The sequence below is a fragment of the Scomber japonicus genome, chromosome 6, assembly GCF_027409825.1.
Source record: "Scomber japonicus isolate fScoJap1 chromosome 6, fScoJap1.pri, whole genome shotgun sequence".
Classification (NCBI taxonomy): domain Eukaryota; kingdom Metazoa; phylum Chordata; class Actinopteri; order Scombriformes; family Scombridae; genus Scomber; species Scomber japonicus.
This window is the reverse complement of record NC_070583.1, coordinates 18,120,347-18,224,426: the sequence shown is the minus strand read 5'-3', so window position 1 is coordinate 18,224,426 and position 104,080 is coordinate 18,120,347. Positions and strand designations below refer to the sequence as shown.

Here is a 104,080-nt window from a genome sequence, read left to right as displayed (position 1 = left end):
CACCGCAAAAAAATATAAATGTTGTATAAGGGTCAATGATGTTTTTTGTGCTGCCGAAAGTCCAGTAACTTTATGGTCGCAGCGTAGATAGCACTGACATTGGCCGGTGTGTCATATTAACTGGTGGCTGAATTAACTGGTGATAGAGGCAGATGTTTCGTAGGCGTGACCCCATGTCGACTAACCAGGAAATAAACATTCCGATTACTTTGCCTCTCTACCATGTTACAAAGTCTTTTGTGACTTTACTAATGTTACAGAAACAGTATTCTAGAACATTGATGTATGTGTCAACTAAAAGACATGAAAATAATAGACCTCTCACTACGACTGTTGTATAACTCAGCAGTATCCAACTTGTTTCGGGGTCACCAATGTGGAGTGTGATAAGTGAGGAGACAAAAGATGGAGATGCATCGAGTCAGCTTTACTCTCCACTTCATATATATCAACAACACATCATTCTTTTGTGGTTACACCATTTGACATTTTCAGGAGCATTCAGTCTTACCTTTTGTAAAAAAAATTACAATTTGTCCCTGGTCAATAAACACTCAGATAAAATGGTATTAGAAGTCCACCAGCTTCAAAAACAACATGCATATTGGGTATTTATTCCTCTCTCGTCTATTTCTTGCTTCATACCTGGAAGGCTTTTTGGTGGAGGAACTGCTTCACTCCTTTATATTCTGTGCACAGGCCTTTTTGTATCAATCCACTTCCATTTTGTTCAGGTCTTTCATAAAACAAAATATTCACTGACCTGAAGAGATCATTTGGGTGAAAATAACTACTGTTTTGCTCTGAAGTAGCGTTGTGTCCAATAAACACCACATATATCTGGATATCTGGTGTTTATTGGACCTCATATCCAGCATTACTGAGACTATACAATAACTAAGCAGGTATGCATTTATGCTGTAGAGAGTACTGAGACGTCTGACTCCTACCTGCTGACTCATGCTAAGTCACACTGGGTGAGAACCTTCTAAAACCCTCTAAATGCCTCAAAATGTGAAAAATAATTGTTGTGACCATGACAGTAAAAAAAAGTGAGTGGCATTTTTGGCAGGGCCTTTTTTTGTCCTCTGGCATTCCCTTCTGGGCACATTACCCTGAATCTAGATCACTACTGTTACTCTTGTAATACATTGTTAGACATAGGCATCCATTTGATTACACTGACAGGAATAAGAATAAAAAAGAGAGTGTAGTAGAACATGCTCAACCATCAGCCATGTAGCTTTCAGAGGAAATCAACCTCAGGCTTCTACTGTAACAAGCATTTAATAGCAAATCTTTTTCTGCTTTATATTCACATTGATAATGTTGCATTGATTTAATGATTTGTAGGTCAAATGGTGGCTTAGTTAGTTGGAAAGTACATTATTAGACATCTAAGCTGCATATAACTGTTGTTCAAATAGCATTTCAGTTCAATAAACTGCACATTAAAATATAGTCTGTTCAGAAATGCTTTAAAATGTACGTAAAACCTTTTAACCAACTTTTCAACTAAGTTTCTCCTAGTTGTAATGTAAACATCTAAAGGTTTTGTCTTTTAACCTACAAACACACCCCCAATACACCAAATAAATGCATTATGGTTACTCTAACAACAAAGACACATTTGGTACATTGTTTTGTGTGAAGAAGACAACTTTTCCTTTAAGTGACCAGCTTATGTGTTTAGATTTGCAAATGTAAAAACCTTGCATTAATTAGTACAGGAATCTTTTCTTTTTGTAGATCATCATTCTACAAAGTGCAAAATTCAGGCACATGCCCAGTAAATATGAAGTAAGGGAAATTGAGTGAATTACCTGTTTAGTCATTTCTTTAGCTTTTTATTCATGTTGGCATGAAAGTGTCAGGAGGGTGAGCAAAGCAACAGCAGCTTCCTCTTCCAACTTCTTTCAGCTTTCTGTCTCCTGTAAGATCACCAGGTGTTCAAACTTCCAAATATACCAATCAGTAGGTACAGTTGCAATCAAATATATTCAACCACCATTGCATTTTAGGTTCATTGGCAACATTAAAAAATTGTCAGGTGTTTACAATAAACAAATTACACAAGAACAGTTTAAATAGTTAAATAAAACTAATATTACAAGGATTTTATCCAAATTCAACACTAAATCCTACTTTCAATGACTACTGCAGTCTCAAAAATATTCAACCCCCTGAATAGAATTCCTCATAAGAGCACACATTTACAAATCAGGTGTGGTTTAAAGTACACCTGATGATGCAACATATCAAGGGCTTCATTAGTTGCATCAGGTGTGCTTGAGATAGGACCCCTCAAATACCTGGACTGTTGACGGTGACGTTTCATTACATGTTAGAAGTATCGCTAAGTCAAGAGAATTGTCCAAAACATTCAGAGAAAGGCAAAGGCACTGAATGTTCCTGGAGATACAGTTGGAAGGATAGTTCGCAAATTTAAAGTTAAAGGAACAGTGGCTACACCACCTGTATGTGGCAGAAAAAGGAAGCTATCGATTCCTGAGGAGGCAAGTGGTCAAAAACCCTTTACTGACAGCAAAAGACCTACAGCAGTGATATGTGTGAAGGAGGAAGAATGAAACATATGCTGAACGGAACACCCTGCCTACAGTGAAGCATGGTGGTGGCTCAGTGATGCTCTGGGGCTGCTTTGCTTCCTCTGGGACTGGGAACCTGCAGCGTGTGGAGGGCAAGATGGATTCAATCAAGTATCAGGAAATCCTGGGAGACAATGTCATGCCATCTGTGAGGAAGCTGAAGCTTGGATGTCATTGGACCTTCCAACAGGACAATGATACAGTACCTCAAAGTCCACCAATGCTTGGTTTCAGAAGAAGTCCTGTAAGATAGTCGAGTAGCCATCACAGTCGCCTGACTTGAACCCCATTGAAAATCTTCAGTGGGATTTGAAAAAGGCAGTTGCAGCACGCAAACCCAAGAATATTAGTGAACTGAAGGCCTTTGCCCATGAGGAAGGGGCCAAGATCCCTCAGGAACGCTGCCAAAGGCTGATGTGTGGCTATGCATCACATTTGCAGCACGTCATAACAGCAAAAGTGTGCTCTAAGTACTAAAGATTTTGAGACTGCAGTAGTCATTAAGAGTGGCATTTTGTGTTGGATTTGGAGAAACCACTTGTAATATTAGTTGTGTTGAGCTATTTAAATTGTTCTTGTTTGATTTGTTTATTGGAAACAGCAGCTAGTTTGTACATTTTGCCAATAAACCTAATTTACAGTGGAGGTTGAATAATTTTGATTAAAATGTAGGGATCCACATCAAAAATGCATCAACTGCATCTTTTTAATAAGAAAGAACTTTTTGTGTGCATATTTTATTAGCAATGCCACATATACAAAGCATTTATCATCATCTTGTGTTTGAATTTGCTTATCGTACCCCTACAAACAAGGCCTGTTTTAGATTGTATGTTTTTAATGGATCTTGGCATGGGCGTTATTAAGTTCAGAGGGTCAGACTGTTCAGTTGGCGACGTGGTTTCAGCCCCTTCAGCAGTCATGCCCACTGTGTTTCAGAGCTCAAAATTACTGCTTGTTTTTCCCATGATTTTGAAACCTAATTTTATCAACTTGGCTTTTCTTTTTTAATCAGTCAAATTTGGCTGAGTGATTGATAACACATTTTTCTTTGGTGTGAAAAACTCACAACACATATTTATTATTACTTTTTAATGTCCTCTAAAAAGTACTAGAATAACTTTTCATTTTGCAAGAGCAAGAGGCCAGATTCACAAAGATATTTTAGACTGCTCTGTAGCGTTAGGCCAACCTTAATTTTGCTTATAAAATAGTCTAATGCAAGTCAGACCTTTTCATGAATAAAAAAACAATATAAGGTGTTATAAGAAGACTTTCTCACAGTACAATGAACATATGCAGTATAGATATATAATATGAATTTTATTAATGATTCTAATAAATGAATAAAGGATTACTCAATTAAAACCCCAATAACAATGAGCAGTTAAGCACTAGCAGATGGAACTATGTAAATGATATGACAAAAAGAACTGTAGTCTCAGTAAATTCATGTTAAAACTTGCCTCAATTACAGGAACTTCAATCGGTTAGAAGTCCACAACATACTTACTCTTCCATTAACTGCTTCTCTGACTTTAATTCATCTTCTTAAAGCTTTAAGACTTCGACTTCAAGGAGCAGTTTTCTTTCTTCCAGTTGGAGATTTCGGTATTGTTTGTTTAGCACCATGGACAGAGTTCCCGTCTTGACTCAGCTTTATTTTGAACATCATTCAATTCCAACAGTTTCAAAACGGGGTCCTTTTCATCCTAAGAGAATCATTTACCTGCAGACTGTCAGAGGAAACCTCTCTGATTTATTCAGTCATTCATCACAATGCCGGAGGTTGTTCTGACTCATCAGTCTTGTTTCTGGCATTTGTAGCCATCACTGAGTTTAACAGACTGAACTGGGTCATCGTGGGCTCTGGGAATAAGACCATTATTTGCTGGAATACATTAAAGTTCACCTTAAAATCACCTAAAAATGAAGCAAACACCCTCTAATATAAAAAAGATATGGTAAGATATTGCTTTTTCACAAGTTACTCATCATTTTCAGTTATTGTAACACTTGGTGTAGGTTAGCGTCTGTCCGGTTGTGGGTAAGAAACAGCGTGGGGACAGCTTCTTCAGAGCAGCTTGAGTACTTTTAATCTCTGCTCATGAAAAGACAAGTGGCACTGTGATGGCACTTAAACACTATGTAAAGTAGTAAACACTATGGAAAAAAACTGTACTTGGTAGTTCCCAATTTAAATGACAATATAAAGAATATATTTATCAAATCATGAACTATTATTCAAATCATTTAAAACATCCAACCAAATATAACCAAAATCATATATTATATATCCTTCAAACCAATTCTTCACAAAAATAAATCTCATTTTACATTATCATGAAAACTTATGCCATGCTGAAAATAGGTGCTTGGAAATCAACAAGTTGCTGGAAAATGTCAATTGGTGCCATTTTTTACCTGTGGGTTTCATCATGAAATTATGACAATACAGGAAACTGGGTTATAAGAGTGAGAGTAAAAATGAAAGTCAAATAAATTAAAGAAAACCCTCTGAAATTATTTTGACATCAAATATTAAAATATATCATTTTTTGTTTTTTAATAAGTGCTGTGTTTTTGTGGTTGTGAATGAAGGCATTATTATTTTTTATTATTTTGCAAAACATTCAGTGAAATAAGAAACATTTGAAAGGAGGAGACAGGGCATGTCCTGCTGCCCAATATATCAACATGCAACAACCTGAGGAACTGTGAATGACCTACACACACACATACAAACATAAAATCTTCCTTATGTCACTTGTGGGGTATTTACATAGACTTACATTCATGTCCTGGAGACTTACTCTAACCCTAACTACAACCACTCCTAACCTACCCCTAACATTAACTAATGACCCCAAATCAGCTTTTTACCAATAAACGACACGACTGTTGTCTGCTGTCTCCACAGTTAAACTGTCTCCAATCAACTGGTGTTAAGTTTGGTTTGTGTCCCAGAAAGTGGCTTAAGTTAAAACTGCACACACGCAAATACATGCATTGGATAGACTGTATATACTGTAGTTAATTTAAACAAATCTTAATGTTGCGTTAATGCAATTTATGTTTAATTGATTCTTGAAGCTTGGACAGTATTGTTTTTGTGACATTTCATTCATACCAATAAAGCACATTTGAATATAAAACAATTGCCACAGCTTCATTTTTTCCCCTTCCTTTTCTTTCATTTCGAGCTCAGGAAAAGCTGGAAGGGAAATGTGCCACAGTTGAACATTTTCGGACGCTGGAGGATGTTTATTAGTTTCTCTTGGTTGAAAATGACACAATTAACCCATTAAGGCAAACAGAAGTTAAAGCAACCAATCGCTGTTCTGCTGCTCGATGGCGTATTGATTTGGGTTGGAGCGTCTCCTTTGGCCACCGCGCCTCTCTCATCAATCTCACTGCCGCTCAGCACCTGTGAGTGTGGATCTTCAGTCAGTGAATCTTTACTTTGGAGTCAACAGACTTGGGCAATGAAAGCATTTTTCATGACCAGACTTCACCGCCTGTGAATAACGGGATACGGAGCGGAATGAGAAATAAGATCATTTAAAAAAAATTGAGAGTTTGACGAAACAGTGCTATTTGGATTGACTGATCAGTGCTGGACTTTATATTAGGGGGAAAATATAAACACACACACACACACACACACACACAAACCAACCGGTGAGACCTATTTCCTTAACGATGGGAATAAATTACTGCGCTGCATTCCCCAAATAAAGGAATAATTAATAACACCACAAACAATCCGGATCGACCAACGAGGCTGATTGAGTAGTGCATTTCAACTTTCTAAACTGGATCCTATTGCGGACATCGATTAACGGATTTGATTGATAGGCTTCAGGCACGTAACACCCTATAAGGTAAGTTGGATAAATCAGAGAATAATTGTCCTCCAGTGGAAAAATAATTAGGCTGGAGCTTTGTTTTACAGCCCATTGATGTTTCTCTTCTGTCTGCGTTAAATCACAGAAGTGTTCCTCAAAGGCCCACCTGTTGTTTGAATTGGAAATAGGCTGATATTAGTGCAGCCTATACAAACACAAATAGGCTGGTGTGAATTACATTGTATATTTAAATCAATACGTTATCTTTTTGTGCAGCCTAAAGAGGTTTCTTTAAAGTTAGTAATATCAGTGAATAAATGATCAATCTTGTTGAGATAATAAAAAAAATCAAAGATTTTAAAGATGCACATTAGCTGGTATGCTGTATTTATTTTAGACTAACTTCACAGAAACGTATGAACTGAGCAGAATGTCTCCTAGTTGGACTAGTACAGACACTGAAGCATGTTGGTGATGATGATAGCTGTTGCATGAATGTCATTTCTGACATACTGCCGGCAGCTCACAGGAAGTGTTTTTGTGTGTGTTTGGGGTTGGGGGGGTTCGATGTGATGTACTGGAAATGTGATGGTGCTTAGCAGAGACCTCGCTGTGGACCCCCTGCTGGGATGCCTGCCGTTCCCCCTGCCCACCACCGTCCTCTCGTTGCGCAGCGTTCAAAGCGCGCTCTTGCTCCACACGGTGGCGCATGCTTTTACGCACGGCGCGCTCTCCAGGATATGTGTTGCTGTGTAATGTGACCTCACAGCATCCACGTGTTGACCTGCAGAGCACACTGTAAGCATCATCCACTGGGATGTTAAGGGTGTGTATGTGTGCGCGCGTCTTCTTATTGCACACACACACACACACACACACACACACACGAGAAGTCTCTCTGTTCTTTCACCTTATCTGCCATACTTGGTTCCGACATTCTCCCAATGTTTCTTTCATGTCAGCTCTTGTTGGTCTCTCCTTCCGTCTTCATCTGTCTACAGTCTGTCGCTCTTATTCTCTGTCTGCCTCAGAGTGTCTCTCTTTCCTTTTCTTTGCCTTTGTCTCTCTCCCGCCTCTAGTCTCTCTCTGTATATTTTGCGAGCACAGCCACAGGCAGGCAGGGCTGAGTCTGTCATTGGGACTCACTAATGAGCCCCTCATCTCCGTCTCCCCATGTGGAGGAATGTTTGCACTGGAGAGTGAGTGAGAGAGAGAGAAAGAAAGAGAGAGAGGGAGTCTGAGAGAGGGGGAGGGAGTGAGAGGAGACATCGTACCTGCTCACTGCTCAAATATTAACAACCGGTTTCTGGGAACCGATGCTGCTGCTCTGGGACAAGCTTAAAACTGTGGAGGCAGCCGGGCTCAGTGGTTTGGGGACAGGCAGTCTGCTGCTGCTGCTACTGCTGGAGGCACGGCTGCATCTAAGAGTCTGATGGAGGAGGAGGTCACTGAGCCCGATCCTCAGGCGGTGCAGCCCACCGGCCTGCTGCCGCCGGGGACACCCTCAGAGGTAAACGGAGACTTGCCGGGCAACCCGTACCTCAGGGACGAGGCGGAGAACGTGATGGAGAGCCCGGTGAGGGAGCCTGTTGTGCTGCAGTATCCTGCCGAATACAATCACAGCCACCAGTATGGGTAAGAATCAGAATGGGAGAAACAGAGAAAGAGTCTGTTGCTGCAGGAAGAGGCTGGTTACGTGTGCAGAGAGCTGGCACTTCTGTGGGACACTCCCGTCTCTTTTTCTCAGTTTCGAGATCGTTTGACTCCTTTTTTTCCCCTGTGGTGCCTCCACTACACAGACAGTCTATAAGTACTGTTAAGTAATTTAACTATAAATTGCTCATAAAAATAGTCGAGCTCGTCTCCTTGATCCATAGTAATATTTTTCATCTTGTTATATACATTGCAAGGAAAGATTTTGGCACACACATTTGTATTGTTGTTAGTGTTTACTTGGTTTCATTTTTCACACCTCGGGACTCAATATGGTTGGCTGATTAAAAGCAATTTATATTTGATGGATGTGAGTCATTATCATTGCTAGATGGAGTTTTTTAGCCTTTGTCTGTTTTCTGCAGCAGTGTACAGAGTTGTCAATGACAACATTTACACAAATCCATATGAGTGGACAGTCATCACATGGCACCATGCTACATTGCTATATGCAAATGCCTCTGAGAATATCCATTTTTTTTTAAAAAGAAAAAAAGTGGGGCATGACCAGAATACCTAATTTCTGACTTGATGTAAAGTTTATGGCTCAGTTTTTAACAGTGCTGTCATTTCCTGAACAGGCCATTCCTTTTAATTAGGAGTTGGTTGTTTTTGTATGTGTAGCAGTGATGGAAAACTAGTGAAGCCACACTGAGAACCTGCTGCTTGCTTGCTTGCTCTCTACGGGTGTAAACTGGCAGTATTTGCCTGTTGTGGCCACACCTCAGTCTGTGATGTCACGGTAGGTGTTTTTATTTTGCCATCCCATCACTGTGATTGGGATGTAATCAATAAGAAAAAGCAATATGTGAGAAGATATGAACCGACAGAGCGCAATGCAGTGATTAATTGTGGATGAGCCCTTTTTTAAAGCAAAGCCCACCTTTCTTTTGGTATTACAGTTAAGTGTTTTTTGTTTATGATTGCCAGTTTGTCAGTGGTATGAAAATAACATCTTCTTTGTACCCTGAAAGAGGAATTACAGCCTGCCTGATAGTCTGATACATACAGGATTGGTGTATTTTCCTAACATACCTTTTTCCACACACTTATGGAGATGTCAGTGTATCATGGCTGTCTTTAAGGAATTGATTTGGTGGCCAAAGGGTCTGCTACTGGTACACAGTGTTCTGCTTGTGTCCCTCTCACTTGCTACTGACTGTTTTGCTGCAAGGTCTGATGTGAGAAATTGCCATCTGGCCTCCTTGTCATGCAGAAAGCTTTGAATAAAGCTGCGCTTTTTTCATCAGGTTGCATTTCTACTCTCTTCAAGAGTCAAGACTCAGAAATGAGGGCTGCTTTGATACTCTGGCATGGTGATGAGTTGATTAGTAATTTTCTTATAGAAAAAATGAGGGAGGAGGAGGTTAGCACTTTAGGTACTGACTGCCATATAATTACATTTCAGCTTCAATACACTGGAGGAGATCCGGGTGTAGAAATAGCTTGTTTACTGTCAGGCTACATAATATCTGCTTTGGACAAAAATCATCTAATTACTGCTCAATATTTCAAAAGGGCAAGATATTATCTCCTTAAAATAATATCTTGGAACAGACTATTTACCTAATTGGAAAATATCAAGTGTAGTAATATACTGATGCAGTATATTATTACAACTCACAATCATTAGTGCTAAAATGAATAATGAATCATTTAATTAACAGAGTCATATTTGGTACAGTAGTCATTTAAGTCTTTTATCAAGCAAAGCCTACAAACAGCTGCTTCACAAATGTGAGAATGTGCTGCTTTTCTGTTTTTATATCATAAATTAAATATCTTTTTGTTCTCAGCTGTTGGTCGGACATTTTTCACTATTTTTTTTTTTTTTGACATTTTAGTACAAAACAAGAGACTAAATGACAGATTGATTTATTAAAAGTGTCATGTCTGTCTTCTTCATCCAGCCCATTAATGATCCTGACCTCTTAACCATACCTCCGTGTTTGTATGTTCAAGATGGGACACTAATCTATGATATCTAGTTGCTGGGTTCATTTTCGCCTTCCCATCGGTTCTTTGAGGACACGCGTCATTAGAATGGCAAGAGCGTAATTAAAGCGTACTGCTTCTCCCTCCAGGGTCAAAATGTATTGATTAGTCATGTCATTTTTGTCTTATCCTTGAAGTGTCAGAACAAGAACAAGTGTTTTCCCTTTAAGGCATGCACCCAACTTTAGGGAGGGGGGGGGGGGGGGTGGGGGTGGTTTTATTTACTGTACGTCTCTGCTGTAATTGGGTTCAGTTCTGCCGTGACCCAGCCTTAACAACATTGGATGTCTTGAAAAGGCTATTATGATGCTATAATAGTTAGTCTATGTGTCAGGCCTCAGACCTTTAGAGGAATTTCATTGTGGCTGAATGAGTATAACCATTTAAAACATTTTTTTTTAATATAAAAAAATATATATTTTTAATATAACATTCTTGTCATGTTTGCCTTTATTAAATAGAACACTATGGTTAGACAGGAATCAAGGGTAAAGAGGGATAGATACTTCACTGTAATCCAGTTTGGTAGATACTGGTGTGTTTTTTTGTTTTTTTTTTAACTCGGAAAATGGGAAGTTTCAAAACCATGTAATCAACTGATTACTTTCTATGTGCCAGGTGTACTGTGGGAAGGCTATTGTTAAAATTGAGTTACAAAAGTGTGACCTCTATCTGCAGCTGTCATTTCAAGTCACTCAGCTCTTATGAGTCGACTTCTTGTGATGGTTTGATCATTGTGTGGAAAGACGTCGCGGCCTAAATTTGTTGCACAAGAAACAGCAGAGTGACAGGTTGTTCCTGTGATTAAATGCCACAGGTCCAATCACAGCTAGTGCACACTTCAACACACACGCGCTCGTCTTGTCAGTTCAACGTGTCCTTGAGCCAGACATCGTCTCCCGACTCCCGGCTCCCTCGCCCACTGAAAGTCACTTCAGATAACAGCATCAGCTAATGGCCTCATCGTGATGTAAAATTTGAGTTACTGTCCCATAAAAGTAGGGCAGGTTTGATCATCTGCTTTTAGTGTTAGTCTACATGCAGCTCCACTGAAGACACCTTGTGCTCTGCTAATTTTATTTTGTATTTTTCACCTTTTTATGACTGTTCATAGATTAAGCAATCAAGCAAATAAGTAATTGATACATAAATGGTCACTGAATATCCATAGTTGCGGTTTAGTAATGAGAGAAAAAAGTGTTTATTTGTCTTCAAAGAGTTGAGGATGCAGAATTTGGCAGAGCAGCTTAGTAAAATACTGAGGTGCCATGCAGTGATCATATCTCTAAGTCATTTCTATGGCTTATTTTTATCAGCCAGTCAATCAGAGTATTAAATCCCAGACTCCTCGCCTTATTCTTTTCAACCTGTATATCACCATATGCAGCGAATAGTGATTTGATGAGGGAGGGGGGGTGGGAGGGGGCAGGAAGATGTCTTGGTTGAAGCTGTGGTGATCACTTTCGGATTGAAGTGATTACTGTATGTGGCTCTGCTCCTGAAGGGCAAATTATCTCGTTCAGCTGAGACCTTGATCAATTTAATCAAGTTTAATGATGCTGAAGGATGTGAACAGCTCTGTTCTCCGCTGTCTTCCTCAAGGGTTGAAGATCAGGAGTTTTACTATTTCAGCATATTATCTTTGTAAAAGACTTTGTAAAAGTAACTACAGCAATCAGATTAAAAAAGAGAACTTTTTTTGCAGTATTTATCTTAGACATGTAAAAAAGTGTGACTAAAGAACTAATGGTGGAAAGTAATTAAGTACATTTACTCAAGTATTATACTTAAGTAAAACTTTCTTGTACTTTACTTGTGTTTCCATTAGATGCTACTTTATAATTCCACTCCACTACATTTGAGAGGGAAATATTGTACTTTCTACTCCACTACCTTTATTTGACAGTTTTAGTTACTTTTAAGATGAAGATTTGACACAATGGATAATATAGCAAGCTTTTAAAATACAACACATTGTTAAATTTGAAAGCAGTGTGTAGTCCAGCTCACATTTCAGATGTCTGAGTTGTTAACAGCTCCACCAAATAGTGATTTTCCCCTCTAAACTTCTCACAGGATTTCATTTCAATAAATGTTCAAATAATCCAATATTTCACAAAAAAACAAAGATTAGAGAAAAAGTCTAAAAACTGGCAACAAGTTTGTATATCAAAACTTTGTTCTTTCTTCTTTCCTCTCCCATTAATCAGCTCACGACCCCTCAGATTAATCTGGTGGAGGGGCCCCACCACTAGATTGGGAACCACTGGACTAAACTAGCTAACTGTATATAAAATAGTGTAAACTACCTAACTGTATATAAAGTAGTGTAAACTAGCTCCACTTCCAGCAGCTACAACAGTAACATGCTGCTCTAACACTGATGCTTCACTATTAATAATCTAATGATGTCATATGTAATAATATATCAGTCAGAGGGACCAAACCACTACTTTTACTGTGATACTGTATACTACATCACTCATAATACTTATGTACTTTTACTGTAATACTTTCACTAGATCAAGCTAACAATATTAATGCACTCTTACTTAAGTAGGATTAAACAAATAGTCACTTTTGCCACTGTTAAACCAAAGGGCAAAAGTTTAAGCTGCATAACATTATTTTTTAATGTATTCCTCCAATTTCCAATCTTCGCTCTGTTGCTTTTAAAACCATTTCACAGTCATTCAGGTTTTCAAAACAAGCCATTGATTTATTTAATGTTGAATGCTCAGTCTCCTCCTGAAAAATGTACTCTAATGAAATATATGTAAATTCTGTACCTGCGTGGTTACTCATTCTGATCAATATTTCTTTTTGGACACAGCAAAGTAAACGCAGAATAGCGTGCACCTGCATTAAACAGCTGACAATGCATGGCTTTGACTCGTAACGATAATATGGAAAAGGCAGAAAAGAGAGATGACTGTAATATTCATAATGACAGCTAAGAGGTGACTGAATAATTGATGGATTAGAAATTGAAAAACCCCAACCCTTACATGTGAGAAAAGCAGGTCGTAAAAAGAGCTTGAGGCATAGTTGTGGCGGGCGTCTTGATATGCATACTTATTAACCTGACAAACAAGAAAGATGTAGGGACCAGTTTTCAATTTGTGGGGTAACGGATGTTTGCCAGTGAAATATAGTGGAGATATTACTTCAAACGTAGCTAGTGGTGCTAAAATGAAATTTTTATCTTTTAATTTATTTTATTTGCTGGTTATGTGGTCAGTTATTACAAGGATAATTTCCTTTCACTTGTTTCAAGTCAGGTCATTTCAAACGGAAATTAATTTGTTTTTAGGTCCAACTTTATTTTATCAATGGTCAATGAATCATTTGTTAGTGCTTTGTTATATCAGTAATACACCTTTAAGAACAATATTCAGTTGCCATCTTGCTCTTTAATTCATCTCAGTGACTTACTATGAAGTGGGAAACCCATGATTAATTAACTATAAATGAATTACCATTATCTATAACTGAACTGACTTGTATGATAGTAATGTAAATATAAATATTCTCAAAAGTCAGTCATGGACAGACCTTCCCATTCACTTAAATGAGAAAGTGTGTCCTTGAATGACTTTTGACCCGCACTGTATATATTTGATATGTAAATATTCCTTTATTCCCTCAGAGCACAGAAATGGCACCAGGCACCATAAAATATGCTCATGAAATATGCACAGTGCTGGTAGATTTGCACCAGCTAAAAACACTATGGTAATCTGTTGAGCGGCTGGCTTTTTTTTGTGGTAATTGTGTACCCTGGTTCACTTTTATTATTGAGCCTCCTGCTCATGAAATAAAGAGTCATGAGATTCTCATTTCATAGTAAGCCTTTTCCACTGGCAGGTATACAGTAACTGTGTCATTGTGGTCTGTGTGCTCTCCAAATGGACAAACAGTCAATTTAAGGTGTCTAATTGTGTTATATATGTATGTCTTACTTTTTTGTTCATCACTTTTTTTCAAACATCACAGTACCAGTCAAACGTTCACTTCCTGTATGATTAATAACATTCATCATTAAACCAACATATAAACCCTTTGTTTCGTTAACAGTTCTTTATTTAAAGGCCGTACCACAATGATGAATGACCCGTCGGTGTGTAGTTTATGAGTGGTAAGAGAAACATGTCCAAGCTGTGTAATAGGACTGATTCACCTGAATAGAGCACACATTTATTCATTTGGTTTGTAACCTGGAAAAGCAGCCCGCATTTGTCTATTGATAATAATGCTCATAAACCTTGAGTTACCTCTGTAGATGCTGCTTAAAACCCAAAGAATGGCTCTGTATGCGCAGCTAACGTGTCCTTTAGTGTACAAAAACCATGTGTAACTTTTAAATGCGTCATTAAATGTTGAGAGAATGTGCTATTAAAGTTATTGTCATGGTGAAGCTATGCTGGATTCTGAATAGAAATGAAGTAGAGTTCAAGTGGTGAAAGAGAAACACAGAGAGAAGCAAAATGCTTCAGAGCTGTCTTCTGCACCGTGCTCTCGGTGTGATGTTTCAGCTTACTTTGAACTGCTCGTTCTGTCTCAGAAGCATCTCCTCTAAGTGATCATCGAGACGAAACCCAATTAGAGAGGAGGAAGTAGTTGTCCAAATCTCCACGCTCTTATTTTCCTCCTGTGCCCATGGGCTTTGCTTTATTGAATAATTAATTGCCTCAGTCGAATTTGCACATACAGTACACATGTGCACGTCATGCCACGCCACGCACACACACACACACCAGCACTGCGTTCACCTCTGGTTATATGAGTCTCGCTCACTGTGTGATTTTTCCCATTTAGCAAATGAGTTCTGCTTCATTTATGGATCTCATTTGTGTTGTGCCCATTGGATGAAAATTTGTTTTAGCGTCACCAGTATCACAAATGGGTAAACCAGCTCCCCTCTTAGCTGATTCTTAAGTTTGGACCAAAAGGGAGTTAATGTGCCTCACAGGTTAATTTTTATTTCTGCATTTTTGATAAGTGGCTAATTTGAATGCTTGTTGACAGGTTTCATGTACAATAAATCTATGACGATCATGAAATATCACACATGTAGCTGTCCTGCTGATGAACGTTATTTAGAAACATGTGTAACGTGTAGTGTGCTTTTATTTAGTCATTTAGTTCAGAATTAATCTTCCAAAACAACCCCAAGAGGGAAATCTCCTCTTCATTTCCCCCTCTTCCTTCCTTCACCGCCGTCTAAATGTTTCCATCTGTTTCTTTCATCTCTCAGGGAGAAGATGCCGTTCCACCATGTGACGGCAGGCCTGCTCTACAAGGGGAACTACCTGAGTCGCTCGCTGTCGGACAGTGACAGCGATGTGCTGGCCAGCATCTCTGTGGAGGAGCTCCATGGTGAGGCTTCTCAGTAAACTCATGCTTAATTTTCCTTTTTAAGGCCCCCATTAAATGACTTCACATACTTCCTGTAAAGCAGAATATGAACAGAATAAAAAAAATAGTTATCATTCTGCACTGGTGGGTGTAAATTGAAATTTCACCCAATAAAATCTTCATAAATCTTTCAACATCCTCTCTTGTCCAAATGTCCCTTAAAATAAAATTATGCCTCTCTCCTAAACTGATATCTTATTGCTTTATACTTGCAAATGATGCCTCCCTGCAGTATTTCCCGCCCTGATGTCCTGCTTCAACAAGAAATACAATAAATCACAGGAAGTAAGAGTGTCATTTAATGGGGACTTTAAAAAGATTTAGCTGCTGCTGCTTGCCATAATCATCATCATCATCATCATGTTACCATAACTTGAAAAACATAGCTAATGAATTTGTTTTAATTTGATGAATTTATTTAGTAGCACTTCAGTCAATGTTGAAGTAATAATCTGTTGTGGGGAATACATGCTTTATGTTTTCAGCTGCAGCCAAAGCCAGCTTTAGTCTGTTTATACACATTTTCAGCTAATTTATGTATAAGAGCACAACATTGCAACAAAGTAAGATTAAAATAATTGCACCTGGAGTATGGTGCTGCATAGAAATGATTATAAACTCACTGCGGCTTTGTGTTTAGTTATGCTTCATGCCAGCTGGAGAGGGATGAAAAAACTGACACTATGGGGGGGGAAAAGTTACCAAAAGTTGAAGAACAAGATTGGCTGCAGTATGAAAGCAAAAAAGCAAAAAATATGTTGATGATTTAAGAGATTATTAACTTTATGTTGTACAAAAAACCCCCCAAAGTAACAAGTCTGTACACACTGCAGAATCCAAATCTCATATGGAGCTTTGTGTTTCAGGTAACATTTCCTGTTACCAGACAGATCCACTCATTATGCGGCATACTGAAAGGCTGCTCACAGTAGATAGACTCATTACAGGTTTTTTATTTAAAGGTTGGAAAACTGACTAATGTGTTCAAAAACAGTACAGTATTACAAAACCAGCAGCATCCACCTCATCTGAACTGAAACAAAGTAGACTAATGCATTATTCTCTGCATGCCTCATCTCGCTAGGAGCATCCGTGTTGTGTTGGCTTCTCTCTCTCTCTCTGACTTCACATCTGTACTGTAGCTGAGCCTATGTTTATGAACCCTTTTGTTTTGTAGTCTGTCTGAGAGTAATCACCCCGGCCTGCAGAACACAAACCTGATCAATAACAGTCCGCCCGAGTCAGCAGTGGCAGCCTTATAGGCAGCAAACAAACTCTAGACTACCCCAGACCTCCAAAAATATTAATTCATTGGTGCAACATTAAACTGCCACCTGGAAAATTGGCTGCGCAGCACACAGTAATAGCTAGATAGTCTGGCAGGGTCGAGTTTTAATATGCATGGAGATATTCGTACGTAGCATATTTAATGTGTTGTTCCTGTTTGAATGGGTTAATGTTGTTTGGTGAATAGGAAATGATTTATGGTTGGAGAGTGCTCATGAGGTCAACTAGACAATGTGAAACTGACAAACACTACATTTTACTCAGGTTTATGGCACTTCTATTGCCTATTTAATTAAAAAAAAATTTCATCTAACTTAATTGTATTCTTCTTAGGCTTTTTTAAAATGATCTTTATTAAAAACTTTAATATATTATTGTTGTGTGCATCTTTTTGTCATGTCTGGTGAGTGTATTTGTTATTGTTCTATGTAAAAGAGAGCTGCAAAGTAAGAATGTCATTGCATTGTCTGAACCTCCGTTTTATTATGCTTCAGACAATAAACTCTTGAATCTCCAGAACTGTAATTACTTTATCAATATGTGCTATACACAGACTGTTGTTTGAGTGGTGGTATCACAGCAGGCTTGTAGCTAGAATTTGTTAAATCTGAGTGGTAGAGATAGTTCATTCATGCTCTGAAGTGAAGTGAAGGGAAGTGCTTATCAGGGAGACACTTAAATGAAATTAAATGAAAAAAATCACACCCATTTTCTCAGTGCCATACACCAGTCAAACCAGACTATGCAGATGTCAAACACATACTGCTAGGATCAATGCAGATAAGTATTTCCAGTGATGTCCATTGTCGATAAATGTCCATGGAGCCATTTAAAAAAGTGGTCCCTATGACTATTTTTTCTTAAAGTTGTTTCTATAAATCCATGATTAGTGTACAAATATGAACTAGTAGCACCTAATGCAGAATAACTTTCCAACAACTTTAGACTAACAAAACAAGACAGATTCCAACGTTACGCTTATGTTTAAGTCCCACGTATTATGATGGTGACTGTAATGCCAAACCTTATAAAGTCGGCAGATTTAAAAATATTCAAGAGGATGTTTATGTGAATTGTGTGAACTTGATGAAGTTGAAAATGAATCACATCATCTTCTGTATTGTCCTTTTTTAAAAATGAGTTAAGAACAGCAATATTTAATTAAATGTCTGTTCAAAATCCAGAAATGTTTTGGTGCTCTGATGATGACAGAAAGGCATGGTTGTTTAATTTGAATGTTTATAAGTTGGCTACTTTGGCTCTTAAGCTTGGAAAAAACAATTTTACATTTGATAGATTACAGTATCACTTACATGCCAAATGATGGAATTTATGAGTGGTTTAACTCACTCTGAAAATAATATGGCTTACCTTCCAACAACATAGATGTGTAAATATACTGTATGCGTCATTCTGTATGTTTCCTGTCGGTTCACTTACTTTAGTGCAGCTTCTTCTGCACATTCAATATTTCTGCTTCACAATATTAAAAAAAGCAGTTTACTGTATTCGTCGAGTGTCATTAAACTGTGCTACAGCGGGCCAAGCTGTCACACAGCTGGCGGTGAGGAATCAGTCAGCTGGTGTGTTTTGTTAATATCTAATCCTCATCAGATGCTGCTGTTGCCTAATGGGATTTATAAAGAGAGCAAGTGCCTCTCAAGTATTTCTTACTGTATGGATAATCCTTCAGGATTTGACGACATCAACACTCAGTCATTTAGAGGTAGCTGAGGTGTGGATGTCTCAATATCGATCTCATCCGGCAGTGATTCACCAGCAACAGGGTTTGCAACTTTGTTATGTGGACTTCAACTGCAAAATTGTGGCCTTCATTTTTTATGGGAAGGTAGAGTTTATAGACAAGAAAACAAAGTGATAAATTATTTAAAAAAAGAAAAAAAGGCCTGTGCTTTTGCTCCAGTGTGGTGCCTGAAGTGTGGTGCCTGAAGTGTTGACTGTATCATTACAGCATGAAGGAGAGTTCACGATAAATCTACTAGTATAGGATCTGTACATATATCTTTATACTATGTAAGATCAGTGGTTAATCCTTTAAAAACACAGTTCTCAAGATCCATTGATCTTAGAGACTTCACTCAATGTGTACGAACAGTAACAGACTTCCTGTCAAGCCGGGCTTCAAAGCTGAGCCTCTGATCTGTGCTCCAGTCAAGAGCCCAAACCAGGATCTTTCACTCAACTGAAGACTGAGGATTTAGTTTGAGCTTTTACATCCAACTGCTGGTTAGAGTTAGAGTTAGAGTGTCTTTATTAACACTGCATCAATGTCTGACTTTCCCTCTGAAAGTATTAAACCAAATTTATAACAATGTGGAAAATGAATGATTGATGCCATCTAATTCTTTGTGCCATCTGAAAACAATTTGTAGATTTTGAGCAGTGAGGAGTTCTTTTTTCTTAGTTATTAATAAATGTATTAAAAATCGAGTTGTACTGCAGGCAAGGCCTAGAAAAGAGCAGAGAGCTGGAGAATCGCGTGCTCATAATGATGCTCATGAAAGAGCAAACTACAAGTTTTTAAACCTGCTTCATCACTTTTCAGAGGGTTGTATTATGAGACAACAAGCTGCAAAGTGGTTTCTGCAAAGTCTTAATGCAACATTTCATGAGCTACAGTCATGTAGGGGAAGTGGACTTTACTCAGTTCAACACAATCTCTACAAATCACCTACTTACAGTATAATGTTTGATAAAGAGATTAACCTGCAGTTTACTTAATATTCATGACCATGTTTAACATAGAGGTTTGTGAATTATGCCAAATCTTGTTTATTCAGTTTGGCAATCTGCTTTAGTGGGCACTCTTCCTCCTGTATTTTATTGCTTTCTCAGTCATCTTGTTACTGAGTGAGGAGCTGCATGACGACAATGACCTTTGGTTACATTTGTGCATTTGAGGAAACCTATTTCCTTTTTTAGATGTATGCAAATCAAATATAAACAACCTTTTTTTATGACCCTAGACAAGCATGGGTCAGCTCGACAGTGGGTACAGCAGGACATGTGGACATTTTAGCAGACTTTGTTATGAATCATTTATTGAGCTCAGCACCCCGACTATTTTCAGGTATTATACAGCTGATATTTATTTTCAGTGTAATTTATAGGCAATATAGTGTCAACTGTACACTATACTGGGATAGTTAGAGTTGAAATGATGACATTCTGAAAAAGTGGGAGCTGCAGTCTGGCTGTAACAGTGGACTGCAGAAGTCAGCGTAATTTAACAGTGTTAAGCACCATCTAGACACTCCACCACATGTCAAGCTGACTCGGTATCATTAATAGCAGTCAAGGGTGAATTTCTGGCAGGTTTCACAATGAAAGTACTCCTGGAGACCAGCTGTACAGCAAAAAGGAAAATTAAAATAGGCTATAGGTTTGGTGAAAGGGCAGCAAAACAAATCCTTCTTGCTGTCACTCAGGCTCTTCTTTCCTTAAACATGCTGAGCTGGACCAGACGGTAGTAAGCCTTAGGGGAGGTTTGTTTCTGCTCGACCACCAGCAGTGAGCTTTCCTTGAGAGAGAGAGAAAGAGACAGAAAGATAGCGAGAGGAAGAGGAAAAGAGGGAGCGGGGAAAGCTGATGGGCATCAGCATAGGCTGCTTGTTTCCAACTCCATGAGCATATAAACAGCAGGTCCCACTTGGCGGTTTTTGTGCCTGGGTTAAGAAGATTCTCCGTCACTAAGAAGCTGAGAGACTTATACCTGCAGGACTGGACCTGGGAGTGAACTTACTGAAAGGTGGATTTGGAACCAGGTGTACCTTATGTGCTGACTTGAATGCAGCACACAGGCAGAGTAACACTTGTATCTACTCTCTACTACTTATCTGTATAACTTCCATTGGCAACACGTCTTAGCAGGACCCTGGGGAGCTATCCAGGGTGCTGACTGTGTTTTCCTTTTGCTCAATCCCACTGGGACAGCTGAAGTGCTTGTGAATACTGATGCTCAGAGCCAAATATGGAGGAAACATGGGAGGGAAAGGAAATGCCAATTATTACAAGAAGGCAGAATTAGTGAATGTATGGTATGTAAATAGATTTTAGAGTATAAAATGGATTGGATTACCTCATCATCACGTTAACAGGGCTATTAGAGGACTTGGCTTCATTACAAATTTGGGCTTACGGCTTTTGGAGCCATTTTGCATGTGTGATTAGCTCCATCTCATAAAGTTTGCATACTGTTTGATGGGGGCATACAATTTAAATCACCTAAGTGTTATGCTTAAGAATTTTTAAGTGTAGTGTTCCCTTGTGGCCACTAATAATTTATTTAGTGTGGCAATGTTGTCATCTATACTTCTTTACATGATAAATAAATTAGTAGCAATATGCATATGAGACAGATACTTAAACTAATCATGATGTAAGGTACATTTAATATACAAAAACCCAATATGTGTACATCACTATCACTGTCTTGAAGAAGATGCAGGGTTGGGAAGGTTACTTTGGAAATGTAATGGGTTACAGATTGCTAATTACCCTATTTCAAAGGTACTGTGACACCATTTAAGCCAATGTGTGCTCCAAATAAGCCCACATCATGATTAATTTACAAAATATAAGAAAAATATTGATTTTAAATATAGAATTAAAAACAGCCATATATGTATTCAGTAACATGTTAAATTTGAGCAGCAAAGCAGTGGATTGATTTAATTGGCAGACTTGGGGCGCTGCAAATTCAAATTCAAAAACATGCAAAGCAAAATTAATATTGTTCAACATATAGCCTAAAGCTTTTTACAGAAAACATTCAGATGTAATACCCTTTGTAATCATCAGCATTTTCATAAGTAAATAACAGATTACAGCTACATTTGTTTCATCTGCACATTCAGATACAATTTCCTCCCCCATTCTGCACCAAAGAGTGCTGAACTGCCTCAATGTCATGATGTTACTTCTTTTCCTTGTGGTTGTGTTACAGTCATGTTATTAAGGTCAATATTGAAATTAAAGTTGTGGTGACAATGCTAACACATGTGCCAGCTGTGTCTCCATTGATGCCAGGCTTTTGCGCTGTATCCGAAAGGTCACGCCACATGTGATACTGAGCTACGTAATGCAAGTAAACAGGCATCAGTCATTCAAGCATCATAGACACACTCACACACATGCCCTCATTACCATTTTACAACACAAGGCTGTTTTTATTTTCTATTTATACACATCACTAATCACCTTTGACCAGGTGCAATGAGACTGGTTGAGAATATAAACACTTTATCTATCAAGAATAAATCACATTGTCACAATCATTTCATGAGAAGAAGTAAAACATATTTTATAACAACTTTATGGGCAACAGTGTATATTGACTGTACCAAATGTTAGGTTTTAGGTTGGAAAGCATTGCAATATTTCCAACGTGCCAAAAAAATCATGATGGATAGGAGCAGTTATGCATTAAATAGACTGAGTCATTTGAATATGTAAACCTAGTCTGTGTTGTTATTCTGTCCTAACACGCTGCAGATACAGAAGAGTACTCAACAAAGGCCTGAGTCACTGATAGATTTATTCATGAGACACTCATTTCAATACAGGAAAAATAATCTGTATGCCTTTGATGTGTGTGTCTTAGTATTTGAAAGCGTGCCTCTCTAGAAAAAATAAATGAATCTGTAAAATAAGGCTTTATTGTGAGGTTACAAATGGTCATGATGAATTATTTGCTAAGGACTAAGCTGTTTGGAGAAGCAAGAATGTACTGCTGCAGGTTGAAGACTGTGACCTCTTATATCTACTGGAGATATTTAACTCAGGGAAAACACTGTTCTCACTTTTATGAGACAATTCATAATTTATGCTCAATTGATGCTTTTCTGTTCCAGATCATTTTCCAGCAGAGTAGTTCAGAGTAATGGCTGCTGCTGATGAGATGATTGATGGACTCATGTCTTAATGATGATATTTGGTTCAGTTTGGCAATTTATTGTTTCAAGCAGTCCAAACATTTTGTTGGAACCTGTTTATTCTCTGAAAAAAAAACAAATTCGAAGAAACACTTGATAAAAATAGATTTGTGTTTAGTTTAGATAGGAATTTATCAGCTATGCTAGGCTCTAGGTATGACAAGGTTGGTAAATGGACTGTACTTATATAGTGCTTTTCTAGTCTTTTTGACCACCCAAAGCACTTTTACACTACATGTCACACCTATTCATACACTGATAAGCAGGCTACCACGCAGGGTGCCAACCTACTCATAAGGAGGAGACTAATATTCATTCACACATTCATACACTTATGGCACAGCCCAAGGGCACATCAACATGTGGACTGGAGGAGCCAGGAATTGAACCAATGAGCTTATGATTCACTCTACCTCCCGAGCCACAACTGCCCCCAACAGATCATAAATATCTCAGCTATTATTAGATGAATTGTAGTGAAATCTGGTACAGATATTCATGGTGCCCAGAGGATAAATTCTATTGACTCTGTTGATCCTCTGAAGTTGCCTTTAGTGCCACCAGCAGGTCAAAGTTTTTTGACATTTTCTGTTCGATATCTACTTAAATGGATTGGCCAGACACTCATTTTTCCTAAATGATAAAATTTGCTGCAGATATCCACATTGCCCAGATGATAAATCCTAAAAACTTGAATAATCTCAGCTGACTACTCCTTTATCCCCGCCTTGAGGTTGATATTTGTGATTTTAAGTGGAATATCTCAACATCTGTTGGATGGATTGCCATGAAATTTGGTATTGATATTTGTGTCTCCCTCAGGATGAACTGTAATCATTTTGGTCCCTTCAACTTTTTATTAAGCGCCATAATCTAAATTACAGTTTGTATGGTTTATGGTTTATGGCTAATTAACTGAAAACATTGATGACATTTCCATTATCCCCCGCTGTACTTACTGCTTAGGGATAATTAGCGTATTTTAGCATGTCATCAATAATGCCAAAGTCTTCACATAGTCAATGGCAAAGATACTAAGAACGATAACTATAACTAACTATAACTATAACTAACTATAACTATAACGACAACGATGTGATCATCCACACTTACGAATGATTAACATCCTGTAGACAGTGGTGCCAAGCACACGCTGCACGTTCCAGCGGTGTTGGCAGCAAAAATTTGTATTGATGACCTCATACCGCTGTATGTTGTACGGAGAAATACAAATAAAAAGATTAATTGATACAGTATATGCAGGTTTTGAAGTTTTACTGGAAATGACACACTGGATGCAGATTTTGTTGTGCTGTATGATTTATGAGATGGATCTTGATTGGCTGTCAGCTGTCATTCATCAAATCGCACTGAAAGTGATCTCAACGATCATTCAACACTGTCGTTATAGTTGTGGTGTGGGCTCTGTCATCCACAATTCTTAGTGTGGATGGGACTTGAGTCTTGTTTTTTGTCATTTTTACTGTCATTCTGTGGTATTATCCTGTCTTGTCTTAAGCTGCATTGTTTTTATGTACTTCTGAGGGCTCAACAACATAGCCATGGCTATTGATGTGGCATTTAGATATTGCATTGTGAATCCTTGCCATGATATAACTGAATGTATCCGTTTTAGCTACTGCTGTCACACTTGCAGAGAGATGTGCAGTGACAGTATCCTCTACAGTATATGTAGAAAGATTAAAACTCTGCCTCTTAGGTTCCCGGGAAGGATGGAGTTAAACCATCTATTCCACTTTCCAGTCTGAAATTATTCACTGCTCAACAGTGTGATCATGCATGTCATGCCATCATAATGTTCTTCGGAGGAGTGACATTCCACCTCTATTTAAAAACACCAGATGCCTGTCAGTCTTCCTCCATTTTCTTGACATACACCCTTTTCTGCTTGTAGGCACATTTACAAAATGTGCATTTCTTTATTTAAATCCAACTGGAATTAAATTAGATTTTTTTTCTCCTGCCTGCTACAGCATACATTTCTGCTCTGTAAATATATAAGCAGCGTATAACCAGCGTTCTCCTTTGAGAGGAAATCAGAAACCTGAAGGGACAAATTTATATTTTATGGTTTCATGATCGCGCCACCCATTTTTTCCATTAATTCAACAGAATACCATCAGTTCCCCAGCTACATATAGATGGAGCTTATTTTCATACAGCCCTTTATTTTAAACCACATTTGCATAAAGAATTAACGTCACTCTTTATCATGCCGGCAGGTGGTCACAGTAACAGCCAGCCTGCCTCGCAACACAAGAGCCACAGGCACATTCACTGGGGACGAGTGGACTAGTGAACTAGCACTAGTGCACATTAGCTGCTCAGGTGTATCACATAAAACTGCATTTAAACATACCTGAATATATCACTCTGATCTGTTTAGATGCTGAGGTACTCTTCAGTGCCACTGCTAACAATAGATTATCTGCTCATGACGTAGCTACAGCACAGGTTTGTTTTCTTTGTCTCTCACTCCCTATGATGCAACACTGCCACTCAGTCAGACATCAATCAAATAAAATGTTGACATGCCCCTCCAGCCTGTTGCAACAAAAGGAGCATTTCCACTGTTGATCCAGACCTTTTTGTCTTTCTTTGATAATAAAAAACTTTCATAATTTCAAAAACTTGTTGACACTATTTTTGACTGCAAAAAGATGATGACTAAATGTGATCTCAGCTGGACTTAATAGCACAGAGGAGCCTGCTGACTCCTTCCACTGAGGATACATCGAGCAGCTAGTGAACCAGCTGCTGACTCAACGGAGGCATGTTGGTCTCTGTTATGAATGTTAGTCTTCGGCAGCACAACATGACTAAAATAAACTTAACACAGTAGATCGGATTTGAAACAGAACACTACTAGACCACAACCTGTTGTGATAAATCCTGCTGTTGTTTTCTCTTTGTACAGACATGCTGCACCAATAGGATCTGAGAGTATTTCATGACAGCTGTTTACTATTCTGAGCAGGAATTGTTATTTATAGAGAAGCATCAGTGGGGGTGATATTCAACACAGTGAGTATCTTCAGGGTTTGAAGGAAAAGTCCAATATCCTGAAGGTCACAGTTTTAACTCTGGCAATAAAACAAGTAAAAAACCAGACCTTATGTCACTTATTTAACTCTTTGAATGTTGCTTTGAATGATGATTTCATAACTGAAATATCAAAAATATACTCTAAATTATGAAGGTGAAAACAACATAAGAGACATAGAGAACAGAGAAAAACACTGACGGGTGATGTTGAAGAATGTGAAGGCAAAAAAAATGAGCAGAGATGACAGCAGCTGTGACAGCAGCTGAAGAAAATGAATCGATGGGGGCAATTGATCTTGTTAACTTGAGGCAGTGGCGCGAGACCAATTGCATAATGTGCAGCCCAAAGCTGGGTCAGACAGGAAGGGAGGGGCGGTGTGCGAATGATGGTGGACAAGGTGAAAGGGTGACATGCCAACTAACTTCATTAAATGCAAGATGAATTCAGGTGTATCACTGCCAAAGAAAGAAATCCAAAAAAAAAACAGAGGACAGTGTGAAGAAAATTTCTCAACACAAACAGTGCTGTCAATAAACATGAATAAGTGCTTGTGTCTGGGCAACTTGGAAGTAGGAGGGAAGGGCATTGTTAATACATGCTGAGTCAATTTCCTGTTTGTCCTGGCAGAAATCCGGGAGGCTTTTAAGGTGCTGGATCGAGACGGAAACGGGTTCATTTCCAAACAGGAGCTGGGTATGGCCATGCGCTCTCTGGGGTACATGCCCAGTGAAGTGGAGCTTGCCATCATCATGCAGAGACTAGACATGGATGGTGAGTCACATGCACACACACACACACACACACACACACACACACACACACACACACACACAGGTGCAAAGACATACACACACACACATACACACACACAGGTGCAAAGACATACCATGTGATTCAAATAGGGTTCCTCATCACATGTGTTACATTGTATACAGATGTAAAAAACACTTTATTTTTATTTATTCACATAACAATGTAAAAATCATGAGGAACCTGTCTCCTCTGTAGGCAGCTGTGCAAAGAATTGCAATAAATGGCAATGTTTTTTCTATGAAGTCTTCATCAGATGCACAGATTACATATTCCCTGTGTGTCATGCATAAAACATTCATTCATGCTTGTTTGATCATTTCAATCTCAACCACTCGTAGCTTCCACTTGACACATGAAAGGACCACAGCGAAACCAATCCAGGTGTGGAACATCTAAATAAAGAAGTATGCAAGGTCTTTATAACACATGCACACATATAGGGCATGGGAATGTATATTGTTGATTAAAATGGCTTTTCATATTGGTTATCCGGCTAGGACTAAACTGTATCAATGCATTTGGTGTATGAATGAGAATGAATGGTTAACTTCCTCCTGATGTGCAGGTTGGCACCCTGCGTGGTAGCCCCTGCCATCAGTATATGAATGTGTGTGAATGGGTGAATGAGATGTAATGTAAAGCGCTTTGTGGTCGTAAAGACTAGAAAGGCGCTGTATAAGTACAGTCCATTTACCATTTACTATAGTCCATTTACTGCAGCAGCTGGAAATGCATTGCAAAATTAAACTCTAACAATAGATCCAGAATGATTATAGATCATGCAGTCATCAAAGTAAGATTTGAATCAGCTGAGGTTTGTTTCTGCAGCACCATCCTCACTCTTGTGACCTTTCAACCTTTTGTCCTTGGAGAGAAGATTCTCAGCCGTGAGAAAACATAGCTAATCCCTCTTCTTCCAGACAGAATTTGTGCTAAACCAGGTCTCAGGCAAAGTGTCTGCATTAAGTGTGATTGGCATTTTATAAAAGCTAGACTCTTAAAATTGTTTTTTTTAAAAAAGGAGGGGATGGGAAAATGCAAAATGCAAATGTCAGATCACTGGGAAAATAATCAAATTCTTCATGCTGGTATCACATAGTTTGATAAGTGCTTTTTCAGTTTCACAGCGGAAAGAGAAATATTGTTAATATGCATGGCTGAATATTAAAGTAATTTAGTAAATTTAAAGAAGTCCAACTGCCTTTATTTCTTTTTTGACTCATCCACTTGAGAATCTCAGGAAACTGTAGCTGCTTTTGTGCTTCACGGTCAGGTCTCGTTTCATCATCTGCTGTGATGTGAAGAAGCATGTGATGCTACTTTTGGAGCTGACGAAGGTCACAGTAGTTTTTGTCTCAGGGAGACAGTGAAGTTACCTTGTGAGGCAGCTGTGTAGGGATGTTGATTGTTCAGATTTTATTGACACTAATGTAATTATCGATTCAGCTTATCGCTGCCACTGTTTAATTATCTTCACTGTTTATCAATGACCTTGCATGCTCATGAATATATAACAAATAACTGGTAGATAAGATAAGTTAACTACATTAATTAATGAATTAACTGATTTGAAAGCATTGCACAGTCTTCTGTCTGTATGAGAATAACAATGAGGAGAGGCTGTGTGCTCTGCTATGTTATTAATGTCAACTCTCCAGCAGTGGAGAGCAGCCTCTCTGCTGCACTGCTCTGGAAAAAGCTATCACCGTCCAGGGGCAAGATACGGGCACAGGGTTTTGTCAGGTTTGGACCAATCAGCATTTAATGAGGATTGTCATGTGATGTCCCAATCTTGCAATTTCAGCTGCCTCGCAAGGTAAGATGGTGAGGGTGATAGACAGAAGGTTCATTCCATCACCTTGGCAGGAGATGGGATTTTTTTGTGTCTGCTCTTTTCCAAACAGTTTCCAAGGACAGCTTCTCAGATGGCTCTGTGTAACAAACTCATCAGGTTAATGATAGAGTCAGTGAAAGATTGTTCAATACATTTAGTCAAATTCAGTGAATGTCTCCTTGCAGTCTGCAAGCTGTTTGTTCTGTGCATGCACTGAAAAAAAATCCTGTGTTCATACACAGTCTCGGCTCTGTGAATGGGAAGCAATGAAAGTAGCTCAGACCGAGCCTCACAAAACTATTACAGCCAATCAGCAGGGGGCGTTCGTGATGGTGCACAGGACATGGGGAAGTAATCAGAATAGCTGTCAGTGTGAGGACATGACAGTCTTCAGTCTCTAGCACCCCTTGAATGGTGGAGGAGGGCTGCCGGACTGGAGAAAGAGAGGGGTGGCTTTTCTTCCATAGAACGGATACACTTCCAATTTATTAAATATATCAATCCACACTGAATCTGATACAGTCTCACAGATAGTCCCCATGTATTTTACCCTTGAGTCATGTCTAATGAAGCATAATCTGAGCAGGCAACTGTATATGTGTTTAGATCTATTAACCATATCAATAAATCAATAAATTCAAATTCTGTTGATTTCTGCTGTGTATCCGACATACAAACTATTTTGGTTCAGTAAATCTCTGCTGTCAGTCAGTCTGGTGATGGCAGGGTGATAATATGTGAGAGGAACAGAAGTGACTCTACAGCTGATGCATTGCTTGCCATTTTTCTCTTGTGGTCGTTGCCTTGGCAATGCATGTCCATGAATTTGGGAAGTAGAAGGAGCACGAAAGGAGGGGTGTATTTGTTTGGATGTTTAGTTCAAATGCCAAAATCTTTCTCCAAAATGACTGACTCTACCTTTATCTGTGAAGTGTAGTGCTGTATATTTTATTTGCTAGGTTTTTCTGTGTTTGAATCTGCATTGAGTTTGTCAGCATTGCTTTTTAGAAAACTTATTTCACATGAAGGAGCCAGATCAACTTGTTTGTATTGATAAATGTCCTTTGTAAAATACTGGAGGTTTTCTTTAGCCCTTATTGAACCTGAGGACTGGCTGGATTCCTGGCAAATGCTGCATCTTTGTCTTTGTGGTATCTGCATACTTTCTATTCAGTGAAGACCACTCACTCCAACAGGTTTTGAGAAACCGATGAGAGGCTAAAGAGGCTCTCTGACTGGTTATAGAAGGTAGAGTTTTCTTAAAGCCTTGATAAATGTCCAATTTTAGTATCCATCAGTGGGAATATAAAACAATTCAGTGTCACCACACACACACACACACACACACACACACACACACAGAGAGAGAGAGAGAGAGAGAGAGAGAGAGAGAGAGATCTGATGTGGGCACACTGCACCAATACACACTGAGCGCCTTATTATTCTACCGAGGAAATTAACCATTAGATGCATTCGTTTTTTTCTTTCTTTCTTAATCTTTAAAATAAAGAAATACTTTTGTTTACTTTAATTAAGTAAAATTTGTAATTGGGCTTTTTGGTTTATTATTCAATAAAGTACAAACAAATAAGCAGAAGTATATAACTGGCCTGCAGCTATTCACTAATTCCAAATAGATTTAAATGATCAATCAAATCATCAAATCAATGTAATCAAAACATAAATTCTTATATTAATTTAAAAAGGCCTAACATAATCAATGTGTCTATTTATTCTCAGTTCACACACAGAGTTATTTCAGAGCAGTTCCTCACGATATAGGCTTAAATAAACAAATGTGAAATCATTTTTGTTGTTATTTTGTGATACACATAATGATAAAGAGCCACTAATCAAGGAACATGGCATAGAGGAGAGGAAGGGCATTAACAGATGAATTTGAATAGATGTTGATTGTATCTTGGCCAAGTGGACAGATGTGAGGACTGGATCCAAGTTCACAGCCATAGATTCTGAGCCCAGTGGTTAAATCCGGCCAATCGCTAGAAGGTACTGAAAGGTTATCTTCTCTGCTCATCACTGCTGTCAAATCCATGTGATTGTTATTGAGCTCTGGATGTGCCCTTCACGGAGAGGTGTTACTCCTTTTCTTTGTTCCAGATCACAGCATTGCAGCAGCCTCTGTTTTGACCACATAGATCACACACAATCTCCTGGATGCCCTGCCTTTCTCTAACCCTGGCCCTTGGCTCTAATCTTTTAAAGCCTCGTGAATTTTGGTTTGTGATGGTAAAATTGCACGAAAGTTTGACTTTGGATTGAGTCTAATTTCTCATACTTTTTAGATGCTCACATAAAACCCTACATTGCATAGTTAGAAGGATATTATGGAGTTGGGTTTCCAGCAGCTTTAAGTGTATCTGTATAGGCATGTATTGACTACCAACACCAACATTTATTTCTTTTCTTCTCTATTGTCTTTATTCTGATTTGTCTTTAAGTTAAGGGAGCATTGAATAATTCATTGTGCTTTTCCTGCTGAAACAGGATGCTTGGTTGATGACATAACACAGGAAGAGACTGTCTAGTCAAAACAGCCTGCTTTGACTCAGAAAGACACAAAAAGTGACTCAGTAACTTTGTGCATAATGTTGAGCTGTCACAAACTGGATACGCCAAAATACAACCATATATAAAACAAACAGGGCTTCTAGAGAGAGCTTTAGCTAAACTATTCCACTGTTTTTCACAATGGTTTTGAATGTTTATGTTTCATAGTTGTTTTTCGTCCACATCTAGTACAATATGAAATACTTATATTTTAGGAAGGAAGTATATATATATAATATATATATATATATATATATATATATATATTATATTAGGAGGAAGTAAGACGAAGGAGGTTCGGTTTTGGAAGTACAGTGGAAAATACTCAATATCAATCACTTTTTTTCTTTTTTTTTTTTTTTTTACAGTATATGTAATAGGTTTGCTCTCAAAAACGTTTAAAATGTTAGTATGATGTGCCATTCAACCAAATCAGCACAGCTACAACTTTTTTTTAAAAGATTTATTTTGGGTTTTTTTTGCCTTTATTAGATAGTATATATTATAGAAGCTAACAGGAAACAGGGAGAGAGAGAGAGGGGAATGACCTGCAGCAAAGGTCCCTTGCCGATTCTTATGTGGCATGCACCTCAACTCATTCCAAACTTAAGATAATGTTAAAGTAGTACTTTATGCACCCCTAAATCTTGGATTGGATGTTGAAAAGCAGATGACCAGCTGGCACCATCTTGAGTATAATCCTCACTGGACAGTACAAATATAGCATAGAAGTAAGATTTTGATAGGAAAAGTTAAGTGGGTTATGTGGTTGTCAGTTAAAGCAGGTTGTTCATTTGAAAGTAGTTTTCTTCTTACTTTCATGCTTCCTCATATCAACTCAGTCAGCAAAAAAATTGTAGGATGATCAATCATGATCAATGGTTTATTTTCTCTACAGACTCAGGAGTCTGAGCAGTCAGGAGCCTCTGCCAGCATACAGTGCATAGAAAGCGCCTGTTAAAATGTGACAGATGAGGAGTTATGAAACGAGAAGAGTCATTTTTGTGTATTTGTGTCTTTAACGGGACAAACTTGTTTAAAATGGTAGACTCATTTCATGATGATTTCAGAAAGTTCATTTCATTCAAAGTTCAAGGTCATTTGTCATTGTTACAAAAACAACGAGACAGCACAGCATCTCTAGAAAATAGGCAATAAAGGTAATACATGTCCAATACTAAATAAATAAAACACAGTAAGACTACAGTTGCAACAAATTCACATGTGTGGCACAACACAGGCAAGAAGACAAACTCATAGAAACACAGTTCATATTATGTTTATGTTTATTATATTTAACAAACTATTCCCCTCTGACACACCCAACAGACACAGAATACCATCTTAGCGCTGTTTCTGGCCACCTGAAATATTCCTCTTCTGTGTATTCTGGTGTGATATCTACATACATGTAGGGGAATGTCCTGGTTCTTTAGGTGCAAGACGTTCATCTTCTATAGCTAGTCTCTAACTTTGACTGTCTGCTGCAGGAATTGTTTTCTGAAAGTAGCTAATTTGATGTAGTGGAAATATGAAAATATTGCTTGTTCGAACTACTCTTTTGTGTTGTGTATTGGCAACAGCTGTAACTTAACTTAATTCTATTTTACCTTGAACTCACCCAGTCCATTTTTATTTCCACTGTCATCCATCCATCCATCCATCCATCCATCCATCCATCCATCCTCCCATCCTGACATCCTCAGGTCTTGACACTTCTTTATCTGGCCCGTAGCCACGCATTTGAAGTGTTGAATATTCATGCGTACAAGTTCAGTCACTGGCGTCAAACACTAAAGTTGCTGACGTGTCTCAGGGTGGCCATGACAGTCAGAAAGGGGACAGGTAGTTTGGGGCAGATTGAGTCGTCTTGCATGGGTAACTTTCTACTGACAAAGTCCCTATCTCATCTGCAGATACAGAGAGAGCAGGTGGGAGGAAGTAGGGGGTAAAATTGGTTTACAACAGGGACATGAGAAAAACAAAAAAGAGTTGACAAATAGGGGTTTTGAAAGAATGAAGGATTATAAAGAATTGTGTCTTTTGGTGTGTATTTATATTCAGTTGTTGTAAGTTTTATCTGATGCTTCTGAGTTCAGGATTATTTGTTTGCTTGCAGGCTTCTCTGTCTGTCTGTCCCGTTAATCTAAAATATAAAGATTTGAATTTCGATCTTAGCACATAAACAGTATTGCTGAATGTTCCATCCCTTAGTCTATTATAAACAACAATTCATCCAAACTTACAGATAATACAACAAAACAAAGAAAATCCAAACTCGGCAGGGGAAATGATGAAACTTGGCCCTTGAAAACTTTCCACCCAAAGAATAAAAGAAGAAATTTGTGTTGAACATCGTCAATGTGAATCCATAATGTGTTTGATCGGTTGCTGTCTGAAGAGTTTTGATGTTGTGTTTTGTCAGTAGTTTTGACAGCAATCAGACATCTTCCACATCAGTAGTGTTTGAATCAATGTGCACAGCAGGGGCTCCATGTTACCAGTCTAAGAGTAGCTGTAAACTTTGATCTACTCCACACCTGGTATTAAGAGAGCTAGTAAGAGATGCTGTTCTTATTTTATAGTCTTGCCTCAGTAGTAAAGGATACATCAAAGTTTCTGAACTGCCTTTTTATTATAATAAAAAAAAGACACAAACAGAATCCATATTTCCTTTTAAGCCACAAACATGGGATACTATTAAAATTAAAATAAAAACTGCAGAAAGCTTTTGCTGTTCCAAATGCTTTGATTATATGTTATTTAAGTTCATTGCAGTATCCTTATTTTCCCTCAAAACCTTGCTGAACCTTCATACACGCTGTGCACACATTGAGCTGCAGGCTGTCAGCTACTTAGTGCTCTGCTCAGGGGCAAATCAGCTATAGTTCTCCCAGACAGGAACATCATTTGTCATTCACCGTACCCTCCCTTCTCACTTTAAACCAATGAAGGATACGAGCAAGGTTGTGCTCATGAGGTCTGAAGCATGTCCACTTTATTTGATGGTAAAATTGAGATTAAAAAGGGAAGATGAGAGAGCTGAGGAAAACATTCATCAGATAATAGAAATAGATGATTGATTTATTTGTTTTGGCATCACCATTTTGGATATTCAGGATAGATTTGGCGGCACCTCAACAGCCTAACAATGTAAATATAATTGCATCATCTTCTAAATCTTCTTCTTCTTTCTTTATTGTGTCAGGTGATGGACAGGTTGATTTCGAGGAGTTCATGACCATCCTTGGACCCAAACTCCTGTCGTCTGAAACGAGAGAGAGCTTCCTGGGGAGCACAATAGATACGATCTTCTGGCAGGTAAAACTTTACTCTCCCAAACATGTTTCTTCTTTGAACTTTGCAAAGTCACAGGATTAATTGAATCGGACATGAAAGAAGACACGGAAAAATTGATACGTCTTTGTTGAAATGTAATTACCATAAAGGAGAGCAGGAAAATAATCATAATTATTTTTATTCTTCAGCCTTGGGGGACATTTTTTGTCTAGAAACCAAGGTCATTTAACTCTCAAAGTTTAAAGTATTGTTGCCAAACTGGTGCTGTGTGGCCTCTAGAGATGGAAATGTTCATCGGTCCGTCTAGACTGAAATATGATTCCTTAACTTTTCTTCTGGCATTTTAACCCTCACATACTGTTCATATTCTCATAATTAGTCTCTACACCAGTTCACCTTCATAAATTCCCCATCAGTAATTAATAAATGTTTGATTAATCCTTCTGTTTGATTAATCTTATGGAAAGAAAGGCTGTCAAATCACTGTTTTATGTTCCAGGAGAGGGGTGTTAAACTCATTTTAGCTCAAGGGCCACATACAAAATATTTATAAGATAACAATCTTATTAAAACTATTAACTATTCATTCAGCAAGTTATAAGTTACAGGCTTTATGTCTGACACCCCTGGTCCAGGAGAACATGTTATACATACATACATACTATACATACATAATATTCTTTTTTAAAACTTGTACATTTGCATATATAACAATATGCATAATTTACCTCTTCTCTCATGTTTACCATTTTTTTGTATACTCTAGGTCACATTAAGAAAAGTCCAGCTAAAATGCATGTTTTTGTTAAGTTTATGGTTAAGTTTATGAACAAATGCCTGTCAATGTTATCGGCATCTTGTGTTTAGTGCTTAATAGCAAACCTTAGCATGATAAACTAAGATGGTGAACATCATGTTGATGTTCAAATTTAAATGTCATATAGCCGTTCACATGAAGTAGTACATCTTTATATAATTATAATGTCTGGGAAAGAAACATTTTGGTGTTGGAGGAAATGTCTTACTTGAAAATTGTGAGTGAAGAAAATGCCAAAACACTAAACGTTAATCCATTTACAATTTTTAGAGAAGGGGCCTCATATTCTTCATGTTCTTTATAAAGTTGCATTATAGTACAATAGACGAGCTCTATATGGTCTTGCATGATCAACTCTAGAGTTTAGAGGATTTAATCTTGAAGAGAAAATACCCTGGTTTGGATTGAAGTGCTCTGGCAGAGCTCAGATATTCTTCTCCACTTTGACGTACTGCCCACAAATACATCTATAAATCATTTCTTTGTGTAACTTGGTTTCCATACCTGCCCCGTGTCTGTGCTCTCCCTTGAGGGTGATGTAAAACAAAGGCTTACTGTTCTGCTTCTTGATCTCTCCTGAGTGATACTGTGCCTGATGAAGGTAATATGTGAGTTTGGACAGCCGGGCCTTTTGAGAGTCTGAGGAGTGACAGAGGAGGTTGTGGCGTAAGAGACGAGAGAAAAAATGTCAGTATAGGAGTAACACAGATTGAGTGAGACAGAGAGTGAGAAATGTGCAGACAATAGAAAGAGTGAGAGAGCATGAATGGGAATGATGACAAATCAAGCAGGTGCGAAGGGGGAAGAATGGGACATTTGGCACTGATAGTAACACTTGGCAGGCCGGTCCTCTTGATGTAATCATCGGATGGTCCCAAGCATTTTCTTAGGGGCAGGAGCTTGTGGTTTACACCGCCGGGACACGAGACATTAGAGGTATGGGAGCAGGCTGGGCTAATATGCTGCCAGCCCCATTTGGCTGCTACAATGACCTTGGCTTATGCAGGAGGGTGGCGAGCCTGAAAAGCTAGAATATAGATAATATGTAATTAATATTAATGTGTAAAAGAATACACAGTGTTTTGCTTGTAAAATGCTCATGTTAGTCTGTCAGCACCTGTCAGCATTAATTATGAAACGATTCCAAATTGTATTTTATTAATTTCTATATATGTACTTCCTGTGTGGGGGCGCTGGCCTAATGGACAGTGTTGCCAGATCAGATTGACAGTTTCCAGCCCAATCACAGCTTAAAACCCACCCACTCCAATAAAAACCAGCCCAAACCACGAAGTTGCCAGACACCCGTGTAAATCCGTAAAATCATTACACATGCAATAGAAAAAACTCACGAGTACCCAGAGCTTAATATCTGCATCAAATAGCCTAACCACAGATAAATAGTAGATAAATATGGTTATCGCAAATTGCAACCAACAAAGAGCACAGTAGCCAGTAGCGTAACATCATGGTGATAGGCCCCGGTGCGAATATTTTTTTTGTGCCCCCCTAAACACAAGCACTGCACGCACACACACAGCCACTCGAGAGAACTGCTATTGTCACCATGTAGGCTAACGTTACAGGTGAATGGCAACACACTCATCCTGCAAACCAGCCTTTCAGCACCACGGACAGTGGTCGAAGCTCCATATCAACACTTATCTAACAGCCTGCCCTGACCTGGGCTCAAACTACCACAGTCTGATGATGTCTCCAAACTATCAAACATTCAAATATAGCCGACACTAACAAAGCTACACAAAGATATCTTGCACAGTATGTCCATTAGCATAAACATCAAGAAAAACACAGCTCATTATATGCCTTACAAAAACACAGCGTTAATGAATGGATGTGGCACCTATCTGTGGGCAGAGTAATCCCTGCAACAGGTCTACTGGTAAGCACAGCCGAGCCTGCGGTGGCGAGGAAGTCTGCTTCTGGCCGGTAGGGTCGATGCCACTTCATTTATGGAGCTAGCTGGCAAGCTACTGCTAGCCTCCGCCAGGACAGTAGCTTTTGCCTGGGTTGCCTGGGTTTGAGTAAAAAACTTGTCTAATTTGGTCATTTTAGCTTTACCCTCATCCTGCTTCTTTCTTTCCTTTCTCTTTTGCTTTTACACTTTTTGTTTGGGCTTGCTAAACATGATGCTACCTTTTCTTGTCAACTTTCATCCACTTGCTTTTTTTTCTTGCTGAAAGGAGAAAAAACTCACATCACGTCATCGCGACTCATCATGACTGACAGCTATCAAGGTGATTGGACAAATTATCATGTCCTCCTCCCATACCAGCCACTCAGCGTTACCTTACCGACCCACTCTCTCTTTGGGTCTGAGATATCAAACTGGGACAAACTAGGGAACATCATAGTGTGTTGTGTTGTTTTTAGATTGGTTTTCCTTTCTTATTTTTATTTTTTTGCTGCAGTGTGAAGTGGTGCTACGGTTTGTTTGACACTAACCCCAGGACCACCAACCGTCAAACTGTGACCCTCAAACATTTTTGTCACTAGTCGCCACTGGCTAGCAGTAATCACTTTTTTGGTTAGTTTTAAATTTTAATAAAACCACCAACTGCTGTATCTTTATGACTGATCAACCCTACAACTAAAGCCTGAGTCAGTTGGAGTACTGATGATCTTATCCATAAAACATACAGTACATCATGATAAGCATAAAACAACGGTACACTGCTTTTTTGAGTTCCCCTTATTAAAATCTTCAGTGATCTAAGAATTTGACAGTATTCCTCCATTTGGTAATTTGTCAGATTTTGTGTTTAAGTATTTATTTTCCCACCCACAGAGGTTGTTAGAGCTTGTCTCCATCAAAGCAGAACAGGACTCACTCAGGAGGGTGACACAAACCGACCCCTGGCTCACTTGTACGAACTTCATATTATGTTCCCTGGTTTGGTCTTTTTGAACCAGCCATTCAGTTCCTGCCTTTTTAGCTGACAGATTTTTTTTCTCATTCCACTAATGTCAGGCAAAGTGTCACATCCTCACCAGCTGGAGTGATGGGATAATGATTCACTCGCTGTCACACACTCACCTTCCCACTCACTCGTATCTCTTGAACAGTTTGTTAATGCATCTAATTATCCCGTCTGGATAATTATGAGCTTGTAATTGAAGAACTGCAAACATTTTACTTTTTTGCTAATCATCAGCAGCATGATTAACAAAAAAAGGGGGGCTTAGTTGATCTTTAATCATCAAATATGGATTTAACTGTATTTCTTGAAATTCCATTAACTAACATCTGTCATTTCTTTTTTTTTTAATATTAGTCCTTCGTTGCTTTTTAGCGTGCCATTTTCTTTATTAGGACGGATTGGTATTACTTTAATTTCCCTCATGTCATGATTCCTAAATGTAGCAATTACTCATGCATGAATTACATATTACAGGATATCAAGTTGCTACTGTGTGTTTAATTACAGGTCAACATCCCTTTTACAATGTGCTAATTAATCCCTAAACCGGATTGTGACTCATCACTGAGATGATGATTTATGCCAAGTGACCTGATTTCAGTACACAGCAGCTCTGAGTGAAAACGCAGAACATGCATAATACAAAAACTTGTGAGGACGTTACTTGTTAAAAGTCAGAAGTCGTAACTTGTGAAACACAGTGTGTGTGCCATCTCTGCATGAGATTATATGATAATAATATACTTGTATAATTGTGTTTTGATCCCAGACACACAGGAGAATACAAACACATTCGGGCATGCTGTTCTCTCTTCCTGTTACTAAAACACAATGTTATTATATTGTTTGTCTCTACTGTATTTTATGGCAGTGATTTTGCCCAAAACAAAAGCTTTTTGAAGAGGCTTTTTTGGAACACATTGCTCCAAAATCAATATTTGATGCTTATTCAACGAACTGCACTATGCTGTAAAATACACCACTTCTGGTTTATATAGTTATTTATTTTTTTCTTGAAAATCGAGCCAGAATGAGTCTGACAAACCGAGTCTGACACTTCCTAAAAATGTCCACTAAACCAAACATGACCTGACTCAAAGAATATCAGTGTGCAAATTATGTTTTTTCATGTATCTGACAACTTTTAATGTGTGGAGGGCAATGAGCATCGCAGGCACAATGATCACTGCAAACAGAGCTCAAGCAGGTAGGTTATTTTTCTGACCTTGAAATTGTGCTGCAGGTGAAAGGAAAAGCACAAACAGCTGTGAGGTTCATTCAAATGAGGCACCGCTAAGCAGTTTGTTGCTATTTTGGTCATAATTATGGCCTTAGAAGTTGAGGTGATGTCTCTGAGCCTCATCTATTTCGAGCTTAAAGGCACCCTGTTCCTTGATTTTGTACACAACAGCACACACCTATGTTTGTATTGCTGTCTTTGTGAGGACATTCACTGATATAATGCATTCCTTAGCCCCTCACTCTAATCGTAACCACCATAACTAAATGTCTAACCTTAACCTTAACCCTAAACTGAACCTAAACCCAATTCTAACCTTCGCCCTCAAACCAAGTCTGAAGCCTCAAAAGGTCCTTTGAAAGGTGTGTCAGAAAGTGAGGACTGCCCAAAATGTCCTCACTATGAAACTCAAATTGGTTCTCACAATGATAGCCATACATGTACCTACATACACACAAAGCCCTAAATGCCTTCATTATTTATATTATGATTGTAATAATAAACTCTTCAAAATGCACAGATTGTTAGTTTATTGTAGTTTATTTTTCACAAATTAAAAATGACAAAGTGCAGGTAGAGGCAGGAAACTCAAATGGGCGTATTTGAAGCGTCCATCTAAAAAAATGTTGAGGTACGATTTGTAGTACTTTGTCATGCTCTTCAACACACAACTTATGATTTCCTGGAGAAACAATTTTCTATTTGTTGAGTTGATGCTGTAATGTGACTGGCTGTATTTATTGATCACCACACGCTCTGATTTATATTCTTTTTACACTTTGCGCTATGGTACATACTTTAACCAAAGTAACAGGAGACACCCAAGACCTACTGCTTTGTTTTGCACTTGTCCCGTTTATGGCGCTTGTCCACCACACAGTTCCAGCACGACTCGATCTGACTTGGCTCGACTCGACTCGGTTTTTTTTGCGTTTCCACTAGGGATAGTACCTGGTACCTGGTACTTTTTTAGTACTTGCTCTGCTGAGGTTCCAAGCGAGCCGAGCCGATACTAAATGTGACGTCAACAGACTGCCGGCCACTGATTGGTCAGAAGAGTTGTCGCTGGAAGAGTCATGAGCCGTCCCACACAAGAATCAAACCCGGCATTTTAAATACCAGCAACAGTGTTACAGCCATACAGCTCAATGTTCTTGCTTTGTGTGTGACAGAAAGCCACATACAGCAGCAAGTACACCATCGCCTCCATGTCCTCCATTGTTTATGTGTTTGTGTCACGTATAAAACGAAGTCACGGCAGTTTCGCAGAGCCGTGCTATGACGACCCCGCCCACGTTGAGTAGGTACCTTTTTGTAATGGAAAAGGTCGTTCCTGGAACCGTGCCGAGTCGAGCTGAGTCGAGTCGTGTAGTGCTGGAACTTTGTAGTGGAAAAACGCCATAAGTCTCAGGTCTCAGGTCTCAGTTTGTTATTCTCACCTGCTGTGGAATATGGCTCTTGATTAGATTAGATTAGTTTAGAGTAGAGTAGAGTAGATTAGATTAGATTAGATTAGGTTAGATTTGTTTTTTATTGATGCCTGTGGAGGGCATTTAACCAAATATAAAATTACTTAGTAGTGAAGTAGCAGCAGTAGCAGCCTAGGCAGCAGAATCATGATGAAGTGTGTGCATGATTAAAATGTTGAAATTATATCAAGATATCAGTATTCAGTAAGTGTGACCCTAAAAAGGATTTGTGAAAAAGGAGGAGGAAATATTGAACTATATTGTGCTTGCACTTTTGATAGGCTGCAGGAAGCATATTGTGTTTAGAGAAGCATCTGGGCAAATACAGTTTTAGATTTGAGTTCAAATTACTTTGGTGTCCCATTCAAAGATTTTCATTTCTCTTCATTTACTTCCAAAACATTTAATTCAATTTGGGTTTCGGCTTCTTTCACATGATTGTTTGGAAGACATTTTCAGGGTTAGTTTTGCAGTTTCACCCCAAACTATGTGCTTTGGCCTGTCAGTTTATCTAAGAATGTGTCTCACTGTATTTCAGTCTATACGTTGTTTTCCCTCACAGTCCTTATCATTGAGTCCATATAGCTGAAAAGTCAGTAAGCATTTCATTTACTGTAGGGTGCTGTAATCACCTAATAGCATACTACAGTATATACACAGTTATAATGCCAGAATGTGTATACTTGGTGCCCTTTCAAATTTTGTAACGGAAATTTTTTGAAACTTGTTTTTTGATGTTATACTGAATAATTCATGACCACCATCACTGCGTGGCTCAGCTTGTCGAGTATTCAGATGTTCAGTCATTAAAGTTATTTGTGTAGTTTTTTGTTTTGTCATCTTTGGGTGACTAATGCTACCTCAGCCTATTCAGCAGGTCTAAAGAAGAAGCTGTTGAATTTTCCTCCTCCTGAGCATGAAAAACAAATCACTGCTCATGACGTACACATGAAGTTTAACATTTATCAAATGTCAAATGAAATATCAAACACGCTACAAACAAAACATTTACAGTATATGTTATATTCTGAAAAGCATAATAATGACAGCATGAATCATACCTTCAACATGTACGGACAATTTTCTTTTTTATTTGAGCGTTGCAGGTCTGGTTCACTCTATTATAATGGTTTGAAAATGAGCATTCAGATGTGTATTGTTCTGTGGAGAGCCTTGGCTGTGAGTTTGGTTGTGGTTATGTGCGTGTTGGTGCACGAGCGTGAAGCCCATTGGAGTAGTTGGTACCATCTACGCAGTGTCTGTCTTATTATTGACTGGTGGTTAGAAGACCTGGATAATCACTTTGTCTGCCCTCATGAGGAAGATGAAGCACTGAAGGGAGGAAGATTGAAAAGAACTGTCAACACCTCAAGGTCTGTACTCTGCTTGGTGTAATATAGAAAGTTAGAGGGCATCCTTTCCGGCTTGCACATTTTTTAAAAGTAGAGATGCACAAGGTCTGTGTGCTGATAGTGACACGCCAAAAACTCAGAAAAATGTTGAAAAGATGAATGCATGAATATTAACATCTTACTCTATTCTCTCATGTAAAGTTGCAGTTTCTCTACTTTTTTTCTGGAAACGCATTTCTAATCATGTTCCTTAAACAATGTTGTTCTTTGAGGTATTTTTTCTTTATAATGTCCCTAAAAGCAAGTCAAGATATTCAACTACAGTCCATCAAAACCAAACAGCTTCTTACAAATATCATATTTTTACACTTGGATGTTTTACATTCACTCTGGGAGGGATACATCACAGGAGAGATACTGTAGAGATGCCAGTTACCCAACTGATAATAGCTTCAGTCGACTGCACTCCGAAGCAGAAGCGAAACATTTCATTTTGAATAGATGAGCTTGGATGCCCTCATAGATATTTTATTTTTACAAGCTGCAGAGTGCAACCAAGGCCAGCCTGAGACTCTTTGGGATCCATCACAAACCTGCAAATATTGTAATAGGCACAGATAATTATTAGAAGGGAACACTATGTCCCTTTTGATTTTGACATTCACTATACAGTACTTGTGATGATTTTCTTGATGATAACTGATCATTGTATTTCCATTTTTTAGGAAGTATACAACTATGATCTCCTCACTCTCTGATGAAGTTAATTCTATAACTAGTATTGTGGTAGTGAATGCAAAGCACAGCAAAAAATAGCAGAGCAAGATTTCACACTAACATAAGTCATAAAGGGGTCATTTTTCTAGTTTTAATTTGTGCATTTGTTCCTTTGTCTGTGCACTGTATGAGTTATGCAGCCTAAATCATTATCATAATTAAATTGTCTTAAATGGTAAAGATGCTGAGCCAAACTTGGTGGTATATTATATTAACAAAGTCCTGGTGTGTATTGGCAAAATGTTAATAAAATAAATTGTACTGGAGAAATGTCAATGAATCCTCCAAACATACCAGTTTTCCAAGCTAATGATGGAGAAAAAAAGGGGGCAGAGGGGCTGGAGTTGGTTTCTCTGAGGTAGGTTTTTAGGACAGCAGACATCAGGAGCAAGAAGTCGACAGGCAAGAGGTGTGAGCAACACTGAGTCTAATGAGCAGATTTTTGGAAGGGGGGGTTGTTTGTTTTTAGACATACTCAGGATCAGAAACTGGTTTATTACCCAGTAGGTTTGCACACACAAGGAATTTGCCTTGGTGTTGTGGTGCATAAAAGTCACAATATACACAAATGTATGTAATCATAAATTATATAAAATCTATTTTACATATTCAATTATACATTTCTAAGTGAAAAGAGCTGTTATAAGTTTATAATAGAAGGGTAGGAAATGTACAAAATATTGACTGGCAATGTGCAAAGAGTATAGTATGTGCATGATGGAAAAGGTGTTTCGTTTTATAAAAGGTGATTCAGCATGAAGTGTAAAATTATGTTTAGCACTTTATTACACACTGATTTTAATACATTCAGATAAGTAAGATGGCGTCACATTTTTCAAAATTGACATTTCAAAATGTCATCAAACAAAAAACTCTTGATCCCTGAAATGATTACTTTTTCTTAAGATGAGATTTTGACATGATAACAACATTAAAATAACGCAATCTGCCTCGAGATGCTATTTTTGGAAATGTAAAATGAAGCTTTGTGTGATCTTGCAGGATCAATATGGCATAAACATGCGAACAAGCAATTATTCATAGGTTAGGATACAATACACATATGTTTTTAAAAGGCTGCCAACATTTTAATAAAAAAGTGACTCTTTCTGTTTACCTCTGGTGTTAGACCAACATTTACATTTAGATTTGAATATAAAGCCTCTGCTTCCTTTAAACCTTGACATTGGATACTTTCATCACAAATCGGTTCCATTATTATTCCTTATGTCTGCCCTTTGAGTCAGGGTGCAATTTTAGATTCATAGTGATTTCGACACACACAACTTATCTGTGATGAATAATACATGGGCTTCAGTAATGACTTTTTTAGAGACAGAGCTGAGAGTAAGCTAATATTTGTGTTGGACCCTGCAGAGTTAGCCTGATACTGGAAAATGAGAGTTGGTCATGTGCTCAGCAACGGCTGTCTGTAGGCTATACAGTACATATCAAATATAAAATATATGCAACATCATTTATTGCCTCATTCACAGAAATAAATTGTAATGTCCTAGAAAAGGCGAGTCATTTGTAGAGGCTTTCAAACTGTTATTATACACTGCATTTCTCCTGATATGATTGATCATATATGATGATTTTATATCTTTGAGAACTAAAGATAATTTTCATTTTCAATAATTTCCTATATTCTATTATTTCCTATTTAGTTTTCCCCATGTATGTTCCTTCATTTAGCTGTTACATGATGAAGGAAAAATAGTAACAATCAATAGTAATAGTGATAATTAAGCTCAGATTTCTTGACAAAAGCGGTCTTTTGAAGTAAAGTGACTCTAAAAAGGTGCTCACAACGTTGGCTAAAATATATATATTTTAGGTACATTTGAGCATCCAGGCAAGTCATCGGTAGAGGCTGTCAAACTTATTATATACTGCATTTCTCCTGATATGATTGAGCATATGTGATTTTATGTCAGTGAGCTAAAGATAATTTTTCATCATTAACCATTTCCTATAATCTATTATTTCCTATTTAGTTTTCCTCATGTATTTTAGCTGTTACATGATATAGAAAAAATAGTAGCAAGCTGATAATCAAGCTTAGATTAGATGGCCTTTTGAAGCAAAGTGACTCTAAAAGGGAGCTCACAATGTTGGCTAAAATATACATTTTTAGGTACATTTGAGCATCTAGGATTGGACAATATTGTCTGATTAATGCAATGCAATTAAATTATTGCAGAATATTTTAGCAATAGCAATATTTATGATAGGCTAGTACATTGAAAAAATAAAAAAATGTTTTATTTACTTTATCATTTATTTATTATGTATTAAATTATTAAAAACATCTTGCCAATAATTAGGCTATGAAAGACCGTGCCAGTGTAGTTTCTCTGATTGGTTGTTTTAGACCAGAGTTCAGCTGTTCTCCTATTTTCTGGCTCTCCTTGTACTCAACCAGCTGACTCTGTTTGACATGACTACTTTGTTGTGTTTACCACTTGTCATAATGTATATAACCTATGCTTTTCTTTTATTAGCATCTAGCTATTGCATTTTAGCTCCACATTATCCATTATTCAGGTAATAGACACCCTGTAGCCATACAGATATGATTTCCATTTCCAGCTTCACAGCAGTGTTACACTGATTTATAGCGTTTTGGGTTTTTTTGCTTTCCAGCCAAATAGAAGATTTTACTCAATGATACTTTTGATTAAATGTCCACAATGTGGATAGTAGGCATAACTCAAACTTTCCAAACTGCAACATGAAATTGCAGAAATTTAAATAAAGATGTCCCCTGAAGAACTGCTGACTATCAATAGTCCTCCTGCAGGCCGGTAATATGAGGTGAGCCAGTACTTTTTTTTGCGAGGTGGCAGTTACTGTAGGTGTCTGATGGATTCAAATCTGCCATGTAGGATATAAACACGCTATAAGTGCTGGAGAGGCAGAGGGGGGGGGGGTCCCTTTGTCAGGCATGGCCTTGAATAGCAATGAAGGCGGCACAGAGACATGACATAACAGACAGCTAACCAACAACTCACCCACACATGCACACACGCCCGCCCTTCCTTCCTCCACATACACTATATTGCCAAAAGTATTGGCTCACCTGCCTTGACTTGCATATGAACTTAAGTGACATCCCATTCTTAATCCATAGGGTTTAATATGACGTCGGTCCACCCTTTGCAGCTATAAGAGCTTCAGCTCTTCTGGGAAGGCTTTCCACAAGGTTTAGGAGTGTGTTTATGGGAATTTTTGACCATTCTTCCAGAAGCGCATTGTGAGGTCACACACTGACGTTGGACAAGAAGGCCTGGCTCTCAGTCTCCGCTCTAATTCATCCCAAAGGTGTTCTATCAGGTCGAGGTCAGGACTCTGTGCAGGCCAGTCAAGTTCATCCACACCAAACTCTCTCATCCATGTCTTCAAGGACCTTGCTTTGTGCACTGGTGCACAGTCATGTTGGAACAGGAAAGGCCATCCCCAAATTGTTCCCACAAAGTTGGGAGCATGGAATTGTCCAAAATCTCTTGGTATGCTGAAGCATTCAGAGTTCCTGTCACTGGAACTAAGGGGCCAAGCCCAGCTCCTGAAAAGCAACCCCGATTCGTCACTCCAGAGAACACGTCTCCACTGCTCTAGAGTCCAGTGGTGGCGTGCTTTACACCACTGCATCTGACGCTTTGCATTGCACTTGGTGATGTATGGCTTGGATGCAGCTGCTCATTCCATGAAGCTCTCTACGCACTGTTCTTGAGCTAATCTGAAAGCCACATGAAGTTTGGAGTTCTGTAGCGATTGACTCTGCAGAAAATTGGCAACCTCGGCATACTATGCGCCTCAGCATCCGCTGACCCCGCTCCGTCATTTTATGTGGCCTACCACTTTGTGGCTGAGTTGCTGTCGTTCCCAATCACTTCCACTTTGTTATAATACCACTGACATTTGACTGTGGAATATTTAGGAGTGAGGAAATTTCACGACTAGACTTGTTGCACAGGTGGCATCCTATCACAATACCACGCTGGAATTCACTAAGCTCCTGAGAGCGACCCATTCTTTCACAAATGTTTGTAGAACCAATCTGCATGCCTTGGTGCTTGACTTTATACACCTGTGGCCATGGAAGTGATTGGAATACTTGATTTCAATTATTTGGATGGGTGAGTGAATACTTACAATACAGTGTACCTAATCACCTTCAAAGAGCCCGATCCACTCTGAGTATTGTCTAATGTGCTCATCCTCGGATTCCAGCACAGAGGTTAGGAGGTGAATTATGGAAGATTATCAATATAAAAATTGACTCCATTTGTCTCAATCGTGCCAAGTGTTACAGTGCTGTTTTGCCAGAAAAGAGCAGCCTTTTGATCCCTAGCCAGAATCTTCACTCACTGTGTAGACTCACAAGTTAGTCCCTAAATGCTTCGCTCACAGAGGCTGAGGACAACCTGCCAGTTTTTTGTTGTGAAAACTGGGACAAAAACAATTAGAGAGTTAAAAAAAAAACATCACTGCAGAACCAGCCTCTCATATTGGGCTGGTGACATGCAGTTCATTATGTAGGATAATGGAGAGGGTGGGACCTTGACAAAATGTAAGGGGCGTAGGTTTATTAGTGGTTGTTCTAGCTGCTGTTCAAGCAACTACCGTGCATTTAGAAATCATGCAACTAGAGACCCTCGTCCCTTTAAATGATTTTAAGCGTAGGACACACAACATTGTCACACTTCTATCTGCGGTTGTTTTGATTGAATAATTAAGATGTGTCTATTTATTTTGTTCTGATTTGTATTTCACACTTTTTATTTTGCTATTCTGTTATTGTTGTTGTTGTTGTTGTGTGATGCTGCCAATTGACCCTATCCTGGCCAGGTTTGCTTGCAAAAGAGGTTTTAATCAATGTGTCTTCCTGGTTAAATAAAGGTTTAAAAAATAATAATAATAATAACAATCGTCATTATTTTTCTGATGACCTCCAGATGAGTTTGGTAGTGATAACTGTGATCTAGTGTAAACACAGTGGTTTTTACATGTTATCGTTTCTTTTGTTCCAAGTTTAACTGCAGTTTCATTTGTATTGTCAAAAGTATTTTTGTATCCAGGTTCTTCTATTTCAGTTTTTAAGATTTTGCCCCTTTAAAAAGAAAATAGAGTAATTAATATAGGGTCAAAGTTAATATAGAGGTAAATTTAGGTGGTCTGTCTATTCACATTCACCATACGTGTGGACATCGTTTGATGGCTCGATCACACACAAACACTGGGAGCTTTACAGACCTGCAGAGGTTTACTTAAGGCTGGATGTAATCAAATACAACAACTGACCTTGGATCAAAGTTTGGGATCATGAACTCGTCAAAAAACTGTGACTTTGGTGAGAACTGTCTTAAGTTACAACATAATAGTATGTTATTTGATTTAGTTTTGTAGTTCACATACTGATTCGTTTTGGTTTTCTTTCATTACCAAAACTTCCCTTTGTTTTTATTTCAGTAAAATAATAATATTTCTCACAGAACTTTTACTTTTCATGCCAATTTACAACAATTACAATAGCATATATGTTCTGTACAGTCACTGTTTGCAGTAACCTTTAGTGACATTGATACATTCTTGATATGATGCTCCTAAACATACATGGGATACAGCCATTACACTAACATATACATCAGTATTTATATGCTAATATATGCAGTATAATTAATTATATCTGTAATAGCAAGCAACAATTGCAGTATAGAGATACTGTACAGCCAATCAGTCTTGAGTCAGGCTGATAATTCTTGATCTCCCAGCACTAAGGAAACATGAATGGTGCTGTTTGAAGTTCTGCTGGTTGTGGAGAAGCAGCAGCAGGAGCAGCAGTTCACCCTCAGGCCTCCTGACAAGTGAGAGCTCATCTGACTGTGCCTCTTCTTTCGCCTGCTCTCCGTATCATATAAAGTCTCTCTGCATGATTTATTAGAGTTTTTTTTTTTCAAGTACAGTGTGTGACATTTTTGTTCCCTGGTCCTCGTCCCGACTCCTCCTCCTTATGTTCCTTGTAGCTTTAATTACATGAGTCAGCTCAGCTACCTCCGTGATTCACTTTATTTCAGCTTTTTCTCATGCAGGCCGCGGCTCTGAGAAGTGTCTGCAACACATTACTGCATTTTCTGCACAGTCGCTCAACTGAAAACACACGCTCTCTCTCTCTCTCTCTCTCTCTCTCTCTCACACACACACACACACACACACACACACACACACACACACACACACACAAACACACACAGATGGATCATCTTTGTGCCCAGAATTTTAATGGCGTATCTGCCAATCAAAATAAATGCCCTTGACTATATTATACTGGCGTGCTGGATTTCTTGGAGAGGAGCTTCTTCATTTTTATCTTCGAAGTAATCATACTCTAGAATCCTATTTAGATTAATGGTGGAAATCATTTGTCAGCTGACTGCAATCGGAAAGACAAGGCTGGTTTCTTGTTGTTGTTTTTTTTGTTTTTTTTTTGTTTTTGTTTTTTTTCCAGGTGATGCAGACAGCAGGGCTGAATGTTGAATATGGATATGACTTCAAAAGATTTTGACCTTTTTTGCTTGTCAGTCATCATTTAATGTTTTAGTTTGTTAGCATTTCTGAGGATGGTTGGAGTTGAGGTTTTTTTCGCTATCTGAACTTTTTTTTTAAATGCACAAATTAACATTTTCCTGTGGCTTTTAAGTGCAGGCTTTGAGTCCTTGACATACTAAAACAGAGCAGCTAATGTGACATTTCTGTGGAGATGATTTTAATTTCAGATGTGCGAGTAGGCAGGTGGGCCAACATGATGTTATCCCCCTGCAGCTCATGTTGGATGTTGTTTTTAAAATCTTTTCTTCTAACAGAAAAGAAAAAAAAATAGCAAAGCAGGCAAAGTCTAAAGTCTTTTACTGTACATCTCCTCGCTCCAGTGTTGCTTCTTTGAAAGTTCGAGAGGCGGAAAAACAAGAACAAAGGTGAATTAAGTGCACTTATTGTTTGATGCCTGGATCCTGTTCCACGAGCCAGCCGAGTCTGCTGTTCTTGGCTTGAATTGGGCTTTAATTAGGATTCTGTCATATCAATACAGTTTCAACCACTTTAAGATGAGAGAAGTGTGATACTGTATCATCGGTTTCAGGCTTTTGTATGGCTCCTGTTGACACCAGCTGCTATCCTTTGGGCTTAATTAAAACCATGTGTGGAATATTCTCAAGTTTGGATTGAGCTGCTATTGAATGTTAAATCTAAAGGTTAAGTTTGGGTTACAATTAATTTGGTCTCCTTCTACTTCTTCAGGCATGTGTGTGTGTGTGTGTCTCTTACTGTTCTGAACTCATCCCATCCCTCCATTTTTACTTCTCTCTTTCCTTCTGTCTCTTCTATTCCTCGTTTTTTCTTCAATGAATTTCATGAGGCAGTGCATATAGATCCACTGAATCCCACTAATGAGGGTGGTGACCCTCCAGCAGCTTCCCATGTCTCCTCCGCTCCAGGGGTTAATAGGAGTAATTTCACCTTGATTAATCACATTAACAGTAATTGGCTATTGATAACTTGCTCAGTGGCTTCAGGTAGTTCCACGTCTTTCTTCACTTTCAGCAGATCACCTCAGAATTAAGCATCTATAAAAGCTTTACTGTCCTTTTTGATTCGCTGCTGCCCAGGTTTTTTATAGCTAATGAAATATGAATGTAAAATGAGGGGACTTCTTGAAGGGAGCATATTGCTTTCTGTTCTGAAGTTCAGATAGATTTCCTCAGACTGTTAAATGCCTGATGTGTGAGCATTTATCTGAAGTTCTTTGATCAAAGTTTTCTGTTAGTTGCTTGTGTTTTAAGAAGCTAAAAAACTGCTTAAATTACAAATTACTTACAATACTCATACTTTCCCCCCTTCATGTAGCCCCTCAGTGCAGCATCTGACTCAAACTTTGTATGACTGCATTAGCTTTTCTTTGTGTACCTGTTGTCGATCACAGTGTTAAATTCAATCACTGGGAGGCACATTGCTTAGAGACCTCAATACGGTTTCTGAATTCATAAAGGTTTTGTCTATAAAATCAAAGTACAAGTCCATTTTCATCAATGTTCCCACGCGGCCAATGTTTTTGTCACTTCTAGTACTCTGGTGACTAGTTCAAGATATGAGCACCAATCATTTTCCCGCTTGTTGTGACTCTCATGGTGCACATTATGTTTTCTTTTTTTCTCAATTAATCTTCTGCCCTTTGATAGCCGGGTGACACAGTGGTAATGGAGACATACATTTCTCCTGAAGGCCCCAGGGCCCTTCTTGGGGGGATGGATAGGCTGTTTAAAAGCAGACATCGATAAAGATGCTGAGCATTCATTTTACTATCAAGAAGAATGTGTGCATTTTAGAGCTGGACATTAAGCACAGATAGAGCAGAACATAATTAATATACTGAGCTTAGTCTGCATTATTACCTGTGGCAAGTTCTGGAAATACAGTTACAATGTTCAAAGTGGAGTAATTTGCTACAATTGCTGCTTGATAAAAGCTTAATATTCTTGTTAATATACTGAATTAATTTCTGGGTTTTATACTGGTGTAGTAAAATGATTCATTCTTTAATAAGTGCAATATATATAAGTGTGGTAAGATTTGTTTTAGCTGTGATACTGATGCAGGTGAATAATAGACAGGCGTTCACAGTTCAGGAAAACATTTAGGCCATAAAAACAAGTTTCATGATGAAAAGAAAAAAGCTTTAAATATAAGAAATGAAGCGGATGTAGGCTATTTTCTTGAGACTGAGTGGTGCTGTTATAGGAAAAACTCTGGAGCATATTCAGATATTGTATTGTGAATAATGCAAGAGTGTGTATAAATTGCTTTATGAATAATAAATGTCCAGGCAATAAATACTTCCAACCATAAGCAGTGGAAAGGTTTACAAGAAGGACGTCCTGAAAAAGTGATAGCTCAGAGATCGTTAGGTGGAGTCGTGTAATGACAAATGATTACTGCAGAACTTCTCATGACATGCAGCAGCCTATGATGCCAGTGCTTATGCTGGCTAATAGCTATGAAAACCTCAGCTTGTTAGCAGTCATTCAATTTCTAAGAAAGTAAAAAAAGACTTGACTAAGAAATGACAATGATAACTTTTTTTGGTTATTGTTGTTTGTTGTTATTTATTCACTGGCTTTGAAAACATTACAAACATGACAATGCAGTTTAACACAACTACTGCTGAAAACTCTCTTTTTACAAAAAAAAGTCTCAAAATCTGAATGACCATTATACCGTATACCATTGAAGAGTTACAGCTAATAGCAGAAATATATCAAAACAAAGTGCAAGATCAACCTCAAGATCAAACTGAAGAACCTTATTCAAAACCCTTAGCAATTCATTTGAATCACATCCCCAAGGTAGTATTTCATTGGCACATATACAGTACCATATCCTTGACAGTAACGCTGTAATATGGAGTGAAATCTACAAGGCTATCAATGGATTTCAATTCAGTTGCTTGTGCAAAGTTTGGGATCTCTATTTTATATGGCATATACAGTAATCACCATCAATACATGAGCGAGATTCGACAGCATCGTACAAGAAAGCCATTGCCAAGTGGAGGGCTTTCCTCGAGTAAGTTTGTTCTGCATCATGGATCTATAGGAACCTGTGTAACGTAGTGATCCTGTTGTGTTTTGGCAGACAAAATAGTGTTAGCCTTTTCCTGTTTACACTAATGTAAAAGTTAAGACAAATTTGTTATTGTTGAAGAATTTCTGAAAAAACCTATACGATCACAAAGTGGGTAAATCCTGCTTGTTATTCTCTTATTTCTCATATCTCATATTTTATGATTTTTAAGAACTACGTGAAACAAATAATGCATCCTCTTATCTTTATGCATTTCATTCGTTATAGTACATAGTCAGTAGTGTGCTTGCTACTGGCAGTCAGAATCACCAGATGTTCTTGTACTGTTTATTTCTGAATGCAGAAATAAAATCACGATTTCAAGAAATGGTCTCTTATTTACAGATTTTTTTGCATCAAGGGATTAATTCTCGCAGCTAGCTAAATATAAAAGGATACAAATCTTATATTTAGGGTGTGCAGGTAGTTGAATGGTTAAAATGCATGCCACATAAGCAGGGGACCCTGGTTTGAATCCTGGCTGGAGGACTTTTGCTGCATGTCCTGGAAAAAAAATCTTCATTTTAAGATTGTATTTGCTAGTTTGCTCATTTTTCTTACCCCATTGGCAGATTTGTTTGCTCAATACAAAACAATTTGGCTGGATTCAGGATTATTTGGCTTATTTTGAGAGGGGCCGTTTTTGCAGTGTTGTCAGTGTTGTCAGCTGCCAGTGTCAGTGGGTAGAATTGGATTTTTCCACATGTCTGACTGGATGGTGATGAAAATGAAACCTGCACAAAAAGAGAAAGTGTCAAAACTGTGAAATTGATAGCTGCAACTTCCAAAGTCCAAGAGGATTTCCATCCATTCAAACTGATTGGAAATACAATAAAGAAATCAATGTATATTCAGGTATTGTAATCCACATTTCAAACTTTTCTCAATAACTGTCCGTGATATTCAAGACAACACCGTGCAGCCTTGAAATTTCACAATAATGTTATTTTGTGGAAAAGGCCCAACTAATCTCTTGGGATTTCACACCTAACAGCTTTAGAGGTTTTGCCAGGTGCATGTGTTCATTGTGAGTTTGTAGATTTGTGGTTTTAATTTGCAAATCTTTGTTTACCTCGTGAAATTACAGAATATCTGTCTGTAACACTCGCGGCTCTGTCCCAAATGGTTGTCAAGCTTGTATAAAATACACTAGAACTTTTTTTGTTTGTTTGTTTTTCGATGCTGCATTTCAACATCTACACATTATATTACAGGTTGCCTCACAAAAAGTCACAGAAATGGAAATGCTATCAGTGCCGCCCTGCCACTTCACAATTTTCCAAAATCAGCTTCTGACACCAACAATGAAGAAAATGGCAGATTTAAAGCAACATTGTATTATATAAAAGAGAGTATCGGCTTTCTGTGGCTTCGTCACACTGTTCTGCATTCAAATCCAATGAGATTGTCCCCAGTTTCAAATGCAGTAATATTTCTGCCATTAAAAACAAAACCTTTGCCAGCCTGTTATGTTGAAATGTAGATTAGCAAATGCATATAATTGGATTCTACAGTGTATGCAGAGTATTATCTGTGGCTGTATGATTTGGCAGTACTGCAAAGGGCTGAACTCAGCAGATGGATGGATGCTGGCTCTTGGCACCTTGTCACAGCCTGCGTGTGTGAGCAGCTGAACACGCCTCGTTTACGAGTGCAGAGAGGATCACAGCTTTCTCTTTACGGTGACTCCCCCTCCGTGTCTTGAACGCTAAAATCCACTTTGTAGTGTGAAGAACGGACACGCAATCGATGAGCAAAAATTGATCGAAAAAGTTCATGGATTAATCCAAGGACATTTCTCCTACCAGAGTGAGAAAATCAACCTCTGTGTGTCTCTTTAGATTAAGCTTGATGATGCTGATGGTAATTACAGCTTTATGGTATTTTTTTTAACACAGAGGTGAAGACAAATGTGTAAGATAATATTTCTATTATGTGTCCTCATGAAAATGTGTCTTTCTCCTACAATCCACAGATACACATACATTCATTTATAGAAAAAAAAAATATATATATATAAAATATAGAGTGTAACAGCCCGTCCATCAGTGAGCATTTGTTTTCTTGTTGCTGTTGTGATTATGAACTCCATCATGTTGCATCCTGTTACATTTCCTGTAAAGTTAATAAGGTGTTAAATGATGTCAGTGGAATTGCAATATTATTATTATGCTTTTAAAAAGGTGTGAAGTCGAATTGTAACCAAAGCTGTCCATTTGTCAGATTAGTCGTTAAAGACTAAACAAGAAACAATCACTTTGTCTTTGCAGTCAATTTATTCATGTATAAAGTAGGTCCATTGTCTCTCCTGCCAAGGTTTAGGAAACATAATCCTGATATTTTTGACATTTCACTCGAGCCTCCTAATCAATAATGTTTTTCAACCCCAGAGTCATACACTGTATAATGAATGGGTGGAAATCCTGTCATCACTTTGCAGTGATTTTACATTTTTTCCATTCATCGAAAAAATGCACTGAAGTGATGAAACACAAAAAAACTACAATCAATACTTTCTAAAGATATAGTACATAAATTGTCCTGTACTACTCTCACACTAATGATGCTTACCACTCATATTAAAGTAAATATATTTCTCCTCTGTAATGTTCATTTAGGGTTTCACAGAACCTGTATGGTCCCAATTCCAATACAGTCAGTTTCCTAAAACTCAGACTAGTGGCGCCATAGATTAGAGCCAGAATCTTCTGTATTTGTTGATATTAGGAAACACAAATTGAATGCAGATTAATGAGCAGATCAGTTCAAATGAGATGGATATTAATGACCACGCTACTCACGGCATTCTGTCTGAGATTCAGTTTCATTTCACTGCAAAGCTACTTCTGTAATTTAACCACTGCAAGTCTTCACAGTGTGTAACATTTCCAACATTTTCAAAGTCTCTATAGTGGCCAAAGAACCTCCAGATGTGCTCCTCCTTTAACTCCTGTCCTATTTAACTTTTACCAAGGTGGAGTGAGCAGTGTGTCTGATGCGCAGCCACTAAAGGTCCAGTGAGCAGTGTTTTTATCTCAGATGAAAGGAATTTATTGCCAAAACATGTAAAACAATTAGAGGAAAATATGATGCTTATTTTGAGTCCATTGATCTGATGAAGCTGCGGTCAATGACGGTATCACTGCTTCCGGCTGCCAATCCCATGTCTTCTCTCAAACTTCAAAACTTAAAGCTTAAGCCCCGCCCTCACCACCTGAGGAGGGAGGAGGGCACACCTTCCTGCCACAAATAAAATTCATTGTTTTTAATCAATAATTCATCCTAAATAATCAATATATCCTGTAAACAGAAATCAATTAAATGACCCTAAATGCGACTCCTACAGTCTCCATTAAATGTCCCTCTGCCTGAGGCATGTGTTCACACTTCAGACTGAACTTCTATGAAGACAGTGTGACAAATGAGACTGCTTAGGGTTTCCTGTCTGTGCATGGGGGTTCAAGTATAAAACTACAGGTCACACAACACTGGGTGACCTACTAAAGATCTTTTCTGCCGGAGTCACTTGAGGTCGAGGGACGTCATTCTTCTCTACTCCCCTTTCTTTCACCATATTCTCCCATAAAGGTCACTCCATGCTTGAATGTGAATATAGTCTGTAGAATGTGGAAAGAGAAAATAAAATGGCTTTTTCTTATCTGCCACTGGAGTGCTCAGTGAATAAATCCATCCTCCGCCTCGTCCTTCTTTTTCCTGGCAAATGAAGCTCCGGCAGTATGTTGATGTCCGCCAGAGATGGCGTCGTTAGGAGCAGCAAGGTTGTGCGAATGTCGGGTAAACACAATTAGGGCCGCCAACCTGTCTCCCATGGGAAGAAGTGACAGAGGACTTGGCTTCAACTTTTAAATGGCAGATGCTGCAGGATCGCTCCAGGTGGATCTCTCTGTTTAGGGCGGATTAGCGCAACTTTCTCTCTTTCTCATTGGGAGACGAGAAATAACCAGAGCTCTGCTGTCTGTGGGAGAGCTCTTCTGTTTCTGAAGAAAAGGAAACATCTGTTTCATGTGATGCACATGATGATGATGATGATGATGATGACGATGATTACGATGACAATTAGGCAGATATGGACAATTATACACCAAAAGACTGTGAGATTGCTCAAGAGTTTGTGTGCATGTGTAGAAGTCTGGAGGCACATTGCTGTGTAAAAGGTTTCTGCTGCAGCTCATTAGCATCAGATGGCCTTCACTTGAACAGTCCTCTACTGTGAGACATTGTGTGTGTGATGGCTTTATGAAGTTATTTTACAGTGTTTGACAACTGGTCAAAATACATCATAGTTTCTACATTTTATATAGTCTGTTTTACAACTTGTAGGCATTAGTGGAGTCAGCAATGCAAGACTTATCCATATCATGGCTGATTAATTTTATAGTACAACTGTCAATATCCTCAATTTCAGTGCAGTGCTGCATGTTTTAGTAGTTGTAGTTTGGTTATAGCAGCCTTTCATAACACATTTATTTGCAAAGTACTTTACAGATTAATTCAAAGCTAAATTGTATCCTTCGAATGAGAATAAATACATAAAGAAGTGTAATGCATAAAAGAAATGTAGCACTAGGGTTTGCAACAATAGTTAATTCATGTTTAAATTTCCACTCGTTAAAAACCAGTTGAAGTACTGATTTTCTGCAGACAGAGATTATAGCTGTTGCTAGTTCCCAACTCCAGTCCGTAGTTAGACTTTAAGTAACATAAAGAAACAAAAAGAATCAAGTGTACAAGTTACATACCAATTAAAACATAAAATTAAAAACATTTCCAGTCCTGCCATATAAAAAGAGCATACGGCTCTGATTCGTTCATAGAACATTTGGTGCCAAATTCTGTAGACACTTTGATAGATAAATAGATATTTTGATAGACATTTTTAAAAGATTATTAAAAAATAAAAGAACTGAGCTAATTATACTGCATCAGTATGTGGCAGTGACGTCATCTCGAGGTGATGCCTGATGTCATCTTTCCATGTAAACATCATATCTGGAGCATTCTGCACCACCACATTTTATACTTACATGTATGCAGCCAACATACAGAATAAGTATTTATACTGCTCAAAATCTCCATTTCACTAAAACATGTATGATTTATCACACTATTATTGTGTTCCTTTTACTTTACCTTCCTCTTGCCAACATTTACTTTCCCGTTAGATTAATGTCCTGACAAAACAAATGATGACCCTCAACTTTTAATTAGCTTTGATAGTGAATCTTTATGGAGGTTGATTATCATTTGAAGTGGGATTGAGTGAGTATTCATTAGCTCACTCTGAGGTGGAGAGATAACAAATGGTATTGAAGGTAAGAGATATTTATGTCCAAATGAGATTTACGCACTTATCTACCCAGTGGGTCTGCCAGGAAGTCCAGTGGATGTTATCCTTCTCTCTGTGGATGTGCATCATTTATCGCAATATTGCTGAGTCCTGCAGATGCGCTCGAGGATTAAAGATTTCCAAATTGAGATGAAAATATATTTACGTGGAATATTACAGTTCAAGAGTTCCTCACATGCAATACATTTCAGTCCACGGCAATGCACAGCTTTTACAACCCAGAAAAACGTATTTAAGTAGTACTAGTCGTTGTGGTAGCACTGTTTTAGAGTTTGGAAGAAACTCTAAAACAGTTTATTGCAGATAAAGAAATGCAATGTCAGAGGAAAAACTAAATTATAATATTTTGCTTGGCCACAGACTGTCCTTAAAATATTTATTAGAGCTGTAATGTCAGCTATTTCCACATTCATGGGGCCATTCTTTGACATGATCTTGCCCTGAAATATTAAAGTAAGTGTTTCTGTCAGTAACATTGTGTTAAAAGAGGTATTTACCTATTTTCATGACATTTTGGTATGACTACTTATTGACAATTAAGCACATTAAAAGTTATTTGGTTTACAGGACTCCTCACTTACCTCTGCTCATAAACATTACAGAACAGGCAGAAACTCTATATAATTATTTTTAAAAATCACAAAAGGCAGGTTCAAGTCCACACTGTTTAACATCAGTAGTGATAGTGCTATATGCGCTGAGCCACTGTGATGCGATGTTGTGGGTATTTGGTATTCCAATTTACCAGTCCATGTTTCTCCCTGTCAGACCATTCATGACCTTTTCCTTTACTGTGTGATGCCAGCTCTGACTGTGCCTCTGTATCCTAGTTTCCCCTCGGTCTGAACTCTGCCATGCCTATATCTTTACACCAGGGACTGAGCTACAATCTCTCATTTGCTAATTCTCTTGTATCAGCATCACGGAGCGCCATTTAACAAATGTTTTTATAATCAGCTAGGTCATTGTGTGTGTTCAGCATTCTATCAAAAACCTGATACAAATGAGCAAAACAAATGTTGAGTCAGTAAATATGAGAGGGTGTGTTGGAGTCCTTTCAAATGACTTTCTATTTAACTAATTCTCTGTCAGGTTTGTGGCATATTCTCTCATGTCCTGTCTTTGTATTCCTGTTTGGTTTAATTGTATTGCTTGTAGGGATACAATATTGAGAAAATAAATATACTTTTTGTTTAATTACGGCTGTAAAGTGTTAAGTGAATTGCTGTTTTCAAGCAAAGGATGTGGATCAATGGCGAGCAGAGTCGTCTCTTCCTCTGAGCTTCCAGGAAAAAAACACAACACTCTCAAACCTTTTTGGTTGACAAGTTGTGGTGTGGAAGTGTATCTGTGTGTGTGTGTGCATGTGTGTGTGTGCCTCTTTTTGGATTGAATGGTGTAAATGCTTAAATTGACCAATAAATCAATCACTTTGTGGCCGTAACTCCAGCACATTCAGTTTAATGAATGCATCAACTTTGTTCAACACTGATTAAAGTGAATGCATTAGAGCAACGTGTAAGGGAGCTATGTGGCTGTGCAAGGTAAAGAAATATTAGTACATGCATGCTGATTTATGTGTACGGTGTTTTTTTCTGTACTTGTAATGTAAATTATTTTTGCCAGCAAAAGCTCATGAGAGGTGTTTGAGCTACAGTCTGTTTATTTGTATTGTTTTATTAAAGTCTGTGTACTCTAGTCCTAAAAATTAGTACACATCTGTTACTACTTGTTTGGTTAAGACACTCACTCCCCTGCCGGGTGTATGAGAAAACACACCGTTTATTCATGTGAGAGAGAAAAACAACTGTTCCTCTTTCTGAAAAATCTCCTCATTTTGGTCTCCTGCAGTTTGACATGCAGAGGATCACCCTGGAGGAGCTAAAACACATCCTGTTCTACGCCTTCCGCGACCACCTGACCATGAAGGACATTGAGAACATCATCATCAATGAGGAAGAGAGTCTGAAGGAAAACTCTGGGAACTGTCAGACAGAGTTTGAGGGAGGTAAGTGAAAGACCCTGAGCGAACTTCACACCCAGGCACTTAAGCGAGTGTGTGTGTGTGTGTGTGTGTGTGTGTGTGTGTGTGTGTGTGTGGTGAGAGGGAAAGTAATCCATGCTGTCAGGAAGAATTTGAGCTTTCTCGTCAAGATCTACAGCCAACAGAGTCACAGCACACCTGCTAATTTATTGATTGCGGTGTTCGTGGGGACCGGCGTCAGGGGGTCACCTGTTCAGAAGCAGCAGAGATTAAATATGCAAAAACCAGCCATCCAATATTTATCGATATCAGAGCAGCTAAGAGTATTCTTGGACTTTTTTCCACTCCACAAACAGGAAATGTAATTGTCTCTTTCAAACAAATCATATCTCAAACCATTTGAGAACATTTTTGTTTTCATTCGATTGGTTTGTGTGGAGATTCAGTGAGTCGACCTTGGGAATCCTGTCTGCTACATTTTGATTGGAGAACCAGACTTAAAAGGCTATTTACATAAAAGTGTACATAAAATATTTAGAGCTGAATTTTGAGACCGGTGCAAGTGCATTTGCTATTTAAATAATGTGAGCGCAAGGCAAGAAAATGACAACTGGATCGGGGAAAACTAACAAAAGACACATGCGTTGCGTCCCCCGAGTGCAAGATGGGGCCCATAGACAGTTTAGTGTCACATTGCTCAGTTTGCAGTCCAGGCAGTTCTGTATTACTAACATATGTACAGGAGACTTCATGCTTACAAGCATCTGTTTGGCTGTTACTCAGCAGATGCTTGTTGCTGAACAGCCAAGAGAGACATTCAAATGAACACAGGAAAGGTTAGAATTTGAAATTCACTTTTCTTCAGCTGACCTTTAGCCCACTTCTGACTGTGTTGTGGCATTTTCTGAACTTTTTTATGTTGCATTTAGACATATTTAATCTGTATAATGTGACATAAATGTGTTTTTACCTTGACTGATGCCACATGTGCAATTAAACTACTCTGAAAACATGTCAGTTTTGTCCAGACACACATGCATTTGGGGTGTAGGAAATGATGAGTCCATTCTCATTTCCTACATGACCTGAAGGCAGCATGGTCAAGCAGGATCCCAGTGTACTTGGTAATGAGTCCTGCAATGAGTCAGAAGTGATTCAATTTGTTGAGATTTTATTTCCTGATCAAAATCTTGTTATAATCATGGGCGTGTGTGTGTCCGTGTGTGTGTCTGTCTGCAGATAATCTCAGATACTACTGGACGCATTAGTCTAATACATTTTGTTCACAATTATGACTGCATTTTCAATTTGATTCACAATTTTTTAAAACAATTTTATAATGTCATTATGAGCCTTACATACAGCTTGAACTTTCATCTTTTCAGCAATCTTTACAATTTCACAATGTGTTATGAGGCATTTCTGGCAATAAGCTATAAAAACAAAGCTTACCTAGTCTGTTGCAGGCCATATGCAGGCCTTTCTTTTGGCTCAAAAACTGACATACATAGAAAAGTTTGGTCTCATTTTGAAGAGGAGCATCTGTAGATTAATTCCTTACCAATATTTTGTGATCCACTATGATGCAAGATGAATAAATCCCTGTTTTTGTGATCTTCACTGCCATCTTAACTGTACACTCTTCTAGTATTTTTTCATGTGGACCAAAATTATGCTCAGACGCCGGTGGTTGGCCATTTTCAATTTTTTCTTATTATCAACAAATCTCTGTTAAGAGCCAAATCAACAATGAATTTATCCTACTTTATGCATCCAAAGCTTGATATATCTTATTCCTGTGCCATATACCTCTGTCCTCCAAAAACAAGACACATCAGTTAGCTGTCAGTTGGAACTAGGTGACATGTTCCTTCACCCAAAAGATTACAGTTAAGGTAGTTTGTGTTTGGAAACAGCTCCAAAGACAAATAATAGTGACATATTATAATCTTATGATATGTAGCACAACAACCTTGGTTTGCCTCTGCACAGGAGATTTGTTAATAATAAAAATGGAGCCTTACCCTTTAATGTCACTCTTAAACACACACCAGTTGTTTTTGTGAATATGAGCTGTCACAGAGGCAATGCAGTAACGCTGGTTGAAAAAACCGGTTAGCTGTAGGAAGCTCTCACTCGTACGGTTGGCTGATGTAGCCCTCACCCGTTTGACTACTGCTGGTTAGTAGGATTCAGACACGCTGTGGGATGTCCAGTAAAAGACAGAGGCAGTTGAAGTTGCGTTTGAACTTTATATGGAGGCTTTGTCACCAGTTACAGCATCCACACACAATAACTCGCAGAAGTTTCCACAGTGCATTAATGTGGTTCTGAAATGAAAATAATAAACTGTAATGAATAATTAGAAAATCACCACATGCATAATAAAATAGAGTCTCATAAGATACAAAAATAAGAAATCTTAGATCACTCTAATATTAACATAAACTGAGCATGTGAATAGAAAATATTAAGTCCTATACAATAATAAGCAGCTAAGTGACAGGCTCTACCGACATAATGCATGAACTAATGAGGAAAACCACTCTTAATTGGACCTACAGACAGCAATTGCCCAGCCCATTCACACCCTTTGTTAGCAGTAGCATCCATTAACAGACCATTGCAGTAGAGCTAACAGTTAACACAATTTAAGCTAGCAAAAACGTTAATAAACTTAACAACAGCTAATTCTGCATTTTACATGCCCCACAGCTGCAGTCACATTACACACACATATTCAGAGTTGTCTACTCACAGTTTTCATGCACGCACAACACTTAAGGAAACTTTCAGCACTCCTGATGTCTGTGAAAAGGCTCTCTGTAACTCCGTGATTAGGATGAGAGGAGAGCAGCAGCAGTGGGTGGGGCTTAACAGCTAAGAGTGTAACGTGATTGGTTAACTCTGATAACTGACTGTATTAACAAATAGAAAACTTCTTAACTAAAATACTAGCTTGTATTGAAATAAACTGGCCTTTTTAACAGCCGCCCCCAGATTTCTTATTGAAATCTGAACATCATCATAAGAGGCCTAGAACTAGGGGGGATCCTTATCAGGCAACGCAGGGAGATGAATGATCCGGGCCACTGGGCGTGTGTAGGTGCGGTCTCCGACTTGCACTCTTACAGTCCTGACCCGATCATCTAGTCCAGGTATGACTTCTGAAATCCTTCCCACTGGCCAGAGTGCTCGGGGCAACTGTGGGTCTACAATCATGACCGGAGTCCCAACCTGAAGATCTGGTGCTTCTGCTTGCCATTTCTGACGTACTTGGAGACCAGGTAGGTAATACTTCAGAAAGTGTCTCCAGAAGTGGTCTGCCAATAACTGACTGTGCCTCCATCTCCGCCGACTCAACATCTCTGACTCCGGATACACCACCTGGGGGAGTGAAGCGTCCGGCCGCCCCATCAGGAGAGAATTTGGGGTAACCGGGTCTGGATCAGAGATGTCTGAGGAGGTATATCCCAGAGGTTTAGAGTTGAGGATCCCCTCAATCTCGATGAGAACCGTCCTCAGGACCTCTTCTGTCACCGATTGCGCTCCCAGAGTGACCCTTAGAGCTTGCTTGAGGGAGCGGATCTCCCTTTCCCAGCAGCCACCGAAGTGTGGCGCGCTTGGAGGGTTGAAGGCAAAGTGGATTTGCTGGCTGGCCAATTGGGCTTGAACTTCGGGCTGCAGAGCTGCGAAAGCTTCTTTCAGCTCTCGTTCACCTCCCCTGAAGTTTGTCCCCTGATCGGACAGTAACTCCATGGGTTTTCCTCTCCGAGCCACAAAGCGTCGGAGTGCCATAAGGTAAGAATCGGCATCTATGCTGCTGAGGAGATCGATGTAGACAGCACGTGTTGTCATACATTTAAAGATAATGCCCCATCTTTTTTCGCTCCTGCGGCCGATTTTAATATCATAAGGACCGAAACAGTCTACTCCAGTGGAGTAAAAGGCAGGCTTGTGGAGGCGTAGTCTCGCAGGGGGCAGGTTAGCCATTCTGGGTATCTGAGGAGTTCCACGCCATTTTCTGCAGTCAACACACTCTCTTTGATGACGCTTTATAGCTTCTCTACCACGGATAACCCAATATTTCCGGCGAACTTCGGCGAATACTCGCTCTGGGCCAGGGTGAAATAGCCTCTCGTCATAATCTTTGATGATCAGCTTGGTGATCCAGTGCTGGGGGTCAAGCACGATTGGATGCATAGCATCCAGATTGAGCAGAGTACTGTGCCGTAGGCGACCTCCCACTCGAATCAGCTGATTGGTGTCATCAAACTCGGGAGCAAGAGTGACCAGGCGACTACTGTTGGGTACGGCCTTTCCTGCCCTCAGCTGTGCTACTTCAGTGGCAAAACAATCCTGCTGAGCTCGCTGGAGAAGCGATATCTCTGCCTCCTTGTAGTTGCTGGCAGAAGGGCTCCCCTCAGCCGCCCCATGAATAGAGCGTGCTGTAGCCTCCAGAAGTTTGGCGAATGTGGTGAACTGACTAGCCTCTGGGGGGTCTAGGACTGGTGCGGTAATGGTGAGGCCACAAACTAGGGTTTTCCGGAGCTCTTCTCCCTCAGCAGGTGGAGTGTCTGGCTTCTTTGCCCACTGCTCAGGAGACCCTTGTAGGAATGAAGGACCCTGATACCAGCGACTCCGCGTGCCTAGCTCAGCAAGAGTTTTCCCCCGAGTTATGTCATCGGCGGGATTACTTGAAGTGTCCACATAGCGCCATGCATCTCGGTCTGTGAGATCTTGAATCTCTGCTACCCTTGTGCCGACAAACACCTTGAACCTGCACGAGTCTGATTGGAGCCATGTCAGGACCGTGGTGGAGTCGGACCATAAAATGGTTTGGCGGATGGGTAGTGATAACTCTGTCCAGAGCACCTTGGCTAACTGTGCCCCAGTAAGGGCAGCACATAGCTCCAGACGGGGTATCGATTGCTGCTTCCTAGGTGCTACTCTCGACCTAGCCGCCAGGAATGCCACCTCGACTCTGCCGCTGGGATCCTCTGATCTGAGATAGGCCACCGAACCGTAAGCCCTTTCCGACGCGTCGCAGAACACATGGATATCCCTGGTACTGGTGAGCGAATCCATCTCCTTACTACTGTAGCACCTAGGAAGAACTATCTGCTGCAGATCAGGCAACTCACTTTCCCACCTTCTCCATGCCTGAAGGAGGTCTTCGGGTAACTGGGGATCGTCCCAGTCTCTCTTCTTTCCCCAAAGTTGCTGGACTATCATCTTAGCCCTGGTAGTATATGGGACGATATATCCAAGGGGGTCGTACTGGCTAGCCAGGACCTTGTAGATGGTTCGCATGGTGACTTGGGGGCAGTCGAGAAGTCGGGACTTGTACGACAGAGTGTCAGATTGGCAGTGCCAGTGAAGCCCAAGTGCTGATTCTTGTACGTCTGATTGGCCTTGTGCAATCCAGCGCTCCGCACTGTCTGACCTTGCTTCAGGGGGAAGATGGTGGATCACTGAGGGGACATTGCTTGCCCACTGGCGCAAGTCAAAACCACCTTCAGCTAGGAGGTTCCGGAGTTGGTCCACCAGTGCTCTTGCTTCCTCCTCAGAAGTCAGACTCAGCATGCAGTTGTCCACATAGAACGACTTTTCGATTGCCTCCTTAACAGTACCCCCTGAATGGCTGCTGTTCCTGGCATGTAGCTGAAGGGAAAAGGTTGCGCAACAGGGACTGGATGTGGTGCCAAATGGGAGGACACGCCACTCGTAGACACTGGGTGGTTGGTCACGGTTCATGTCTCTCCAGAGGAATCTCAACAGGGGCCTGTCCTCAGGGAGGAGCCTCACCTGATGAAACATCCCGCGGATGTCACTGCTAATCCCAACTGAATGTTCTCTGAATCTGAGAAGGACGGCAAGTAGAGATGGACTCAGCGTAGGCCCAGGGAGCAGGAGCTCGTTAAGGTTATTCCCTCTGAATTGGAATGAACAATTGAACACTATACGGTTCTTGCCGTTATGTTGCACCATATGATGTGGTACATACCAGCTTGTTGCAGTGTCCTCTTCAGCACCAGGTTCCAGTTTGACCACATAGCCAGCTTGCTCCAGCTTCTGAATTTCTGCCTTGTAGGCTTGGGCTTGATCTGGTGCCTTTGCAAGCCTCTTCTCTATGCTTCGTAGCTGTGAGAGCACTGCTTCCTTCGGCGCGCGTAACTGTGGCATGTTCTTGGCACGTAAGAGGGGGGTTGCATACCGTCGAACTCCATCCACCTCGACCCTCACAGTCTTGGCCTCGAGAAGGTCGATGGCCTCCTGGTCTTGACGTGATCTGACACTAGCTTTCTCATTGTGCCATGGTAACACGTCCATCTGCCACAGCCTTTCCACCTGACTGTACAGATCCACAGATGAGGGAAGAGTTGATGTAAAGAGACACTGCTGCTCAGTGAAGCCATGTCTCAACTCCTGCGCAGGACCCTGCAGGGTCCATCCAAGGCGTGTCTTTACAGCAGCTGGCCCTCCCGGTGGTCCAAGGCGAACTGGTTCCACTGGTGTTATCAGGTGGGGGTAGTCCGATCCTATGAGTAGCAAAGGCTGGGCTTCGACAATGTACTGTAATGGCAATCCCTTCAGGTGGCGAAACTTGCGTTGCAGTGCACTGACAGGGTGAGTATGCTTTGCCAGGGCCAACTGTTTTGCAGTGAACGCTCCCCGGATGTGGTACAGTCTCGTCGGATCCGCTGCAGGAGAGATGGTGAATGAGACTGCCGCCCCATGAAGAACCTGTAGTTCCTGCCTCACGGTGCGTAGGGTTATAGTCTCTGGGTGTTCCTTGAGCCCCAGTTGCTGCGCAGCCGCATGGAGGAGGATTGTGCGTTCTGATCCATCATCCAGGATCGCAAAGGCTTCCATACTTCTGTCTCCGTTCCTGAGTAAGACCTTACTGATTTTCAGAAGAACCTTGCGGCCTGCAGCTGGCCTGTCAACGTAGAGTACTTCATTGGTGGTGTTAAGTAGGACAGAATTTTCAGTCTCAGTTGGGTTCGGAGCTTTCTCTGGCCTTTCAGGGAACCTCTCAGATACCTCATGGAGTACCATTAAGTGGCGTTGGTTGCAGGTTCTACATTTCATCTTAAGGTTGCATTCCCGTGCCCGATGGTCTCGGCCACAGCGCCAACATCCATTTTTCTCCTTAACCCAACCTTCCTTCTGTTCACGGGTTAGCCGCTGAAAATTGGCACAGTTATTGAGGGTGTGGTTCACGTTATCACAGTAGGGGCAGTACATTCTTATCTTCCCCTTGGTGCTGGTGATAAGGGCTTTCGACTGTTCATCTGGCGGCTTTGTCTCTGTGCCGAGGAGGACGGTAGTGGTTCGGCCGGCATGTTTAATATCCTTCCGCTGGTCTCGGCCCTTTCCTGGGAGCTCCTTCCTTGAGCTGTGAGTGAATCTGGTATTATCCTCTTGTACCTGGATCTCAAATTCCAACCACTGTGCCAGATCAAGCAGAGTAGGAATGGGTGTTAGGTGTGGGTGGATGTAACGGCGGAAGCTGGATCTTAAATCATGTGGAAGTTTCCCCAGCAGTCTTGAGACGTGTGAGCCACACTCAAGTTCCACCTCACCTTTCCGGCCCAGCTGCTCCAACAGACCCACCAGTGAGCGCACTCGCAGGGCGAACAGTCTGAAAGCCTTAATGTCACCACTGGCAATAGGTGGGCCATCCATCAGTTCAGCGATCCGCTGAAGGGCTAACTGGTGTGGCTGTCCATACTGCTTATTAAGAGCAGCCATGGTGTCAGAATAGGGGTACTTTGAGTTACAGTAAGAGTCAGCGACCAATAAAGCTTCCTCCACCTTGAGATGATCCATGAGGATTTGGAATTTGAACCTCTCATTTGTGTCATCAGGGAGCAGGTTTTCCAGAGCTATTTTCATCCGTGCGAACCCTCGGGGGTTTGGATGACTAAAGTCTGGAATGGTTGGAGTGGGTCCCTTATACGTCCTCAAATGGCTACTTCGAGATGGAGGGCTCTGTGATCTGTGTTGGGAGTGATCATGGTGATAATCACAATGCGAGTCTCCGTTATGAGTGGAGTCTGGGTGCCTTGGTGTCTCCCACCTGTAATGGTCGGCGTTAGATGGACGTAAGGGGGTAGCATCCTGTTGGGAGTGATATGACCTATCCTTTGCCTGGTCCTCATGTCCACTTTCGGAGCCAGGGCTTCCTGAGCGTGCAGGTGTAGCGTTGGGTCTCCTGGTTCGTGGGGCTGGAATAGGTCGGGTTGGTTCTGTCCTCACTTCCTGCTTACTTCGCCGAGGAGCTGGGACTGGTCGGGTGGAGGAGGGCACCGAGTGATATGGAGGCTCCTCTCTTTCATAGCGGGATGGGTGTCGCTGACCAGCGTGGTCAAGTTGCATTCTCTCCATCTCATACAGCAGGGTGTCCTGCCGACGGCGAAGATATTCCATCTCCTGTCTCATGTCTTCATGGGTTCTGTCCCAACTGTCCTTTATCACCCAGTGTGGGAGTGGTGAGTAGGAGGCCTGACTTACAGGAGGTGATGGGGCTCGGTCTGCTGAATATCGCCACTCATCCTCATCCACTGTATCACGACATCGTGGGTGTGGTGTTGTGTGTGGAGGTGACGAATGCCTCATGTCATCCTGGTCATGATGAGGGCGGACCCAGGATCTGGCAAAGGCTGCCTGTGGCTTGGGTCGCACAGTAGGTTCCTCTTCATCTGAGTAATTCAACATATTAATCCACTGTGAGTCTGGATCCGGCTCGAAGGACCATGAAAAAACCGGTTAGCTGTAGGAAGCTCTCACTCGTACGGTTGGCTGATGTAGCCCTCACCCGTTTGACTACTGCTGGTTAGTAGGATTCAGACACGCTGTGGGATGTCCAGTAAAAGACAGAGGCAGTTGAAGTTGCGTTTGAACTTTATATGGAGGCTTTGTCACCAGTTACAGCATCCACACACAATAACTCGCAGAAGTTTCCACAGTGCATTAATGTGGTTCTGAAATGAAAATAATAAACTGTAATGAATAATTAGAAAATCACCACATGCATAATAAAATAGAGTCTCATAAGATACAAAAATAAGAAATCTTAGATCACTCTAATATTAACATAAACTGAGCATGTGAATAGAAAATATTAAGTCCTATACAATAATAAGCAGCTAAGTGACAGGCTCTACCGACATAATGCATGAACTAATGAGGAAAACCACTCTTAATTGGACCTACAGACAGCAATTGCCCAGCCCATTCACACCCTTTGTTAGCAGTAGCATCCATTAACAGACCATTGCAGTAGAGCTAACAGTTAACACAATTTAAGCTAGCAAAAACGTTAATAAACTTAACAACAGCTAATTCTGCATTTTACATGCCCCACAGCTGCAGTCACATTACACACACATATTCAGAGTTGTCTACTCACAGTTTTCATGCACGCACAACACTTAAGGAAACTTTCAGCACTCCTGATGTCTGTGAAAAGGCTCTCTGTAACTCCGTGATTAGGATGAGAGGAGAGCAGCAGCAGTGGGTGGGGCTTAACAGCTAAGAGTGTAACGTGATTGGTTAACTCTGATAACTGACTGTATTAACAAATAGAAAACTTCTTAACTAAAATACTAGCTTGTATTGAAATAAACTGGCCTTTTTAACACTGGTGTCAAAGAGGATGGACACAGATAGCACCAGTAGTTTATCAGGGTCTTAAAACTGATGTTGAGTGACGACAACATGATGTTACTACTGATTTTATGATGAAGATGGTCCCACCTGCCACACGGGGACACCAAAATGTGCTTGGTCATAGAGAAATCAATAAATTGTGTCACAGTGATATTCGTCCAGAGTACAATTCATCATGCAACTCTGGTACTTATTGCTGCAGATTACTGATATATGAGGTAGCATAAGAGGCACTTGATTTCCCTCTGGCTTCACCTTAGTCTGGAATCAATATGGTGTGGAGCTGGAAAAACAGCAGAATAAAGAATGTAACCACTGATCCATAGAAGTTCACCAGGCACTGATTCATTGCTGGACCAATTGCACGAATAGCGTAAAGCACAGAGGAACATGCTGGAGCAGCTGTTCAGGGAGCAGCCTGGCTGACAGACGCAAGCGTGGAAATCAACTCTGATCCATGAATGTCACAGCTGCTATACAGGTGTGTAGATTAAGAGCCCCCATTTTACCAATATGTTTATATTACACGTGTTTGTGATGCACAATTGCAACATGTTGCTGTGAGTAGACCCTTGAGTTCCTTCTCAAGATGTTTGGTTTTATTTGGTAATATATAATAAAAAAATAGGTTACAGTATGATTGTTTGTGAAGTGTTTCTATTGAATATCCACTAAAGAATAATGCATCTGAAGGACGTGTGATTGTAGACAGCTGTAGGTCAGCAACCTTGGAGACCAGCACACACCTCATTACCTTCATGACCACAATAGCCCACTGAAGAAAATCACTGTGGACATTTGGCAGTGGTGTAGTTACTTCGGGTGACCGAGGAGGTGTTTTATGAGGCAGAGAGCAAGTTCAGGCGACTGGACTGAAAACTAATGTCTGGACCACAGCTCTCCTATCTTCATAGTCAAAGCAGCAGCCGAACACATGTTCTTTCCATTGACACCCTGTTCACCTCACCCTGACTTAAACAGAAAAAGACAGATAATTGAAATCTCAACTGAACTGCAAAAAAACCTACTTTTTCAACTCAGGCTCTTTCAGCTTTTAAGGCATTTAGACTCATGCAAGAACACATTTACATATTTGAGTGTCCCAGGTTGGATTCAATAAACTTTCTTACTTAACTGCCTGAACTATACTGGTGGAAAGAATATTAATTTTGCAGTAGGTTTGTTTTAGTTGTATATTTTATTTTAGTTCATTTCTGTGTCACATTTAAACTCAATTTTCATTCAGATTGATATTTTAAGTCAAACAAGCAGTTCTCATCTTTTGAAAGGGGCCCTCTGTCCAACAGGTCAGGACCCCTCATAAATTTCATTTGCACCTAACAGAAAATTGATGAGTTTTTGTAAAACAAGAGAAGATCTGATGGATTATTTCTCTCTCTTTTGCAGTTTTCCCTGTCTCTCAGAGGTTAGGTGATGCAGTAGGTGGAGATTTTTGTGGAGAAACCTTGGCCTTTAGATAAGTGGCTTGTGACTGTAGTATCACCAGTTCAAATCTTCAGCAGGTTAAAGGTTTACAGGATAAAACTAATTTCTACTGCTCTGGTGCCAATGGATACCAGGTCAGGCTGCGGTTGTACTAGGCAGCTTCCAGGTGTGAATATGAGTAACTCTGAGTGTGAGCCATGGCTTTCTTTGCTCTCAGAACATCAACTTTTGTTAAATAAAGGTTGTAAAAAATATATATAGTTTACTATAGATTGCGTACACACAGGAACCGAGAATAAAGCTCAACATCAATCCAGTGTTGGAGTTATATAATGATGGTAACTGGCTTCAATAGCTCATTCTTAGACAATCTGTTTGGACAAAAGGCACTTTTTATAGTATGTGAGAGTCTGGAATAGTATTTTTCAGCTGGAGACTGCCAGCTAATGATTTCGCCCCAAAGCTTCAGCCAAGAAAGATGTAGCAATTTCTGTCCCACTTTCCACATTGCATTTTCTTTGGAACAGCAAGAAGGATTTTTGATGACCTCAGTGCTTTTTGAACTGAGAGTTAAAAATAGAGTGAGTGAGAGAGTGAGCCATGTGGTTGTGGGTCATTGGCCTAGGTCCCCCTAATTACAACACAGCGCGGTAAAATCATCTTTCACCACTCGCAGTCTTCACCGCAGGGAGGAAGAGCAGTTGACTTACCAGCCGACGCCGGAGGTTGATTGAACCAGAAAATTATCTCACGAAGAGAGCCTGAACTGCTGTTGTGTGAATGTGTGTGTCAGTTTGGATTTCTACATAATATACTTAAGTTCAACATCCCTGAGGTTGTAATTTACTGGCATTCTCATGATATTATGGAGAAAAGTGTAGTCCTGTGTTAAATTTTGCAGCTGTTGATGCATGAAAATGGTACTCATCACACCATACCATTGTATTTCACAATGAAATAGAACAAGCCAATCTGAACTGCCCTGAAGGATTTCATGTTGAATATCTAACTTTTTTGTCTACCCCTCATTAATATACATTTTTGGGTTTGGACAAAACATCAATCAGTATAACACAACATAATTTAACAGCAATACAAACTATACCTGTACATTGAATTAACACCTCTTTATACGTTTATAAGTTTATATACAGTTAAATAAGTTTAATACAGATATTAACATTAAAACCTCAGGATTTTTTGCAGAGCTTCTGTATTAGACTGCATTAGTTTTAGAAAGTGACTGGGTGTATTTGTGTATGGTATGTAACAAGGTTTTGTCACCATCTGATGTCCATGATCAGCTATAATTAGGGATACTCCACCGATTTAGGATCACACTGCCATTAAGTGGGGGGACCAAAATGAGAGACAAAAAAATAATGAACAAAATAGCAGAAGCAAAAGCTGTGATGTCCTAATTTATAGTCCTTTAGTATGGGTCAAGCTCTAAACACGCTCAATCCTACATTTCCCATAATGTGTCTTTCATTATGTTCACTTCTTTCAAGCTTGACACCTCCATTTTGTAACTGTGATGACATCATCGGGGTTACTCTTTCAACATTAGAAAACTCCCTTTAGAGCCACAGCAGACATTTTATAGCCATTTTCACAGGCTGTGTAGTTCTCCTCATAACACGTTAACTGTGTTTAAAAATGTCAGTGTGCCACTTTAAATAAAGCCTTTAACACCATATAATATGATATTTAAACATAAACTGTCCCTTCTAATGTGTTTTTTTTCATAGTTTAAACATTCCCATACTACTGTGGTCATTCTTAATGTGTGTCTGCTGCTGTGAAATCAGTCTGGTCCTGTGAATTGTAACACTCACCTCAGTGTTCCTCTCTGCTGGTCACTTCCCAGCAACCCGCTGCTCATTCAGCTGGGATTCAGAGCAGAACCCTGATGTGAGATCACACCTCAACTGTGTTTCTTTTGGTCTGAAATGTAGTGGAAAATCTCTCTTCACGGCACATTTTTGTGGCCTAATTAGAAGTTAGAAGAAGTAGAAGATTTGTTAAATGTCACCTTGTTTATTGGCAAAGGTTTTGCAGCTGCTTGGCTTGTCAGTTTCAGATATCTTATTTTTTTGTTGAATCTGGCATTCATCTATCATAGGAATGTATGAAAGAATAAGTCCATATTACTAAGTGCAGACTTGGGTGTCTTTTAATTTTTTTTTAATACTAGACTTTACAAGCATCAGATCACAACATCTACCTCCTAAAATCACACATATTTCTGGGGTCCATTGTGCTACTTAGTTTGAATTTAATTTCTTCTCCTAATAAACCACAAACTACATCTCTGAGAAGAGTAACATGACTCAAATATTAGCGTCTCTTGGTTACAGTACTTGATGCCACTCTAGTTTGAATGGCATCCCACTCTGCTGACAAAGACCAGGTTACTAAGGAGAAAAAAACTCCACAAATTAAATAATCTACTTAATGTACACCCCAGAAAGTGATCAATGCCAGAAGCAGAAGTGGTACCACCCTTTAAACTGCCTGTTTTCTAATTTATGTTCATCTTTTTCTCATTTCTTTTAGTTCACCCTTCAAAGAAAAACCGCCAGACGTGTGTGAGGAAGAGCCTCATCTGCGCCTTTGCCATGGCATTCATCATCAGCGTCATGCTCATTGCGGCCAATCAGATGCTGAGGAACGGCATGGAGTAGCAGCACCCACTGTGAGTGGGAAACAAGCCAGCCTGCATGTGCATGCCAGTGGGTGAGGTCATATCCCTGTCGATATACGAAAAAGAACTTAAAGGAATGACACGCAGAATAACCATCAACAAATTCAGTTTTTTAAAATTATTCTTAATGAGGTTTTATTTTTGAAAAGGTGATGCCTCTCCACTTGTTGTCCAGTGAAACCGTGAAGCCAGCATGAGGAGTCATGCAGGACTCCTCCCCCTTTACTCTGACAGGGACACTCAAGGGCTGACATTACGCATAATACTTTGTCGTTTCCCTGATGCAATAAAAAAATGTTTAAAAAAAAAAAGTTAAGTGCAGGAGTTCAGAACTGCTCCCTTTTCCAGCAGGCGAGATGTGACGTGTGTGTCTGCAGATCTGTCACCCGCAGGAGTCTGATGAGCTACCTGGGCTGCAGTCAGGGCCCCAAGAGAGAATGAGAGAATGGGAACAATTGCCCTCTTATTATACTTTCTGGAAGGAGGATGGCGGAGCACGCTGACACTCAAGCAGAAGGATCTGTACACGTCAAGCCACAGCTCCTGGAGATCTTGTGGTGCTACGATACTTCAGCTCTCCAACTTTCTATTTTCAACTACTGCGTCTGTGGGCTGGTATGAGGTGCTGGCATCAGTTCATCAGTCCTACACATCAAGCAGTCAAGCGAGTAAAATATTGAATGGTAACTCCAGGTCTGAGTCTCGGCCTTGTGAAAGTCTCTACTTTTTGGTTTTGGATCTTTCTCCTGTTTGGTGAACACTGTTCAGAGTGGAAAGAGTTTTTTTTTCTTTTATTAAATGGAAAAAAAAATCCACCCTCCAATGCTCTCACACTATTATGCATCATCTGTCTGTGGTGTTCAGTGCACCCCAGGAGTTATTTTGTGAGGTGATTTAATTCAAGTTTTTGGTGGACCTAACTTTCTCTCTCTGTCTGCCTTGTCTGCTTCTGCTTCATACGTTTCCCAGAATGACTTTGGACAGCCTCCAGAGAACAGGTGTGAACCTATCACATTCAGCCATGTGTTAATGTGTAGGTGGAAAGAGCGAAGGCAATTAATGGAGCAAAATAGAAAAAGGTTTTCCAGCCGAGAAAACTTGAATTCCACCTTTTTGCTCGAAATGAAGTGTGTGCTGTGGCTGTGGCGTCTTCTGTGAAGGATTTCATCCTGAGCACTCTTATTAGTTGAAGGGTTTTCTCTTTAATTCTTAGGAAAACCTGAACATATCATTAATGTTTTAAATACCTTTTCATTACAGTGCATTACAAATACATACATTTTTCTGCTTTCCAAATCCAGTCTGACACAACATCAATAGAAATAGAAAAATAAACACAACCAAATTGAGGGTATAAAACCACTAACAGATGACTCTATAATAGGTATTATAGGGTGGATTTATTTTTTGTCATTAAGAATCAAGTTGATGAATCATAACTTGGTGCTGTGAAAAGTTTTGATCTCCTCAAGTTTCCTGCACAAAGTGTTGTGGTCCAAAACAATACAGCACATTTTTATATGTAGTCTATGCATCCTGCATTACATAAAGTAATGAGTTAGTTATTTATATATGATTTCCTAATAAACATTTTAAATAACATAAAAAATGTGTACAAAACTTTGAATTAGTCAGTATTTTATTAACATGTCATATCCTCTATATCTACTTATCTAATTGTAAACCTTCATCTAAAGCCATACATACATATTTGATCCTCACAGTGATTTGAAACTGTTATCAGCTTTTGTTGGCTGACAGAATAACAATTTAGAGTAATGTTCAAAACCTGTAGCTACAACCTGAATATGGTCTCTGAGCAACACAGGGTGTAAAATCATCAAGTATGCATCAGTGACACAGTTAAGACCTCATAAAATTAGTGTAATAGAAATCATTGTGACTGCACGAAATCCAATCGCTTCATTTAAAATTATTTTGTAGCACGACAAACTGCAGAAACCTGAGGCCTTTGAAAACTTCCTGACAGCCCTAAATGATTTAAAGACTTGTCTTCACACGCTGACTCCAGCTGAAGTCGGCCCTGAACTCCTGCACTGACACTGATCTCCACATATGAACCCAGCTGGGTGTCAGAAACACTACATTATTTAGTGCATGCGATCATGTCAAGTCAGTGTCGTCTGTAAATAACGTAACCCACGTCTGACGTGTCTCCAGTGTCTATTAAAAGGTGTACAGTATCTCTGTATGTGCATGACTGTCGGTGCACTCTGCTCACTGGGGTTCAGAGGTGCAGGGAAGGAGCTCTGCAAACAGAAAGGTGGCTGCTTCATCACAAACACACCAGACGCAGGCGGCGAAGGTCCTTTCTGCTTCCTCTCAACCCTCTCGCCAAAGCCATAGAACTCAGCAGAGGTGAACCAGACAAACACAATATAGACGCTTTTTCCTGTTCACACATGGAAACACAAGATCAAACGGGCATTTTCTTGGCAGAAATACCATGCAAGATTTGGTTTGTTCCTGTTACTGTTTTTTGCACTGTTCAAGTCATCCATTCCAACGAAATGACAAGGAGGGCTGCAAGTTTGTGCAAGAGTGCCATCTTGAGGTGAAGAGACATCATGTTACCCATGCTGTCCCCATCACAGTGTTTGTGTTTATGTCTCACTCTCTAAGTAAACACTATGGGAATGTGATGTCAGACAGGACTCTCATAGCATTATACTCACAATATATGGCATATGTTGATCTTTAATGTTAAAATATAAAGATTTTTATTTATAATGTATAGACTGACTTTGATCTACCACTACTGGTGGAGCAGCACTTGTATGTGAACACATAGAATTTAAACAGTGTATTTATAGGAATAGATTTCTTGCCTATGGCAGAAAAAAACTTTTGAACCTGTAAAAGGTTTCATTCACAGATGATTTATCAACAACACATTTTGGAAACTGAATAGAGCACTTTGCGCAGAAAACAAAACCTTGTAGGTCACACTGGTTATGATTTTTGTTCTTTATCTGAAAAAGCCACACTTCTTAATTTTCTTCTTCTTCTTTTTTAATCTGTCTTTGACATTTTCCGCCAGTTTCACAGCTACTCACTGCTGTTATGTAGTGGGTAAAGTGTTGTATCATTTATTGTTCTTTGAGAAGAACTTTTCCTTTAAAATTCGATTTTTAAAATTTGTGTATGATTTTATTTTGGGATTTGAGTTACAGTCGCTGTGTTTTACAGTTTTGCTGTAATTGAACTGTCCCCTGCAGAACGGTTGCATGTCTCAATCGCTAAAGTAGAGTTTTACTTTTGAGGGGAAATGCACAGTGTCTCTCCAGTAGCATGTTATGCTAGGACCCCATGTGTTTTTTGTTATGTAACTTTGTACATAGCTAATAAGACACGTATCTATTGGACAAGCACATATTATAAATACTTTGCATGTGCAACATTTAAACATGTAGACTAGAGAGAAAGACTTTCAGTTGTACTATTTATTAGAGGCATAATAATTACAAATTTGTAAATACTGAAATCTGTACAAAAGTTAAATGATGAAGAATTGATGCAATAAAACATTGTTTTTTTTAAATGGTGCTTACATTTATTTTCACTGGATTTATGCTAATCGATAACTTATTGTGTATTTTAGATATTTTCTCATTTATTTTAACTTAACACTCCTTTTAAAGAATTGTGGGTTAGAGTTCATTCAATCACAGGAATTGGTCCCTCCATCAACTTTGAAGCCATTTATTAACATGGAACAAACACTCCTTAATACATTTTTAAAATGACTCATTGATCCATAATCTGCTATGCTAATGATTGGACCCTTAAATGGCCCACACATTGTTCTCCTCAGTTTTGTCTTTGTCGCTGTGAAATGGCTCACACTCTTCAAAAATACCTTACGTAAACTTCATCAATGTAAAAGAATGAGAAACCCATGTACTGTAAATGTCACATTTTTAGGGCTTTCAAATTTTGAAATGCAAGGATTTGTTAGGGACCGAGCCGAAAGGCAAGAGGCAAGGACCCTATTGTTTCTTATTGTTTTCTTGTATGCACTGTAAAGAGTATGGACCTCATCTTTCAGAAATTCAAGGCATCATTTTAACATAAATTAGAGAATAGAAGTGCATTCACAGAGTAATGTTTTACTCCTAAACTGGCACTTTAGACTTTGTAAGTGTCAAAACTTTGGGAATCCAAGCTCAAGTCTTGAAAATTCAATTATAATAGCAGGGTCTAAGGCAAAAGAGGGAGAAAAGGATACAGAGCAGTTGTCATCATGACAATGCTGATAGATGAGGGAAGAAAGCAGACTGTCACAACTTCAATCAAAACTGTCGATGTGGCTGTCGATGTGTGTCAGTAGATTCGATGATGTGTGCTTGAGCAGAATATGCACAACTTATCTGGTGACACACTGTGAGTCACTGCGGGTATGAGCCAGTGCTAGACGATATGGACAAAATCAAACCGCTACACGACATCTCATAAAATGTTTTACACAATCTGATTTTAGATAATCATCAGTAATGTGGATATAATGTCTAGATTGGTGAGACAAAGTTCAGAAATAGGTTATTCAGAAAATGGCATCACTTAATGTAATGCAGCTTTCAAAACCAGGATTGGTGTCCATGCTACATTAAGATACGTTGAGGTCCAAAACATTATGATATTGTTTTAATATTAATACATCACTGATCAAAAGTAGGGGCTGTGTAAATACTGTTTTATCAGTGTTATCTACCAATTTACTACATATTATCTATGTGGCTCCACACTGAGACCACAAGAGGGTAGCATACAGCACTGAGTCCGGTAAATGTATTGACTTATTATTATTGTTATTATCACCACATGCAGAAGATCCAGAATAGGTCAAATGAGGACAAAATTTCCCACTATAATTTTACTTGTTTGATTTTGCCCTAATTCTTTCATCATGTTTTTCAATGTCTCATTTCGAAACCAAACTCAAAACGTATATTGTGATATTTTATCTGTCCAGCTTCTGCATATCACATTGTCACATTTTCATATTAAACTATATTGTTGTGCTGTGTTGTTCTCTGTCTAATGTCTGTGTTCCCATTTTAAATAAACAGGTAGAGGTGATGAGGTGACGCCGCTGCAGGGACCAAACATGGTGCCAAACAGTGCACATGTTGACATGATTATTTTTAATAACACTGATTATCTGTCCTGTTATTAAAACCAGCTTTCAGTACCTGCTGACAGGGGGATACATACTGCTGCTGATTAGGACATTAATGTCAATATAGAAACTATAATTGAGTTATTATGTGATGTTTAATTACTTCACCAGCTGAAAACGACACAATGATGTAACCAAATTAAGATCTCACCTCTAAAATGTATCGAATACAGTATGAGGTAAGTTATTTAGATTGTTTTACTTGATCAGGATTAAACTGTCCTTACTCCTTTGTGTTGTTGACTGTACCAACAGGATTTTAACAAACATATATTAATGTTGTTTCATGTTTGGGATGATGAGCAACCCTTTTATTCAAGAATCTGATTAGCATTCAATGTTATGTTAGCATGCAGGCTCTGTCCTGACCTCCAGAGCCGAGCCGCCCTCTCTAGCACTCTACGAGAAACAGGCCCTTGTGCTCCCAGCAGGCTCCTCCTGTTTCATTTACATCTTAAACATTTAGCTGATGCTTCACCCAGAGCAGCTCAGTAAGAGCGAGCAGTAGGAGTTCAGCGTCTGGTTCAAGGGCACACGGGCAGCTGCAGGATTGAATCCATAACTTTTCATTTATATAGGGACAGTCTCTTTAATGTTGGGCCACCTGGCCATCTCAGAGTGTATTTCGGGGTACCACTCTTATAAAGGATATGTGATTAAACTATTCATAAGCCAAGTTGGTGTTCAAAGTTGGACCAGATGCTATGCAGCTGTAGCAGAGGGTGAAATATGTTTTGAAGTAGTTGATTTTTGGGTTGATTTAAAGTGCTTCACAGCATGAGGTGATTTTTTTTACCAAAACCATTCAAATGGATGGGGCAGTTAAAAAGAGAGTGGCCCAGCATGCTATTTCTAATTTTGCAGTTTCAAGCTTATCTTTAGTCCAGATGACAGTGAAGTCCAGTGAAAATGACTTTCACATTGGTGAGTTTACCAGTAGAAAATATGAATGTTAACAAGTTGAGGTAATTTCATAATTTATCAACATGGTACTATCTATAAACATTAATGTAACAGTTTTGCACCAGAAGAACAATTTGATCTATTGATTGAGAATGACTAAAAATGAAAATGCATAAAACTAATGACACAAAACATTGATGAAACAGTACATAATTAATCAGTATTTCAAATACCACATTTCTATCCTCTAAAATAGAAGCTAGGCGAAAACCAGGAAACCAGTTGTTTATTGGAAGACAATCTTGGGAGCAAAAATCCAACCGATAACATGTTATTTATGACATCATATACATCTCAGTACATTGACAATATCTGCCTTGAAGGCCTCGAGCATTTCCACGATCAATACACTTGTGCAGTTTTCCATTCTCGGTTCAGTCTTCCTTTCATAGTCTGCAGTTTTATCTTCATCAGTGCTTCAGGCTGCAGCCTGATAGTTTTGGCTGTCTGCAGTATTTATGGCACTTAGCAGGTATCAAAATGAATCAACTCGATCTCTACTAAACTTTGTCCCCATGTGCATACAGTACTTACAATCATGCTACAAGATGTACTGCATTTGGTGCTACAGAATGCTTTGAGTAAAAATTACAATAAAAAAGACAAATGCGTTCACAACATATAAAACCATGATTTTGCCCAGTAGCCCTCAACAATGTGATTTGAGATGGTTTACAATAACTGCGGAAAAAAATAGGCTCTAATACACCATGTAATATTTATTATGAATGTATTTTTCTTCATAAATATTTACAGTCTAGACTTCTGTTAGAAGAAAATAAAAATCACTATTGGGCATTCACGTTAGATTCAATGTTCCGCAAATAAATGCCTGTTAAAAGCAGGCACTGCATCATTTTCAGGTATCTTCAACTAAAAAGTTGAGAACCACTGATGAAGCCTATTAAAAACTACAGATGTATTTTGCTGAGTGCATTTTACTGAAAATTTAATTCCAGGTATTATACTATTTTACACATCTTAAAATACATATTTATATGATACATCATGAAATGCAGACACATTTTAGGGATAAAGACATATTTTTTCCCCTGTCAGACAGTTTTGGACTGTCTGGACCATCTTTAAACATAAAAACATTGTAGATGAGTGGCACATACAGAAATTATGGCAACGTCACATTGAAAGTTTGTCGAGAGAGAGAGAAACAGTCACCCATGCAAAATGTCCAGTTTAAAAAAAAAACATTTTCACAAAACTCAGAACTGAGAGTTTCACAGCTCATCACTTTTAAACCATCTCCATCTTTTCTTGAGAAGACGAGGAGCCTTTGCTGCATCAGTTGTCCCACAGCAAAGCTAAGCTCGAGTGACAGCACTTAGAAATGGCCTCAGTTGTCATTGGTCCCAGTGAAATTGGCCGATGGGCTACTGCTTCATGGTGTTCTTGATGGTCCACCTCTGTCCAGAGCAGGGCTGCAGGACCAGTAGGTGCCCGAAGTAAACATTAGCTGGCACCACTTCCAGACAGCGTCCCGTGGCTCGGTTTATGATCGATTCACTCTGCAGGGCAAGAGGAGAGACCATGCTTTGGTTTTAACAGGTTTTAGAGATGGTCTGTGTACCGCATGAAACTAAAAAGATGTTACAAGAACCTGGTCTGATGTGGGCAGATGTGTTTCTCATTAAACCTTTTCAGTTAACATATGAATTATACATATAGTTTTCATTACACTGAATGAACACAAAAAACAGCTGCTTTAAAACTGAAAGCCACTGACCACTGAAAATACAACTTTCTATTTCCACTGTGCTTTCAGCACAAATATTGTTTCAACATTATTTTAGAAGATAAATTGACTTACACACAAGGTAAAGGTGTAATCCCACCATTTATATATTCTCTCCCACCCCTGTGCTCCTCTCTAACATTCACATTATTACATTACTTCATCTCACCTGAGTGAAATGCCACGTCTTCTGCTTCACATTGGTCACCTTGTCACAGTTGAGGAGCTGAGGGAAGCTGCTGATCTGATCGTCCACCACACAGCGAGTGTCCTCCCCGGTGCTACCCAGAGGGCCCAGGAACAGCTGACCCTCTTTGGTGTAACGTCCTAACTGAGGGGAACCACACACACAGTACATGGACAATCTGAAACATCATGGATTGTGTTGTTTGTCTTGTTTTCAGAGTTTCCCACCAGCTACTCAAATTTAATCAGAAATGCTGTAAGAAAGCTAATCTGCATTTGTGGGTGTTTTTGGAGAACTAAGGTGACTAAACATGCATTAACTAACAGCTGCAATAATGATCTGAGCTTTGTGATAACACTGAAAAAAAGAAGTAAAGAAACCGAACTGAGTGAAGTTTTGTTTGTGTATTTGGCAATAACTTTATCTATTAAGGCAGGCTGCCTTTTGCTTACAGAAATAAGATCCATGTTCCAAAAACTGCTGAGAGCTAAGAAGAGAACTAAGTGGAAGATTTTCCAGTGAAACCCCCAACCGTCTTATCAGTCTAAATCATAGTGTTGCTCAACCCACTGAGATGCCTAAGATTAGGTTTCCTAATGAAATTCTGTTATTTGGACATTGTTGACAAATCAGCACAAAATTGCACAGGAAGTAACAAAATAAAACTTCCTCCTAAAGCGTGAGTGAAATTCGCCTTTGTTTCATCTGGGTGTCTTCCGTCTTGACTTTCTGAAAACCTCTGAAAAGTGTGTTCCTGAAGTTTTTAGCACATATTCTTAGATTACATAAATGAGTATCTACTGGATGGTAAAATCTGAGATTAAATAATAATTATTTATATAGCAGCACCAGTTTTCCCAGTTCTCATCAGACTTTGACAATGTGCCCAAGACTCATCAGATTCGGTTTCTAATGGGTCACCCATTAATTGGAAGATCAGCTCCAGTCTATGTGTCATTGTGCAAGAGACTTAACCACAAATTTCTCCCGATGGCTGAACCAATGGTGTGTGAATGCGTGAGTGAATGTTAGTTTCCCTCTGATGAGCATGTTGGCCATCAGTGTGTGAATGGGTGAATGTGACATGAAGTGCAAAAGTGCTTTGAGTGGTTAAAAAGACAAAAAAAGCAGTACAAGTCCATTTACCACGCAGCATTTTTAAAACATCTTGAAATCCCATGTCGGCCCTCTAGAGGCCACTGCTGCTTTTTAAGACATTTCTGGGCGCAGTCACCTGTAAAAAGTGTCTGACATCTGCACAGAAATGTGTTCTGTCAGATAAATAACTGCATCAGACACTCATGTTATTTGGCTGCACTCTCACTACACAGAGATTAAGTTATTTTTAACTTTGATACATTTTCGCATTTTACTACCGGAGCCAAGACCTGTGCATCCCTGAAGTAACTGTTTACCACTGTGAGCTAAAAAGAGATGCCCTGTAGGATGACGGGCTGAGGAAGTGACGGTGGCTGACTCAGGGCTTCAGTGAAGAAAAAAAGAGAAAGGCAACACGGAAACATTTTTATCTTGACAGTAGGATATTTATCTTGACACGGCCTCAGCTGAAATCCTCCAGCTGAGCCTGTGTAACACAGCTGTAAATCACATCACTGATTAAAACCTGCTAATGAGTTTTATGGGGTTTTTTTTAAAGGGGGAAACAAAGATAGTTGGTAGGAGATGCAGCATGTGGACATTTTGTTGACAGTGTGGTGTTGGTGATGTACCTGAGGACCCCATCCGTGACAGGGGTGCAGCGTGGCTGTGTGGTTCTCCTTCATGCCCTGATCCACACACAGGTGGCTCACTTTAGAGTTACGAATCTGAAATAAAATAAGAAATCTTGGAAATCTAGCTCAAATATTGTCAAGCAGGATCTAATTATTCTGAAAAAGCTTGACCCCATGAGCTAATTAGCATGATTGTCTATCAACATTTTGATACCAATCTGGATCTAAATGCAGATTTAAAAACTTCAAATAACCTTCAATCCTTTAAGACAGCCCCAACACCTGCATCCTTTAAGACAGCAGGGGTGTCCAACAGCCCAATTTGATTTCAAGTGAGCCAGAAAAAAACATCTATTTACTGTGAAAAATTAGCAGTTTCAACTATATTATTTTTTGGGTTGTTGGGTTAAAACCAAACCAAAAGCCAAACTAAAAGCCAAAAATTTGTAGCACCTATACAAAAGTTTAACCTAATATAATATTTTTCATTTTTGAAAGTCAAATTTCAGAGTAAAAGACATTTATGGTGAAAAACTGGAATTATTTTTCTGTAATATTTATACTTTGCAAAGTTATCCAGTGGGCCTGATTGAACCCCTTGGCGGGTCAGTTCTGGCCCACGGGCTGTATGTTTGACACCCGTGCCTTAGAGGTATATGCCCCCTGAGTGCTCTCAAGATGGCTTTTTGTTGTGGGTATATATATTTTTAATGTCTCTCTCATTCGTTTCAGTGGTTCCATCCATTTGGGAAAAAGTACCAAACATTCGATGTACAAGCCTCTCTCTCCAGCCTCTTACTCCTTCATGTCAGTTTGACTGCTGACTCACCTCACCGTAGAACAGCGTGTTGTTGTACCTCCTCATCTCTGGGTAAACGTTGTCGAGGTACCACTCAAAGCTCTTGCACTGCAGACTCTTCCTCAGTGCAACCCTCTGAGAGATGTCTCCGTAATCAATACCGTGGTTCTGCAAGAGCACAGGGAGTCATTATCAGATGCCTTTGCTTTAAAGCAGTCTTTTTTCTGCCTGGATAATTCAAATAGTAATCCCCTACATTTTAACACAATGTTCATTTTACTACTGTCTGCTGATTACAAGACAATAATGAATAAATTGGTCCCCAGTTTATAAAACATTTTACATTTACACATGATATAAGAACAATCTGGCACTCTCAGGGTTGCTCTTTATATTTTCATTAACTTCACTAAGAATTGACTTGTTCATGTGAATCTTTTCCTTTCCTCATCAAAAAAAGGAGCTCTCATACCTCCATGGGGATGTTCCAGGCCAGGTAAACGTTCGATTTGTACTCGTCCATCCAGACTTCAGCCACACGCAGGGCGTTACGCCGTGTATGGAAAGCTATATTACTGTGGTAGGGTTTCTTTATCCGTGCAATGTGAGCCACTCTGGAGCAAGGCAGCACCTCCATACTGCCTCCACACAGCCACACCTACAGTTGCATTACAGTAATACAGAACAGAGTAAATAACTCAAGCTGCATTAATGAATTTGTGGCCATTAGGGGCCAGTAAATATCAGAATAGACACACAGGTACAGAGCTTGATTTGGCAAACTTAATTTGGCATTTGTATTTCTGGCCAGCTGAGGAATGACTCTTAAACCACTAGATACTTTGTCTGTCTACCATTTGGTGTTGGGAAGGGAGTGTAGTGCTTCATGAGAGCTTTTTGCTGGAAGTGGCTGCCTACAGGAGTTCATGAGAGCTGAGACTGAGATATTTGGCAAAAAACCCAGACAAAGAACTAAAAAAGGACCTGTAGAGGTGCGTGGTTGGATATTAGTTTTATGATTATGCAGTGCATGTGACCCCTTACAGATTAAATTGGTTTAATATTCTCAGAAACTGATTATGTTGGGTTTAACAACCTGAGAATTTCAAAATGCTATGTAATGATTGTTGGCTATTGGGAATTTAAATGGTTGAGGTCCTTTTCTTTGCCTTCATGAAACCACAGGCTAATAAAACCTCAGTAAAACCACAGACTGTCTGGTATTTCAAAATGTACAGAGACAAACTCCCCAACCTTCACGCTCTATGTGACCTATTTATCCCCATTGCCCTGCTGTGAGCTGAACACACAGGACTGGTCCTCTAGGACTCTTAATGGGGCCTCATTTATCAGCAGTGCCTTGCTATGGCGGCCACTGCTCCACTGCTCCACTTAAACCTACAGGCGTGAAGAGGCAGCAGGAACAAGAGGAAACTGGGTGACACACAAACCCTGATGCCCAGTTCGATGTTCTCCCCTCCGTAGACGTCCATGCCGGAGTCTAGCAGACCAAGCTCGCCAAAATAGTCACGGTTGGCCACAAAAGAGCAGCCTATCATGGCGGGAGTTCTGCCACGAGGGAGACATGACAATAGAAAAAGAAATTACACAAAACCTTTGCTTTGCCTTTATCTGTGGATGTGTTTCTTAATGTATGTACAGTATGTATGTGCACATGCATAAATGTGACATGAAGTTTTATTTTCTATCTATTTTCATCAGTGTTTAGTCTGAATTTCAAAAATTGGATCAGATTCAGATTCATAGTAAATATTTGGGTGAAAATAAAACAAATCTAATTCGAAGCACAAACAGTCAGTGCTTGAAGCGTTTTTCATTTTAATTATTTTGTGGGAGTCTGCCTGGCAATCTGCAGTGTATTTATTTGTTTATATATCACTTTATTCTGTTTCATAAAGCATTGTCAGAGCTGCACTCACAACAAGGGATTTTTTTGAGTACGTGGAGACACACAAACCCAATGAAAACACTTTTAAAAAAATGAAAATCATAAATAACTGATAAAGATGTGAGTCTGAAATGGTTCACTGTGTATTTCTGTGTTTGTGTGTGTGTACAGATGTGGGCATGCATGCAGAAGTATGTAGGCAATGTCCCTTGTTGCATTCTGTGTAGGTGAAGTTCGCCCACCTGATCGGAGCTGACATGTCCCCCTCGTCCCACCACTGTTTGGGCGGGTTGATGTACATGCACCACAGCTCCCAGTTGTATCCGTGGCCTGAGTTCTCATAGCGCTCCACCTCGAACGTGTCATGCTTGATGTTGTCGATGGAGGGCAAGAGAATCCTCTTGTGGTCCTCTTTTATTCTGGCCAGAACCGGCTCGGCCCTGACAAGAGAGTAAACACGTACACATGTGCACACTTATATACACAAACTCAAAGACAGCCGGCACAGAGCTCCTCTTAAGATCTCCACTCTCTCGCCCACTTGAGTCAGTTAGAAAGTCCCTGAAGTTGTACCAACTTTATTACAAATTCTATTTGATTCGGCTCAGTGCAGCTCTGGAGGGCATGTGTCTATTTATGCTGAGTGAACTGGGTTGTGTACATACTCTAAAGTACTCACTGAGCTGGGAAAATGAATAGGAGACCTACAAAAAGGTGTCAGTGGGATGTGGCAAAAACGTTGTAAGCAGTCAAGTGTTTATGTCTCATTCAGATCCGTTTCATCTTCCAAACATTTCCTCAAAATGTATTTATATAAACAAAACATAAAGAAAACATGAAAATGTTTCCTTTATGTTTGTTATTTCATGAGCTTAATGTCCTGCAGTATCTTTTAATCCCGATTCTACAGGCTCTACAACTCTCCTTATCTTTAAATTTCTCAGGCGTGAAATTGCTTCTTGTATGTTGGCTTCTGCTGCTTCTGCTATTCTATATCGTCTCTTTCGATGTTTCTGCAAAGCACTATGTTACTTTCTTTTAAAAGTGATACAAGCCTGCCATTTTCATTACAGTTATTATTGAATTTAATTCAAGACAAGTCATTTCATTATTTGTAAAAGCTGATATCACAAATCACAAATTTACCTCAGGGAGCTTTACATTCTTTACAGTATGAAATGCTTTTTATCCTTAAGCTCTTGATTCGAATAAGGAAAAATTCCCCTCTCTTTCCCCCTTAATGAGGAAAAGCTTGAAGAAACTTTAGGAAGAGCAACAGAGGAAGGATCCCTCTTCTAGGATGGTCAGACATGTAATAGATGTATGAACAAAATAGGCATAGATAGCAAAGATAGCAAGATGACAGAATTAGAGACAGATTGATCACATGTAAAGTATAAAGAAGGTCTTAATCCATTTCATCTGGTGATGAATACACCTGGATAAATGTGGCTGATTGAAGTGCATTGTGCCTGAATACAAAGTAATAATTTCAAAGAGGTGATTTTAAGATTTGTTATCATTTCATCCATAAAAGTCTAACTTTGAGCATCTGAGGTCTTATTTAATCCACCCTGATGCCAGTTGCTCACCAGGATGGCGTAAATTCCACGTGGGCGTCAAAAAAGCCCGTCACCTCGGCGGTGGCCACCTTCCATCCCTCAATTCTGGCCCGGATCAGTCCCTCTCTCTTCTGGTTCCTTACGATCTTCACTAGGCCGGGGTAGCGCTTGTTCACGTACTCCTCCAGCGGCCCTTTCAGCTGCTCTGAAGTTTGTAAAATGAAGATTACATCAAAACACGATAACGACAGTCTCTTCACTGAATCTTTATATGCACATCTTGAATAGTTAAAAAGCAAGCCTGATCCAAGAGCTATGATCACAGATATGAATTAGCTTCACATCATGTATTTCATTTGTTAATTAGAATAATTATCACATGTATTCCTTGTCCAGGACTGTCAAAAATCTGCACTCTGATGTATGGCTTACGCTCCCACATTGCACAGGCGTAAACAATCACACAAAAAGCTCCACTGCAAGCACACAATGATGAGTTTCGATAAAATAACATACACAGAAACATAAAAATGACATAAATCTCCTCTCTGGGCTCCCTGCAGTGCTGTTTTTGAGTTCTAAAAGACTCCAAATGACACCAAAGGGAGCCTGCAGCTTCCAGAGCATCAATGACCACTACCTCCCAATCACCTCATCAGCCATTCCCCCTCCCTGGACCCCAACATCCTCAACCCTTCTTCCTCTACACCACAAACACATCTATGCTTAAAAATTCCCTCACATAATAAAACATTTTTTATATGTAATTATTCCTCACTCATACACTTGTGATCACAAACTTATTCCCCATGCTGCCCGTTCTCTGTCTTTCACACATACATCACATTATGCATACACGTTCAGCTGGCTACATAACCCAGCCTTTATGCAGTCACTGAGAGTGGTGAGTGTTATTTGTTTGCATGCCTCGCCCTCTGTGCCGCTGCTGGTAATGGAATACAATTCTTCTAAATATAAAATTTAATCTGGGGAATCATGTAAATCAGGAAATGGTTCCATTGTTTTCAATTAAGTAATTATTTGTATAACACTTAAATACACTGTAGGTGGATCAAATATTTAATATTTATAATTCTTTTGTGGTTACACCATTTGACATTTTCAGGAGCATTTAGTCTGTATGTCATTTCAAATGACATAAAACCAACAAAAATACAAAACAAAATGTACATTTTAACAAACCTGGTGCTGCTTTCAAAATATATTTTAAAGATATTTTCGTATTGCTCATCTTGCCAATCCTTATTTGTTGCTGACCCTTATGGGGTGGGCTTGAGTGGTAATTATATACATTATTCACCTTTTTTTCTTTTTTCTTAGATTTGACTCGGCTGAGTTTGTTTAAAACTGGTATGATTGTCAGACTCATCATGTTTTTTTCCCTGTTATATAGACTTATATAGCTATGTTATTGCATTCCCAGCTAAGTATTGAAGTTAGTGAGTACAGTGTCACTTTTACCTAAAATTAAAAAAATATAAAATAAATAGCCTTATACAAAAATAAGGCCTGAATTGTAGCCACAGTCATCCTTGACTGTGACTGAAGTTATTTACTATTTCCATGTTTGATTAGCAATTGCAAAAAATCTGTAGTTCCCAGCTGTTTTAGAAAAAATGCTCAACCTTTTTTTATATTAAACTTAGCATTTGTCATCCGTTGTAGTTGGGATTGAATGAAACAGACAGGGAAGGGAAGACACACTAACATACTGTTTCTTTTTGTGTTTTCATGAGATTTGTTGACAATAAAAGAAATAGAATAACACCAGGCTTATCCTTTATAGCTTCAGCTATCTCATCTCTCTCCCCGTTTCCTCTGTATTTGTCTTTTCTTCCCGTTCTGTTGGATTGCTCCTTCTCTCTCTTCCAGATATTCATCGCCTTGCACTCTCTCTTACTGCTCCTCTCTGTCCGACCTCTTTTATCTTAGAGCCTCTCTGTCCCTCATCCTTTTCCCTCCCTCTCTCTGCCACTTTCTCTAATAGCCTGGTTTGCTCTCTCAGCCACTCTTTTCATTCTCTGTTGCCTCTTCATCTCTGTATTTCCTCTTCTTCTTCCTCCTTCCTTTCACTTTGCCTATTTTCAAACCCTCCAGCCCTCCTCACTCCTCCACCTTTTCCTTATTTCATCATCCCTTCTCTCCAAAATATCTCTAATGCCAATACCTCTTGCTCTTTATCTTTCTCACACCGCCTCTCCTCTTTTCACTTTGCCTGGCTTCATCTTCTTTCCCCCTCCCCTCATTGTCTCCTTCCCATCCTTCCATCTCACAAAGCCCAACTTGGCAGCACTGCCCAATAAATAAGACAGGGACATTTCTCCCGTGACATCCAATTGTGGCACTCCGCCTCTATCTGTCTGTCCACCCTGCAAAAATTCGACACCATCAGTCACCTCAGCAAATGCTGCTCCTCAAAAGCAATGACCACGGCTTTTGTCAGAGAGACGCTCATTACCTTGTCATGTCACGAAGGCCTGTTAAACATGTCATGACACCATCCCTCGAGCCACATTTCAGCATGTTCATGAGCAACATACATGCAACAGGCTTTGTGTTATGTTTGGAGTGGAGTTGGTGTGTTACTGTGTGTATTTTTATTCCTACTCTTTCTATGCTTTCAGTGCATGTTTGCCACCATGTATTGTCACTAAATAAATGTCAGAAATGTTCAAATTCTATTTATAGTGTCTGTTTGTGTGTGTGTGTGTGTGTGTGTGTGTGTGTGTGTGTGTGTGTGTGTGTGTGTGTGTGTGTGTGTGTGTGTGTGTGTAAAAAGCTTAATGAAATACAAGTTTCTGAATACTGAAGGTGATATTTTTATTTAAATAGCTAATGTTTTGTGCACTATATTCATTTTTACTAAAACACTTTACCAACACCGTGATTTACTAAAAGCCCACTTAACACCATGAGCGCTGGCTGAAGTCTAAAAACAAAATAAGCACAAAAACTATTGCAGAGCAGCTGTGGTACAAAGAATACCTAGAGTTTGTCTATATTTAAAAATGAATATCTGCATGATTATATCCACTAACTAGTATACTGCATTTCTCTGATTCTAGTTAGATGTTTAAAGTATTTGATGGCTCAAATTAAAAGGAATTAAAACTAACTATTGCTAGGATAGTGAGTGATGAGATTACAAGTCTTCTCTCATCCTGCTGTTGATCTGTATCTCTTCACTGGCCTCTACAGGAAAATACGGTATTTCATTTGAGATGCAACAGATTAAAATCAAAAGGAGTAAAAGACGTTGTCACTTTCATCACTTGAAATTTGGGGGAAGGAAATCTTTCATTTCTACTGACCGTCATCGCTGTTGTCATCCACCAGGATAATCTCTTTGAGCAAGTGAGCTGGCGTGTGATTGACAGCTGAGTGGACCGAGCGTAGGATCACTGACAGAGCCTCGTTGACGAAGATGAAGATAAGGGAGATCTGCGGGAGGTCTCTCGGGTAGCTGACCTTTCTGCATCTGCACAGAAACATGCAAACACACAACCCATGTAACAAAACCTTTTCACATGCCCGCCTGTGTATCCTGTATCCTGGTCTTTGCACGCCCCACTCATCCCCAAACTACCTCTAGGGGGTTGCTGATATCTCAAAGAGGCTGAAAGGCCTTTTCAGCTGTAATCACAATCACATTTTTTTCCAATTTGGCCTATTCAGTGGCTGTCAGCTGCAGATAAGAGGTCTATTTTGCTGTTGTTTAGTTTAAACACCTTCATTTACTCATCTCCTTTTTATCAGTAATCTTATTTCCCATTTGAAATTAAATGTTAATTAAATGTGTTTCTTCAATAAATCTTTCATGAAACACTTTTCTGAGACACTTTGGCTTTTTTGTGGCAGAAAAGCCTCAAAAACAGATGCCAGCATGGTTTGGTGGCAGATTAACAATGAGGAATGTTGACATTTACAAACAAATTAAATATTTTATTTTACCATTTCAAGTATTTGCTAATATATGTGAGGAAATCTTGAAGTTTTGCACACCTCAACTCCTCCTAAATACTACTAAAATCATGATCATAAATTCTGTGTTAGAAATATATTTTAATCAAACATATAATACAAAGAATTTAGGTCTATTTTTGGAACAAAGGGACATGCAGTTGCAAAGAAAGAGCTGTGTTTGAAGAAGACCCTAAAAAGTATCCAAGCAGCAATGCAACAGTGTGAGGGAGCGCATTAAAAGCCCCCCAGGGGGTCTACAGAGAAAAAAGCCAGCAGATCCATATCACTCTAATATAAGGACTCTACTGTGTGTACATAATGTACAAGGCAAGAGGTGCCACAGCAATTATGGTAATATGAAGTAAGAACAGGAGGCGGCAGGGACGGATGGTGCAAATCAGTGTAACCAGTAACAGCATGCATAGCGGAAAGAAGAGAGCAGCATGAATGATTTCAAGTGTGAAAGTGTGGGCTTGTCATATTTGCAGTACAGCTTCATCTGAATGTCACTGTGATTTTTCTTTTGGCATTTCTTAACTGCAGTTTCTTTTTACTTATCAGCCAATAAATATATATGCTGATACCATCATAGAAGTGATAAGCTAAAATCAGTCATGCCTGTATATTGATCTGGCTCGTACTAGTGTATAGGATGTTTTGGGGAAGGAGGTCTTGGACAAATCGATATAAAGAAGAAACTGAGCAGATTTATTCCACATCCTTTAAAACTTCTGTCTTTCTTCTTTATACTACAACTAGAATTGAATTTAATCTTTGTTTCTTTCCACCTCTCTCTCTCTCTCTCTCTCTCTCTCTCTCTCTCTCTCTTTCTCTCTCTCTCTCTCTCTCATCTCACCACCATCTCTGGCTCTGCAGTATAAAGGGAACTTCAGCCAAACACAGCAGACTCCTCACTTCAGTTTCTATGCTCCTGCTAAGCCTGAAGATATCACACCCTAACACGCTTCACACACCACTTTGATCCCTGCAACATAAAAGAGCCAACAAGTGACAAAGGAGAGAACTGGATTCTGATCCTTCCACCTCACCAGCCTCCCAAAAACACATACATATATACATATATATATATATATATATATATATATATACATACATATGGCATGGTGGCAGTGACAGGCTGACAGCATATCATTACTGACTGACTTTCAAATACACACCGCACAAAGCAATGTGTAAATGGATGAGTTGATACCAACACACACTCCAGGATATACGCAAGGATGTTCACATTCATCAGTGATGTGTAAACACAATTTGAGGTGTGCCGTTTATGAGCAGTTGTACCTGTGTATCCATGCATGCATGCCTGCAGATCAATAGCCAGCCTATTCATTAGTGCAATTCTATCAAATATGAGAGTAAGTGGGAGAGAGAGAGACAGCGACTGAGAATAAAAGAGGGAGGTGAAGAGCTCTATAAAACACTGCATGTAAGTAACTGCAATAAGTGACTGTTAAAATGGAAAAAGGTCACAATACCACATTTTTAATCTGTGCTTCTCAATGAGCAGGTGTCTGATTTTTAAAAAGACAAGTGTTCACTCAACTTTCATCCAAATTCTTAAAAGGAAAAAGTGAAAATCTCATTTTCAGTTAAACATAATAGTTGCAAAGATAACAGTGAGATCTTTGCATTAACTAGGAAGGGGAACAATGTCTAGGGAGAACAGGCTACTGTTTGTTTATTAGGATCTGCATTAGTTATTATAAATAGCTATTCTATCTGGGGTCCACACAGATCACACACACTTGAATTATTCAAGTGTAATTTTTTAAATCTCAAAATAAACCCCAAACCAACATCACCTGGATGGTTAGATACTCACTTGCTCGGCCTGTGGTCCGGTATGGTCCGATCCAGAGATATTCTGTCACTGAGGTAGGCGTTGTAGCCATACTTCTCTCTCAGGTATTTAGCATCGCTTTCCTCAGCTGGGGACAGGGTGGCTGGGAGTCCGCCTTTACCCCGACCCCCAAAGCCCTCAATCAGACCCAGAGATTTGGACAGACCTAGGCGAGGCAATCAGGAGAAGATTACACATTGGGATCCTTCAGTCTGACTGAGTAACTTGCTTACAGCTCATAGCCTGAATCTCCATCACAGCTCAAAAGTCACACGAACATACAGAACATAACCAGGCTGCCAAAACAGGTGACCTTCTGAGCTGAATTCACATTATGAAAAATGCTGGCACAGATTCACAGTATAAGGACACATTACATGAAAAGTGTTAGTCTAGGAATCCTTAAGTTATTTACATGCACATTGATTTAAGAACCCCCCCAAAAAAGAAATATACTTTATGAAACTTGTTTCCGAGTCTTATTAGTGTGACTGGGTGTGTTTGTGGACAGCAAAGTGATTAAAGTGACTCCTTCAACTAAATATGTTTTCTACTCTCTGTGTTGGCAAATATCCTGCTGAACTGTCCAAATACCTAAGCGCTCCAGCACCTCTAACCACCCTGGAGGAGGAATGACATTGTGCCTCTGCAGATGAATAAAATAGTTAAAACAAACACTTAAAGCAAAATAGAAAAAAAGTCATCTGAACTTTAACTTTCAATTAACTTTAGTCCATTGGAAAACTTAAATGGGAATAGCAATATAAACTGCCTGTTAAACGCCCCCTTTTTTGTGAAGAATCATTACAGATAGAGTGGTTCAAAGGTATTTCTTTTTTGACAAAACTTAGGGTAACCTTGCATAATTGTAGGAAAAAGACTCTAATCCATTTACCTTACCCATTCCCATTCCAACCTATAATTGACACATTTCGTGTTAAATGAGATATCTTGATAATGAATTAACATTTTATTGCTGTTCTTGGCGTCCTTGCTGCGGAGGTTAACAATCAAGTAATAACATAAGCGGTGTCTGCTCAGAGTGAAAGGGACAGACATTTCTTTAGTGCCTTCATTTCCATTAAGCCACAGAGAGAAAGTCACAAAGCACTGACTTTTTCCTTCTTCTGCTGATTCCTTAGGGGACACCAAGCTCACGTGTTATTTAAATGCAATTTAAATGTTGCACTGACTTGCTCTTTACCATTTAACTGCCTGTACACCACGTCCTCCAGCGAGCTCAGCCTCTTCAGCAGTAGCTCATGACTGATGCTGGGCCCCTGCGTCGTCCCGTTGCCCCGGGGCCTCTTTCCGTCTGCCGGAGCCTCCGGACCGGCGATTTGGACGCTGCGTGTGTTGCACTTGGCCCAGAAAGTCATGAACCCCGCAACAGCGAGCACGTTCAGCACCAGTAAAACCCTCCATCTTCTGAACACAAAAGCCATTAAAAAGTCGCCGGTGTCCGGGCTCCGTGTGGTAGGGGGGGACAGGAGGGAGGTGGGATGAGGAGGGAGAGGGGTGGGTGGGGGGCAGTCTCCGGAGAAGCAGTACGTGTCACAGATTCAGGGCTCCCTCGGTTTGCGGTGTGCGGAAAGCTGCAGGGATAATTCAGCAAGCGGGCAAAAGCAGCAGAGCTTCTAGAGAAACAGCAAAGACCTACAAAAATATGAATACATTCATGAGAAATTGCTTTGATTCCTGGTCATACACCTGCTCTCTCTTACCATTTGGCATCGGGGTTAATTTAGGTTGCATCCCCCTTCTGAGGAAATTTGGGGCGCCTGGCCATCGGCTTTCATCCGTGTCACTGCCACTTAACGGCCTGGTTTCAAAATCACGCACGGGATATGTAAGACAAAGACACCAACATATGTTGAGCTTGAGGAACAGATACTCCTAAATAATTCAACAGTGAAATTATCAAGTCCGTCTTTTTTTCTTTCTCTCTCTTTCTCTCTCTCCCTCTCTCTCCCTCCTTTGCGTCTAAACAGAAGTCGGCAGTGATGATATGCGCAGTACAATCCTCGCAGATGCTCTGGAGAAATCTTCTAAGCGAGCAAACAACCTTTCCGCTCCTCTAAAGCCTGTTTGCACATCGTCCTCCACCCGTCACACTTTATAATAATCACAGTGAGATACAGCCAAGGAGACTGCATGGAGCATCAGCAGATAGCGGCGGTTCAAGAGATGCAGCATCCTCCGGAGAAGGTAGAGAGATGCTCCAGGAACGCAGCAGCAGCAGCGGCAGCAAATACAATACGTCCTAATTTCCAGTTCTTCCTTCACATTTTCCAGTTATTCTTTCAGCACCATGGTTCCTTGTTATTATGTACGCCCTTCTTGTTTGTTGTGTCATGTTATTTCCTCTAATTCTCCTTATAACCCGCACAGCACTGGATAAGGGGAGCAGGGAAAAACGTGGAGTGGATCCGGAGACGTTTTTTTTTTTTTTACTTCACAGCAGGTCATGAGGTGGTGGGTGGGGAGTCTACTCATTGGCACACAATTATCTGCAATTACAGAGCATTCATATATTTTATGGTGGTTCCCACAGTGGGATTCTGGGGCCCACAAGGGGTCACTGAGATATTTTTTGTCCCATATTAGCTTTAAATTTAAAATGTTTTACTCCCTTGTATGGCACAATGACATGAATGTTCTGTTCAGAAACAGCATTAACCACACACAGATTATATAAATAGCAACCTAACTTTGCATATGCATAACTCACAGTTCCTCTTCATAGGGAAAATTCTAGTCCCTTTCCCTACATAGAAATTTGATCATCAAAACAATGAGGCAAAGTCTCTTAGTCCCTAGAAAGAATTTATCTGATCAATGGCAGAAGAAGTATTTTTATTTGTGTAGTGGCAAAATGAAGTAAGCATATAAAATAAAACCCTTCACTACAAATAAATGTACTTTTATTCTTCATTTGATTAAAGAACAATAAATAAAGTAAAAGTACGCATTTTGATTGTTAATATGTGAAGTGAAATTATAGATGCATTTAGGTGTAAGAAGCATTTTAATACTGTAACTGCAGTTGGTGCTTAGCTGAACTACTATATATAGTATGATTTAGGGTAGTTTCATCTATAGCATAGCATAATAGGCTATTTTATTTTAAGAGTTTATTAGGCATATACAGTATTTCATGATTGAAAAGTCATTAGTAAAGCTAATGATGAAAAAATTGTACTTGTGTACAACAGTTGAGTACTGAACTTTGTAGTTTCCACTGCTGCATCTTAAATTCAGTGAGATATAACTGTGACCCAGTTAGAATAAAAACCTTTCTGATACCTCTGAAGACCACATGCTGGTAGTGTAGGTATATTGTTGAACTGGTGTGGTAAAACACTTTACAGTATGTCATTTCACAGCATTAAAATATGCAAGTTTGTGAGGAAATGGGTCACCCAGTTAGCTGGGAAGAATCAAGGAGCTCGGTAACTCTGCAGCTTATTGAGAGACACGCCAACTCTGATCTGCAGGCAACCCAGCAGGAGAAAGACAGTCTGAGTGCGTGCATGCGTCAGAGAGACAAAGACAGAGAAAGAGAGGTATAGCAAGATCAAAACCAGCGCTAGATTGTGTGAGACGAATGGAGAGAAACAGAAAGAAACATCAAGGGAGGAAGAGAGAGAGAGAGAGCATACGTGAAGACACGCACAAGGAAGCAGAGATACACAGAGAAAAGGGGAAAAGAGAGTTTTAGAAAAAGCATGAGGGGAGTGCAGACACTAGGGAGGAATCAAAATTCAAAGGGAGAAAAAAGCAGTAGAGAGACAGAGAGAGAGAGACACTGAGATGCAGGAGAGAACAAAGGAGAGAAATGCAAGAAGGAGAGCACAGCAGACGACCGGGTGAAAGAGAAGTGTAAGAGTAGATCTGACTTGATATTTGTTGAAGGGGTGAACGTGAGTCTCCAGTACTCTTGTCAACCTGTCAAGTTACAGTAGAAGCATTAGGGCCCAGTTTGTGTATAAGACAGGCAAGCAGAGCTAAATTACACCATGGAATAGAGTTAAGGTTAAGTTTGAGACTGAGAAAGAGAGAGAAAAATGGACAGACGGCAGCTCAGGAAAAACAGATTCTCCAAAGCTCAGTTAAATATCTGGATGAGAGTGTCTAGTGCTTCTGTGGTAGATATAAAACACTATTACAGCAACATGCACAACTAATGTACGATGTATTTTAGATGTTGTACAGCATTTTTCTGACTGGATTTGGTTGCTAAATCAAGGCATGCAGTGAGTATACATAATATTAATGACACTTGGTCTTTTCTTTGTAGCCTTCTGATTTAAAGAAAAACTATATCAAAAGAGGAAATAAATTTGAATCACGGATGTCAGAAACTTTGAAGCAACTGACATTTGTACAACATCTCCAACTCAATGCCAGAAGATGAAATCTATGTGAATGCAGAGTCTTAGTATCCAAGCACATATGAAGCAATACAATCCATACAGTGTGTCTGATAAAAACTGATGAGACAGACACACAAAGCAGATGCAGGAATGTAGATGGATGGATGGGTGGAAAATAAGCCATTGTGTCGGAACAGTACTATCTATTCACTAAATCCAAGCCAGAGTTTTAGCAATGGAATTCCCACTGCGTTTTCCTGTTATGCGTATCCTCTGATGACAGATGAAGTTGGTATGTTGCAAATTACATAATGCATTTTTATAAATAGCTGTAAATAACTTCCCCTGTGTTGCATAGGCATCTTATACAACACTGTGAATAATGAGTTGTTTACTCCCACAGTCTGTGATGCAATATATGACACAATTGTAACCTTGAGCTGCCCAGACATTTAGGACGACTTGTAATAAAAAAATAACATTTTACTCAAGTCATCACTCAGCTCTGAACCTTCATCAAGGGCAGCACATGTAAATGTGGGTCTCACAGTAGACAGAATACAAGAATAACTCCCACGTTGTGCAAATTAGATGATTTTGTAATCAAAAACAGAAACAAGACAAGACAAAATACTGTGATTCAGTCATGGGTTTTTCACTTATTTTGCCTTATTAGACCTCATCTCAGGATGTGTGTATGTATGTGTGTCCTGCTAAACCCTCAAGGCACACCAACTTAGACCTTTATCATTGTTATGGGTTTAGTGAGTCTGGTTGATTAGACCACAGCTCTAATGAACAATAACAACTGAAAAACACCTGAGTGGGTGTGCACACAGCCTTTGATTGCTAAACAGGAAGTTCCATTAAGTTCCACTGTGGAGCAGGGAGGAACAGAGCAAGTGGAGAACAAAGTTGGCAAGATAATTATAAGTGGGAGGGTGAGGGTGGGCTGGAAGTGTGATGGGTGGGGGGGATTTCATGAGATTATCCTATAAATAGTGTGGCAAGTTTCTTTAGTCATCAACGCCAGTATGCAACTCTGGCGCACAAGTGATAAAACTGTTCTAAAAATTAGCCCTGGGCTTATACCTCTGCACAAGTTAATACCATTCTCCACGAGACTTTAGGAGTTACTGTGCAGGATTTGAGTTTGATGAAGTTAATTACTGCGCTGTGGGGACAAAAAAAAAGAGTGATCCAAAACTCTCTTCCAAAAAGCTTTTTACATTTATGCAATGACACATTTATCAGTCCCGTAGGAGTCTATTGTGATCTCAGCTGGCTTTGGCCGAAGCAAAGACAAATTGACCTTCATGTTGGATTGAGTGGAGAGTGTTTTTTTTTTCTTCCAAGGGACTATGGGTATGCAGCACATGGCAGCAGGGCAGCACACCTCTCTATTCTAAGCTCAGCATGAGATCCAAAGGGTATTTTAGGTTAGTCACTATCAGTTTTTAAACTTATCTACATGTCACATCTGAAATAGAGCACTGTCATGGTGTGTTTGTATACCGGTAGCTAAAAGGTTATCTTGTTGGAAAGCTGACAATACAATCAAACATCATAACCTGAACACACTGTTTCCCCTCACAAGTCTTGGCTCAATGTACTGTAGCTACCAGTTTTTCTACTTCTACTAGTTTTTTATGTTTGAGATGAGACAGCAACCTAATTACATTTCACACCTTAATCAAACTATACATCCCAGGTTTGTCTACATGACACTATCACCATGCCGCGCCCCTGGCAGGGGTGGCAGCCTAGCGATACTATACAGTGAGAAGTGAAAAGTGTCCTCTATTACGGTGCCTGTGCACATTTCATTTGAGTACATTGCTCTACAAATCAAGGGCCGAACTCCAACTATCTTAGCCACTATTTATCGACCACCCAAGCCCAGACCTTATGTTCTGTGTCCCCAAATACGCTATTGCTGATTTTAATATTCACATCAACAACACTCTTAAAAGGGACTTTATTTCAGGCCTTGAGAGCTTTGGACCACAGCAATGTATTGACTTTCCTAAAGACTTCAAAGGACACATTCTTGACCTCATGCTGTTCTTGTGTGACCCCTCTAAATTGTTCTGCCTCAGACCACAAATTAGTATCATTTGACAAAAAGCAAATATCCAAGACTAATATGTCTCTTTGTATCACATTTCGAAACATTTGGAATAATGACTTGTCGGACTCTCTCTAATGGAATTGACGACTTCCCCAGAAGACACAATTGATCCACCCCAGATGAACTGGTCTCTCACTACAATGATGGACTTCATAGACTGTTAAAAACTCTTGCACCTTTGAAACCAGGACTGTATGTTTTACCCACTCTGCTCCTTGGTTTACACCAGCACTATGCCAGCTCAAAACTAAAGGTCACTGTTTGGAGCACCTTTACTGTACGTAAAAACCAGCCTAGCAGTTCACAAAGTAGTGTATCATAATCATATACTTCACTACAAAGATGCTCCTTCTACAGCCAAAACCACATACTACTCAAACTTAATCAGGACAGTCAATGGGAACACCAGAGCCCTATTTTCAACCATTAACAATATTTTGAAACCACTTGATGTTTTACCTCACTTGTAAACAGTTTCGCAGCTAAAATTGAAAATATCCATCAGACATTGACTGATTCAAATAATTCTGCATACACTCATCACTCTTCGCCTTCATTTCCTTCAGCTCTCCACTCTCTAGTTTCAAACTACCAACTGTTGCTGAACTATCTGGTCTCATTCATAAATCCAAACCAAGTACCTGCCAGTTAGACCACTTACCTACCCACTAGGGTTAAAGGTATCGGTACTCGATACCTTTAAGTATCGACCGAGATACATCAATACCAAGTAGTATCGAAATGTCTCCCGTCAAACAATACTTGCAATCGTTCCCATTTGTGCCCAGAGCTACAAAATATGACTAGTCCTATTTGTATGGATTTACTCAAAGCCAATCAACACATGTGATTGGCCCACAGCCACCACAGCGACAACCCGTCTTTGGAGGTGAAGTCACTGTGAATTTGAATTAACGCCCTTTGCAGTTCGGCAGCCAAGATGCCACCTATATGCTCTAAAGTGTGGCAACACTACACACCTGTTACACTGAATAAAAGCAAGTGCACAAAAATGTGTGCACGCTTACTTCTGGCGTTGTCCCATCATTACTCAAGACTGCCGCAATAACTCCAACCCTCAAGAAAGCAGGTGCAGATCCCAATGATTTGAACAACTTTCGTCCCATTTTTAAACCTGCCATTTCTCTCTAAAATACTTGAAAGAACTGTTGCAGCTCAGGTCCACACTCATTTGTCAGATAACAATCTATATGAACAATTTCAGTCTGGTTTCCGTCACCTCCACAGCACTGAGACAGCCCTGGTGAAAATCACCAATGATCTCCTGATGGCATCTGATTCTGGGCTCCATACTGTCTCTCATGACATCCTCCTGGACAACATAGCCTCCATTGGTATCACTGGTATCCCTCTGGCTTGGTTCAGATATCTCTGTCCTTGCATCCTTCTGTTTATCATTTATCTTTTGCCTCTTGGTCATGTTCCCAGGAAATTTGATATTCAACTCCACTGTTAAGCAGATGACACCCAGCCTACTTCCTGTCACTGCTCTTTCCAACTGCTTACTGGAAATTATATAATGGTTCTCACTCAACTTTCTCAAACTTAACAGTGACAAAACTGAGGTCCTCCTCATCGGTACCAAATCCACCTTAGCAAAACCCAACTCTTTCTCCTTGACCATCGGCAATTCCACCATTCCTCCATTTCCATCTCTCTCTTTTTTCACTGCTGAAACCCTCATTCACACCTTTGTAATTTCCCGCCTAGACTACTTCTCTTTGGTTCTACCTCCAAAGCCCTCAATAAACTTCAGTGTATTCAGAACTCTGCTTCCCGACTCCTCACTCAAACTCGTTCTCACAGCTACATCACCACCAACCTCCAGAACCTCCACTGGTTGGCCATCCCTAACCGCATCCAATATAAACTGCTCCTCCTCACCTTAAAATTCCTCCACAACTTCACCCCCCCCTTACATCACTGACTTGCTCCACCTGTACACTCCCTTCCGTAACCTCCGTTCGTCAGATGCTAACCCTCTTTCCACCACTCTCATGACCAAAAACCGGGGGATGGGGGGGCGGGGGGGTTTCGGGGGCAGAGCCATCTCAAGTAGCTGCTCAATCATCTTCATCCATCACTTACACCAATCTGCCTCACTATTTTTTGTAAACACCCTGATTACATCCAGGGGTGGATTGGGCATTGGGAGTACAAGGATTTCTCCCGGTGGGCCGATCAATAATGGGCTGATGGCTGCTCGTTTTTTATTTTTTGTTTATTTATTTTTTGCTGTGCCTTGCCATGGAAACTCTCCTGGCCCAGGGGCAGAGACATGCACCAGCCCACAGAGCTCCGCTGCAGCCTGCAGACACAGCAGAGGCCCATTGGCTTGTCTGTCTAAAGAATACCCGGCCCAGTGGCCCTATGATAGGCTACAGATGCCCAGGAGTCCCACCCACGCATGTTCTAGACTCCCCCTCGTCCAATCACCTTTAATGACAAGCAGTCATGATGAATCTTAAATCCTTTCTCCAGTATCCTTCTTAAGAGCAAGTGAGCAACATACTGTGTAGTCATCATTTATCTTATTCAAGGCTCCAGAATATAAGGGATATTGTTCAGTATACTACTGTTATTAAGGACTTGTGTGTTTATGTACATCAACGGGGCTGTTGGCACAGTATCTGCGTGCAGATTGTAGTGGGCTGGTCTGGACCAAAAAGTCCAGGGCCGAATTTTTGTCCCAGTCCAGGCCTGATTACATCCCATCTGGACAATTGTAATTCTCTCCTCTTTGGTCTTCCTCGTAAATCACTGCATAAACTCCAACTGGTCCAGAATGCAGCCGCTCATATCATCACCAAAACTCCCTCTATTGAACACATCACTCCTGCCCTGCAGCAACTTTATTGGCTCCCTTTCAAATCGTGTTGATTTTAAGATTCTGCTCCTCACTTTCAAGGTCCTTCACAACCTGGCACCATTGTATCTCTCTGTATGTGAACTTGTTCACATCTACACACCCTCCCACACTGTCTGATCCTCTTCTGACATCCTGTGCTCTTCCCCATCTGCCAACTTCACCACCATGGGGTCAAGAGCCTTCAGCTGATTTAAAAAAAAAGGTGAAATGTAATTTCAAATGACATAAAACCAACAAAAATACAAAATGTACATTTTAACAAACTTAATTCTGCTTTTAAAACAATTTAAGATATTTTTGAATTTCTCATCTTGCCAACCCTTATTTGTCACTGACCCCCTTAAATAAAATGCATCATCATTATTATTGAATTACCTTGTATGGTTCTCTTTCGAGGTGGCATATTCCTGTAACCACAGTGTGATCACAGAATTATCACGGTGCACCTGCCTCAAAGGTTAGTTCAGTGCAGAGCAGCAGCTGAACACCTACAATCTTATGAAGGTTAAGAAACACTTGCTCTCTCTTGCCACCCTAAAACTGAACTCAGCCTCTGCGCATGAACCAGCAGAGACAGTTTTCAATGCTCAGTGACAGTATCACAGTAGGTGGAGCTCTTCAGACTCAATCAGTTAAATCAAGTTTAGAGAAGAGTGGTGATGTGAAATGACAAACTGAGATACAACTTCTGCAATTTTTACAGACACACAGTAAAGTCATAAAACCCACCAGCATGCCAAGAAACGCCTTTAAAGCACATCCATGCTACAAACACACACAGACTGCTGTGCACCATCCTCGTCCCCATCCTGTCATCCCCTTGTCACTCTTCAGCCTTCGCCATTCATGTTCTGCCAGGGCCCCACGC

At 39.7% G+C, this 104,080-nt stretch overlaps 2 protein-coding genes across 2 annotated transcripts; one reads left to right on the top strand and one right to left on the bottom strand.

Annotated features, from left to right (window-relative positions):
• The first annotated feature begins 7,967 nt into the window (after positions 1–7,967).
• Positions 7,968–73,844, top strand: caln1 (calneuron 1). The gene is made up of 6 exons (XM_053320537.1): positions 7,968–8,089; positions 15,420–15,541; positions 26,516–26,659; positions 34,315–34,427; positions 59,901–60,057; positions 73,717–73,844. The coding sequence occupies exons 1-6, from the start codon at positions 8,019–8,021 to the stop codon at positions 73,842–73,844; spliced, it is 735 nt and encodes a 244-aa protein (XP_053176512.1). The 5' UTR covers positions 7,968–8,018.
• Positions 73,845–81,415: 7,571 nt separating this feature from the next.
• Positions 81,416–95,260, bottom strand: galnt17 (polypeptide N-acetylgalactosaminyltransferase 17). Its single transcript, XM_053320526.1, has 11 exons — positions 95,020–95,260; positions 93,798–93,981; positions 91,300–91,466; positions 87,998–88,172; positions 86,648–86,845; positions 85,948–86,065; positions 84,969–85,154; positions 84,527–84,664; positions 83,695–83,790; positions 81,947–82,108; positions 81,416–81,550 (listed from the first exon to the last, which is right to left on the bottom strand). The coding sequence occupies exons 1-11, from the start codon at positions 95,258–95,260 to the stop codon at positions 81,416–81,418; spliced, it is 1,800 nt and encodes a 599-aa protein (XP_053176501.1).
• Between the last annotated feature and the right edge of the window lie 8,820 nt (positions 95,261–104,080).

Coding starts and splice junctions, on each gene's coding strand:
- galnt17 (XM_053320526.1), bottom strand. CDS start 95,260: ATGGCTTTTGTGTTCAGAAGATGGAGGGTTTTACTGGTGCTGAACGTG. Junction 91,467..93,797: donor CCGGACCACAGGCCGAGCAA/GTGAGTATCTAA, acceptor GTTTCTGTGCAG/ATGCAGAAAGGTCAGCTACC. Junction 86,066..86,647: donor GACATGTCAGCTCCGATCAG/GTGGGCGAACTT, acceptor CCCTCGTGGCAG/AACTCCCGCCATGATAGGCT.
- caln1 (XM_053320537.1), top strand. CDS start 8,019: ATGGAGAGCCCGGTGAGGGAGCCTGTTGTGCTGCAGTATCCTGCCGAA. Junction 34,428..59,900: donor TAGATACGATCTTCTGGCAG/GTAAAACTTTAC, acceptor GGTCTCCTGCAG/TTTGACATGCAGAGGATCAC. Junction 60,058..73,716: donor TCAGACAGAGTTTGAGGGAG/GTAAGTGAAAGA, acceptor CATTTCTTTTAG/TTCACCCTTCAAAGAAAAAC.